Source organism: Pelophylax lessonae, assembly GCF_965119305.1.
Source record: "Pelophylax lessonae genome assembly, chromosome: 7".
In the NCBI taxonomy this organism is placed as follows: Eukaryota; Metazoa; Chordata; class Amphibia; order Anura; family Ranidae; genus Pelophylax; species Pelophylax lessonae.
In genome coordinates, this window is record NC_138774.1 from 216,457,045 (window position 1) to 216,601,223 (window position 144,179).

Here is a 144,179-nt window from a genome sequence, read left to right on the forward strand (position 1 = left end):
TTGGAATGCTTAAAAGAGCAATTTCTGGAATCATATAGCAGAGGATAGTAAAGAGGACCATTTAATATGTTTAGATGTCTGCATGAATACATTCTTAAGATATCCCAATATCACTTTAACCTTTTATCATTAAAGAGCAGTTCTTGAGACCCAGGCAGGTGAGTTTGTCTTGGTTGAGGCAACAGTATACTGCAGGCAGGAGGAAATGTTTCCTCAGTCACCTTTCTCCTGTGATCAGACTAACATTGTAACTTGCAGCGAGTCACAAGGTGAGTGGCTTTAACAGAGGCCAATCTGTGTCAGTCATTTGTGAACACAGCCATGAACTGCACGGGCACCAGAAATGACATGGCCATATCATTAATCATCATTTCAGTTTAAAAAGTAGATGCTGACCCTGGATTACGACTGAATAAAAAAGCAAAACAAAAAAGCCATCGTTTGGGTATATACTGTGGCAAAAATACATGGGGGTGTTACAAATTACTTAGAATGCATGCACTTAACATGATAAAATATATCTGATGCCAGGTCTGTTTCTAATTTCCTTAAGACCGAGGACGAATCTTCATTTCAGAGACCTTGTAGGAATAGTGATACCCGCGACTGGAGTGCCAATTTATTCCATTAGCATAGCTGGTGTGGTTACCTCTTAGATAAAGTCCATTCAGGTTAGAATCATGACAACCACCATACCACCATCCTCCTCGGTAAGAATTGGCACAACTGTGGGTGCTTTTATCATTATCACGATCTTTGGTTGAAAATTGATAGTTTTTGTGTTGAGAAAATGAATCCGCTGTAAAAGAAAGAAGAAAATAACATATTTACAAGGTAAAGTGTACCTAAACCGGGGGGTAGGCAACCAGTCAGTCACGATCTACCTGTCGATCGCGGGCAGGTGATGGGTAGATTGCAAACACATCCCTGCCATGGTGGCCCTAGAGTGCTTCCCCCCAGAGCTACAGAGCAGTGCAGGTGCAGGCTCAGCCAATCCTAGGCTGCAGATGCTTTTCTTTCCCCGCAGACGCACGTATGCAAGGAATGTGCTGTGGGGCGGGAAAAGACTCTGGAACAGCTATGGCGGGTTTGGGATCTTGTTTGAACACACCTGAGTTTTCTGCTGAGTGTAGTACGCTCAACCCACCGACCTCCTCTCCAATCCATCCAAGGTGTGGGTCATGTGGGAGGTACGAGAGAGGAGGACCAGCAGGATAAACACCAGAACAGGTAGATCGGCCCCCTGCACTGTACTCTCCTGACCCCACAGTACCGTGCCCTCCTGCCTCTCCCTCCCTAGTACTGTGCCCTTCTGACCCCCTGCTGATCCATTAGCCTTTGCCCTGCTGATGCCCTGTCCTCTACTGTACTTACTCCCTGTCCTCTGCTCTATTGACCCCCATCCACTGCTCTGTTAACCCCTGATTTGCTCATCCCTCTCCTCTGCCCTACTGATCATTATACACTGCCCTACTTACTACTGACCCCTGGACACTGGTCTACATACTACTAACCTCTGTACAATGCCTTCTTACTACTGACCCCACGACACTGCTCTACATACTACTGACCTCTGTACACTACACTGCCCTACTTACTACTGACCTCTGTACACTGCCCTACTTACTACTGACCTCTGTACACTGCCCTACCTACTACTAAATTCTGTACACGGCTCTTTGTACTTCTTAATCTCACAGAGGCTTATTAAATCCCACTAAGCACAAGAATATGCTTTCTGGATCTGCTGACCTCTGTACTCTGCCCTACATACTACTGACCTCTGTACACTACACTGCCCTACTTACTACTGACCTCTGTACACTGTCCTACATACTACTGACCTCTGTACACTGTCCTTTCTACTACTGACCTCTGTACACTGCCCTACTTACTACTGACCTCTGTACACTGCCCTACTTACTACTGACCTCTGTACACTGTCCTACATACTACTGACCTCTGTACACTGCCCTACATACTACTGACCTCTGTACACTGCCCTACATACTACTGACCTCTGTACACTGCCCTACATACTACTGCCCTCTGTGCACTGCCCTACCTACTACTAAATTCTTTACACGGCTCATTTTACTTCTTACCTCTGTACTCTGCTCTACATACTACTGACCTCTGTACACTGTCCTACATACTACTGACCTTTGTACACTGCCCTACATACTACTGACCTCTGTACACTGCCCTACATACTACTGACCTCTGTACACTGCCCTACATACTACTGCCCTCTGTGCACTGCCCTACCTACTACTAAATTCTGTACACGGCTCTTTGTACTTCTTAATCTCACAGAGGCTTATTAAATCCCACTAAGCACAAGAATATGCTTTCTGGATCTGCTGACCTCTGTACTCTGCCCTACATACTACTGACCTCTGTACACTACACTGCCCTACTTACTACTGACCTCTGTACACTGTCCTACATACTACTGACCTCTGTACACTGTCCTTTCTACTACTGACCTCTGTACACTGCCCTACTTACTACTGACCTCTGTACACTGCCCTACTTACTACTGACCTCTGTACACTGTCCTACATACTACTGACCTCTGTACACTGCCCTACATACTACTGCCCTCTGTGCACTGCCCTACCTACTACTAAATTCTTTACACGGCTCATTTTACTTCTTACCTCTGTACTCTGCTCTACATACTACTGACCTCTGTACACTGTCCTACATACTACTGACCTCTGTACACTGCCCTACATACTACTGACCTCTGTACACTGCCCTACATACTACTGACCTCTGTACACTGCCCTACATACTACTGCCCTCTGTGCACTGCCCTACCTACTACTAAATTCTTTACACGGCTCATTTTACTTCTTACCTCTGTACTCTGCTCTACATACTACTGACCTCTGTACACTGTCCTACATACTACTGACCTCTGTACACTGCCCTACATACTACTGACCTCTGTACACTGCCCTACATACTACTGCCCTCTGTGCACTGCCCTACCTACTACTAAATTCTGTACACGGCTCTTTGTACTTCTTACCTCTGGACACTGCCCTACATTCTACTGTCCCCTGTACACTGCCCTACATGTTACTGACCTCTGTACACTGCCATACCTACTACTGATCCCTGGGTACTACCTTACCTACTATTGACCCCTGGGCACTGCCCTACATGGCAGATTGCCAGGCTAGCATTGAGGCCAGCCAGTGCAGGAACAAGGTCATCCAGCGCCCAGGGCAAATATGCCAAACTGCGCCCCCCCCTTACCTTAAGGTTAGGGCCAGGGTGCCCCAATCCCCGTGATTACCCATTGCGCCAAGGGCAGCCGTCCCTCCTGCCCACCCCTTGTCCTGGCCCTGAGGCCAGCCATTTCTGAAATGAGTCGATCAAGTCAGCCTGCAGTACCAGATGTTCTGCTTTCATGATAGACTCTGGTATCAGCCTTGTGGGCAATTACTCCCTAGACATGAAAAAAACTGTGAATGAAAGTGAACGCAGAGCTTCTCACTGAAGCTACATTTTAAGGTGGGCATAGTGGCAAAGTGTATATTTTTACAGTGGCATTAGTTTTATTAGATTTTCCTAAGTTTTCTTTATGCCCTCTTTACTTTTTATTAGGAGCTTGCTAGGTAATTTCTTTAAAAAAAAAAAAAAAAGGGGCGCAGAACCCCGGTGATCTTTGATCCCTTCCATGTTATTCAGTCAGATCTCCATCTCTCAAAGGTTGCCTTTCTCTGCTCCAGAAGAAGCAGTAAATGGCTCCATGGCATTAGTCCACCCTAATCTACTCCTTTTCTCCCTTAAAACTCCTTCCTTGCCTGCTTTGTTGCATCAAGATGCATGCTCTGAAGGAACAACATACCCCTGCTGTTCCTTCAGAGCCTTGTGCTGTAAACAGTGACACCTGTGCCCATGTGGATGTAACATCATCGCGGCTCAGCCATTCAAGTGGCTGCAGCCCGCGAACCCGGAAGGAAGACCAGGTGAAGATGGAAGCCTCTGCAGCAGTGACAACACGTGGCTGAAGGGCTTCCTTTCAAAGTACTGGGAGTCTTTCATAATGTTCATAATGTGCTAGTGTGCAATGCAGTTGTGGGGAAGAGGCTGTTTACCTCATCAACATAGGGGGTGTTAAGGACCCCCCTGGCAAGGTACTTCCCAAGTATTGAGGGCCTGGCCTGATGCTGTAGTAGGTTGTATACATCCCACAGATGCACCATTTCACAGGTAGGGTTAGGACATCCCCATGTTATTTAATAAAGTTTAGTATTTTTACTGTTTCACTGTAAACATTACCAAAAATGCTGCTTCCTGCCAGGGCGAGCAACGTGTGTTGATGGGTGGTGCTTTTTTCTTTTCGCTGCCATTGGGCATCATGATAGACGTTGGACAATGTGATTGTTGATAAATGTTTTTTTTTTTATAATTAAAGGACTTGTAAGAAACTGTGTTTGTGTTTTTATTTACACTTTACATGATTTTTGTGAATCAGTAGGGGGTTACTTATTCACAAGGGGGGATGGTGGTATCTGGACGCCCCACTAAAGAGGACCAGGGTTGTGGAGTAAAGTCCCTTGTCCTCATCAACATGGAGTCATGGTGCTTTACCAGGGAGGTTACCCCCTGATAGGGTACCTCCTCAATGTTGAAGGCATGTGACCTGGAATGGTTCAGGTGGGGGGTGCATGCTCGCCCACCCCTTTCCTGGCCCTCCCGGCTATATGCTCAAATAAGGGCCTTGTATGGATTTTTAGGGGGTACCTCACTTTTTATGTCTATTTTTTGCATGGAGCTTCTACTTAAAGAATTTGGAGTTCTCCTACTTATAGAGTTTGGAGTACCTCATACCATTTTTTTTTTTTTTGTGTTGGGTCCCTTTTAAAATTTGTACCAGACCTAAAGGGCCTGGCATGCATTTTGGGACCCACAAGCTGGGAACAATGTCAAATGATAACAGTCATCAGGAACATAGGTGTGCGTAGCCTATTGAATTAGGGTGTGCATCCCAGAGCTTAAACAGTAAACACACATTCCTTTCTCTGCAGCCTCAGCTGCACTGGACAGTAGATGAATAGGAAGTGCCGGTGCTGAGTGGCTTCCTGTTTATTCACAAACTGAAACATCACACACACGATTTACTATGCTTCATTATGATTGAACACCGTGAGTGAGTGTGTTGACCGTATTTATTTAGAAAAGGAAGGGGCCATGAAAGGGGATAATGATTAGCCCCTTCTCCCACTCTCCATCCTGAAACTTCCCCTGCAGCAGCCAGGGGGAAAGAGGAGAGGAGGGGAGAGAAGGGAAGCCAGCAGCACTGCGCTGGGGGGTGGCGCAACACGGGGGGATGCCCGGGCAGTAGGGGGAATCCTGACCACACAGAGTGATTAGGATGCACACTCCCTGTGCACGCCTATGATCAGGAGGTAGAGTGCAGAGGAAAGGATCAGTTCCCTGTTAAGCCCCTTTCACATGAAGGGTCTTATTTGGTCTGCCTGTCAGTTTTTCAGTTGGATCTGATTGGACCCTCCATTCACGCCTATGGACCGGCAGGTGTTAACGAACTTGTGTCTGTTTACACCCGCGTACCTTCAATCCAGCCCTGTGCAACAAGAATAAAAAATGGAAGGGGATCCGTCCCCCTCATCTAGGCGGATCAGATTGGAGGGCCATCAGTTGTAAAGGGACACCTGGAGTCTGCTTAGACCCATAGGTCCATAGAGCAGAGCGGGCTTGGTCTGTGTCCGCCCTGCATAAACTGAGCAGGCATGGACCTGTCTGCACCCACTCTGTTCAATTCAGCAGGGGATTAGCGGACAGATGCCCTGCTAATCAAAATCGTGTGAAAGGACCTTAGAGTTTATATATACTGTGTATATATATATATATCCTATAACAGCCCTCAAAAATTCCACTTGCTGCATTTTGCGAGTGGAATGATGAGGATGGCGAGTAAGGGCTGTGCTGCAAGAAAAGGGTGGACCCGGGGCGCAGAGCAGTGCGCCCTAAGGCCACCCATTGTGTGACAATAGCGAATGAATATTCGCTATTGTCACGTGGATCCTCCTCCTGATCCTCCTCTGGGCCAATCAGGACGCGGGTCCAAGACCCGTCTCCTGATTGGCCGAAAGGCGAACAATTGCCATTGGCCAAGGAGGAGGAGGAGGATTCGGGAGATGCGGAGGATTGAGGAGAAGCCGCCGCTGCATCAGGTAAGTGCACGCTGGTCTCTCTGCACACTGTGGTCACTCTGCATTGAAAGGGGGCATGCTGTGGGAACTCTGCATTGAAAGGGGGCACGCTGTGGTCACTCTGCATTGAAATGGGGCACGCTGTGGTCACTCTGCATTGAAAGGGGGCACGCTGTGGGCACTCTGCATTGAAAGGGGGCATGCTGTGGGCATTCTGCATTGAAAGGGGGCACGCTGTGGTCACTCTGCATTTAAGGGGGCACGCTGTGGGCACTCTGCATTGAAAGGGGGCACGCTGTGGTCACTCTGCATTTAAGGGGTCATGGTGTGGGCACTCTGCATTGAAAGGGGGCATGCTGTGGGCACTCTGCATTGAAAGGGGGCATGCTGTGGGCACTCTACATTGAAGGGGGCACGCTGTGGGCACTCTACATTGAAGGGGGCACGCCGTGGGCACTCTACATTGAAGGGGGCACGCTGTGGGCACTCTACATTGAAGGGGCACGCTGTGGGCACTCTGCATTAAAAGGGGGCATGCTGTGGTCACTCTGCATTTAAGGGGTCATGCTGTGGGCACTCTGCATTGAAAGGGGGCATGCTGTGGGCACTCTACATTGAAGGGGGCACGCTGTGGGCACTCTACATTGAAGGGGGCACGCTGTGGGCACTCTGCATTGAAAGGGGGCACGCTGTGGTCACTCTGCATTGAAAGGGGCATGCTGTGGGCACTCTGCATTGAAAGGGGGCACGCTGTGGTCACTCTGCATTGAAGGGGGCACGCTGTGGGCACTCTAAAGTTGTTGTTGTTAATATTTTTATGTAACTTAATTCTGAATAAAACATTTAACAGTGTCGTTTTATGAGATATTTTACGAGGGCGTGTTTAGGGGCGGAGCAGGGTAGGGTTTGGGTGGGGCAACAACTGGCGAGTAACTCTTAAGGCCTGGCTAGTAGCTCATGACTTGAAATTTTGAGCCCTGTCCTATAATGTATTCTATGCATTAGGATAAAAAGCCTTCTGTGCGCAGCAGTCTCCCCAGCAACCCATAATACAGGGGTGTCAAACTCAAATTCACTGGGGGCCGCATCAGCAATATAGTTGCCCTCAAAGGGCCGGTTGTACGGAGATTGGGGTTCATGAGCACGCTGGGTACAGAGTGCGGAGTCAGGAGTGCGCTGGGTACAGAGTGCGGAGTCAGGAGTGCGCTGGGTACAGAGTGCGGAGTTCAGGAGTGCGCTGGGTACAGAGTGCGGAGTTCAGGAGTGCGCTGGGTACAGAGTACGGAGTTCAGGAGTGCGCTGGGTACAGAGTGTGGAGTTAGGAGTGCGCTGGGTACAAAGTGCGGAGTCAGGAGTGCGCTGGGTACAAAGTGCGTAGTTCAGGAGTGCGCTGGGTACAGAGTGCATAGTTCAGGAGTGCGCTGGGTACAGAGTGCGGAGTTCAGGAGTGCGCTGGGTACAGAGTGCGGAGTCAGGAGTGCGCTGGGTACAGAGTGCAGAGTTCAGGAGTGCGCTGGGTACAAAGTGCAGAGTTCAGGAGTGCGCTGGGTACAGAGTGCGGAGTCAGGAGTGCGCTGGGTACAGAGTGCGGAGTTCAGGAGTGCGCTGGGTACAGAGTGCAGAGTTCAGGAGTGCGCTGGGTACAAAGTGCGGAGTTCAGGAGTGCGCTGGGTACAGAGTGCGGAGTTCAGGAGTGCGCTGGGTACAGAGTACGGAGTCAGGAGTGCGCTGGGTACAGAGTGCGAAGTCAGGAGTGGGCTGGGTACAGAGTGCGAGGTTCAGGAGTGCGCTGGGTACAGAGTGTGGAGTCAGGAGTGCGCTGGGTACAAAGTGCGTAGTTCAGGAGTGCGCTGGGTACAGAGTGCGTAGTTCAGGAGTGCGCTGGGTACAGAGTACGGAGTCAGGAGTGCGCTGGGTACAGAGTGCGGAGTTCAGGAGTGCGCTGGGTACAGAGTACGGAGTCAGGAGTGCGCTGGGTACAGAGTGCGGAGTTCAGGAGTGCGCTGGGTACAGAGTACGGAGTCAGGAGTGCGCTGGGTACAGAGTGCGAAGTCAGGAGTGGGCTGGGTACAGAGTGCGAGGTTCAGGAGTGCGCTGGGTACAGAGTACGGAGTCAGGAGTGCGCTGGGTACAGAGTGCGAAGTCAGGAGTGGGCTGGGTGCAGAGTGCGTAGTCAGGAGTGCGCTGGGTACAGAGTGCGGAGTTCAGGAGTGCGCTGGGTACAGAGTGCGGAGTTCAGGAGTGCGCTGGGTACAGAGTGCAGAGTTCAGGAGTGCGCTGGGTACAAAGTGCGGAGTTCAGGAGTGCGCTGGGTACAGAGTGCGGAGTTCAGGAGTGCGCTGGGTACAGAGTGCGGAGTCAGGAGTGCGCTGGGTGCAGAGTGCGTAGTCAGGAGTGGGCTGGGTACAGAGTGCGGAGTTCAGGAGTGCGCTGGGTACAGAGTGTGGAGTCAGGAGTGCGCTGGGTACAGAGTGCGAAGTCTGGAGTGCGCTGGGTACAGAATGCGGAGTCAGGAGTGTGCTGGGTACAGAGTAGAGCTGCACGATTCTGGCCAAAATGAGAATCACGATTTTTTAGCTTGGAATAAAGATCACGATTCTCTCACGATTCTCTGTGTAACAAAAAAAAATCGGGATAACTTTACTGTTATGTTTTTTTATTCATTAAAGTCTATTAATTGCGTTTGAAAGACTGCTGCGCAAATACAGTGTGACATAAAATATTACAACAATCGCAATTTTATTCTGTAGGGTCTCTGCTAAAAAATATATAAAATGTTTGGGGGTTCTAAGTACTTTTCTAGCAAAAAAAATGATTTTAACTTGCAAGCAACAAGTGTCAGAAAAAGGTCTAGTCTTTAAGAGGTTAAACTTCCTTTCTCCCTGGCAGAGGGAAGGAAAAGATACAATATAATCATTTTGTTTATAGTTACTGGGAGACTTAGGGAGGAAAGATACAATGTAATCATTTTGTTTATAGTTTCTGGGAGTTTTCCACAGCTGTTCTCTCTGCTCCCTCAGCTATTCAAAGAATCGAGCATATGTCAGGTTTAGATCGTCAGGGGGGGTGAATCGAGATCGCGATTTTCATACGATTAATCGTGCAGCTCTAGTACAGAGTGCGGAGTCAGGAGTGCGCTGGGTACAGAGTGCGGAGTCAGGAGTGCGCTGGGTACAGAGTGCGGAGTTCAGGAGTGCGCTGGGTACAGAGTGCGGAGTTCAGGAGTGCGCTGGGTACAGAGTGCGGAGTCAGGAGTGCGCTGGGTACAGAGTGCGGAGTTCAGGAGTGCGCTGGGTACAGAGTGCGGAGTTCAGGAGTGCGCTGGGTACAGAGTGCAGAGTTCAGTAGTGCGCTGGGTACACAGTGCGGAGTCAGTAGTGCGCTGGGTACAAAGTGCGTAGTTCAGGAGTGCGCTGGGTACAGAGTGCGTAGTTCAGGAGTGCGCTGGGTACAGAGTGCGGAGTTCAGGAGTGCGCTGGGTACAGAGTGCGGAGTCAGGAGTGCGCTGGGTACAGAGTGCAGAGTTCAGGAGTGCGCTGGGTACAGAGTGCGGAGTCAGGAGTGCGCTGGGTACAGAGTGCGAAGTCAGGAGTGCGCTGGGTACAGAGTGCGGAGTCAGGAGTGCACTGGGTACAGAGTGCGGAGTCAGGAGTGCGCTGGGTACAGAGTGCGAAGTCAGGAGTGCGCTGGGTACAGAGTGCGGAGTCAGGAGTGCGCTGGATACATAGTGCGGAGTCAGGAGTGCGCTGGGTACAGAGTGCGGAGTCAGGAGTGCGCTGGGTACAGAGTGCGGAGTCAGGAGTGCGCTGGGTACAGAGTGCGGACTCAGGAGTGCGCTGGGTACAGAGTGCGAAGTCAGGAGTGCGCTGGGTACAGAATGCGGAGTTCAGGAGTGCGCTGGGTACAGAGTGCGGAGTTCAGGAGTGCGCTGGGTACAGAGTGCGGAGTCCGGAGTGCGCTGGGTACAGAGTGCGGAGTCCGGAGTGCGCTGGGTACAGAGTTCGAAGTCAGGAGTGCGCTGGGTACAGAGTGCGGAGTCCGGAGTGCGCTGGGTACAGAGTGCGGAGTCAGGAGTGCAGAGTTGCGTGCGGAGTTTTGGCGTGCGCTGGGTACGGAGTGCGGGGCTCAGGAGTGTGCTCTGCTCCCATCCTCCCACCTGCCTCCACAGCCCTCACGACCCCACCCTGGCCCCCCCAAAAGAAGACTCACATCTGTGCTTTCTCTTACCTTCCTATCTGTCCCAGCTCTGGTAAACCCCTGCCTGTATATTGGGCAAAAAGCCCGCTCTCAGGGTTCAGCTCACTGACAAAAAAAAAAAAAACACTGACACTAATAGCCGGCGCCGCTAGAGGGACTGAGGAGAGAGAGCAGGAGACTGGACAGCCGGGCATGCGCTCAGCTCAATCAGCCGGCGCCGCTAGGACAGAGGGAGTGCGAGAGGTCTCCATGGAGACCGGCCGGCCGCGCATGCGCACAAACACAGGCGGCGCCGGAGAATGTATTTGATGTGCGAGAAAGTGGTGGCAGGCAGCGGCCGCTAAGCGGGCCGCATGAAAAGGCCTGGCGGGACGGATTCGGCCCGCGGGCCTTGTGTTTGCCACCCGTGTCATAATACTTACCTCAGTCCCCTCTCTATCCAGCAATATCCATGAATGCCTCAGAACTCAGAAAGTCCAGAACTCTTTCTCCTGATTGGCTGAGACACAGCAGTGGTGCCATTGGCTCCCGCTAATGTCAATCAAACTCAGTTAGCCAATCAGGAGAGAGAGGGGGCAGGGCTGAGTCTGAATGGATACACGGAACTGCAGCTCGGCTCGGGTGCCCCATAGCAAGCTGCTTGCTGTGGGGGCACTCAATAGGAGGGAGGGGTCAGGAGCTCCAGCCAGGGACACGAGAAGAGGAGGATCTGGGCTGCTCTGTGCAAAACCATTACACAGGACAGGTAACATGTTTGGTATTTTAATAGAAAAAAAAAATGAGACTTTACAATCACTTTAAAAACAAATATAATCATGGTGGCTTTCCGATGTCTATTCTACCTAGGAGGGATAAGGGGTACCAGTGGTCCCCCATATGATCTGACATAGGGGTGTCTGGACTTGAAACAATACAGATATGTTCATTGTATAGATTCCAGCTATGGTATTTACAACCCAATGTCTGTTAGTTCCCTGGATTGCTCAGCTTGCAAGAGGGTGACAGTTTTATTAGGGTTTCCAGACTTAAAGTATGGATTGGATAATGGAAAGGTCTGTGTGTCTGATCAATAGATTGATAAGGTCCTGGCTTCAGTTAACAGTCTGTGTGTTGTATAACTGAAGAAAAATGGTGGGGGGCAAGGTCACTGTGGTAGGCCCTTCCCATGACAACACAGCTAGTTGTGGTTTGAGTACACATGACCATTACACCTTCCTTCTCTTTGTACAAAACAGAAAATTATTTGACCGACATGCTATTTTTTTAACAAAACCAGACTAGGGATGTAACTACAGAGGTTGCAGGGGTTGCAATTGCAACTGGGCCCCATGCTCCAGGGGGCCTGTGCGGCTCCTCTGTACACCTGTATAGGTGGGGCGGCGGGGGCAGCATGGAGAGAAATCAATGTAGCTAATGTTCTGCTGTCTCTGGATCCCTGTGTGCTACCCCCCCCCCCCACTGTGCTTCCTCCCCTCTCCTGCCGGCTGCTGCAGGGGATGTGTCACAATAGAGAACCAGGAAGGGGTCGGTAAATATGTAATTTAACAGCTCCTTCCTTTTCTGAATGGACAGCAATGTCCACAACTGCCTTAGCTGTCCGGAACTCTTTCTCCTGATTGGCTGAGACACAGCAGTGGTGCCATTGGCTCCCGCTGCTGTCAATCAAACTCAGTTAGCCAATCAGGAGAGAGAGGGGGCAGGGCTGAGTCTGAATGGATACACGAAACTGCAGCTCGGCTCGGGTGCCCCCATAGCAAGTTGCTTGCCGTGGGGGCACTCAATAGGAGGGAGGGGCCAGGAGCTCCAGCCAGGGACCCGAGAAGAGGAGGATCTGGGCTGCCCTGTCCAAAACCATTACACAGGACAGGTAAGTATAACATGTTTGGTATTTTAATAGAAAAAAAAATGAGACTTTACAATCACTTTCAAAACAAATATAATCATGGTAGCTTTCCGATGTCTATTCTACCTAGGAGGGATAATGGGTGCTAGTGGTCCCCCATGTGATCTTACATAGGGGTGTCTGGACTTAAAAATGATACAAATTACCTGAGGAAAGTAAATATGTCCATATTCTGGCTGTGCTATTGTTATTTTGTGTAGCACTCTCCAAGGTAGATGCTAGTAAAATATAGTGGGGCCTTGTCTGCTTAACAGCAGGGTCATGTTTTCAGCTAGGCTGGCATGTGTTCCCAGGTGTTCCTGCTGTGTTAGGGAGTCTCCCCACTGTATCCCAATGTGTGCTCTCATTGGGCAGTGGAAGAGACCTGACCAATAGCACACCAGGGCTTGTATCCATCCTGGAAGGGCAGATTCTGCTGCACAGCACTCTGGGAGGGGGTATAAGTCTGTGTAGAGCACATGACAGATTTTCTTTGGCGGGAAGCAGAGTCCCAGGAGGGAGGTGACGGCTGTCTCTCCTCCTGTCAGGAAGAATCGGGTGTCCCAGACAGCCTGAGGGGATACAGGGCTGAGCTGAGCTGCAGAGAAGGATCCAGCGTGCTGAGGACCAGCGGAGCTGTTGGGGGTCGAGTTTCTGGAAAGCATTCTGAGTCGTGAGTACTGCAAACTGCCCCTGGGGGTCTGCCTGGGAGAGGGGACCACTCCGGAGAAGGTCAGAGGGATCCAGAAGCTAGCTAGCTGGTACAGGAATATAGTAAAGGGGGTGCCAGTGATAACCCTGAATAGTAAAGGGGGTGCCAGCGGTTGGGCCCTGAAGTGTAAAGTGTTAAAGTGTTGAGAGTTGCAGCAGTGACTACCTCAGTCAGGGAGGACTGGAGGAAGCAGTGCAAAAGGACTTTTGAGCTAACAGGAGTGTCAGAAGTCAGTTTCAGTTCAGTGACAGCAAATCACTATTCACAAGCGCCCGCAAGCTTTGGTCGGCATCCAGCTGGTGTCAAGTTAGCGCTAGAAGGCATTTTTTTTCTCAAGTGTCCCATTCTTGTAACTAGTTGAGCCAGAGTAGTATCCCACTCATTCCCTTCTCCCATCCTCATATAAAATGAACAAAAAAAACAAAAAACAAAAGATGCCGGACTGTTCATTGTCTCAGATCTCACACTTGGGCAACAAGCTTAAATGTGCTGTTGGTGGTAACGGTAACCCTGGCAGACCCATATCCAGCACTGATGCAGGAAATATTGCTACATTTGGAAGTTATGGAATATACTGGAATGATGGATTCTACCGAGAGACAGATATGTTCATTGTATAGATTCCAGCTGTGGTATTTACAACCCAATGTCTATTAGTTCTCTGGATTGATCAGCTTGCAAGAGGGTGACAGTTTTATTAGGGTTTCCAGACTTAAAGTGTGGATTGGGTAATGGAAAGGTCTGTGTGTCTGATCAATAGATTGATAAGGTCCAAGCTTCAGTTAACAGTCTGTGTATTGTATAACTGAAGAAAAAAGGTGGGGGGGGGGGGGGGCAAGGTCACTGTGGTAGGCCCTTCCCATGACAACACAGCTAGTTGTGGGCCGAGTACACATGACCATTACACCTTCCTTCTCTTTCCATACAAAACGGAAAATTCTTTGACTGGCATGCTATTTTTTTCACAACACCAGACCAGGGGCGTAACTACAAGGATTGCTGGGGTTGCAGTTGCAACCGGGCCCCATGCTCCAGGGGGCCTGTGCGGCTTCCCTGTACACCTGTATAGGAGGGGCAGCGGGGGCAGCATGTAGAGAAATCACGGTCCTCCTTTTTCATCCTGTATCTGCAGAAGGAAAATGGAGGAGATTGGTTCCTCTGTATGCTGCCCCTGCCACTCCTTCTATCCAGTTCACTTGTGTTCTGCTGTCTCTCGGCCCCTGTGTGCTCCCCTGGTCCCCCCCCCCCACTGTGCTGCCCCCCACCCCACTGTGCTCCCTCCCCTCTCCTGCCGGCTGCAGCAGGAGATGTGTCACAATAGAGAACCAGAAAGGGGTCGGTAAATATGTAATTTACCAGCTCCTTCCTTTTCTGAATGGACAGAGTCATAGTCAGTAAAAATTGTAAAAAAATAAAATAAAATCATAAAAAATAATACAATTAAAATATTAAAAAAAAAAATAAAAAATACTGACACCAGTGGGTGAACTTGGGCAAAGGTCACACTTGCAACCGGGCCCTGGCATTCCACCACCGGGAGGCCCCAAGATGGCAGGAAGGGGGCCCACTGCAGAACTTGTGAAAGGGTCCTGCTGCCGGACCCTAATAAAGGGCCCCACAATGAGAGTAAAGAGCCCCAGGATCAGTGGGAAGAGCCCCAGGCTTGAAGGGAAGGGCCCGGCCAGGGGTCCAGGGGGGGCCATTTATGGTTTCTTGCACCGGGGCCCTGAAGGTTCTAGTTACGCCTCTGCACCAGACTATATGCTCTTACCCAATGTTCCTCCGCTGTAGCTGACGGCACTCAGTGTGTAATTCTTTGCCTCCCCCTCGATGCGGAAATTGCTATACAACGCGTGAAAATGTTTGTTTTCAAAATCAGTAAGGTCGATCCGTAGCTGAAAAGTTCCTAAGACAACAGAAGAAAAGGATGAAGATAAGTCAATGAACATGCATGCTAGGTAAAAAGCAACATTCGTTTTCCTTATCCATCCAGGAGTCAGCATTTTGAGCTATTACTTTAACCAGTTCTGAACCGGAATGAATTACCCCTTAATGACCAGGCCATTTTTTCTGATTCGGCACTGCATTATTTTAACGGACAATTGCGCGGTCGTTCGACGCTGTATCTAAATAAAATTAATGTTCTTTTTTTCCCACAAATAGAGCTTTCTTTTGGTGATAATTGATTACCTGCTCGATTTTTATTTTTTGCGCTATAAACGAAAAAGAAAAAAAAATACAATATTTTTTATTTTCTGCTATATAATATTCCCCAAAAAAAAATTAAAAATCAATTTTTTCATCCTTTTAGGCCAATTTGTATTCTACCACATATTTTTGGTAAAAAAATCCCAACCCGTATTTTGATTGGTTAGCACAAAAGTTATCACGTCTGCAAACTAGGGGAAAGATTTATGTCATTTTTATTTATTTTTTTATTTTTTTACTAGTAATGGTGGCGATCAGTGATTTTTAGCAGGACTGCAACATTGCGGCGGACAGATCGGACCCCTAACTGACATTTTTGACACTTTTGGGGGGGACCAGTGACATTATTACTACAGTAATCAGTGCTAAAAATATGCACTGTTACTGTAATAATGACACTGGTGCTCTGTGATCATTTCAGAGAGAAGAACAGTCAGCTGTGTTTACAACAGCTGACCGTCCTCTCTCAGCGGGGAGCGATCGCGGCATCCCCGCTGCCTTGTGGGGGTGGGCGCGTGCCCCCAGGAACGCTCCAGTGGATCATCGTACGGGTACGGCGATTCCCGCAGCCGAGCCAGCCTGCCGCAGTATGTATGCAAATGGATAAAGGCAAAAATACCAAGATAAAATTGAATAGGCCATTAAAAGATAAACAACTTGCTGCAATATTCAGCTGCAATTTAGCGTTTCCCCTCCTAAGTATTATTTTCCGCCACTAGATGATGGCCAGCAATTTCCTCTGAGCCCAGTTCAATACAGACCCACTCTAGCCGGATACTGGAAAGGAGAAACAGCTCAGTGACAAGCTCCTCTCTCTGTCACTCTAGTACTCTCTCCTATCAGCATGCTTCTTGTCAGCACCTGAACTGGTTGATTCCTTGTGCTGCTTCTTTCTCTCACACCTCCGCCCCTCTGTACAGGTACTACAAGAGGCCGATACCAGGTTAAATTCAGGTACTTACGCTGTTTGCATTTAAAAAAATACCTTTAAGGATGTATTTTAAGTGTAGCCAAAACAAAACTTTTTTTTTTTTAGTTTTGGATAGAGAGAAGAGGGGTTGGAACACCTATCAGAATTTTATTCCTGCACAGAGTCCTGGCCTCAACCTGATAGAACACCTTTGGGATAAATGAGAGTGGAGACAGTGCCTGACCTCACAAATACACTTCTGGAAGAATGGTCAAACATTCCCAAAGACACACTCCTAAACCTTGTGGACAGCCTTCCCTGAAGAGTTGAAGCTGTTATAGCTGCAAAGGGTGGGCCAACTCAATATTGAACCCTACAGACTAAGAATGGGATGCCGTTAACCTCCCTGGCGGTCTGATTATGTCAGGATTTCTGTGCTAAAAGCGGTACATTGTTTTGCATGGAAATCTGTTGTTTTATATTTTAAAACTCCCTTTCCCCTGCGATCCCCCACCGTCCTCCCCCACTGTCCTCCCCCGCCGTCCATCTGCTGTGTGCTCGGCCGATGCCGGCACCTATCTTCCGGTTCCCGACGCAGGGGGGTGGAGCCAGCGGCAATTTAAAAAATGTAAATGCACTAAATGCCATGATACAAATGTGTACCTTTAATAAACTGAGTTTTCTCTCAGTTCACTTCTGGGCAGTTCTCAGAGAAAAAAATATCTCCTCTGGCACCCAGTTTAGAAGGCGGAGAACTTCACTTCTCACAGGGTGATCGGAGGAGAAGTTTTTCCTCTGAAAACGGCCGAGATCCGTGTATAACTGGGTGGACTGCCGTGCCTTGTTTTGTGTGTCTCTATTTGTTTTATCACCCTACCTGTGGATGTGAGGCGGTGAATGTTATCATTTCCAAGCCAGAATTCACTGTTCTGATTCCCGAATCCTTTTTTGTACTCATTCCAGTCCCTGAAGAAATCCACTGATCCGTCCATCCTCCTCTGGAAAACCTAAAAGAGAAGTACATGTGACTAGACTAGAGGCTTCCAAGTTACGGCCCATGGGCCACATCCAACCAGCTACAAGATTTTATCCATCGCGCAGCAAGGGTCAGTTTCTTATCCTCGTTGTGCACAGATTGAGGATTAAGGTCAGCAAAGGCTGCATATTGTTTCTGCTTCCAGGGCTGGCCCTAGACATTGTGCTGCCTGGGTCTAAGAATAAAATTCTGCCCCCCCCCCCAAAAAAAAATGAAAACTAAAATTAAATTTATCAGGAAATTAGATTTTATATATAGACACCATTATGTTCAATTCCATTCAGGGGCTGCATTGTGGGGGGGGGGGGGGGGGGGTGTTGGTTAAAGGGCAGCATTGTGGAGGGGTTAAGGGGCTGCTTTGTGGAGGGGGGGTAAGGGGCTGCTTTGTGGGGGGTAAGGGGCTGCTTTGTGGGGTATAGGGACACAAAACAAACAAACAAAAAGAAAACAAAAAATAAAAACAGTAGTAACTTTAATAAATATAACATTTAGAAAATAATATATATACTGTTATCGCCTTCCATAACTCACCACCAGACCATTCCACCAAACACCCACTGTCTGTCCTCAGTCCTCCTGTCACTCCTGTGTCTGCCGCGCCCACCGTCCTAGAAGATCCAGCCTGTCCTGCATGAGATGGAGTGCACTGATGTCTGAGGTCAATGCGCACACCACGATTACATGAGGGACGTTTCCCGGAGGAGACGCTCCGCCTCCTCATACTCATCAGTTTGCACTTCCGGTGGAAGTATGAGATGGAGAAATGCTGCCCATAACGTGCCGCAACCTGATGACACACAAGACTGCTGGGCATCAATTTTCCACCCCTCTCAAAGTTCCACCTGGGTACAATGGACCCAGGCCCAGTGGTACAAATAGGGCTGGCCCTGTCTGCTTCTGATGTAAGGGGGGGGGGGGCTGTGGCAGGGACTCTGAAGTAAGAGGGAGCCCTGATATATAGTGGAGACTCTGATGGGGACCCTAATCTAAGGGGAAACCCTAATGTACGGAGGACCCTGATGTAAGTGGGCATTCTGTTGGGTACCTTGATATATGGGAGGACTCTGATGGGGGCCCTGATGGAAGGGGGAACTCTGATGGGGACCCTGATGTGATGGGGATTTATTTTAGCCCATGAATATTTATGAAATATACAATGTGGCCCTTGTCCTGAAAGATTCACAGACCCTTGCACTAGGCCAAGGCAATCCAGGTCTTCTAATGGCGTTACCATCACATAACAGGTCTCATGACATGTGTCTGGTTATTGTAACCAGTCTTATCTTTTCTCTCGTGTTTCTTGTGCAGGTTACAAAATGAAAGGGAAAAAGTATCTTGTTGGTTTTGGTAATACAGAAGCTTTCGATGTGTCCCTTTGCCTCTAAGGAGGGTTGGGCTCCCTCCAGGCATACCTGCTCTTAATTTATTCATTGCTATATATGCTCCAACATGGAGACTCTCAAACATAGAGTTTGGACTGCACTTAGCAATGGATCCTTGGCGTGGCTTCCATATCTGTTTGCACTTGTCTGCAACCAAACCCTCTGTCCTTAACGTGTATTCTTAAGCCACATACACACGATCAGATTATCGAACGATCTGTCGTCTGTCTTTTATTGCATGCTGGTCTCATGTGGAAAGTGAAGACGTTACTTTCATATGAAACTTCTCTTACGACAGGATTCAACTTCAGAAGTGATGTCATGTGTTGAATTGTTTTGTATGTGTTCTCTTGTTTCTGAGCATGCCTAGTCTCGCTCTTACGATTTTTTTCGGACGATAACTGTACGAATTAAATGAAAATCGGACTTGCACATCCAGTTTTTGTCGTCCGAGAATCCATAATCGGCTGTCGAAAGCACCATACTAACAATCCGAAAATTGGCAGATCGTTCTAGGGATGAAATTTTCCTTCCGATTTTCGTATCGTGTGTACGGGCCTTTAGACAGGGCCAGTTTTGTTTTATTTCAGGCTAGTTGGTAAGGATTCTAGGAAATATTTTGTTTTTATGATGTGCAGTGCCCTTCCATGAGCACCTTCCTTTAAAGGCTAATTATAAATTGGGGTGGTTTCCATATTTGTATAACGTGTGTAATAGTTTCCTTGTTGCCTTTCACTGGGCAAATGTAACGACCAATAGCAACCAATTTTTATTAGAAAAAAGAACATTGACCATGAGAGTTAATAGGCTAGGAACATTCAACCAGCAGAGGAAATAATATGAGGGAGACTTCTGCATTGTGTACAGTCTATAGAGAATCTTTTGAGAATGACTGGGTGTTTGGCCAAGCAAACCTCCAGCTTCAGTGTAAAGCAAAACATGTAGCAGGTCTTTTGTCACCACTGCTAAATGTGATACAGTAGCTCCCTCCTGGTTGTTAGGGAGCTGGCACCCGCCAGTGTCCTAACAACCAGTGACTCTTCCCTGCCCTGCAGCTGCATGTTCTTTCAGCTGGCAGCTCACTCCTGACTGACAGGTCAACGCAAATAAACAGGGGAATATTGTAAAAGAAAAAAATGGGTGTAATCCCCCCTAATCCAAACCAAGCTCCCTTTAGGTCTGGTATGGATTTTAAGGGGGACCCAATGAAAAATAAACAAACAGATGTAGCACCCTCCTAGTAGGGCTGGTGCTAGGTAAATGCATCTAATGCTCCTTCTGCTTATCAGGGGAGCCTGATCTGTTAGGTTGCCTGTTGCATGTCTCCAGGTGTGATTCACTGGGTCTGAGGGAGTGTCCCCACTGCATCCAATGAGGGAGCTTGTTGGACAGTGGAGGAAACCCAGCCAGTGGCACACTAGGTTTTATGGCAGTCCCAGTGGGAGGGCACCATTGCGGTGCATCATGGGATTGACCATAAATACTGAGGGGACATGTGACAGGGCGTCTTTGGCGGGAAGCAGAGTCCCAGGAGGAGGCTGACGGTTGTCTCTCCTCCTGCTGTGTCTGAGGAAGATTGTCTTAGGCAATCGGCCTAGTGAACCAGATGTGGAGCTGAGCGGCAGAAGATCCAGTGTAGCTGACAGTGGAGTGGCTGGCAGAGCCTCTCAGGAAAAACAGTGTCCGTGAGTACTAAGAGACTTGCCAAAGGGTCGGCCCAGGAAGGGGGACCACTCCAATGAAGTCAGGGGATCAAGGAGCTCACACAGAGAGTGTTACAGTAAAGGGGGTGCCGTGTAGAATCCTGAAGTATAGGGACACAAGGGGGTGCCTAGTTGGGGCCCGAAGAGTGATTTACAGAGAAATACAAGTTTGTTGCTTCTTCTTCACTGCTAGTGACAAGGTGAAGCAGTGGCCTTGCCGCATTCAGTTATTCAGTAGTCCCAGCAAATTGTGCATAGTTTATTCAAGTTGGAGTATCCCACTCATCCCTCTCCTATCCAAGTTCTCATTAAAACCACAAAAACCAACCCCTAGACTGTTTCTTGACTGAGCCAAGCACTTTGAAAATGCTAAACTGTGGTGTTGTTGCTATAGGTAACCCAGGGGAATCCGTAACCAGCAGCTCCCAAGGGAGTAGTGCTACACAGAAAAATGGCATGGTATCCATCCAATATTCCATTACAGACCCTATGAATCTGGTATAGGATAGCTGCCAACAGGAAGGCAAACTTATTCCTTTTTTGAGTGTTACCGGAGAGAGTTTCCTGGTTGGAGAACTATAGGTCCATACAATTCTTAGGCTCATTTGACCCACTGGCTCTGGTGCGTGGATTCTCTTAGGGGGACCCGAGGCACCTTCCACTGTGTGGAACACCATAGCACCTTTGGCATCAGCACCTTATTGAGCACCATTGCACTTAATTAAGGGACTATTAATTTGAGCAATTCATAGATTTGTCACACTGTGGACATTGATTACCGTTATTTTTTGCACTTTTGCACGTATATTGAGCACCTTGTTTTTGCTCAACACTATTGTATTTAATATTGTTTGGATTTAGCACCATTGCACTTTATGCACTTACCTATGGTCTAATTCAGTACCATTGCACTTTATTGTTTATGTATTTATGTTATTTATACCTAATTATTTATATTTCACTATTTACATCATTGCAAGTGCTGCTTCTTGGCATATTTATTTACCCACCACTGTACACTCCGCACTCCTCTCCTGCACATACTACCCACCTCCATACACTCCGCACTCCTCTGCTGTACATACTACCCACCGCCAAACACTCCATACTTCTCTTCTGCACATACTACCTGTGACGGAACCTTCCCACACTCTGCTTTAGTGCTTCCGTCGGTATACCACTTCCTCCATTCTGAACATAGATATCAGATATTATAGCTGCCTATTGCAATCAAGAATAAGAATTAGACCACCTTCATACACTCCGCACTCCTCTCCTGCACATACTACCAACCACCATACACGCCGCATTCCTCTCCAGCACATACTACCCACCTACATACACTCCTCACTCCTCTCCTGCACAAACTACCCACCACTGTACACTCCCCACTCCTCTCCTGCACATACTATCCACCCCCATATACCCCCATACCCACCGCTGTACACTCCCCTCTCCTCTCCTGGACATACTACCCACCCCCATACACTTTGCGCTCCTCTCTTGCACATACTACCTACTTCCATACACTCCGCATTCCTCTCCTGCACATACTACCCACCTCCATACATTCCGCACTCCTCTCCTGCACATACTACCCACCGCTATACACTACGCACTCCTCTCCTGCACATAGTACCCACCTCCATACACTCCTCTCCTGCACATACTACCCACCTCCATACACTCCTCTCCTGCACATACTACCCCCCATTATCCTCCCTGCACTCCTCTCCTGCACATACTACCCACTTCTATACACTACCCTGCTGTCACTCAATCCTCTGCTGTCACCCAGTCCTCTGCCCTGCTGTCACCCAGTCCTCTGCCCTGCTGTCACCCAATCCCTTGCTGTCACCCAGTCCTCTGCCCTGCTGTTGTCCAATCCTCTGCTGTCACCCAGTCTTCTGCCCTGCTGTCACCCAGTCCTCTGCTGTCGCCTAGTCCTCTAATTAAGATAATACCTCGCCTACAGCGGCTTTCTGGACACACAGAAAAAAAGTGTCCCAAAAATGTTTTTTTAAATGTTGGAAACTATGTTAGCTTTGTCCGGCAGTTCAATAAGGGGGCAACAAACATCACATGGGCTATAGACAGAGCCGGAGCTAGTGCTTGTGCAAGTAGCTGGTCTTGCCTAGGGTGCAAAGTAGTCTAGCTCTGGCACTGGTGACAACTGTGGGCAGCTGCACCTCACCCCTACACTGATCTGTGTCTCTTGCCCGCTGTCTCTGTCTTGCAGACCGAAGCCACCTCCCCCTCCTAGCGGTTTACATCTACACAGGAGGAGGGACGCCGCTATGCATGTTCCACGCTGCTCTGAGGTTTGTACATTGTAATGTAGATGGGTAGAGGAGGGGGAGAGTGACCAGGAAGGGGGGCAAGTTAAAAAAAAAAGATGGCGGAGGGAGGGGGAGTTGTTAGGAGGACATGTGTTGGGGGCACTATTGGAGGGGAGAGGAAGGTCCTATGCTAGAAACTGTGGTTGGATTTGAAATCCAACCCTCCAAAAGAGCATAAGCCCTCTCCCCTCCCATAGCACCCCCCACAGCACATATCCAAACCACCACCTCCCTACTAGCACAAGTGTAGAGGGGGGTCTGCACTGAGGGGGGTCTATACTGATGAAAGGCGGTCTGCACTAAACGGAGGGGGGTTTGTACTGTTGGAGAGGGGTCTATACTGATGGAACGGGAGGGGGGGTCTATACTGAGGGCAGGGTGTAGGGGGGTCTGTACAGATGGGGGAGTCTGCACTGATGGAGGGGGGGTCTGTACTGAGGAAGGGGGATCTGCACTGAGGGGGGTCTGTATTGATGGAGGAGGGTCTGCGCTGAGGGGAGGGGGGTCTGTACTGAATGAGAAGGGTGTATACTGATGAAAGGGGATCTATATTGATGAAAGGGGTGTCTATACTGTGGGGGTCTGCACTAATGGAGGTGGGTCTGTACTGTGGGAGGGGGGTCTGTACTTAGTGGGGCATCTATACTGAGGAAAGTCTGTACTTAGTGAAGGGGGGTCTGTACTTAGTGGAGGGGGGTCTATACTGAGGGAGGGGGGGTCTGCGCTGATGGAGGGGGGGTCTGTACAGAGGTGGGGGGTCTGCACTGATGGAGGGGGTCTGTACTGAAGGGGGGATCTGTACTGATAGAGGGGGGTCTGCACTGATGGAAGAATGTCTGCACTGATGGAGGAGGGTTTGCAATGAAGGGAGGGGTGGGTCTGTTCTGATGGAGAGGGGGTCTATACTAATGGAAGGGGGGTCTATACAGAGGGGGGTCTGCACTTATTGAGGGGGGTCTTCACTGAGGTGGAGGGTCTGTGCTGAGGGGGGGGGCTGTACTGAGGGGGGAAGATATGCACTGATGGAGGGGGGTCTGCATTGAGGGGGGATGTACTGATAGTGAGGGGTCTGTACTGATAGAAGGAGGAGTCTATACTAAGGGGGGTCTGCACTGATGGAGGGGTCTATACTGATGGAGGGGGGTCTACACTGAGGGGAGGGGGTCTATACTGATGTAGGGGGATTTGCACTGATGGAGGGGGATCTGTACTGATGGAGGGGGTCTGCACTGATGGAGAGGGGTCTGTACTGAGGGAGAGGTGTCTATAGTGCAGGAGGGGGGTACGTACTTAGTGAGGGGGGTCTGTACCGAGGGAGGGGGGTCTATACTGTAGGGCGGGGTCTGTACTTAGTGGGGGGGGGCTATTCAGAGGGAGGGGGGTCTGTACTGAAGGGGGTCTCTACTGATGGAGGGGGATCTGCACTGAGGGGAGGGGGGTCTGTACTGATGGAGAGGGGTCAATACTGATGGAAGGGGGTCTGCACTTAGTGGGGGGGGTCTATACTGAGGGAGGGGGGTCTGTACTTACTGGAGGGAGGGTCTGTACTGAGGGGGAACTATAGTTGGTGGAGGGGGGGTTGACACAATGTTTTTTCCACACAGGGTGACACCAACCCTAGTGACGCCACTGATGTAAAGACATTTCACAAGGATCTAACTGTAATGGCTGGACAACTGGGTGAGAGCGACTATAAAACAGCAACTACTGTGAGATGTTTCTGGTCTGCAATGGTCAAGACCTACCAAAAGTGGTCAGAAAAGTAAAACCAGTGAGCCGGCTACAGTGTCATGGGTGGACAAGGCTATTAATGCACATGGGGAGTGAAGGCTAGCATGTGTACTGCGATCCACTAGAAGAGCTACTTTAGCTCACATTACTGAAAAGGTTAATATTGGTTCTAACAGAAAGGTGGCAGAACACACAGTGTCTTGCAGTATGTTGTGTATGAGGCTGCGTAGCAGTCCACAGCTAAAAGCGTCTACAATTGGTATGTAAACATCAAAACTGAATCAAAGACCAATGGAAGAAGATGGCCTGGTCTGATGAATTCAATAATGGTTTGAGGAACACAATAGCAGGTTGACCTGACCTGCAACTTCTCCAGATCTCAAGATCTCAACTCAATTAAGCATCTCTTGTATGTGCTGGAAAAACAAATCTGACCCACGCAGGTCCTACCAACTTATAGTATTTAAAGTGAAAGTCCAATCTAGAGCTAAGTAAGCTTAAAGCAGCACCCACCCCCTCTCTAACTCCTATTGTAACTACCCTGTAGAAGGAGGATGCATATATACTGTATATATATATATATATATATATATATATATATATATATATATATATACACATACATATGTGTGTATTTATGGTAATTTTTAATTTTTCTTTCAATTAAATTAATTTGTCAAAAAGTGCGCATGAGTGTTTAATCCTTGTGGTACAGGGGTAGTTTTCAGTTTCCCCTGAGTTCAGCTGTAACCACCAATGGCGGCTATAGTGCAGTCATCCAGTTCGGGAGGGCATCTATTGATGTCCTGCAAGAATCGCCCCCCCCCTGTGCACCCACTGCAGCGCGCACCCAGAGCGCTCTGTGCTTGGGGTAAAGGGCAAATCACGTGATCAGGATTGTCCAATCACAGCTGATCAAGATGTAAACACACTTGCCAGGTATCAGCATTTCTTTCCTCATGCTGTCACAGCAGGAGGAGAGGAGAGCCGTTAACTGGCTTGTGTGGATTGCAACATCTAAACTGATAATCAGGGCACTGATCAGTGCAGTCCCATCAGTGCTCATCAGTGCTACCAATCAGTGTCAATCACTGGCCATCAGTGCTGCCTATCAGTGCCTCCTCATCAGTGCTGCCTATCAGTGCCCATCGGTGCCGCCTATCAGTGCCCTTCAGTGTCGTCTTTCAGTGCCGTTGACTGCTGCAGGATTAAGAATTCTGAAAGTCATGGAATGAATTTCAATACCAAAACTGAGCTGGCAAAACTCATTTAGTGTGATAGTAGTGTGGAGGATAGTATCCTAATTTTTATTAACAATTTAATTACACCAGCTTTACAGCAAAGCATCTCTGCTTGTGTTTCAGGTTCGGCAAATAGGTTCTTGTTTATCCCCCATGTGTACATCAACGTGTATTTCTTAACGTAGTCATTAGGAAGTCCTGCTTTCCACAGAATGGTGAATCCAAGTCATATGTAACATAAAAAGTAAGTTTCCATAGGACAGAGGCACTTACCGTCCATCCTCCTCCATCGCTCTCCATATCGCAAAATACCGTAAGAGGGATACCATCTGATGGGTGAACTGCGTACCAGCCGCTCAAAGATTGACCCTGATCCAGTAACTCCTTGCAATTTTGGGCAGCTGGAGAAAATGAACAATCAGGGTGTAGAGTATTAAAAACCGATGAACGTCAGAAAATCTTTATCAGTTGTTAAGGAGGGGGCCACCACGTCCTTAACAACCGATGACTCATTCAGCTATCAGTGGGGTTCCCCTGTTGACACCTAAAGTGTTAACAAAGGCCCGGCAAAAAAAAAAAGCAGACAGGCAATGTTTATCAACAACATTGCTCAGCCGCTGAAACAGAAAGAAGAAAAAACATTGTTTCTTCTTGTATCTTTCCGTGTATTCTTCTACAGATCAAAGGGATGAACTTTGTTCTGCAGATGAAGTCAGTTTAAAGCAACCTGTCAAGTAAAAAAATGTTTTATGTTCCTCTGTTTAACCCCTTATTAACCCTTAATTCATTCTAATCAGCCTTAATTAACTCCTTATTCTCCTTCTCCATTTAATTATGATTTTCCTGCTGATTTTTTTTTTTTGTTGTTGTTTATTTCTATTTTTTTTAAACTATTAATAATAAAACTTTTTTTTTTGTTTGGTTTGTTTGTTAATATTTTTACACCTTTAGCATATATTTACACGTTTCACAAAAGCAAAAAGCACAATATTTAAAAATAAATAAATGTATTTAAAGCGGAGTTCTGGCCTCGGGGGTAAATTTTAGCTAAAAATACCCCCGGGACAGTCAGGGCTAGTACATTCCATATTGGATAGCCTCTGAACTGTCCCAGGTCGCACTTACCTGTAAGAAGAAATACTTACCTTGAAAAGTTCTTCTCCAGCACTGCCATCTCAGGTGTGGGCAGCTGAAGCCGCAGAGTCCCTCTTCGTGTCCTCGTCCGTGACGTCGGAGTCCCACAATGCACTGCACCGGCCCCGCTCATCACTTCCGGCGCGGCATCCCTGCACAGCTTCTGGGCATGCCAAGTGTATCCGATACAAACTGTAGAAAGATAGCAAAAAGAGGGGCGCGCCGACCTAGTGCATTACCACTAAAAACATTTATTAAAATAGTAAAATGCATAAAATATACTCACAAGAATAGTGTGATAATACACACATATCAACAATTCCATGAATGCATGAAAATGACTCAAAGGTGGTCCGGCACTGCGTGATGCTGAACCGCGTGCAATAAATCGCACAGAGCTGTTGTGGCTTTGGGTGACGCATTTCAAGGGCGAACCCCCTTCCTCAGAGCCAAGAAATGCTGTTGCCACATGCTACACAGGCGGGGGGCTAAATGGAGGCTCGCTCCAGCCACTCCGGACCCGCCCCATAGGGGGCAAGGGGCAACAGGCGGGGGATGATAGAAACCACTACCCACGCCAGCACAATCAGCCCAACCCCCCAGCTGTAGTAGGCTGCACTGATGGTGAACAACATCTAAAACACCCATCGGGACAATATAAACCTGAACGGGTGATGTCATGATGGTGACATTCATAAATACAGTAAATGAAATAAACGATCATATAGATCATGTGATATATGCTTGTATACACATTTTATAACACAATACTTAAACAGTGTAATCACCTTGCAGACCAATTATCACACTATTCTTGTGAGTATATTTTATGCATTTTACTATTTTATTAAATGTTTTTAATGGTAATGCACTAGGTCGGTGCGCCCCTCTTTTTGCTATCTTTCCCCCCTTTAGAGCAGGCCAGGGTCCCCCTACAGAGCAAGGTCCCCTATAGACCCCCCTTTAGAGCAGGCCAGCAGGGTCCCCCATAGATCCATTTTGATCTGATTCCACTAGTGGAGTTTAGGAATAGGACACCTGGGCCTGGGGGTGGGGCAACACAAGCAGTGAGCACCTGATTGGTTGATAGGACGTCGTCGGTCCCACCAACCAGCTGGCAGTGGCAGGGTAGGTGGATCAGTGGATGCTGCCAGTGACTGCGCCGCCGCAAACCCTGCACGGACACCTTGATGATCCCTGGTGATAATCTGACAGGATCCAGTCCAATGTAGCAGCGGCCCATTACAGACAGGAGTTTGCAGCTCCTATAAGTGTAGAACAGTAGAGTGACACAGCTAGTACTTTCACATTACTTCCTTCCTGTGGTCACTGGTCCCAGCACCACCTTCTGGCTGCAGCAGCCCACTTTTACTAGCCCTCCATGCTAACTTCTCCAGACTGACTCTCACCAGCCCACACAGCTGACTCACAGGAGATCTCCCAAGGAAGGTAGGAGACTTAAGCACACTGCTGTCTTCAGGGAGACTGGCTGCATGTGGGAGTCTCCACCCTTGTTAGTCCCCAGCAGTGCTGTCTTAAGCCCCGTACACACGTACCGAATATCGGCCGAACGAACGGCCGTCTTTTGTCCGGTGCTGTCCTGTCGGTTGAAAAGTGCTAAAGACTACACACAAATTTTGTCAGCCAACAACAGCCGAATGCAGAAGTGATGTCATGTGATGGTTAACTTTCCGTGTGTTTTTTCTTCTCTGAGCATGCCCAGTCTTGCTCATCTGCTGTTTGTCGGCCGAATTCTGTACTGACAGAAGCCTGCACACCAGATTCTGTTCGGCCGAAAAGTCGCAGTCGGTTGTCGGAAGCATCATACTAACAAGCCGACAATCGGCCGATCGGTCGGTGGCCGAATATTTACGGCCGACAATCGCTACGTGTGTACGGGCCTTATCTCATGTTTCCCTCTCTCTTAGAGATTAGAGATCCTTCCAGCACCTGAGCCCGGACCCTAGGTCACCCCCCCCCCCAGACTAGGGGGCACCCCTGAGAGCGGTCGACAGCCTCCTTAGCACTGTATTTCCCACCTCCACCTGACTGCCCTGCTGGCATAGCCCATGTCTATTTATGAGTTAAACTCTGCCCCTTGCCAGCCCACTACTGGGGATTGGACAAGGCCTCATAACTATTCCAGGCAGCTCCTTAACCCCCTGCTCACTAGCTCAAGCACATTCCCCAATGTTCCAGAAACAGGGGGAGGCCCCAGGGGACATACAGTATCAGTATGAGTCATCCAGCTCTGACTCACAGGTCCCTGACCCCCCTTGTATTTTATGCATTTTGTTTATTTTGGTGTTATTGGGGACACTGCTGGTTATGTGCATAGATTGCTATTTTTACCTGTTGGTGCTGTCCACCTTCTAAATCTTTGGGGTTGATTTACTAAAGGCAAATAGACTGTTCACTTTGAAATCAATGCAACTGCATTTGCAAATCAACCCCAGCGTGTTTTCTTCCATTGTGGACGTACTTCACTGGATCTTGGTCTGTAGCTCACTTCCAGCTGTATCTTCCAGCCTGAACATGTATTGCAATGTACAGTATGTGAACTAAGAATCCATGTTTTTTTATGCAAAGGCTTGATATAAATATGTAAAGGGCTATCATGTGGTTACATCTCTTTAAATCTCTCTCTCTACATCTCTAGTATCTCATATGTTATATATATAGACGCCATCTAGGGCTTGAGCGCAGACAATCGTCCTTTCTACTGCACAATGCATATTAGTGATTCAATGGTTAGGAATGCCTGAAATGATTAAAAGGGCAGGGATTTCTGAAGTTTCTGGATCATTCAGGATTATATTTTATTTATTTTGGGACACACCTGGTAATGCGTGTAGATTACTATCTTAACCTGTTGGTGCTGTCCACCCTCATACAAAAAGAAAAAAAAAGTATTATTTTATAGGTATGTGGAGCTCTGGACCAGTGTTTTTCAACCTTTTTTGAGTCAAAGCACCCTTTGGAACTGTGCACAGTCCCGGAGCACACCAGTCTGAGGGCTCGTTCACAGCAGGAGGTGCGTCCGAGCACGCGCTTTCTTGCGTGTTAACGCGCGTTGCATTTTTTAATGAGCGCAAACATCCACACATTTACCAGATGCATGGGGGTGTCATTAGGAAATAATGGCACCCACATGCAACTGCAAAAGGCAGCACATTTTTGTGCGGTACAGGAAAACATGTGTGTTGCAATCTGTGCGGCAGAGTTCAGTGATGTTAGATTGTAACTCTCCTCCCTCCAAACTCCCTCTCCTAGAAACTCACCCCCCCCCCCCCCCCAATTCCCTTTTCTAGCACAAATACACCACCAATTCCTTCTCCTAGTACAAACCTCCCCTGCAATACCCCCACCTAGCACAAACCTACCTGCTCGCAAATCCCGACTCCTAGCACAAACCCCAGTCCAACTCCCCCAATCCCCTGTCCTAGCTCAACCCCCTCAAATCCCCCCTCCTAGCACAAAATCCCCAAATCCCCTCTTTTAACGTGAACACCCCAAAACCCCCCTTTCTAGAGCAAATCCCCCACGGAATCCCCCCTTCTAGCACAACCTACTACCCCCAATCTCCTTATCCTGCTCCAACAACCCCCAATCCCCTTTCCTAGCAAAATCCCCCCTCCTAGCACAAATGTGGGCTGTGCACTCTGCTCACTCACCCCTTCCCCCCTACACACACTCTTCCTTTTCCCACAGACCCTCCCACAATTTCTGCTGCCTGTACAGGAGCAGTGTGGGGAGGAGATAGGGGCAGTTGTCAAATCCTGCACATTGGGAGGAGAATGCTACTTTGTAATAACTTCTGTGCACTGCGACCCTGCAAGGAGAGAGAGAGAGCACAGCCTGCACAGCACTCTCCTCTTCCTCCTCCCTACATCTATGTGAATTATTGCCTGCAAGGCAGAAAGTCTGACATGTCATTAACAACAGATGACGTCATCAGTTGGTAGGACTCCGGCGGCCGGCCCGCACAGCTTTCTGCTTTTGCCGGCAAAAGTTCACATAGCTGTTAACATAGTTTACATAGCTGTAGGGAGGAGGAAGAGAGAGACAAAAAAAGGGGTGTTCAGATGGGGACGTGGCCGCTGCACCCCAAAAGACTCTTAAAAACTCTTTTTTAAAAAGCCTTGCTCTAGACGTCTGTTGTTAAGTTTCAAAGCTAAGCCAGGCTTAGCAAATTCAATCTGCATATACAGTATCTCACAAAAGTGAGTACACCCCTCACTTTTTTGTAAATATTTTATTATATCTTTTCATGTGACACCCCTGAAGAAATGACACTTTGCTACAATGTAAATTAGTAAGTGTACAGCTTGTATAACAGTGTAAATTTGCTGTCCCCTCAAAATAACTCAACACACAGCCATTAATGTCTAAACTGCTGCAACAAAAGTGAGTACACCCCTAAGTGAACATATCCGAAATGGGCCCAATTAGCCATTTTCCCTCCCTGGTGTCATGTGACTTGTTAGTGCTACAAGGTCTCAGGTGTGAATGGGGAGCAGGTGTGTTAAGTTTGGTGTTATAACTCTCACTTTCTCATACTGGTCACTGGAAGTTCAACATGACACCTCGTGGCAAAGAACTCTCTGGGGATCTGAAAAAAAGAATTGTTGCTGCACATAAAGATGGCCTATTGCCAAGACCCTGAAACTGAGCTGCAGCACAGTGGCCAAGACCATACAGCGGTTTAACAGGACAGGTTCCACTCAGAACAGGCCTCGCCATGGTCTACCAAAGAATTTGAGTGCACATCCTCAGCGTCAAATCCAGAGGTTGTCTTTGGGAAATAGACTTTTGAGTGCGGCCAGCATTGCTGCAGAGGTTGAAGGGGTGGGGGGTCAGCCTGTCAGTTCTCAGAACATACGCCACTCATTGCATCAAATCAGTCTGCATGGCTATCGTCCCAGAAGGAAGCCTCTTCTAAAGGTGATGCACAAGAAAGCCCACAAACAGTTTGCTGAAGACAAGCATACTAGGGACATGGATTACTGGAACCATGTCCTGTGGTCTGATGAGATCAAGATAAACTTATTTGGTTCAGATGGTGACAAGCGTGTGTGGCGGCAACCAGGTGAGGAGTACAAAGACTAGTGTGTCTTGTCTACAGTCAAACATGGTGGTGGGAGTGTCATGGTCTGGGGCTGCAAAAGTGCTGCTGACACTGGAGAGCTACAGTTCATTGAGAGAACCATGAATGCCACCATGTACTGTGACATACTGAAGCAGAGCACGATCCCCTCCCTTTGGAGACTGGGTCGCAGGGCAGTATTCCAACATGATAACGACCCTAAAAACACCTCCAAGATGACCATTGCCTTGCTAAAGAAGCTGAGGGTAAAGGTGATCGACTGGCCAAGCATGTCTCCAGACCTAAACCCTATTGAGCATCTGTGGGGCATCTTCAAACGGAAGGTGGAGGAGCGCAAGGTCTCTAACATCCACCAGCTCCATGGTGTCGTCATGGAGGAGTGGAAGAGGACTTTAGTGGCAACCTGTGAAGCTCTGGTGAACTCCATGCCCAAGAGGGTTAAGGCAGTGCTGGAAAATAATGGTGGCCACACAAAATATTGACACTTTGGGTCCAATTTGGACATTTCCACTTAGGGGTGTACTCATTTTTGTTGCCAGCGATTTAGACATTATTGGCTGTGTGTTGAGTTATATTGAGGGGGCACTAAGTTTACACTGTTATACAAGCTGTACACTCACTACTTTACATTGTAGCAAAGTGTCATTTCTTCAGTGTTGTCACATTATTATATCTTTTAAAGTATTTAAAAAAAATGTGAGGAGTGTACTCACTTTTGTGAGATACTGTAGAGAAAAAACTGGTTTGCCATTTTGGAGCAAATTGGACCATGTTTTTTAAGAGCTTTTTTTTTTTTGCCTCTCTCTGGATCACCTACAGTAAAGCTGGCCATACAGGGATTGAAGTTGAGCAGGTTTGGGATGGAATAAAGGCTTCCCCCGTCTACATGGAATGTGTGGGTGGGAGAATCAGGTCAGTTTTTTTTTGTTCAACTGACACATCTATGGCTAGCTTAAAGGGATTGTAAAGGCAGAAGGTTTTTTTTTTTTTATCTTGGTGCATTCTATGCATTAAGATAGAAAAAAACCTTATGCGTGCAGCAGCCCCCCTAATACCTCCCTGAGTCCATCTTAATCCAGTGATGTTGTGGGAGTGTCTCAGCTGCCTAGGACTCCCCTCCTCATTGGCTGAGACAGCAGATTGTCAATCAAAGTCAGTCAGTCAATCAGGAGAGAGAGGGGACGAGGCCGGGTCATGGCACTGTGTGTCTGAATGGACACAGAGAGTTGTGACTCGGTTTGGGTGCCCCCACAGCAAACTGCTTGCTGTGGGGGCACTCAACAGGAGGGAGGGGCCCAGAGCACAGAAGAATGACCCAGGAAGAGGAGGGTCTGGGCCACTCTGTGCAAAACCAACTGCACAGAGCAGGTAAGTATAATGGGTTTGTTTTTTTGTTTTTTAAATGAGACTTTACAATCACTTTAAGGATGCAGAACTTGATAAACATTCATTTTTTCAACCCAACTATAGGCTTAATTCGAAAAGCTCCAATACAAGGATAACAATCTTTTTTTTCAACTGTGTGATTATCATTTTTTACAGCTGATTGGTATCAACTAAAAAACAACTGTCATTAAAAAAATAAGGATCTAATGTTGGTGTATTAGCTTTGTGTTTTGAACCTATGTATCTGGGTGCTGCCTTAGTAGGAGGTCAGTAGGAGTGAACTTCAATTCTCTGCAAACCTTTGCAGTGTATTCACTTCCTGTTTCCTTCATCAACAATTACAATTTAAACTTTAAAGATGGATTTGAATTTATTCGATGGCAGGTATGAAAAATAACTTATTATGGGCACATTTTTTTACATCAGACTTTTGGTATGTAGCCTGGATTATTTTACTAAAGGAGTTGGGAATCTTCACTCAACATATTGCGTGAATATTTACTGCAATAATCCAATCATGTGAAAAACCACTGCATATGATTGGGTATTCAAAGTGCACAGTGATTTGCTTTACACATGGTTGCATAACTGAAGTGAATATTCATTTTTTTGTGTGCAGATTCTTAGCCCCTTTAGTACATCAGGCTCAAAGTATTAAAGTAGAACTATTGGCAAAACTTTTCTTGTATTTTTGATAGAGCAAGGGAGAGTTATAATCCCTGTCAGATTTTTTTTCACCATCTGTGCCCCATTGTGGAGATTTCCCTTCACTTCCTGTCCCATAGTCAAAATCCCTGGAAATTAAGATAATTCCTTGAGGACCCCCAGGTCACCAGAACTAGTGTCCCCTTTGGAAGATTTCCCCTCTATTACTTTTCTAGGGACAACCCAAAATGTTGGATTTTCTTTTACTTTCAGTGATCATGATAAAACGGACAAATAGAGAGGACGAATCTCCTTAACAGGGGGGCACAGACTGCTTTGTTGCCTGTGCCCTTGCTTCAATGCTGCTATTTTGAAAATCTATTCCAGGCTCAGATTGCAATATAATCCAAGTGGGCATGCACGAGTAAAAGCAATGATGTCATGTGGTCCATCTCATGCATGCTCTGTACAACATTACATGCGTCTACTTAAAAAAAAAAGCCTTCCCCCGAGGTTTTTTGAGGCTCGAGATTACCCTGGTTAGGTAAGAGATCTCATTGAAAGCACTGATGAAGTTGCCTTTCATTGTGGCCAGGGCTACGTCATCAGTATGGGAAAACAGAAATTGGACAGAAGAAAGGTAAGTAAATCAAGAAAACAAATGAGTGTTAGATGATTTCACGTCAGCCTGCAGAGATGCATGCTAATGTAAGTTTTAGTAAATTATGGGAAAGGTCCATTTGAAGCCATATGGGCTGTTTGTATTTCACCTACATCTTTTGCCCAAACTAAAGCAAAATAAAGCAGACACAAAAACTTTGACGTTCGGCCTGCCCCTGGGAAGACGTCACCGACGAAGAAACGCGTAAGGATGGCTGTTACTGAAGACATCACGCTTGCTTAGCCGTTACTCATGGCGTTCCTTTCTCATGAGCTGACACCCTGTTGGTTTTTGACTCGTTTGTGCCTGTTTACAACTTATCGAAGGTGCTTCTAATATATTTTAAATAAAAGGACTTAGATGTTAGAAGGCTTCACTATGCTTGTTCATTTTTGTATCCAATTGGAGCTGCTGCTGAGCAGCCACCACCTATCTCAGATACTGGGTTATTTTTTGCTTTTATGACCATTATAATTAGTGGTCCATGCTATCTGGTAAGAAGCGTATGCTAAACGTTAAATCTTGGTAGTGGATTTCATCAATCAACATTACTTTAAGAAAAATATATATTCCTCAGCCTTACACCTAAACTGTGAAATATCCCGCTATAAGCTGACTCTGGGTCACAGGAGAAAAAAACGCAGATGAGCTGGATCACATACGTACAGTTCTGGATAATTCGGGTTGCCACCACCGCCTTTTATAATATGGGAGGAATAGAGGAAGAGGGCCACTGAACTAGATTTGGAACCATCCCTTGCTGTTATCTGCTTGTCCTATGATTGCGTGTGGATTTGCTGTGTACATGCGAAGTGTGCTCATTTATGAGAGTAAGTGAGCATTGTGATCCGGTAAGTGGCCATTTCTTACTGTCCCCCTGCACTTGGTGGTGGATTAGCGGTGACCCTACCAGACTACACGAATTATTGGTGTCTTTTCAAGAACGCTTAGACCGTTGTTATTGCTGAAGATCTGGATTTCAAAGGGACTGATGTTCATTTGTACCGTTTTCAATAAGCTTGTGGGTTTATTCACTAAATGCTGTGAGGATTGAGTCACTTACCACACTGTCATTTTAGGGGATTTCTGCAGTTTATATTGTTTCAAGCGCTACTATCATTCTTCTTACACAATCAACATTACTTATACACTTTTTTGCACTTTATGGGCACTCTTGTTTAATATTGAAAAGGACTTTTTCATTGAAAGGATATTTATATGTTCACCTAACACTGAATTTTTCACCTATTTCTTTATATTACTTTCATATGATTGATTTTTTTCAATGATATATTTTGCTCATAACTTATTCACTGCATGTTTAGTTGTTTTCATGCCACATTATTTACTATATGAGTATTCATGATTGCTCTGTTAAGATTTAGCATTGCTTCTTATTTATATTATATATACTGTATACATTTAACAACATATTTTGTTACTTACTTCCTTGAAGCACAACCCCTGGGTCCCCTTTTTCACCTGGAATGAGAAAGATTCAATTATTTACAGCAGAGTCTTATTAGGCATAACGCTACCCTAATCACAGCTGAATGATGGCACCCCTCTATATAAATTCTGTCCCTTGTATGTTGTTTGTGATTATTTAAAAAATAAAAAGTGGCAGAATGTTTTCTTGGGGGAAGCAGATCTACTTTCCAATTGTATAGACCAGTGGTCTCCAAACTGCGGCCCTGGGGCTGAATGCAGCCCTTTGCCTGCTATTATCTGGCCCTTGGGACACTGTTCCTCCCACTGATACAAGATACTATTCTGCCAACTGACCTCAGCAATGAAGCACAATATCTCCCACTGACACCAATAATGGGTCACTATTTCTCCCACTGACACCAATCATGGGGCTCTATTCTTCCCAATAACACCAAATGGGCTACTGTTTACTTCCACTGATGCCAGGAAAATTTCCACTACCACTGGCAATAGTCCGGTCCCCCTAAAGTCTGAAGGACAGTAAACAGGCCCTCTTGGTTAGAAAGTTTGGAGACCCCTGATATAAACAAACGAAACAAAGAACCAATGAATAAAATGGAGGAGAGATCGGCTTATGTTTCCTAAACTATAGAGAGTCTTTTGACTCCTCTCTATATTTCCTGCCACCCTAGGCACTGGCCATACCCTTTGTATCAAGCAGAATGCTTCCAAAATGGGCACTGTCAGCAAAAAAAAAAAAGCAGAAAATTGTTGGTCTCGGTTTAAAAAAACTAAATTTTGGGCTTAATTTACTACCCTGAAATGTGAAATAAACCCCTTGTTTTATAGTTGCATGACATGTTAATATTTCCAGCTTCTAAAAGGGTAAATAGAAGGAATAGTTAAGAAGTCATCTATAGCAGCAAATCAAGTTCCATGGTTTATGAAGAAAAGAAAAAATTTACTAAATAGTCGACAGAAAATAAAGCCTAAACTGTTTCTACAATTTAGGTAAAAATCAAGGTTTATGTTGCACACATAAGCAAATATATGTGAAGCCACTGACTCTGCAAAGTGTGGTCCCTATCTCTAGTTTAAAGGAAAAGTACAGCCAAAGCTTTTTCAGTTGTACTTCCCCTGTGGATCACAGGAGTGCAAATCATTCTGCACTGCTGTGACCCATTTTGAGCAGCCAGCGGGCTGAAACCCACTGTTGGGCTGATGTCACAGAGCCGGGCCAGGCTCGGGTAGGATCACGACCATATGGTCCATAAGTATAGCTCTCTCAGCTATCCTAGCTCTCTCAGTCCTCTTATACCTCTAGACTCGCTCAGTCATCTTGACTCTCTCAGTCCTCTAGATACAGAACCTCTTGACACCAACATGGAGAACTGTCTCCTGAGTATAGAACACCTGTCTCCTAACAGGAGCCCTAAGCTATGGCTAGGCCTATGATAATAAAGGCTGTGCGCACCTGCATACACAGCCTGTCTGTCCCTACTAATACCTGGACACTGGATTTGACGCTTCTTCCCTCCTAAAGCTCTTCGAAGTGCCCAAACTCAAGAACCCATTCCGGGAATACTAAAACCCCAGAGAAAGCTGAAAAGTCATCTTTCCTTGTTTCCGTGTTCAGCGTGAACATTTGAAGCCCCTGAAACTGTAATACCTGGATACTTGGTTGCAGGCTTCTTCCCTCCCAAAGCTTTTTAAAGCCTCCAAACTGCAAAAACCAAGCCGGGAATACCAAAAACCCAGGAAAAGCCAAAAAAACACATTCTAGCTCAGCACAAAAATTTCAGAGCCCTTCACTGCATACGTGGGAACCCAGTGTGCTCTTTGCCTATTCTTACACATTGGCAGGGTCTAGCACTGTCACGCAAGATAGGAGCTCTGTTAGACTGAAGTTAGGGACCACTCTTTGCAGAGATGCCTTGGTAAGGCAGTGTGGCTAAACATATATTTGCATGTGTATTCAATAACAATTTATGCTGGTAATTGTGCAAGAGTTTTTTTTTTTTAACTGCTCTGCCCATGTGATTCTTACTTTCGCTAAGTATAATTTGATCTGAGTGGTTGCCATATGTAATTTGCTCTATTTTGCCTATGCTGTACAGGTCAGAGACTGAAGCTGAAAGCTGCTGTAAGGTAAACCAGATTCCCAGCACCAGAAATATTGTGGGCTTATGCTCATATTTGTTTGCATGTGCATTATCCACATGCTCATACTTCTAGGCAAAGAGGCAATAGATGTACTATTCTAGTTCCTTGTGTTTGTACTCGTGCGCACACTCGCACATGTACGCGTGCGCATACAAATTAACTTTCTCCTGGACTTTGCCTTTGCTTCTGTATTAACCTTGTTCATCTAATCTCTCTGACCTCAGCCTGTTTACTGGACTCAGCTTTGCCTGGTGATTCTGTACTGCGTTGCCTGGCTGTTACCAACCTTGGCCTGCTTCCTAGACTTGCTCTGCCTGCCGACTTGGTCCCTTGTTGCCCGGCTACCACTGGTTGCTGTCTGTATACCTGCATACCTGCTCTGGTGCCAAGATGCTTCAGTATCCTGTTCTTAGGACTGTGACCCCCAGCTTCATCCACCTTAAGAGTGGACTTCGGCAGCCAGCTACTCCGGCACTCATGCCACTCCGTGCCCTCACACTCTCTGTCTCCATCTTCAGGAGTGTTGGGTAGGAGGTGCAAGAAAGGCCTCCACAACATTACAGCCTTCACCGTGTATGTGATACCTGCTATGGTCAATGATATGATTCATTTTATTTGTGTAGGTCAGAGATTAAAGCTGATACTTGACTCACTGCTATAGCCTGTGCCTCCGTTGTTATGTATAATGAAGTACCTACCTTTTGGTCCTGTTGGTCCCATCTTTCCAGGATTTCCTGGTGATCCCTGATCACCTGAAAATGTGGGTAAAAGAAAGCTTTTGTGTTACTTTGCAATGGCCAGGTGCTTCTTAAAGACATATATGGAATTTCCTTAGTCAGATCCTCTCCTGCATCAGTTCTGTAAGACCATATATTTTCCTGTACTTGCACCACATGGATTCCAAATCCAACCAGTCAGGCCCTGTGCATTCTGGGCATGCATGATGCATTGCTTCAGTTTCCTTCAGTTATTCCAGTTTCTCATTGGTTGTGGAGTAAATAGCATGTATGCCCTACAGACTTGTTGGGAATCAGAGCCCAGTGATGGTAAGTGTACTTATTCTTTAAATAGAATGCTTAGTGGATTTGTAAATATTTTATTTCTATATTATGATTAGCATTAAAAAATATTATTTTTTAGTTAGGCAAATACAAAATATGCATATGAATACCATGTAGTCTTTTATCCAGCTAGCGTGTGGGGCTCTTAGCTCCCTTTCAATTGCTTTATTAAAAGCTTGTTGTTTAACAGAGATCAGTAGCTCAAGCTGAAACACATACATAAAACTGAAGGAGTAAGAGCAATGATTCAGCCCTTATCCAAGGGCTCAGTCTGAAGCTACATTCAGGCAAGGAGAGCTTTAAAGGGAGCTACCTTTAGTGTGCCTTATTTTTAGCTAAGCCATAGTGCACTGGAAATCCTTTGTCATGTACTAAAGCTTAATCCCCAGCAAATATCTAAATTCACTGTTAAAATACAAGTCATTTGTATTTTTTGCCATCCAGACCTTATATTTACACAGCCCTTCCAGGCAGCACAACCAAGTTAGTGTTCTGCCTATTCTGTACTGCAGTTGAGCAATACAAAATGGTCACCTATCCCCTTCAACCAGTGATTGGATAGTGAAGAAACAGCAGCAGAACAGCAAACAACCTTTAAGCTTATTTTGCTTTCTCCTCCTGCCAACATGTGCCTCCTGTGCATCCAGCACACCTGATTGGTTTCTATTGCTGCCCCTCTCCACTCTGAGAACTATTAGCATACAAATATGCTAATACATAAATCCAAGAGGCTGGTAGTAAATCTAATTCAGATACTTCTGATGGCTGCATGTATTAGATTTTCATTGTATCCTGGTAAAATATTTTAATTTTAATAGATTTAAAGTAGAATTATTCTAACTAGTCTTACAAATGCTCCCTCTCCCCTTCTAATACTTATGCTCTAAGAAAGATGTGTATACTCACCTATTTTCAGACTGCTCTGGTCCTATCACGTGATCCCCTTGTGTCAGCTGCTGGTGAGAGAGAGCGCTCAACAAAATATGCCAATGTCTAGAAAAGGTTATGTAACCTTTCCCAATGTGTACCATAATGAGTTATAAGTTGTAAATTTTGACTGTTATCTTGTACCATTTCTTAAGGGACAAGATGAGATGCTGATTCCTGATTCCATGCCTTATACTTAGTCACTCAAAGTGTCCAATGGGAATAATAATTTTCTCAAAATTGTGTCATAAGTTATTTTGCCTCCTTCTCAAAGGTATTGTCATCTGAACAATTCCTACGTGTATGAATTAATTGACCAATGGGAATACTTTGAACGAGATCAGTTGGATGATGGCTGGTGGAGTGGAGAACTGTATTCCCAGCAATGAGCTTCCTAAAAGTTTTTTTTTAGCAAAGTAATTATTATTTTTAAAGACCTGCAAGTTTAAAAACATAATTATGTTCTCATTCAGAAACTCAGCTGTGTCCTTGTACCCCTCCATGACACCAGCATATCATCTATGTACCTCAACCATAAAGCCGCATGATTCATGTATCCCTCGGATGCATACATTTAATTTTCCTTCCACAGCCCCTGATCAAAAAAGGTGTAAGAGATAGCACAAGCCAAACACATGGGAATACCCATAATTTGACAATTAAATATATCAGAAAATACTAATAATATTGATGGAGAAAAGGACCCAAGAGCTGCAGAACAAAGGCATTTTTGTCCTGTTCATCCAAATACTCATTCAGATGCAGTGCAGAAATTCCCTTCTAGTGGGGTATTGGGGTATACAAAGACATAATAGAAAGTTCTCCCACTTACAAGTTCTTTACCCGTCTTAAAGTGTAAAAAAAAAACAAAAGAGGAAAGGGCAATAACCAGTGGTTTTAATTGGGCATGTAGGTATTTCTCCACATGGTCACTGAGTCCATTAACCCATTAACACCAGAGACGATAGGCCAGTCTGGTAGTGCTTGATCACTTTTGTATAGTTTTAGAATGATTTATAATGTTGCATTCCTGTACCAGAATATTTCCCCTTTTTATTAATGTTTATAAATCCATGAAGCCAAGCCTCCTGAATTACCTCATTAACCTTTTCTAATTTCTTTATGGTAATAGATATCCCTGACCTGACGTTTTATCAATTTTTATTAGTAATGTAAACTATATTACTCCCTTTATCACAGGTTTTAAAGCATATCTAAACTCAAAACACTCAAATCCCTAAATATATGATATGATGGCTTATTAGTTTGGCTTTTTTTTTACCTTTATTTTCACCTGCTTATTCAGCCAATAACCCACATTCTCATTTGGGGTGTCTCTACTCTGCATGGAGGAGCAACGGAGTCACCTTTTGACAGCAGCAATTTGGGGAGAGGGTAGTGTTAGATACACCAGCAGATTTAAATGGACATGAATAACAAGCTAAAACCAAATGCAAGCTTTTCAAGCAGTTACTGCAATAGTTTTTGTTTCCATGTGGGCTAAAGATTTTATGTAAAGAAATATTGCAAGCACCCATTTTTTTTCATCCCTTTTACTGCCATTTTTGCTGAACATCTTGGTCTTTTAAAGGAAGTTTAACCCATTTACGCCGACAGTACGCAAATATGCAGCCCTGTTGGTCTGTGCTTTTATCTGTGGGGCCGCATATTTGCGTACCTCCCTTAGTGCTAGGAGCACACAAAATAAAAAGTATAATGTAGAAACTGTTTACATGTACATGGTATAGCATGAGTAGGGATACTACCTTTAGGTCCAGTGGATCCTGCAGGGCCTGCTGCTCCAGGGGCCCCAGGACATCCTCGAAGAATGGCTAGCTTCTCTGATCCTCCTACCCCAACAAGCTTGACATCTGTAGTGATAAAATAATATAAATCTGAATTCACAAGGGCACTGTACATAAAATAGATGTTTTTATTTAAATGTGTCCTATTTATGACACTAAAATTAAATTTCTAGTATAAATCATTGCAAAGATATATACAAATGAAAAAAAGGCCCCTTTTTCAATGTAGCAACACTAACAGGGGGGAAAAAAGTAGCGAACAAAAGAAATGAAAATGAAAAAAAAAGAAAATAAAAAATTAGCAGATAAAAAATAAAAAATAAAAGAGGTAAAATAGAAACCGCAAAACATTTTTTTTTTTTTTTTTACTTTTAAGGTTGCTTTCAAGCTGAACTTTAGGAATGTATTTTTTGCATGGTTAAATTGTTCCAGCTTGGACCAATGTACATATACATATTTTATACCTGGTTAATTCCTCTGAAATCATAGAATCACTGTAGTAGTAGCTCTAATACAGTGATCCTAGCTCTCCTATGGGTCCTGAGCGGCTGCCCTGCTGTAAAGTAACCATATGGGATCGTCCCCTTAGCACAGGCATTATTCAATGAATGCCTTGTATTTTTTATCAATGAATGCAAAGCATTCTCTGATTGGATTAGATGGAGGTGGTGACATCATTACCTTCCTTCTCCACCTTGTCCAGGGAACACTTTGCATTAATGGAGAAAAATGCAAGGTGTCTTGTGAATAGCGAGAGACCACCTGTGCTTACTATTCAGCAGGGCAGCCACTCGGCATTGAGCTTAGAAGACATCAAGGATCACTGTAGTAGCGGCAAATACTACAGTGATTCTCCACTTTCACAGGGATCAGACAGATATGTAACATGTATATTTACATTGGTTCAAGCTGGGACAATGTAGCCTTGCAAAAAAAAAAAAAACTATAAATTTAGCTATAATTGATATATGAAGATTGGCACTTTGATCTGCAGATGAATGAAACAGAGTAAACACACGGAGTTATATGTATTGTGTGTGTGGGTCAGAATGTGCTAATGTACTCTCTGGGTACTTCTCTAATCATAACATGCCTAAGGTAAATAATTGATTAAAAAGCGATTTTTAATAGGTCCCTGTAGAATAATAAAGAAAGGTTGAAAAGAAAGAATAAAGTTCAGAGACGTAACTAGAACCTTCAGGACCCTCATTACAAGAAACCATGAAGGGCTTCCCTGACCCCCAGCTGGGACCCCCCCCCCCCACGTTGGCATAATGACAGAGCCCAGTCACAAGTGCGACCTTTGCAATCCTGGTAGCCCCGCAACTTGTGTCAGTAGTTTTTTTTATCTTTGTTATTTTATTTTTTTAATTATTTTTTTACCAACCTCCATCACATTTAAGTTGAATACCCCAGTGTGAGATTGGAGACAATGACCATTCCGGCATCTTTGTTTTGTTTTGTTAATTTTGTAATGGGGATGGGAGAAGGGAATGAGTGGGATACTCTTCTGGCTCAACTAGGTTTAACTGGGACTGGGACAGAAAAATGCCTGTTAGCGATGTCTTGATGCCAGCTGAATGCTGACCAACTCTTCCTGTCGTTTGAAGATACTGTTTTGCTGAACTGTGCTAGAACTTCGACTTTAACACTCTGGTTAACTCAGAAGATCCAGGACTGTAATACACTTGACTCTTGACACTCTGTTTAGCTCAAGAAGTCCGGTAAACAGCTCCCTCCAGCCCTTCACTGACTGAGGTAGCTCCTTGTAACTGCTTGTACTGCTGCAACTCTCAACACTGTACACTGCACACTGCACACTGTACACATTAACTCTTCAGGGCCCAACTGCTGGCGCCCCCTCTGACACTTCAGGGTCCTCTCACTAGGCACCCCCTCTGACACTTCAGGGTCCTCTCACTAGGCACCCCCTCTGACACTTCAGGGTCCTCTCACTAGGCACCCCCTTTACCGCTAGCTAGCTCCCAGGGACCTTCACCGGAGTGGTCCCCTTTAAGCTAGGCAGACCCCTAGGGGTAGTTCACAGTACTCAAGAACTTGGAATGCTTTCCTGGAACTGAACCCCTCTTTCTCCGCTGGTCCTCGGCACACCGGATCCTCTCTGCAGCTCAGCTCAGCTCTCTCTCTCTGTACTCTCAGGCAAGCCGCCCGAGACACCCGATCCTTCTGAAAGGAGGAGAGACAGCTGTACTCTCCCTCCTGGGACTCTGCTTCCCGCCATACCGCCTCAAACTTATACCCACTCCCAGAATCCTCTGTGGCATAATCTGCCTTCTGGGGTAGATACAGGCCTGAATGTGCCTCTGATTGGGTTTCCTCCACTGCCCAATGAGAATCCTCTCATGGAGCCAGTGGGGAGACTCCTCTCTCAGCAGCCACACCTGGGAAACATGACAGCCCAGCTGAATATCATGGCTCAGCTGTTAGGCAGCCAAGGCCCACTATACTTTACCTAGCACCTACCTTGTAGGGTGCTACACATAGTTTGTAGACGCTATAACATTTGCGCAAACCAATCACTATACGCTTATTGGTATTTTTTTCTCGAAAACATGTAGTAGAATACATATTGACCTAAACTGATGAAGGACTTTGATTTTTTACATTTTTTTTGGATATGTTTTATGGCAGAAAGTGAAATTGTCAGTCTTTTTTTGTTTATAGCGAAAAAAATAAAAACCGCAGAGGTGATCAAATACCACTAAAATAAACTATTTTTAGGAAAAAAAGGACATCAATTTTATTTGGGAACAGTGTTGCACAACCGCGTAATTGTCAGTTAAAACAATGCAGTGCCGTATCGCAAACAACGGCCTGATCGGAAGGGGGTAAAACCTTTCAGGAGTGAAGTGATTAAGGCATGCAGTATTTCTTATGGTAACAATTCAATTCTAGGTGGTTGAGAGAATGATATATAAGAGTAAGGAGTGGAATACACTACCTACCAGGCATGCTCCTCAGCAGCTAGTTGGCACATACATTTTTCTGCTTAATTTACTATTTTAATGGAATAAATACTTTTACAACCCTAACTTTATGAGTTCCAGCATTTTCTTTCTAGCAATAAAAACCTGACAGAAATTCTAACACTTCATCACTCTACCTAAAACTAAAGTTCTAGCTTTGGATACACTTTAAGTGCTGTTGATATAAAAGATATATGAGTGAAGCAAACTAACAATTTGTCAATTAGTTTACAGTAATTCTAATACAGATTTAATGTGGCTGATACAGTGAAAAAGACCAAACTACATTTTTTTTTTCTCAGTGGGTTATCTTCTTTTTGACCCTGCAGAGAACACTCAAATCATTTGAATGTATTATTTATTTCACTAATTCATTCTATGTAACACAACTGGAAATGCCCTTTTTTATTTAAAAGGAACCCAGACTGCCCTGGTGTCTATTTGTACATTTTTTCAGCTTAAAACCTTTTACACCTCCTGTGTTAGATAATCCAAAAGTGTGATTCTTAAATTGCCAATTAAGGTGGTGGAAAATGGATTTTTCCTCACCTACAAATAAAAGTAACAGTAACACATAAATCAATACAATAATAAGAAGCCTAATTCGATCTCAAATTTTACCTGGGCATGTCTCTTCTGCAGAGCAATGGATGGTGACTAACCAGAGAATCAAACATATGGAGCTCCAAGTGTGTGTCTTCATGACTGGTTTGGATATGGTGATTTATCCCCCCTAGCAAAGTGAAATGCTTTTTCTGTGTATATATAGCAATTTATTATAGTTGGGTTTCCCAGTTTCCTTCCTAGAGTGTAGCAATCTGTATTTCAGCACTAAAATCAGTTGCATTGCATGCACCAATTTCCTAACCACAGAAATTCTTGTTTTTTGAAATACCAACTGGTAGAACATAATGCAAGTCAGTACTGATGATTTCAGGTAATAGGAAACATGGTATTTTCTTATATTGTGGAAGAAGGAAGTTGTTGACTTGTACTTGTTTCTTCCAATGTTTTACAGTAATTTGGTGGTGTAACTTTAAAAGTCTACTTTGTTCCCCTTTGCCTACATGTTCTTTGCATGCTTCTAAAGAGGCACTAGCATGTTAGGCTGTGAGCATTTTACTTGTTTGACCACTTATTTTACTTTGCACATTATTACGTTTATGGTTCTTTTAGGGGACAATGCAACTTTATTTGTTTTATAAATTTTTTCGTCTTTATTTGTTTTAGTGGATATTTGTGTGTTTAAAACCCTGTCTTTATTTGTGATACAAAGCATACAATACACATCAATCAAATATATTTTGCTCCATCTTTTCCCTTCTAAGTATGATTAGTCCCCTGACAATCCAGAAATCTTCAAACAATAATTCACTAAATGATTTACTTTCTTTGATAAATTTTGTATAAAAATAACGATCAGGCAAACACAGCTGACACAATGGGATCCCTAAAGGATTAGGTCACGGGGAACTCCTTCACCAACTCATCCTGTTTATGTCTTCACTCCCAAGGGGCAAATTAATTCCACAACTATTTACCTACTGAAATATCCCCAGAGACAAACAGGAAATACTGAAGTTTTCGTTGTCTGCTCTATTATATATGTATTTGAATTACTATGGATGCTGCATTATAAATAAAGATATTTTAAAAATCGAAACAAGTTTTTTGATTAGAGATGTTTACAGGTCTATATTTTTAAATGATTATAGATAAAATGTATAGAACTTAAAGTTTACATTTGAACACCAACCACCTAGCTCTAAAGAAGGGAGGGGGGGGGGGTAGGTAAAAAGCAAGGGGTTAGGGGTGAGGTGTAAGGGAGTGTGCAAAAGATAAGCCTGAAGAGGGTGGTTGAGTGTTAGGGAAGAGGTAAGAAGGTTGTCATATGGGGAGATGAGGGATAAGAGGGGGGGAGGGGTGTAAGTCAGTGAGGTAGGGTGTTATGGAGGGGGTGAGAGGGTGAAGGTATAATTTGATAATTTGGAGGGGTATGTAAGAGGAGGTGAGTGTACAAGGGAGGGGAGTGAGAAAGCAGAGTATTAAGGGGGAAGGTGAAATGTTATGGGGGTGGGGGGAGAAGGTATAAGTATAACATAAGGGTATAAGCCCAAAACAATGAAAATAGTACTGCTCGAATCCCCCCCAAACATCCCAAACATGTGTCAGCATGTGAAAAGACAGGTGCAAGACAGACTTGGCATGTCAGACTCCAGCAGGCTTCAATAAACTGCCTCTATGATTAAGCTCCAAAAAGGGCGAAACGCATTTGAGGAGTTCTCTACTGGTAGAGAGCAGGAGCTGAAGCCATCTTTTACCCATCTCATTCACATTTTTGCAACAGGGCGTCAGTGTCTGTGTGCAGATGGCCACCATTTTGTTGGGGTTCTAAGAGTAGAGGTAAGGGTAAAAGGTAGAGGAGTGTAAAGGAGTGGGGTAAGAAGGTGGTTGTATGGTGGAGGTGGGGCTATAAGAGATGAGAACAAAATGAAGAGAGTGAAGAGCTGGGGTGTAAGACTGGAGGTGGGGGTAAAAGGGAGGGGGTGAGAAATTGGGGGTATTAGCTAGGGTGGCGCAAAGTAGGCCATACATGACTCAGTTTTTCTTTTGTTCTGTCAATGGGCTGAAAAAGAAAAATGGAACCAATTCCCCCATCCACACATCTGAGGTGTGTCCAACCAGCTAGAGTCCTCCACTGTCAGAATACAATAACTGGTGTGCTGCAGCACTGATCGAACTAGCGTTTTTCAGAAAGCATGTTCATGAGCAGGCTCAGAAGACCAACTGCTCTTGAACAGGATCAGTCATAGATGGATCAAAATTCAAGCTGGTCCTAGCTAAAATCAGGGTTGTAGAGTTGGGTGTATAAAAAAAGGGAAGCATGACTTCTCGAAGAGTAAAAGATTGAAGTCCCACACTGTAGTATTATAGTTAAAATATAAATTGTATTCCAATAAAACTTCCTGGACTATGATATGGGCTCTAAGCAGACATGATTATGTAAAACCCGCAGCCTATACACTTCTTGGGAATGTTTAAAAAAAATCTCTGACAAAGATCAGCCCCATACAATATTGCAGTCTTAAAGAGGAAAAAAAACAACTTTTTAAAGCGGAGTTCCAGCCTGTATTTAAAAGAAATGAAAAGTCAGCAGCTACAAATACTGTAACTACTAACTTTTAGGATGTTTACCTTTCCAGGGAGCCTGCAATGTCAGCACTCGAAGCCGACCCGTCCATCGGCTCTGGGTGCAGGCACCGGCATCCTTACTAAGGGAAACAGGAAGTGAAGCCTTGTGCTGCGCTTTCTGAATGTTCCCGCTGTCTTCTGGGACCTGTGTGTGTCTCCCAGAAGGCAGTGGGGGAAGGAGGAGGGGCAACAAATGACGCAGGTCACCACAGCGCCCTTACATGGAAGTGGGAGCGGGTACCTGTTTTTGACAGGTATCCGCTCCCCCCAAAAAGGTGCCAAATGAGGCACCTGAGGAGAGGGGAAAGCAGATAAGCGGAGCTTCCACTTTTGAGTGGAATTCCGCTTTAAAAAACCCTTCAAAGTAAAGGCATACTGTGCTAGTATGCATCGCATATTATGAAATACTTACCTTAGAACGAAGCCCTGCACCGCCGCGTTGTGAGCTCCATCTTCACCCAGTCTTCCTCTCCGGGTTCGCGTCCTACAGCCATCTGATTGGCCGCGCTACGACGTCACTCCTGCACATGCGCATGGGAGTCATGGGCCACGGCACGAAGCTCTGAAGCGACAGCACGGGTATACATTCCCTTCAGAGTGCTTGCCCTGGTGACATCACAGGCTACATTAGGTGTGAATATCTCCTAAACCATGAAGGTTTAGGAGATATTTATAGCACCTACAGCTAAGCCTTATTATAGACTTATCTGTAGGTACAAGCCTACAGAATAGGTTTACATCCCCTTTAATGTGTATTTCTATTTTTGCAGCCTATTTTGGATAGTGCCTACTTTACATTTGTTACATGTACCTATTATTATTATTATTTCAGGTTCTTATATAGCGCTGTCAATTTACGCAGTGCTTAACATAGCATTACATTTTTAAAGTCAGCAGCTACAAATACTGTATCTCGCCGCATCTCGCCACAGCCAGGTCTCTGTCAAAAACAGATACCCGTTACCCCCCACCCCCCGAAAGGAGCCAAAAGTGGCACCAGAGGGGGAGGGGGGGGGAAGCAGATAAGCAAAGCTTCCACTTTTGGATGGAACTCCGCTTTAACCAGTTCTGGTCTTTGGACATGCTACATACTACCTATTTGTTTACCAGGCTGTGGGCTTGAAAGTGAAAGTGGTTTGGCGGCTCCCTAGCTTCCATCACTTTCACACAGCAGGTGGTGGGGCGCCCACCTGCCAGCGGGCCCAGTCCCACTATGGTTCTCAAGCTCTCCCTTGCCTACTGGGAGCCCAGGGCCACAACGGCTGGCTTCTGGAGGTAGGGACATGGGAAAGCAAGGCATATCCATTCCCTGCTTTCACACTTCCGGTTTCAGATCCACCATTTCCTGGTCTGTACAGCCAGGGGACACAGTTAACCAAGCAGATCAGTGGTTAGTTAGATGCTGTGGAGGGCTAGGGAAACATTGGGGTCTATTAGACCCCTCATTTCTACATAAGAATACCCGTCACCTGGTCAATGCTATCACACAGGGGATTCATCAATCCCTTGTAACAGCAATCAAGTAAAAATAAATAAAAGAAAAAAGTAAAAAAAAAAATTACAGTAAAAAGTATTTTTAAATGTTTTTAAAAAAGATTGCTGTAACCCACGTTGCCCTGCATGCATGCACAAACGTAAATACATTGCCAAGGTAGGCACCCGTATGTAAATTTTGATCGCACCACACATGTGAAACATAGCCGAGAACAATAATTCTATCATAAGAGCTCCTGTTTAACTCTAAAATGATGAGCTGTAAAAGCTTTTAAAGTGTCACCTATGGAGATTTTGGGGATTTAGAGTAGTTTTTTTGTGCTATCATGGGTGCATGCAATTTTAAGACTTGGCCTTTTTGGTATCTCTTTACTCAGCGTCACCTTATCTTTTATATGTTCCCCCAGAAAAATGGGTAGTATATTATGTGTGCTTGCACTAAAATCCATTTTAGTATATTTTTTCAGAAAATATATAATGTTCTGTGAGTTTAAAATGGAGTTCTAGTAATTTGTATGTTTATTAAAAATCAGCAGCTACAAAAAGTGTACAAACATTTGTTGGTTACCTTTTATACTGCTTTTTTTTTGCTTAAAAAGCCTTACATGCTCCCCCTGCTTTTTACATTTTTAGGAGGGAGCTGTATAAATGGATTTTTAAATACAAACTTACCTGTAAAATCCATTTCTTGAAGTACATCACTGGACACAGAGCCATGAATCATAACATATGGGGGGGGGGGGGAGAGGGTTATATAGCCACCTTTAGGTGAAGGACACTGGCAACCATCAAGAATTGATGCCCCCCTATATAACCCCTCCCACACAGGAAGTACTTCAGTTTTGTAGCAAGCAATAAAGACCTCATAAAAGAGGGGAGGAACCTCTGTGTCCCGTGATGTACTTCAAGAAATGGATTTTACAGGTAAATCTGTATTAAAAAATCAATTTTTCTTTTCGTAGATCACGGGACACAGAGCCATAAATCATAATGTATGGGATGTCTCAAAGCAATGCATCTGAGGAGAGGGCGACACCAAAGAATGCCGCCATCTGACCCCAAAAAAAGTATTACACCGCTGCCTGCAGAACACTGCGGCCAAATGCAGATTCCTCCAGGGTCCCAACATCCACTCGATAGAAACGAGGAACGTATGCACCGACGACCAGGTCGCGGCCTTGCAATTGTGAGCCATAGAGGCTTGATGGCGATGTGCTCAAGAGGCACCTACTCCTCTAGTAGAATGTGCCTTTCGGGAAGGGGTGGAACTATCCTACTAAATCATATGCCTGGGTAATAAACTGATGAATCCAAAAATAAATCATAGATTTAGATGCTGCCAACCCCTTTCTGGAGCCTTCTGGCAGCACAAACAAGCTCTCGGTCTTACGAATCCGAGCTGTTTCCTGTAAGTAAAACTTAAGTGCACGCATTACATCAAGAGAATGCAATAACCTTTCCTCCGCTAAGTGGAGATCTGGAAAAAAGGAAGGTAGTATAATGTCCTGATTCAAATGAAAGGTGGACACCACCTTGGGCAAAAAAACTTGGGTGTGGACGTAAAATCCCCCTGTCTTGATGAAATATCAAGAATGGCTCTTTACAATAAAAGAGCTGCTAGTTCCGTTACCCTGCTAGCTGAAGTTATTACTATCAAAAAGACCAATTTTCTGGTCAAAAGAACCAGGGGAACTCGCCCCAAAGGCTCAAAAGTGTAATGTTCCGGGAACCTTTGGTACCCTAAATTACTCTTTTCACAAGTGTATGCGCCCCACGATTCTCTTTTGGAAAGGTGCGCATACACCTTTAAGACTGAAGCTGTCATCACTCAGCGCCGGACTAGATGGCTATTTAAATTGCCGGTTCTGACTCACATGTGTTCGTTCAAACACCCTTACCTGGATGCTAACTTGGCTTGAAGCTTTCGTGCTTGCAAGCATACCTCGCTGACGGAACCTCGCTGCGCTGATCCCTGCATCCCGCTTCCGGATCATCCGCTCCTCCTGAACCAACCTTCGGCTGTATTGCTATTAGTGCTAAGTACCCCGCAGGGGAACCCTCTATAAACTTATACTAAGCTTACACTATCTAGCTCTGCATAGTAAAGACTATTTATCACATCTGCATATCTAGATTGCTAGCTCTTAAGACTACTGCTACTTATTCCTGCACTGGGTTGATCACTCTTGTATGTCCACCTGCTACTCTGTCATCTGCTACCATACATGATTGCTAAACCTACCTGCATCCATCTGCTACTGTCTTACCTTCAAGTGTCTGTCACCTACCACCTCCACTCAACCTGTCTCTTAAATCTTCATCACTGTGTTACTACATACATAAAGTCACTCTAGGAACCAGCTTGTTGAGTGTGTGTATTTACTAGCTGAATTAAGACCTTCCACACATGATGAGTCATTGAGGTTGGGAATTGTATCTCAGCATCTCTCTTACATGAATACTGAAGTGGAATATTTCTGCAGCTGAAAATCCACACCATACATGAAACGCAGGAGCGTTACAGATTGAACGAACCTACAAATGGATTCAGCAGAAATAACCACTGTGACACAATTAAAACAGCAAGTAACTGCGTTAATACACACACTTGCTGAATTAAAAGAAGACAATCAGGCTCCGTCGCAGCAGGTAATTAGACTGACACAACTTACCTCTGCTCAGTCCCCTGAACCCAAGATAAATCCCCCTTTGGTATTTACAGGCGATCGCAAAAAAATTCCGCGAATTTAAAAACGCAAGTGAGTTACTTTTTTTGCTAAAACCTCGTACCTACCTTACTGATCACATTAAGGTTTGTACTATTATTTCTTACCTAACAGGCGATCCTCGAGCCTGGGCAGACTCTCTTTTTGAGAAAAACGACCAGCTTCTCAACTCCTATGCCTTGTTCCTAGCAGAACTCACTAGCCTTTATGATGACCCCAATAGGCAGAGTACTGCCGATCTTCAATTAAGATCCTTGAAACAAGGAAGGAGGCCTGTAGAAGACTTTGTCGCGGAATTCAAGAGATGGACCCTTGATTCAGAATGGAATGATGCATCTCTGAAAACCCAATTTAGGCTTGGCCTATCAGAAGCCGTTAAGGACGAACTCGCCCGAGCGGATCTACCAAAAACCCTGGATGCATTAATACAACTCAGTATTACCATAGATAGAAGACTACGAGAAAGAAAGGCTGAGAAAATGGGAATGCCATTATCCGTTTCCTCTCGGATTTCGGCCGTTAACCCCGTTCCTATGGAGGTAGGAACCATACGCCCACCGCTATCAACTATGGAAAAAGCCAAAAGACGATATGAAAATCTCTGCTTGTACTGTGCATCCCCGGATCACAAGATAAATGTCTGTCCCCTAGTCAACAAAAAGAAGGGTGAGTGTTCACATGTCCTCCTAGGGGGATTGACAACTTCATTCACTAACCCTTACATTTTTGTTTGTTTGACATTACAGTGGGACCAGAACAGGATTACTACTAAGGCCATGATTGACACAGGATCTTGTGGAAATTATATTGATATATGTTTTGCTGCTTCAAATAAAATTCCTATTATTTCTAAACTTAAACCTGTCTCAGTAAGTCTTATTACCGGTGTTCCGTTATCCTCTGGTCCAATCACCGATCAGACACAAGCACTTCTAGTCACTATTAACGAGTCTCATAGGGAGACTACTACCTTCGATTTAATACCTTCACCCCACTTTCCCATTGTGTTGGGACTTCCCTGGTTACACACACACCAACCAACCATAGATTGGAAGAAACGGTCCTTGGCCTTCCTCTCTTTCTATTGCGAGGATACGTGTAACCTCCCGTCTTCCGGGAAGATTCTGTCTATGGTGACAGATGAGATTGCACCACTATGTTATCAGGATCTTTCTGAGGTTTTTCTTGAGAAAAATGCTCAAGCATTACCTCCTCATCGAGACTATGATTGTAGCATTGATCTACTCCCAAATAGCAAATTGCCGTTCGGTCATGTTTATCCTCTTTCACAGGATGAACTTTCCCATCTCAAAACCTATTTGGATGAGAATTTGGAAAAAGGTTTTATTAGACCTTCCACTTCTTCCACAGCAGCAGGACTCTTTTTTGTTCGCAATAAGGACTCAAGTCTCAGACCTATCATCGACTACAGGAAATTGAATGCTATCACAATAAAAGATCGCTATCCTCTACCGCTTATCCCTGAGCTCATTGAGCAGGTGCATGGAGCTACCTATTTTTCAAAATTGGACCTGAAAGGAGCATACAATCTCATTCGAATCCGTGATGGAGACGAGTGGAAGACTGCATTCAGAACCAGATACGGATTGTTCGAATATCTTGTGATGCCATTCGGGCTATGCAACGCCCCTGCAGTTTTCCAACGATTTATAAACGATATTTTTAAAGACTTACTAGATGTCTGTGTTGTGGTATATCTGGACGATATACTTATATATTCATGATCCCTGTCTGAACACATAAGACATGTAAGACTTGTACTATCGAGATTGCTTGCACATAACCTTTATGTGAAACTGAAGAAATGCTTGTTTCATAAAGACGAGGTACTCTTTCTAGGCTACATCATATCCAAAACAGGAATCGAGATGGACATGAGTAAAATATCCTGCATTCAGGATTGGCCTACACCAACCACACGCAAGGCGCTACAGCGATTCCTGGGATTTTCAAATTTCTACAGGAAGTTCATTAAAAACTTTTCTGCTATTGTGAGACCCCTCACACAGCTCACTAGCATAAAAAAAACATTCAAATGGTCAGAAGAAGCCAATAAAGCTTTTCACTTGTTAAAGACAAGGTTTACTTCCGCTCCCATATTACGCCATCCAGACCCATCCCTCCAATACATTCTGGAGGTAGATGCGTCAAACATGGCAGTAGGAGCAATACTCTCCCAACGACCAACCCACACTTCACCACTTCATCCAGTCGCCTTTTTTTCTAAATCCCTAAGCAGTCCCGAGATAAATTACCCCGTGGGTGAAAAGGAACTGCTTGCTATAAAATTGGCTCTGGAGAATTGGCGACATTTACTCGAAGGCACCCAATTACCAATAATAATATACACGGACCATAAAAACCTCCAATATATTCAGACTAGCAAAACTCTCTCGCACCGACAGGTACGATGGTCACTATTCCTTCTAAGGTTTAACTTCCTAGTGACTTACACACCTGCAGATAAGAACAAAAAGGCGGATGCACTATCACGACTAACTGAAGAAAACTACTTTGAAATCCCTTCCGTTCCTATAATACCTCACAAACGCATTATTGGAGTTGTCCGTTCCTTGAAGGAAGAGGTTTTGCATGGTATAAGTTTGGATTCACCCCCACCACAACTAAATACTGATGCAGAATGCTTCCTCTACTACAACGACAAACTTTACATACCACCTACCCTACGCACCAAGATCTTGGAATTATCTCATGATGTGCCTATGGCAGGACATATGGGTATGACAAAGACTCTTAATTTGATTTCCCGGCAATTCTGGTGGCCTGACATGAAAACATCTATACAAAAATTCGTCTCTTCATGCAATGTCTGTGCCAGGTCCAAAATTGACACTACGAGACCATCCGGTCTACTATGCAGTCTACCAATACCCCAAACTCCATGGGTAGTTTTGTCCTTGGACTTCATCGTAGAATTGCCTCTTTCCAAAGGATTTAATACCATCTTGGTGTCAGTGGACCATCTGACAAAGATGGCACATTTCATTGCTATTCGCAGACTACCTTCGTCCAAACAAACGGCAGAACTGCTGATGAAACATGTCTTTAGATTACATGGTATCCCAAAAACTCTCCTGTCTGACCGTGGATCCCAATTTATTTCTAAGTTCTGGCAAGAACTATGTCACATACTACGGATCGAGCGGAAGCTCACTTCTCCTTACCATCCGCAGACCAACGGACAGACTGAAAGAGTCAACCAATGCATCGAGCAGTATTTACGTTGTTACACTTCTTACCAACAGGATGATTGGGTGGATCTTCTCCCTCTGGCAGAATTTGCCTACAACAACGCAACCCACAGTACAACCAAGCAGAGTCCGTTCTACTTGAACTATGGGTTTCATCCCTCCATTCTTCCACCACGCATCCTTCCTTCAAACAACCCAGTAGCCTCAGACTATCTTACCCAAATAAAGGATTCTCTGGGTTTATTAAATACTACCATTGCACACGCTCACAGTCAACAAAAGAAGTACTATGATCTTCGCAGAAGACCTTCTCCACAGTACACTATCGGGGACCTCGTTTGGCTCTCAACAAAAAATTTAAGACTGAAGATCCCTAGCAAAAAGCTTGGACCTCTGTTCTTGGGACCTTTCCCAATCAAAAAACTTATTGGAAAAGCTGCAGTACAGCTTACATTGCCAATAGACCTAAAAATCCATCCCATTTTCCATGTGTCGCTACTGAAGCCCCATGTTCCGGACCAAGGAATAAGGCCTAATATTCCACCTCCGCCTCCTGTACAAGTTGAAGGTGGAGAAGAATACGAGATAAAAGAGATTCTGGATTCTCGTATCTACAGAAGAAGACTTCAGTACTTGGTTAGATGGAAGAACTATGGGCCCCAAGACGACACCTGGCTAAACACCTCTGAAATACATGCCCCTAGATTAATCCGCAATTTTCATGCGAGATACCCAGACAAACCAGCTCCAGAGGCCTTCAGGAGCCGGCCTTAAGGGGGGGGTATTGTAATGTTCCGGTACCTTTGGTACCCTAAATTACTCTTTTCACAAGTGTATGCGCCCCACCATTCTCTTTTGGAAAGGTGCGCATACACCTTTAAGACTGAAGCTGTCATCACTCAGCGCCGGACTAGATGGCTATTTAAATCGCCGGTTCTGACTCACATGTGTTCGTTCAAACACCCTTACCTGGATGCTAACTTGGCTTGAAGCTTTCGTGCTTGCAAGCATACCTCGCTGACGGAACCTCGCTGCGCTGATCCCTGCATCCCGCTTCCGGATCATCCGCTCCTCCTGAACCAACCTTCGGCTGTATTGCTATTAGTGCTAAGTACCCCGCAGGGGAACCCTCTATAAACTTATACTAAGCTTACACTATCTAGCTCTGCATAGTAAAGACTATTTATCACATCTGCATATCTAGATTGCTAGCTCTTAAGACTACTGCTACTTATTCCTGCACTGGGTTGATCACTCTTGTATGTCCACCTGCTACTCTGTCATCTGCTACCATACATGATTGCTAAACCTACCTGCATCCATCTGCTACTGTCTTACCTTCAAGTGTCTGTCACCTACCACCTCCACTCAACCTGTCTCTTAAATCTTCATCACTGTGTTACTACATACATAAAGTCACTCTAGGAACCAGCTTGTTGAGTGTGTGTATTTACTAGCTGAATTAAGACCTTCCACACATGATGAGTCATTGAGGTTGGGAATGGTATCTCAGCATCTCTCTTACATGACTACTGAAGTGGAATATTTCTGCAGCTGAAAATCCACACCATACATGAAACGCAGGAGCGTTACAAAAAGCTGTTTTAGCAAAACTTCCAAAGGACATAATGGTGGCGTCACAGGTAGAAGTAAACTTAACATTCCCCAGACGAAGGTCTGAACCAACGAATGGGAAAAGATCAGTTCCTGGAAGAAAACCAATAAGGATGAAATTTGCCCTTTGATAGTGCTCAAGGCTAACTTCATATCTACTCCTGCTTGAAGGAAAGCTAGAATTCTCCTGATGATATAATTGCGGGGATGCCATTTCCTGGCCTCACACCAGACAATGTAGGATTTCCAGACTCTGTAATACATGTTTCTAGAGACTGGTTTTCTAGCGTTTATCAGTGTATGAACTGCAGGGGCAGATACATCCCGCTCCTTCAAGATTAAGGCTTTAATAGCCAAGCCGTCAAATTTACAGACTGTACAGCAGGGTGGAATATCGGACCTTGAGAGAGTAGGTCCGGACGCAGTGGAAGGGCCCAATGCCTCGTCACTGCCAATCTCTGGATTTGTGAAAACCAAACCCTCCTCGGCCATGACGGAGCTACCAGAATCAATGGTTTCTCCTCTAGCTGGATTCTGAGCAATAGATGCGGTATCAACTGCACCGGAGGAAAGGCATATATCAGGGAATACTCCTCCCAAGAAGTCACAAAAGCATCCACTCCGAGTGTGGATAACTGGCACTGGACCCAAATTTCTTCACCTTGTTGTTGAACCTGGACGCCAACAGATCTACGTCTGGTACCCCCCCAGCGTAGGCAGGTTGTTTGAAAAATCTCCAGGTGTAAGGACCATTCCCCTGGAAAAATCTGTTGACGACTCAAAATGTCTGCCTGCCAGTTCTCTATTCCCAGAATAAAAACAGCTGTCAGGCATGGCACAAACTTCTCTGCCCAAGAAAGGATGAAGTCCACCTCTTTCTGGGCTGACCGACTCCTTGTGCCTCCTTGATGTACCCTGACAGGGTGACTCAGAAGCCTGGACATCCAGATTTTCAAAGCCCGACTGACTGCTCGGATTTCCATAATGTTGATGGGGAGACTTTTCTCTACCCAAGACCATTTCCCCTGGACAGTGAATTCCTCTAGAACCGCTCCCCAGCCAGAGAGACTGGCATCTGTAGTGACTTATTTCACTGGAAGAAAGGATTTCCCTTTCTCTAGATTTCTGTACCACAAATTTAGACTCTGATGTACTCTTGGTACCAGAGACACGGATCGGTCCTGGATGAGAACCTTCTTCCCTCAGCCAGAACACTGAAGATGGGTTGTGGATGAGTCTTTCAGCATGACAATGACCCAAAACATACTGCTAAGGCAAAAAAGGAGTGGCTCAAGAAGAAGCACATTAAGGTCATAGAGTGGCTTAATCAGTCTTCAGACCTTATTCCATTAGAACAGGGGTGGGGAACCTACGGTTCGGGGGCCGTATGTGGCCCCCAAAGTCATCTGGTCCGGCCCCCCATGCAGCTGAGTCTGTGTCTCTCAGCTGATCTGTCAGAATGGAGCCGATGTTTCCTGTATAGTTCCTGCTACGTTATGACAGTCTGAGTGAGTCACAGGCTGAGTGATATCAAATGCACTCCGCCTTTGACCAATACAGGAAACATCACCTCTTCCTCCGCTGCTACACTTCTCCTAGCCAGCATTTCCCTCCAGCAGCACACAGCAGTACCAGCAGTACACAAAGCAGTACCAGCCAGAACCAGCAGTACCCACACCAGAGCCAGCAGTACTAGCCAGAGCCAGCAGTACCAGCCAGAGTCAGCAGTACCTACAACAGTACCTACAGCACAGTACCAGCCAGCAGTACCCACAGCAATACCAGCCAGCAGTACATGCCAGCAGTACTCGCCTGAGCCAGCAGTACCCGCCTGAGCCAGCAGTACCAGCCAGAAGTATCCACAGCACAGTACCAGCCATCAGTACCAGCCTGAGCCAGCAGTACCAGCCAGCAGTACCTACAGCACAGTACCAGCCTGAGTCAGCAGTACCCACAGCAGTACCAGCCAGCAGCACCCACATCAGTATCAGCCTGAGCCAGCAGTACCATCCAGCAGTACTCACAGCACAGTACAAGCCAGCAGTACCAGCCTGAGCCAGCAGTACCCACCAGCAGTACCAGCCAGCTGTACCCACCAGCAGTACCAGCCAGCTATACCCACCAGCAGTACCTGCCAGCAGTTCTTTTCAAAACTTACCACCACAAAAAAGTCGACTGCGCTCCAGACTGACCGACGCAAACTTGGAAAACCTGTTGCGAGTAGCAACATCATCAATACCAACTAACATCACACACCTGTAACGCTCCTGCGTTTTTATTGTAAGCTGGATTTGCAGCTGCAGAATCTCCACTCAGTAGTCATGTAGAGATGTGTTGGAATACCAAATCCAACTCTCCAGACTCATCACTGTGGGCCTGTCTGCTTCAGCATACAGATATACACACACTCAATAAGATGTTCCTGGAGTGATAGGATGTATATGATAGTATGGAAGTGATGTGCTGAAGGGACAGGTGTGAGCAGTGACAGTAATGGTAAGCACTTGATAGTAATGTTCAGGAGAGTAGTAGATGGTAATAGGTAGAATGCAGATAGGTTAGTAATCATGTATGATAACAGGTGGTAAGGACAGCAGATGACATAGACAGGATAGACTAACCCAGTGCAAGGATAGATGGTAGTAGACTCAAGAGCTAGCAATCTATGTAACAGTGCAGATGGTAGAATAGTATGCATAGATAGTAACAGTCCTTAATGTGCAGAAGATGATAGTGTAAGTTAGTTATGGAGGATTCCCCTGGGGGGTCCAGTAGTGAGGGAGTGATCCGGTAGCGAGATACGGGATCAGTTGCGAGGTTCCGGTCTGTTCCAGGTAAAGGCAAATAGCTGGAGGTTCCGACAGCAAGACAAGGCTTGTGAGCATGTAGACACACATTGAACGAACAACGTGAGAGAGAACGCCGGCGATTGAAATAGCCGCTCAGCGGCGCTCAGCGATGACGTCATCCGTCTTAAAGGTGTATGCGTTCCACCTAACTAGAAAGGTGGGACGCAATGTTTTGAAAGGAAAATGGTAAATAAGGGTACCAAAAGGTACCAGAATCTTACAGTACCCCCCCCTTAAGGCCGGCTCCGGAAGGCCTATAGCACTGGTTTCTCCGGGTATTTCAAGTGAAACCTTCGTATAAGCCTAGGTGCGTGAACATCAGAGGTATCCAACCAGGTGTCGTCTTGGGGTCCATAGTTCTTCCATCTTATGAGATATTGGAGTCTTCCTCTGTGGATACGAGAATCCAAAATCTCCTTAATCTCATATTCTTCTCCGCCTTCAACTTGTACTGGAGGTGGAGGCAAGATGGTAGGCCTTATTCCTTGGTTAGGAACATGTGGCTTCAGTAGCGACACATGAAAGATGGGATGTATTTTGAGATCTGCCGGTAAGGTGAGTTGCACTGCAGCTTTTCCAATGAGTTTCTTAATTGGGAAGGGTCCCAGAAATAAAGGTCCAAGCTTTTTGCTAGGGATCTTTAATCTTAAATTTTTTGTCGATAGCCAAACGAGGTCCCCAATAGCATATTGCGGAGAAGGTCTTCTACGAAGGTCGTAGTACCTTTTTTGTTGACTATGAGCGTGTGTGATGGTGGTATTAAGTAAACCCAGAGAGTCTTTTATTTGGGTAAGATAATCCGAGGCTACTGGGTTACTTGATGGTAGAATGCGTGGTGGAAGAAGTGTGGGATGAAACCCATAGTTCAAGTAGAAAGGACTTTGCTTAGTAGTACTGTGGGTTGCGTTGTTATAAGCAAATTCCGCCAGAGGGAGGAGGTCCACCCAATCATCCTGTAGGTATGATGTGTAGCAACGCAGATATTGTTCTATACACTGGTTGACTCTTTCAGTCTGTCCGTTGGTCTGAGGGTGGTAGGGAGAAGTGAGCTTTCGCTCAATCCGTAGTATTTGACATAGAGCTTGCCAAAATTTGGAGATGAACTGTGAACCACGGTCGGATAAAAGAGTCTTTGGAATTCCATGTAACTTGAACACATGTTTCATTAGTAGTTCCACTGTTTGTTTAGATGAAGGTAGTCTGCGAATAGCAATGAAATGTGCCATCTTTGTCAGATGGTCCACTGACACTAGAATGGTATTAAATCCTTTGGAAGGTGGTAGTTCTACTATAAAGTCTAAGGACACAACTTCCCATGGGACCTGGGGTATTGGTAGACTACAGAGTAGACCAGATGGTTTTGTAGTGTCAATTTTGGACCTTGCACAGATGTCACATGAAGAAACAAATTTTTGTACAGACGTCTTCATATCAGGCCACCAAAACTGCCTGGTAAGCAAATTAAGGGTTTTCGTCATACCCATATGTCCTGCCATGGGCACATCATGTGATAATTCCAAGATCTTGGTGCGCATAGTAGGGGGTATGTAGAGTTTGTCGTGGTAATAGAGGAAGCCTTCTGCATCAGTACTTAGTTGTGGTGGAGGTGAATCCAATCGTATACTGTGCAAAATCTCATAGGGTATTATAGGAATAGAAGGGATTTCGGCGCAGTTATCTTCGGTTAATCGTGATAGCGCATCCGCTTTTTTATTTTTGTCTGCAGGCGTGTAGGTCACTAGAAAGTTGAATCTTAGGAAGAATAATGACCATCGTACCTGCCGGTGGGAAAGAGTTTTGTTAGTCTGGAGGTATTGAAAGTTTTTATGATCTGTATATATGAGTATTGGTAATTGGGTACCTTCAAGTAGATGTCGCCAATTCTCCAGTGCCAGTTTTATGGCAAGCAACTCCTTTTCACCCACTGGGTAATTCACCTCTGGGCTGCTTAGTGATTTTGAGAAGAAAGCAACTGGGTGGAGTGGTGAAGTATTTGTTGGTCGTTGGGAGAGAACTGCTCCTACTGCCATATTTGACGCATCTACCTCCAGAATATATTGGAGGGATGGGTCTGGATGGCGTAGTATGGGAGCAGAAGTAAAGCTTGATTTTAACAAGCGGAAAGCTCCATTTGCTTCTTCTGACCATTTGAATGGTAAGTTGTGTGAGAGGTCTCACAATAGCAGAGAAGTTCTTGATGAACTTCCTATAGAAGTTTGAAAATCCAAGGAATCGCTGTAATGCCTTACGAGTTTTTGGTATAGGCCAATCCAGAATACAGGATATCTTGCTCATATCCATCTTGATTCCGGTTTTGGATATGATGTATCCTAAGAATAATATTTCTTCTTTATGGAATAGGCATTTTTTTAATTTCACGTATAGATTGTGTGCGAGTAATCTGGATAACACAAGTCTTACATGTTTTATATGTTCAGACAGAGATCGAGAATAGACAGTGGCGTAGCGTGGGTTGTCAGCACCCGGGGTAAGGCAAGTAATTTGTGCCCCCTAACCCGTGGGATTTTAGCACTTGAGTCTCTTCCACTAGATTAGTTAAAGAAACCCTTACCCCTAAGCTTTAGAGAAGGGTCCCCATAGATCACCTTTTAGAGCAGGGTCCCCATAGATCCCCCTTTAGAGAATGGTCCCCATATAATCTATGGGGACATTTCTCTAAAGTGGGGAATCTATGGGGACCCTGCTCTAAAGGGGGATCTATGGGGACCCTGTCCTGCTCTAAAGGGGATCTATGGGGACCCTGTCCTGCTCTAAAGGGGATCTATGGCATAGATCCCCTTTAGAGCAGGGTCCCTATAGATCCCCCTTTAGAGCAGGCCAGGGCAGGTCCCCCATAGATCCTCCTTTACAGCAGGCCAGGGTGAGGTGAGGTCCCCCATATAGATCCCCCTTACAGAAGGCCAGGGTGAGATCCCCCATATAGATCCCTGTTACAGCAGGCCAGGGTGAGGTGAGGTCCCCCATATAGATCCCCCCTTACAGCAGGCCAGGGTGAGGTGAGGTCCCGTCCCCCATATAGATCACCCCCTTTACAGTAGGCCAGGGTGAGGAGGATCTATATGGGGGACCCGGATCTCACCTCACCCTGGCCTGCTGTAAGGGGGAGATCTATATGGGGGACGGGACCTCTCCTCACCCTGGCCTGCTGTAAGGGGGGATTTATATGGGGGACCTCTCCTCACCCTGCCCTGCTGTAAGGGGGGATCTATATGGGGGACCTCACCTCACCCTGGCCTGCTGTAAGGGGGATCTATATGGGGGACCTCGGACCTCACCTCACGCTGGCCTGCTGTAAGGGGGGATCTATATGGGGGACGGGACCTCACCTCACCCTGGCCTGCTGAAAGGGGGGATCTATATGGGGGACCTCACCTCACCCTGGCCTGCTGTAAGGGGGGATCTATATGGGGAACCAGCCTATCATGACAGAGTGAGTGACATGACACTGCAGAGCGGATGCGCCCCCCCCCCCAGATGTTGCGCCCGGTGCGGCCGCCCCCCCCTGCACCCCCCACGCTACGCCACTGAGAATAGATAAGTATATCGTCCAGATATACCACAACACAGACATCAAGTAAGTCTCTAAAGATGTCGTTTATGAACCTTTGAAAAGCTGCGGGAGCATTACACAACCCGAATGGCATCACAAGATATTCAAATAATCCGTATCTGGTTCTGAATGCTGTTTTCCACTCATCTCCGTCACGGATTCGGATTAGGTTGTATGCCCCTTTTAGGTCCAATTTAGAGAAGTAAGTAGCCCCACGCACTTGTTCAATGAGTTCAGGGATGAGCGGTAAAGGATAGCGATCCTTTATTGTAATGGTATTTAATTGCCTATAATCGATAATAGGCCTAAGACTTAAATCCTTATTGCGGACAAAGAAAAGTCCTGCAGCTGTGGAAGAAGTAGAGGGTCTGATGAACCCTTTTGTCAAATTCTCATCCAAGTATTCCTTGAGATGAGAGAGTTCATCCTGTGAAAGAGGATAAACATGACCGAAAGGCAATTTGCTGTTAGGGAGTAGATCGATAGTGCAATCATAATCCCTATGGGGAGGCAACACTTGAGCATTTTTCTCAAGGAATACTTCGGACAGATCCTGATAGCATAGTGGTGCAATCTCGTCTGACACCACAGACAGGATCTTTCCATAAGATGGGAGGTTACACGTAATCTCACAATAGTGAGAAGGGAAAGTTAAAGTCCGTCTTTTCCAATCTATGATTGGTTGATGTGTGTGTAACCAGGGGAGTCCCAAAATAATGGGAAAATGGGGTGAAGATAGTATATCAAAGGAGGTAGTCTCCATATGAGACTCGTTAGCAGTGACAAGGAGTGCTTGTGTCGGATTGGTGATTGGACCAGAAGATAGCGGGATACCGTTAATGAAACTAACAGAAACAGGTTTAGGCTTTGAAATAATAGGTATTTTATTTAAGGTAACAAAACGTGTATCGATATAGTTCCCACAAGATCCTGTGTCGATCATAGCCTTGGTAGTAATCCTAGTCTGGTCCCACTGTAATGTTAAATGAAAAAAGAGATAAGGTTTAGAAAAGGAAGTCGTTAATCCCCCTAGCAAGACATGTGAACACTCACCCTCTTTTTTGCGGACAAGGGGACAGACGCTTATCGAATGATCCGGGGATGCGCAGTACATGCAGAGATTACTGGATCTTCTCCTGGCTCGTTCAGTAGTTGATAAAGGTGGGCGTATGGTTCCTACCTCCATAGGAGTAGGGTCAACGGCCGAAATCCGAGAAGGACTAGACAATGGCATTCCCATTTTCTCAGCCCTTCTTTCTCGCAGTCGCCTGTCAATGTTGATACTGAGTTGTATTAAGGCATCCAAAGTGCCAGGTAAATCCGCTCGGGCGAGCTCGTCTTTAATGGCTTCTGACAACCCGAGACTGAACTGAGTTCACGGAGATGTATCATTCCACCCTGAATCAAGGGTCCATCTTTTGAACTCTGCTACAAAGTCTTCTACAGGTCTCCTTCCTTGTTTTAAAGCCCTCAATTGGATATCAGCAGTACTCTGCCTATTGGGGTCATCATATAAACTAGCGAGTTCCGCTAGGAATAAAGGATAGGAGTTGAGAAGCTGATCATTTTTCTCAAAGAGAGAGTCTGCCCAGGCCCGTGGATCACCCGTTAAGTATGAAATGACGGTACAGACTTTAATTTGATCAGTAGGGTAAGTACGAGGTTTTAGCAAAAAAAGCAATTGACATGCGTTTTTGAATTCACAAAATTTTTTCCGATCACCTGTAAACACTAGAGGAGGGTTTATTTTGGGTTCAGGGGGCTGAGCAGCAGTAAGCTGGGAAAGACGGGTTACCTGCTGTCTCAGAGTCTGATTGTCTTCTTTTACTTCAGTAAGAGCAAGTATTAATGCATTTACTTGTTGTGTTAATTGTGTCACTTGAGTGGGTAATTCTGCTGAATCCATTTTTTTTTTTTAGGTTCGTTCAATCTGTAACGCTCCTGCGTTTTTATTGTAAGCTGGATTTGCAGCTGCAGAATCTCCACTCAGTAGTCATGTAGAGATGTGTTGGAATACCAAATCCAACTCTCCAGACTCATCACTGTGGGCCTGTCTGCTTCAGCATACAGATATACACACACTCAATAAGATGTTCCTGGAGTGATAGGATGTATATGATAGTATGGAAGTGATGTGCTGAAGGGACAGGTGTGAGCAGTGACAGTAATGGTAAGCACTTGATAGTAATGTTCAGGAGAGTAGTAGATGGTAATAGGTAGAATGCAGATAGGTTAGTAATCATGTATGGTAACAGGTGGTAAGGACAGCAGATGACATAGACAGGATAGACTAACCCAGTGCAAGGATAGATGGTAGTAGACTCAAGAGCTAGCAATCTATGTAACAGTGCAGATGGTAGAATAGTATGCATAGATAGTAACAGTCCTTAATGTGCAGAAGATGATAGTGTAAGTTAGTTATGGAGGATTCCCCTGTGGGGTACTTATCACTAGTAAGGTTTAGTAAGTAGAGGGGTCCAGTAGTGAGGGAGTGATCCGGTAGCGAGATACGGGATCAGTTGCGAGGTTCCGGTCTGTTCCAGGTAAAGGCAAATAGCTGGAGGTTCCGACAGCAAGACAAGGCTTGTGAGCATGTAGACACACATTGAACGAACAACGTGAGAGAGAACGCCGGCGATTGAAATAGCCGCTCAGCGGCACTCAGCGATGACGTCATCTGTCTTAAAGGTGTATGCGTTCCACCTAACTAGAAAGGTGGGACGCAATGTTTTGAAAGGAAAATGGTAAATAAGGGTACCAAAGGTACCAGAATCTTACAACACCTCACCAAAGAGAAGCAGTTGAAGCCATCACATTAGGGGTGAGTTAATTAAATGTTTGACCAAATATAACAGGCTAATTTTTAAGGTGATCATTTTGTACGGCCCCCGAATGTTTTTATAAATACCCAAATGGCCCTTGGCAGAAAAAAGGTTCCCCACCCCTGCATTAGAACATTTAAAAGGGAGCTGAAACTTCGAGTTGCCAAGAGACAGCCAAAAAAATCCTTAGGATTTAGAGAAGACCTGTAGAGAAGATCTGTAAAGAAGAGTGGACCAAAATCCCTCCTGAGATGTGTGCAAACCTGGTGACCAACTACAAGAAACATCTTAACTCTGTGCTTGCCAACAAGGGTTTCTCCACCAAGTACTAAGTCATGTTTTGCTTGGGGATCAAAAACATATTTTACTTACTGAACTGCAACTTAATTTATTACATTTGTTTTATGTGTTTTTTCTGGATTTTTGGTTTATATTCTGTCTCTATCAATTAAAACACACCTATGATAAAAATTATAGAATCTTTGTTTCTCTGTAAGTGGGCAAACTTACAAAATCTGCAGGGATCATATAATTATTTTCCCCAATGTATATTGTGACGGGAAATCAGGTAAATCTGTGGATGTAGTCACAGACAGGAGATACATTTCCACCTGGTTTAGAAAATTCACCAATTACTATAGGGTGTCGGCTGCAAAGGTAGCCAGAACTGTCTAAGGACGTTGAACAGACTTCAGCTGTTCAGGATGAGGAAATTAAGGCCTCTATAATTGGTCCAGAGGAAGTCGATTGATTGCTGCCTCCTGACGCTGTGTGAGCTGGGGAGAGGAGGACAGTCAGATGTGTGCCTCCCGACGCTGTGTGAGCCTGGGAGAAGGATTGCTGCCTCCTGACGCCGTGTGGGCTGGGGAGAGGAGGACAGTCAGATGTATGCCTCCAGATGCTGTGTGAAGCCTGGGAGAAGGATTGCTGCCTCCCAACGCCATGTGGGTAGCGGAGGACAATCAGATGGATGCCCCCTGAAGCTATGAGGGGAAGACCTCCTGAAGCGATGTGCGCTGAGGAGGGTAAAAAGTGTGAAGACTACTCAAGGTGAGGTCTTGGATCATTTCTCTGTGAAAAGAAAGCAATGGACATTTCCTGTGTGAAGGGGGAATTAATCAAGATTGAAGACTACTCAAGGTGAGGTCTGGGACTATTTCTATGTAAAAATAAATAAATGAACTGTTTGCTATGTGAAGAGACAAACAAAGGAATGTCCTCTATGTGAAGAGAAAAGGGACATGTTCAATGGACATTTGTTATGTGGAAGAAAATAAATGGACTATTGAGTGTCTGCTGTAGGATCAGCAAAGTTTGCCCAACAGTAGGTTGGAGACAGACTCCGTAGGTAGGTTCCTGTATGTGAGAAGGTAGCCGCCCACAGTGGCAAGGATTTATTTTGTGTTTTATTTTTATTTTGATATTTTTGACCCTTGCACTTGTGTGAAGAAAATTGCATGAATAAACCAAAGTGTTGTTTGCAACCACTTCTCGGCTATCTCCCTGTGTAAACGCACCCCCTCAAGGGGTCATCCATACCCGCCACCGAGCTAAGTCCCCACAATATATACAAAAGTTATGCTGTGTTAAAGTCATGGTTTAAATGCACTAAATCATATAGAAACAGTTAAAAAAATGTCAAAAAATAAACATTTCCTTCTTTATTACTTTTAGTTACTCTGGTTATATACATGACACACCACACAGAATATACATCAATTATGTATGTACAATATATTTTTTGCCTTTCTTGTTCTGAGCATGTGACAATCCTGAAATCTTCACAAATAATGATCCATTACATTTGTTATTGTTTTGAAAGAAAGTTTTTAAAAAAAAGTAATCAGGCAAACACAGCTGATACAATGGGATCCCTAAAGTATTGAGAAATTTAGAATCCCCTCTCCAACTCATCCTGTTTATATCTTCTATCCTGGGAGAAAAATGTAATTCCACAGCTAATTACCTATTTACCTATTAAGATATCTCTGGAGACAGACAGGAAATACTGAAGTTTTAATTGTCTGTTCTTTTACTTATTATTTGATTTACTGCAGATGTTGTATTACAAATGAAGGCATTTTTCAAACCAGAACAAGTTTTTGATCACAGGTAGGACTACATTTTAGAATGATTATAGATAAGATTTGTGGAACTTAAAGCGAAGCTCCAGCTCCCCCCACCAAAAAATAAAACGCCAGCAGCTACAAATACTGTAGCTGCTGACTTTTAATATTAGGACACTTACCTGTCCAGAGATCCCGCGATGTCGGCACCCCAGCCGATTTTCAATCCCTATTCCTTGTAAGAGAAACCTCACAAGTGGTTCCCTACTGCTCTTGTGCAAAGCGAGCTGTGCTTTGTGAATGGCCCAGAGGCGGGGGAAGGAGTGGGGGCTTAACTTCCGGGGGACCTCGGCAGAAAAAACAGGTAAAGGAAAAGGAATTGGCAGCACTCCAGGTTGAGTCAAAATCCAGATTTATTGACTGGACATCCAAATTATGACAATCGTGACAAGGTAGACGCGTTTCACACACTGACTGTGTGCTTAATCATTACTAATGTAATTAGTAATTAGGGTAATGATTAAGCACTCAGTCAGTGTGTGAAACGCGTCTACCTTGTCACGATTGTCATAATTTGGATGTCCAGTCAATAAATCTGGATTTTGACTCAACCTGGAGTGCTGCCAATTCCTTTTCCTTTATCAAGTTTTCACGGAGGCGAGCCGGGGCACGCACCGGTGTGAGTCATCAGGCAATTACACCACCTTGAGCAGTGAGGCCTTGTCTCTTTAAGAAAAAACAGGTACCCGCCGGACACAACAGGCACCTGCTTCTCCCCTGAAAGGTGCCAAATGTGGCAGCGGAGGGGGGTGGGAGGAAGCAAACAAGTGGAGCGTCCCCCTTTGTGTGAAGAGCTGCTTTAAATTTAGCTTTTTTCAATAAAACACCACCCCTCAGCTCTAAAGAAGGGAAAAAAGAAGGGGTGAATGTAATTGTGAGGGGAGAGAAGTGTAAAGAAGTGGGTAAAAAGATTGGGGGAGAAGGGAGTGGTATAAGAGAGGATATGACCGTAAAAGGAAAGAAGGAGTGAGGAGGTTGGGTGTACAGCGAGGGATATAGTATGTTTTAAACAGAATGAGAAGAACAGGGTATAAGGTGGGTGATGGTTATAAGAGAAAGTGAGGGTAAAAGAGGGGGTGGGGGGTGATCAGGTGGAGTGTTATTGAAGGGATGAAAAGGTTAAGGTATAAGAGATGTGGTGAGGTTAAAAGGGGTCAGGGGGCAAGGGAAGTGAGGTAGTGGGGTGTAAAGAAGAGATGTATCATGTAAAAAGTGGATGAGAAGGTTAGAGCATCAGGTGGTGGGTATAAGAGAGGTGATGAGGGTAAAAGGGGGGGGGGAGTGAGGAGGGTAAAAGGAAAGGGGTTCAGGAGGGGGAGTGTATGAGGGAATATAATAGAGGAGGATATGAGAAAAATGTGAGTGAGGAGGTAAAGGAGAGGAGTGAGGAGGTGGGGTATTTGGACTACAATGCTACCAGGGTAGGGCTATAAGTAGGGCCAGGGCTTTTTTTCTTGGAGAATAGGTGCAGGTATTCCCCTCTTCCAAGTCATCCCTTGCCCACCGAGTCTCTTGGTTCCACCCTCTAATGTTTATGGAATTTGTTAATGATAACAGAAAAGCAGTAAAATAGATCCCCTGCAGCCAGCAAAAATAGCCACCTAAGCAACAATAGACCCCCCCCCCCACCAACAACAAATACCATCAGCAAAAAAACACCTCTCCCAAGCAACAACAGGTCCACCCCAGGAATAATAGACTGCTACCAGCAACAATAGATCTCCCAGCAGCCAGCATTAATAGACCCTCCAGCAGCCAGCAACAATAGACCCTTCCTTCAACAGTAGATTGCTCCCATCAACAATTGACCCATCCCCCAGCAACAATAGACCCCTCAATAAACAATAGATCCCTCTTAGCAACTATTGACCACCCCCAGAAACAATAGACCTCCCTCAACAATAGATCCCCCAGCAGCCAGCATCAATGGACCCTCCAGTACACTTCAGCACCCCTTGCCATTACATACATTCAGTGCTGCATTCCACTGCGTTCCTGCTAAAAAAAAAAGCCCTGTGTAGGGCTATAAGACAGGGAGTAGGGGTGTAAGATAAAGGGATGAAGAGGTGTGAAGTCAAGGGCATTAAAATGAGGGTGCAGATGGAGGGGTTAGAGTTGGGTGTATAAGAAAAGGGGGTGAGGGCAGCATGGCCTCTTGAAGAGTATAAGAATGAAGCACCACACTGTAGTGTAATAGTACAAATAAATACATTTTATTTCAATAGAAGGTCATGTTGAAATGGTAAAAAGGCCAACACATTTTTCTTTTGTTGGTCCTTCATTGTAGAAAATGACATCTCCATCAAAGTAACACTGTGACTAATTGAAGTAGCACAGATTGGCCACAAAGTTACTGTACTTTACAACAAACCTAATTTGATTGGCACCTCCACATCACATTTAAAATGTCCATCTTTAATAACAAATCTTCATTAACAAACATATCACAGCCACAGATACACTGTCTTAGATAAATAGGAAGTATTGCAAAATATGTTCAGGGTAACCCCCTTCATTCACAATAGATAGTCAATATAAAAAAACAGCAGATCTCCAGATTTAGCAAAAATTATCAATATTGCCACTCAAAAAAACAAAACAAAAAATAAAACAGGCACTGAACTTAGCCTTATTGAACATATTTAGCATCAGAGGGTTGGAATTGCTTCTGCCTGAAAGCTATAAATTGTGCAAATCCCCCTACCAGGCAACTATTCGAATTAGACCTTATTGAGTCTTACTTGAGTCAAAGGATGGAATGACACAACATCTTTCATTTAGAAAGAAACTCCACTGCACTTAACAATTATAACCCTATCTATTTATTTTATTGATTGACCTAAAGGGAGTCTTTCAAGTGCATGCAGATTCCAAGCCCTGATAAAGGGGAGTGCCAGAGCCCCCAATATGCATTGGCTGTTAAAAGTCACACCAATTGAACCCCCAAAAAAAGCTCATGTGGATTCTTTGACCATTGGTTTGGTGCTCTTATTATAATTATTACTTATTTAGAAGACTAATGACATCATCTCAGGCTCAATTCATGAAAAAAAGAGCAGTGCTAATCTAATAAAACAGTGCTCAATGTGTCAACATCACAGCATGAGTGTGTGTTTATCCAAAAAAATCCTTTAATACATAAACACTTCCCCACAAGATGCATAAATATATAAAATGAAAAAAGATTCAGCGCTGAATTTTTTAAAACAATATATAGACCAGCAGCTGACACTTCAAGGGCAATCTGAACACCTTCTACGTAATGCATAAATCATAGTGCAGCGCAGTCATAAAAACCCTTTTAAGATACACAAAATACTCCAATTGACATAGTCAGCAGTAAAATGTTACTGATTAATAATAATAATAAGGGAGGCAGTTCTTAACTAGAAGAAATGTGAGAGAGAAAGACAAAGTCCACTTGTGGTCTGGTGAATATCAACAATAAAGTGTGACTTCTGTGCTTACAGCTTCCCTCCACCAAGCATTATCTGCCTCTCACCTTAATAACTCGACCCTACAGGGTCAACTCGCATAAATCTCTCAAATAGTCAGGGAACACAGCTCCAAGCACTCAGCCGTCAGATATTTCAAAGCAATCCTTCACCTCAAAGTAAATGACTATTACAAACGACACTTCAGGATACGTCCCCCGAGATATGAAATGAAAAAGGGATCTAGTGCTCTCTGTATATGCAGTCAAATTTATTAACCCAAACAGTAATTGCACTTACATGGTATCCGAAGTGTAAAATCAAAATGTCATATTTGTATATTTGTATGTACCAATACAGGTGTTATTTTTTACCCTACCAGCCTATCATGTCTCTCATATAAAGTCCCACCCCCTTTTTTATTTCTACTTTAATAGGGATGGAGGCGCACGATACAGCCCACTGTGCACCTCATCTAAAGTCCCACCCTCCCCCCTCTTTATATTCCTTCAAAGAAATTATTATATTATATTATACAGGATTTATATAGCGCCAACAGTTTGCGCAGCACTTTACAATGTGAAGGAAGACAATACAGTTACAATACAGTTCAAAACAGGAGGAACTAGAGGGCCCTGCTCGTTAGAGCTTACAATCTAGAAGATTATGCTGTTTCGAAGGCAAAAGGTGGTCACATCAAATATTGATTTGATTTGGATTTCTCTTCTGTTCATTTACTTTGCAATTTGTAAGTTGATAAAAATAAGCTATTAACACTTCTATTTATGAAAGCATGCTTCATTTAAAAGCGTTTTTCACACCTGCCTAAACCCATTGCACAGTACTGTATATTAATAATGTTATTTGAGTGGGGGTAACACTTACATTTTTTTTTTTTTTGGTCCAGCATGCAGAGCATTTATTGGTGTTTTTTTTTTTTTTTTTTATTTTTTTTAGTCTAGCATGCAGAGCTTTTTTTTGTATTGCTCTTTTTTTTTTTTTTTTTTTTTTTAGTCCAGCATGCAGAGCATTTATTGGTGTTGCTCTTTTGTTTTCTAGTCCAGCATGCAGAGCATTTATTAGTGTTGCTCTTTTGTTTTCTAGTCCAGCATGCAGAGCATTTATTGGTGTTGCTCTTTTGTTTTCTAGTCCAGCATGCAGAGTATTTATTGGTGTCACTCTTTTTTTTTTCAAATCCAGCATGCAGAATATTTATTGGTGTTGCTCTTTTTTTCTAGTCCAGCATGCAGAGCATTTATTGGTGTTGCTCTTTTTTCCCCATTAGTGACTCTTTTATGTTGTTACCTTGGCTGTTTATCTCTTTAATAGTCTAGTTTTTGAATTTACCTTAAACCCATATTGATGGATAAAGTATGCATATATAATAGATTATATTGTGATTTGAGTCCTGCTGTACTATTTCACATGTTTTTATCTTGTATATATTTTTTTGTAAAATGTTGTATTATTATTTTACACTTTATTATTCATTTTTTGTAACATACGTTTTTGATTGCTCAGCAATGATAAGAACATGGTATTGAATTGGCTAATTGCCCTGCTGACACCCCCACGGGGTTGGGTCTGGCTAGGTTTAAATTACCAGTTCATAGATGAAACAAATGGGCTTTGATAAAGCACATTTTGTGTGTGAAACCCGTAAGCCGTTCCTCCCTTGCTTGTACAGGTTTTTCATGGTCTTATGCAAATAAAGGCATTTGGATTCCAGTTTGGTGTGCAGCCATCCAGACTTTTCTTTCATTAACACTTAAATATTTATTATCATCTCAGGCTGGGCAAAGTCACTAGCTGGAGCATCAGGATTACTTTTTAATAATAAAAGGCTGAGTTTTTGAGAAAGATGATATTGTAGCTTTATATGGTGATACTGTATGTCAGGCGTTAATGAGGACTCTTCTATACCTGGGGAAATATTCCTCTTTAACACAGAGGAACCTATAAAATAAATTTCCAGTCCCAGGGAACCCCTGCTAATATACAATATACAGTATACAGTGTTATATCTACAGCTCAAGGTACCAATTTGTTGCAGAAGAGTTGGGATAGATCTCAGTATTACCCATATTAGAAAGATCAATAATTGCAGAGTATAATAAGTGTTTCTTACTTCACTGATCATATCCAGAGTTATCCCATCTGGTCCTGTTCTTGGTCAAGATATAATGCGCCTTGTTCCAGAGAAAGTAAACCCCGCTCCAGGTGAGGCTGCACACCATATGATGAGATCTCTGCAGTGGGCGCTCACCCCCGGATCGCCACCGTGATATCACAGGAAAAAGAATCGGCCACACATCACTTCGCTTCAGATACTTGTGCTTTATTCCGTAAAACCGGGGACAACACATATTGACACAAGTGACCCCCAAATCTGTACCGTTAACGCGTTTCGTACATTTCCCAGTTCTTAATCTTAATGAATGCGAGATCGGAAGTGTGAACCTTAAATAGCCACCATACACCAGTGATTAAGCTGGAACACACCTGATCTGGACTGCGGAATGCAAACCATTTTTAGGATCACATGCGCATTAAGCTAGTGTAATGCTAGCATTTTCATTTTGTGAGTAGCAAATTATATGATTTTAAATACTTTTAACCACTTGAAGACCAGGCCTTTTTATGACATTTGTTGCTTACTAGTTAAAATCAGTGTTTTTTGCTAGAAAATTACTTAGGACCCCCAAACATTTTATATACCGTATTTATCGGCGTATAACACGCACTTTTTCCTCCTAAAAATTGAGGAAAAAGCTGCAGTGCGTGTTATACGCCGATATTAAAAAAAAAAACGGCCAAGAAGCATCGCTGAGAGCAGAAGGGGCCGGCCCGGCCGAGGAGAAGGAAGGACTAGCTGTCATTAGAGCAGAAGGGGGCGGGCCGAGCCGAGGAGAAGAGAGAACGAGCGCAGTCATCGGAAGTCCCTCTTCGGCAGAGGAGGCGGGACTTCCAATGACTGCGCTCGCTCGTTCTCCCTTCTCCTCAGCTCGGCCCGCCCCCTTCTGCTCTTACGGTATGACAGCTCGTCCTTCCTTCTCGGCTCGGCCCGCCCCCTTCTGCTCTTACGGTATGACAGCTCGTCCTTCCTTCTCGGCTCGGCCCGCCCCCTTCTGCTCTTACGGTATGACAGCTCGTCCTTCCTTCTCGGCTCGGCCCGCCCCTCCTGCTCTTGGCGCTGCTTCCCGGTCTTTTTTAAAACAAAATGAGGTTAGTTCCAATGGCGCTTGCGATGCTGCATATTTGGACATTGCGCTTGCTAGGCTGCATGTATGGACACTTGGTGGGCTGCATGTATGGACACTTGGTGGGCTGCATTTATGGACACTGCTGGTGGGCTGCATTTATGGACACTGCTGGTGGGCTGCATGTATGGACACTGCTGGTGGGCTGCATTTATGGACACTGCTGGTGGGCTGCATTTATGGACACTGCTGGTGGGCTGCATTTATAGACACTGCTGATGAGGATGCATTCATGGGCACTGGTGATGTCATTTGATTTAAAAAAAAAAATGTTCTGAGTTCAAAGCTGTTTATGTTAAATTTAAGCTTTTTTCCTGAAATTTCTCTCCAAATATTGGGGTGCGTGTTATACGCTGGCGCGTGTTATACGCCGATAAATACGGTATTTTTTTTAGCACCCTAGAGATCAAAATGGCGGCCATTGCAATATTTAATATTGCACTGTATTTGCGCAGCGACCTTTCAAACGCAATTTTTTGGGGAAAAATACACTTAAATAAACTAAAAAAAAGAAAAAAAAAAAAGAAAAATTAGCCCTGTTTTTTTGTATAATGTGAAAGATGATGTTACGCTGAGTAAATAGATACCGTCATGCTTTAAAATTGAACACACTCGCAGAATGGCGACAAACTATTTTTGGTTGATATTCTGTCCCTATCATTTAGAATACACCTATGATGAAAATTATAGACCCTTCATTTTTTTGTAAGTGGGCAAATTTACAAAATCTGCAGGGGATCAAATAATTATTTTCCCCACTGTATGTGTAAGGACTAGTAAAATATACAGTAAAGGTAACACATGCCTTAATTAACAAAAACAAATAACCAAAAGAACAATAGAGAGACTTTCAAGCTGCATCCTTAAGAGCCCATTCACACTAGCGCGACTTATGAGGCGACTTGTGTCGCCCCAGGTCGCTTGACATAACAAAAGCAATGTTAATGAATGAGTGCCGTCTTAATTGGCACTACTGAAGTCGCTCCGACTTCAGAAAAGGGTCCTGTACTACTTCAAGGCGACTTGTATCCGACTTGTCCCATATACTTCAATGGGAGTCGCCTCCTTATCTTAATTGACGTGACTTGTGATCCGACTTGTGATCCGACTTTCCATAAAAATGGTCCTGAACAAGAAAAAAAAAAGCATTTTTCTTATAATTTTTATAAGCACATGAATATGGCTCCTCTCCACCTGGCCGTTTTTTTTTGCAGGCATTTATCGGGCATTTTTGGAGGCGGGCATGACTTTTTTTGGATTCAGTGTCTGGGGGGTCTAAAAAGTGTCCCTGTGAAGTTTCATCACTGTAGCATGTCCAGAACCATAAACAAAAAAAAGCATTTTTCTTATTTATTTCAGATAAATGCCTGCAAGAAAAAATGCCAGGTGGAGAGGAGCCGTATTCCTGTTCTAATAAAAATTATAAGAAAAATGCTTTTTTTCCCTGGTTCTGGACATGCTACAGTGATGAAACTTCACAGGGACACTTTTTAGACCCCCCAGACACTGAATCCCAAAAAAGTCATGCCTGCCTCCAAAAATGCCCGATAAATGCCTGCAAGAAAAAAATGCCAGGTGGAGAGGAGCCGTATTCCAGTTCTTATAAAAATTATAAGAAAAATGCTTTTTTTTTTCTGGTTCTGGACATGCTACAGAGATGAAACTTCACAGGGACACTATTTGGACCCCCCAGACACTAAATCCAAAAAAAGTCATGCCTGCCTCCAAAAATGCCCGATAAATGCCTGCAAGAAAAACTACCAGGTGGAGAGGAGCCATATTCCTGTTCTAATAAAAATTATAAGAAAAATGCTCTTTTTTTTCTGGTTCTGGACATGCTACAGAGATGAAACTTCACAGGGACACTTTTTTCATATTCTGATTGGCCAAATACAAAGTCGTTCAAAGTCGTCTATCATACAAGTCGGTTAAAAAAATTCACAAGTCGCGCTGAAGTCGTGCCGAAGTCACGCTAAAAGTTGCGCTAGAAGTCGCCCCTTTATGAGGCGACTTAGAGGTCGCGCTAGTGTGAATTGGCTCTTAATTATCATCAAATATTACAAAAAATTTCAAATCAATCAGAGGTTTTTTTTTTTTTTTAATTAGTATAACAAATGTTTTAAAATCTTACTTTTATTGGATTAATGCACCTATATGATTAATATTCATTTCGTACAACATACAAATTGCAGAAATGTTCTAAACCCTACAACCTACTGCTCAGCAATTGTACATGTACTGTACATGCCTTTTTATAGCTATTACTTTACAGATTTCTAAAACCAATTCCTGCAGAAGAGTGAGGATAGCTCTCATCACAGCATCGTTCCCATTAGGAAGATCAATAATTACAAAGAATAATAAGGGTTTCTTACTGCAATGTCAAATATACCCCCCAAAAAAAAAAAAATGCAGTGCAACAGTACATATCATACATAAAAACTACAATGCACATACACTGAACAAAATTATCAATGCAATACTTTTGTTTTTGCCCCCATTTTTCATGAGCTGAACTCAAAGATCTAAGACTTTTTTTATGTACACAAAATGCCTTTTTCTCTGAAATAAGAGAATGCACAGAGATACCATGACGAGATCCTGAGGCCCATTGTTGTGCCATTCATCCCCGACTATCACCTCATGATATGCCACACCTGTGAGGTGGATGGATTATCTCTGCAAAGGAGAAGAGTTCACTAACACAGATTTAGACAGATTTGTGAACAATATTTGAGAGAAATAGGCCTTTTGTGTACATAGAAAAAGTCTTAGAACTTTAAGTTCAGCTCATGAAAACTGGGGGCAAAAACAAAAGTGTTGCGTTTATAATTTTATTCAGTGTATATTAATGAGACCATATATAAATCATGAAAATATTCATTCACTCCCAATGCTTAGTATTGGCCCAGATACCGATATCGGTGTTGGTGTAACGCTAATTTCTACATACAGTGGGACAATAAAGGGAATGAATGTAGTGACCCTCCAACCCGTAACCGGATCAGAGCAGCAAAAATAAAAAAGAATTTGTAAATAGAAATATAGAGGGGGCTGAGAGACAGGTACTTTTTAGGTAAAATTACAAACTTGAATAGAATTTTAGAGTTTGGTGATACTTTAATTGGGCCCTTAGATATACACTATATTGTCAAAAGTATTGGGACGCCTGCCTTTACACGCACATGAACTTTAATGGCATCCCAGTCTTAGTCTGTAGGGTTCAGTATTGAGTTGGCCCACCCTTTGCAGCTATAACAGCTTCAACTCTTCTGGGAAGGCTGTCCACAAGGTTTAGGAGTGTGTCTATGGAAATGTTTGACCATTCTTCCAGAAGCGCATTTGTGAGGTCAGGCACTGATGTTGGAGAGAAGTCCTGGCCTGCAGTCTCCACTCTAATTCATCCCAAAAGTGTTCTGTCGGGTTGAGGTCAGGATTGTGCAGGCCAGTCAAGTTCCTCCACCCTAAACTCGCAGGTGTCACACAAGACTTTTGACAATTTAGTTTAAATATTTTTGTGAACTGTTATACTGGTAGATTAGTACACAGATGGCCACCAACATTACCATTAAGGATTTCAGAAATTGCCTTAATTAATTAAGATCTAAATATGCTGAAGTATTAGTTATATATTGAAACAATGATTTATGTTTGTTTGATGTAATCATGATTCATGAAATCTAATGTGATTATTTTTGTTCCATTACCATGTTTAGGTGAACACAGTTTTACCATAATCTGAGAAATCTAGACTTGAACATATACGCCAAAATAATTGTTGAACGACTTAAGCCCCTCCTTCCTTCTCTTGTTCTTTTCATCCAGGTAAATTTGTACCTAAAGGGGAAGTGAGGGACAACACTCATCTTGATGGCTTATGCTAAAAAGATAGGAGCTCTTCTTTGTCTCCTATTGGTGGTTATCAAAAAGGCGTTTGATCACCTAGGCTTGTCTTTTATGTCCACAACGTTAATTCACAGAAAATAAAGAAAAAACACTGGGTCAATGGCTTACCTACTTCCAGTTTAGTGATTATTATCTAACCCTTTGTAAAAAAGGTTCAGTGCATAGACCACTCCAGAGGTGTTGCTAGGTAGGAAAAAGACCAGGGGCTTGAGCCTGAAGGTAAATTTGATCCCACAACGTCCCTTTCCGACATCAGAATGGGGCATAAAGATCAGCGCCAGGGAGCTTTGCCCGGTGCTGGATTAAAGGTGAGTGTAAACCAATTAGAGCATTTTGATGGGACGACACCTCTGGACCCCTTTACATTACACAGCCTCCCCCCACACCTCTGGGCCCCTTTACATTACACAGTGCGTTGTACAGGATCTAAGATTCAGGAGTGCGTTGTATGGGGTGCAAGGTTCAGGAGTGCGTTGTACGGGGTGCAAGGTTCAGGAGTGCGTTGTAGGGGGTGCAAGGTTCAGGAGTGCGTTGTTGTAAGAATCCATCTCCTTTTTCGGTCCCAACTTCCTGTTTGCGTTCCACCGCTGAGCTAGGTGGAACGCATATGGGCCGTAATGACGTCATACGTCCTGCACTTCCTCCTACATGGATAAGTACTCCATAGGGGATCCCACCATTCCTGAGTTACTCCCTCTTATGAATTTCTGACCTGGTGTAAGCTATATCAGTTACATGTATGCTCTGTGTCTGACTGCAAGGAAAAACAGATTATCTATTGTCTGCTGCTTTGCTTACGCTGCATTTCTGCTACTTATTGCTACTGGGTAAATCATACACTAACCGTAGTACTACAGTCTACTATACTTTCGCTTGCATTTGTGTCTTGCATGTCCAGGGACAGTTTCACCCACTAGGATGAGTTAAGAGAGTTAAGTCGGGCGATTTAACATATCTCTGCAATACTACTGAGTGGAATTCTGCAACTGTAGATCCAACCTCTCATTATATATATAACATTATATATATAACCAGAGCGTTACAGTTGTACGGGGTGCAAGGTTCAGGAGTGTGTTGTACGGGGTGCAAGGTTCAGGAGTGCGTTGTACGGGTGCAAGGTTTAGGATTGCGTTGTACGGGATGCAAGATTCAGGAGTGCGTTGTATGGGGTGCAAGGTTCAGGAGTGCGTTTGTACGGGGAGCAAGGTTCAGGAGTGCGTTGTACGGGATGCAAGATTCAGGAGTGCGTTGTATGGGGTGCAAGGTTCAGGAGTGTGTTGTAGGGGGTACAAGGTTCAGGAGTGTGTTGTACGGGGTGCAAGGTTCAGGAGTGCGTTGGTACGAGGTGCAAGGTTCAGGAGTGCGTTGTGCGGGTTGCAAGGTTCAGAAGTGCGTTGTACGGGGTACAAGGTTCAGGAATGCATTGTACGGAGTGCAAGGTTCAGGAAAGTATTGTACAGAGTCAAGATTCAGGAATTAGTTAAACTGCAAAGACACCAATTATTTAACCATTGCACACTTAGCTTAAAATCTTGACAGGAGCCAAGGGAACAATAGCGACATCAGATGAAACATAAATGAGTGCAGCAGAGCAGAACATGAAGCAGTGTAACATCTATTCAACACAGCCAGTGATTGGTGGGCAAGCTGGGGGCGGCCGCAATGAGAGTGATTGGAGCTGTCAAATTGAAGCACTGATATCAGGGATGGGCGGGGCTGATATGCGGGGCTCCGCCGCTTTGTTCCGTGCATAGACTTTATATGTGAGGGTTTATATCCACTTTAAGGCTTTACAACCACTATGAGATAACACTAGAGAATGCACAAGACAGCACTGGATCTCAGATAGCATCACCAGTTTTTTTGCCAAACTTAAGAAAACAAAAGAAGCTCATTGTTAGAGGGTTTACATACACTTTAACCACTTGACTTCTGGAAGATTCACCCCCTTCATGACCAGGCCATTTTTTGCGATACAGCACTTAGTTACTTTAACTGACAATTGTTCGGTCATGCAATGCTGTACCCAAATAATATTTATGTCCTTTTTTCCCCACAATTGAGCTTTCTTTTGGTGGTATTTGATCACCACTATGTTTTTTATTTTTTGTACTATAACAAAAAACAAAAACAAAAAAAAAATGACAATTGTAAATAAAAAAAAAAAAACAATATTTTTTACTTTCTGCTATAAAACATATCCAATAAAAAAAAATAAAAAATCAAATTTTGTTTGCGCAAAAATTATAGCGCCTACAAACTATGGTATTGATAATGAATTTTGTATTTATTTATTTATTTTTATATTAGTAATGGCAGTGATCAGCGACTTATAGCGGGACTGCGATATTGTTGCGGACATTCTGACACTAACACTTTTGACACTTTGTGGGAACCATTGACACTAATACAGTGATCAGGGCTAAAATGATTCACTGTCACTAATGACAGTGGCTGGGAAGGGGTTGAACATCTATGATGATCAAAGGGTTAAATGTGTGCCTAGCCAGTGTTTTTGTGTAAACTGTGTGCTGCTTTTACTAAAGGAAGTAATGAATTTAATTCCCTGCTTTGCAGGGACACAAAATCCATTACTTTTCCCCTTTCAAAACAGAGCTCTGCCTTGTTTACATAGACAGAGCCCCATTTTGTGTCTCTGCCCAACGATCGACAGGTGCCAGCGAATTTCCATTGCCCGGCACCCACAGATCAGCTTCTGCTGTGAGTATTCACAGCTGAAGGGGCCCGCTGGTGGCATGCGCGTGTGCCCCCTAGGCGGAGGTGCAGAGTCATGTATATATACGTCATTCTGCACAGGACGGCCTCCCTGTAGCAGTATATCTGCTATAGGGCAGGCCTTAAGTGGTAGCATAAGAATGTCTTTGTAACTTGCCTGACCATGATCTTTTAGAAATAGATACTTTTCTGTGTGTTCTGTGTGAAGCATGTCACAGTGGTCATTGTATAGAGAACCTGATCTTTACTAAAATATAAAAAAGATTAACAATGACAGTGTAAAGGTTATGCTATCGTATGTTGATATGTGACAAAAGATGAAATAGCAGTGCGGGATGGGTTGGGTAGAAAACAACAAGTTTGGAGTGACATCTCGGAAAAGGCTTCTTTTAGATGCAGTCTGCAGATCTCATGAATTTTTTATGAAAATCTCGATTTTATTTCCAAACCCACATCCATAAAATGTTTGTTTCCTTTACATTTGTTTAGATGTTTAAAACTGGTGTTTATACCCAAAATTTCTTTTTTTTTTTTTGGGTGAAGGTGGTCGGCGTTCAGTACCTCACTGGTGTTTAATTGCTGCCTGAATCTCTCATGCATTTCTATAGGAAATTGTCCTCATTTGCACTCATTTTTCCCCACAGCTTAGTAAATGTGGTAAAGCTTTGCAGATCTGGGATTCTTTACGAAGTGACGATTTTAGTAAACTTTGGGGAAAATTAGTGCAACTGCACTTGCAAAGTGTGCAGTCTATTTGCATTTAGCAATTACATCCATGTTTCATTCTGTATGCAGAATATATGGAGAATTCACTTGGGCTGATGACAACAGTAGCTTTGTTGGAAAGCCGGACTCAAAGGGGTTGATTTACTAAAGGCAAATAGACTGTGCACTTTGCAAAGTGCAGTTGCCCTCTGCCAGTGCAGTGCTCCAGAGATTAGTAAATGAGCAGAAGCTCTTCTGACTTCCATCATCCAATCATGTGCAGGTAAAAATGCTGTTTTTTTTTAAATTTTCCTTGCACGTGATTGGGTCATCTTTGCAAAATGAAGGTTTACCTAATTTACTAAGCTCTGGAGCAACTGCACTTGCAGAGTGCAACTGCATTTTGCGAAGTACACAGTCTATTTGCCTTTAGTAAATCAACCCCAAAGTCTGTCATGACAGCATAGTAGGTTAAGGGAGATTTCCTCACCACTGTCCTGGACAACTGCGAAGACATGGCAACCAACCAGTCCAAAGATGACTCGACGTGAAAATACAGTCATCATATCAGCTTGAAGACGCTTTTAAATTGTAAACATGAACTTGTCACAAACTTGAAGAATTTCAATATAGCATATGAGGAAAACATGCATAAGAGGTTACCTTTAGTTACATAATCAGTAGACACAGAAATACAATATAGACATTTGTAATTTCATACAAATCTCAAATCTTCCTGAAAAACTCAAGTTTGGTCCCATTACTTCAAGCTCTCAGGCCTTCCTAATCGTCTTTTAATGTGATGGGCAGCCTCACTGACCAATAGAGTGCCTTGGGAGGTGGGATGGTGCAGAACCAACCTGCTAATTTACAGGAAAAGTTGAGTAATTGGCCAGAAGAGGCTGCACAGCTCAGGGATTGAAAGCTACCCCGCTGCAGCCACATGGCTCCCAGGCATACAACGGGGCCACCCATTCCTGTGCTGACAGAACTCACCCCCCACCCCCATCTCTGGCCTGCCTCGGTCAGATGGAGTTATGGGACAAGAGAGAGATAAGGAGACACTCTAACAGACTTCATGCCTGCAGAGGCCAAAAGATAAGCCCGTCCACCACCAGGGACAGCAGGAGGGCAGTGATTTACTGCAGAGGAGGAAAAGAAGAGGTCTACCCATACTTTCTTGGGGGTGGAGGAGGCTGATGGTTAATGTAACTCATGAAGAAGCAACAACAAGAGAGACTTTATGGGACTACCAGTCCTAGGAAAACTGTACTTGGGAGGAAGAGAAGCATGCTGCTTCCAGGACACACTCTCACTTGGAGAGCCAGAGAGAGGTGTGTGCTGCTGAGTGTTGTTGCTACACTGTGTTGCTGGATTGAGACTGTGCTGCTGCACTTGCCCAGAGACCACTACTGCTAGAAAGATTGCTGATTATGCACAGAGACCTGCAAAGCTGTAGAAGAAGCACTGAGCACCACAGTTAGGGAGAGACTTTTTCCCATTTTGCTGCCCAGCTGGGACCTTGTTGAAGTTGTGATATCCAGGTCTTCATTGCCATAGGGCCACAAGGCCTAGTGAAATGTGAGAGAAAATATATGCACCCAGAATGTCTGCTGCTTTGCTCTGTGTTGCTGCCACTGAGTTCAGGACAGCTTCTGTTACCACAGGAGGTAGCCTAATTATGTACCTGGTGTTCCGGACATCCACGAGAGGGAAGAGAGACCTTTTGCCACCATCTTTGCTATACTTCTTCTTAAAGAGAGACAGCGCCACCCATTTTAGGCCCAAGGGATTCCTTCTGAGGAGTATTCCAATTTTCCTGTTGGAATTACAAAAGCTCTGTTTACAGCTCTCCAACATCGTTTTTGACCCCAATGCTGGCCACTGCGAAGTACACCACTGACCAGTGGAAAGGTGATGTGGAGGGACTTGGAGGAGGGCACTGTATGCCTGCGCCTAGTAAATAGAGCATGCAGCCTACTATGCCGTATGCAGTTTGAGAAGGGAGGGGCACTAGTGTTTTTGAGAAAGAGTGATAAAAAATTGTTGTTATGATCAGCGCAAATTTATGTGGTTTCCAACAATATGAAAGGTGCTACTGCACCAATGAATTTAAATGGCTAATTGTGCCAACATATATATGTGTGTAATTTGGAAAAGTCCTAATGTGCCAATGAATGGTTATACATGTGATAGGAAACCAAATCTTTTTTAAAAAAGTGCAAGTGCAATATTGCAAAAAAACTCAATTGTCCTGAAAGTGCAAGTGCAGTACGTTCAGTAAATAAATAGCTGAATAAACATCAATCAATCAATCAATCAATATCCTAAAAGAAAAAGTGCAATGAATCGCTGTAAAAATGTCCTAAATCAAACTACATAAAGTAAATAAATCATTACTCAATAAAAAAATCAATCAATAATCAATAAATAGTCCATTTAAGAAAAAGTCCCAAGTGAAAAAAGTGCAATTAGTTCTAGGATCCAATAGATAGATGTTCACACGTGAAGGAATCACACCATATGTGCTCCACAGTTTCCACCAAATCTGATTCACCAGATATGGAGCTGATCAAATTATAGACCAGCAATCGCGCTTATCAATTATTGCCCAGCATGATGGTTATAGCTTCTAATCCTTTGTGAGCTTGTTATTCTCCAGATAAATCAGGATGAGGGTAATGGATGGGAGGAAAAAGAATAACCCGGATAGTGTAATTCTGTATGACATCACATTTTTTATAAAAAAAATTAAGGTTACACTCACATATTTTTGTGTCAACCTGACACTAGGAATCTCTGCCTTATAGCTCCTATGCTCCGGATCTGTAAGTTCAAGCCGCGAGCGTGGAGTGTGGTCTGTGCGTAGTATATCTGCAGTAGATTAGCAGCATTTTTTTGTTCCCTCGTTTGCTTTGATTAAATTAACCTCTGAGGTCCTAGATGCCTGATTCCTTTTTTGTGATATTTATCTAATATATAATAATATAATTTGTTGTCTCTGATTGGCTACCATTGATATCTTTGGTTACATGGATAAACGCACTGTTAATTTGGAAGAAATTTTTAGTTCCACTAAAGAAAGTGCAGGCATTGACCTAGAAAGTCATTTTAAACAATTAAAATATTTAATGGAAAAAAAAGATTAAAATTTGGTGGGACATTAACACCCTAGATCTATATATTAAGGAAGGTATCACCCCAAGAAGGCTTAGGTGGGACATCCCGACCAATGATGGCCTCCATGACAAAGAAATGGAAGAGGAATGGTTGAATTTTTTTAATAAGAGTGAGGCAAGATTGCTAGAATTAATTATAAAAAGGAGACAGACTAAACTGAGAGGTGTAGAATTTAGCATTAGTTAAAAAATCTCTTGTCTCCATTTGCACAGGAATATATAGACAAATCCAAGGCAGTGCAGGGCTACATTACTAAAATTGACAAAGAGACTAAAAATAAAAAAGTCCAAAAACATCAGAGAGATATCGAAGATTATAAGAATAATAAAATATGTAAATGGCAAGACTATCCCAGTAGAGAGGGGTTGGAATCTAAAGATTCCACTCCTGAAAGGAATCCAAAGAGTGATGCGGACCTCACAAACGTTTAAAAAAACTCCACAAAAGAATACACCATAAAGAACAGGACAATCATGTCCTCCTGGAGAACAACAACAATAATCAGAGAGGTAGGGATCAAGGTAGATCCCCCAATCAATATTATGAGTATCCACCAGCAAATTTCCCTTACAGAGCTCCTAGGGGAGTTTTAAACTACAGTGCCCCCCCCCCCGCCATCCAAGGAGAGAATGGTATCAGAGAGGGGGCTATCCGGATCAATATATGAGAGGGGGAAACAGCATACAATCGAGGCCAATACCATATGGAATATTACAGGGGAGCAGGACCCTACAGGGACAATTGGACCCAACGATCAGATCACCAGAAAAAGAGAGAGACAGGATGGAGGATCGAGCACAACAAGAGAGGGAAAGAAAAGAAAGAGAGGAGGAAGGAGACAGAAAAAGAAAAAGAGACAACTAGGATCTGGCGTTTTTAATTTGAGTAAAGTGGTTTTAACTGAAACTGTATTAAAAATTTTAGATTTGGGTTTGAATTTTATCCCTCATAATATTAAGAAATTTCATACATATATCGACTTGCAAAAATTTGTACGGAAATTGAATATAAAGAAATTTGTTGAACTCAATAAAGATAATTTTAACAACAATAAGAATGTGAATACTAGCTATAAACACAATGGATTGAGAAATGCATCTGTGTTTAATCCAAAAAGCAAACAGAATTAATTTTTTGATAATTTAAAGAATATGGTAGAAAAGGCTCTTAAAACTATTAACACAAAAGGGAAATACAAATAATTTAAGGATATAGAAAAAGGTATTAAAGAACTAGAAAAAAAGGAAGGATATTCTCATTTGGCCACAGACAAAGGAGGGGCAATCGTAATTTTAGATAAACGTGATTATGAAGAAGAGATGACGAGATTGTTGGCCACTAAAGACACCTACAAGAGACTATCTGGTAATCCCACACACAAGTGGAAACATAAGCTCAAGAAAATTATAAATAAGGAGAAGAAAGCAGGAATCCTGATGGAGAAGGAGGTAAGCTATCTGGTACCTAGAGCCCCTTGGGTGCCCACAATATATTACCTGCCAAAAATACATAAGAATCTGAACAAACCCCCGGGTAGACCTATAGTGAGTGGGATTAACTCATCCTTCTCCAGAGTTGGCGAATATATTGATTATTTCTTACAGGATATTGTGACACAAAATTGCTCCTATTTAAAAGATAGTGGAGAATTAATTAAATTATTAGATGAACAACTTGTTAGTCAAGATTGCCTCCTGGCCACGGTCGATGTCAATGCACTATACACTAGCATTGACCAGAAAGATGCAATGAGAGCGGTGGAGTGGGCCTTACGAAATAAATCTGATTTAAAAAGAAGACAAATTTATTTTATTCTGGAATTGTTGGACTTTGCTATGAAAAATAACTATTTCTGGTATGGGAAACGTTACTATCAACAGTATAAGGAAATATAAATATAGCTTACAAAACCACGATATCTACAGTAAGCACCCAAGCGCTCAGTGAGGACACGTATCTACTAGTTGTATAACATACAATGCTGCTACTTAAAAAGAATAATATGAACAGCGGAATACATATACATTAAAATAAATAATAAAATATTATATTCCAGTAGCGCAAAGATGGTGGCAAATCATCACCATCTAACAATCAATAACCATAACTGCTAATGCACAGACAGTCTGGATGCAGTCTATGTAGGTTAAATAGGTATCACCAAGACAGCAGGAATAGTAACAATAAACAGTCCATAATCATTATTCCTGGGATGTTAATAATATGTGCAGGTATACTGGATCACCATGTCCGCCACCACCGTGCTCGAAGGGGGAGAAGCAATGCAAACTCACCAGCTCCACTGGCTCAGTTACTCTCGTAACCGAGCAAACAAGCCTGTTGTCATAAACATCCACTCAAGGGTCCACAGTAGGCACAGCAATAACTGATCAGTTGAGCTCAGCAACATGTAGGGGAAAGAACAGTGCTCCACTAGTGTGATAACGTTTAACCACTTTATTATGCACAAAAGACAAATAATGCACTCACATGTATCCAGTAAAACATCCGCATGTTACAACATAAGGAGGTGTGCACCCTTCGGGACTCGTATCCAGACTCCACGCCGTGGACCGCGCGCCTTCCGGGTGTCCAAGCTCCTCGTACACAAGGTAAAGTTACGCCGCCTGGCTACGCCCCAACGTGTTTCGTACTTCCGACTTTTTCACCGGGGGTATGACCATGGCGGCATGGCAGCAACATAAATACCTCCGACTCCCCACCCTCTGGGGCGGAGTCAAGGTGTACGTCACATCCTATTGGCACTGCACTTTCTGCTTCGAGCGGTCTCCACAGTACACAAATTTAGTTGTCTTAGTAACTGCAGATGTCATTTCCGTTTCTCCGCCTCACCCTCACCTATACTCCCGGAATAAAAATACACTATAATAGAATATAATGCATAAGGATACACCGCGCAGCGGTGTCCATATCAAGGTTTAACGGCTAATTCTGATCAGAAAACGGACCGCTGTGTACCGCATCCACTTCAATGCGTGATGTGAGCAGGAAGAAACATATGCACCATTAGGATATACTTAGGTATTTCTATTTAGAAACTCAGTCCTAAACATAATAAACCAAAATATTAAGGCAGACATGTAAAATACTACAAATCTCATATAATTACTACAAACCCAAAATGTGTAAAACACAATTAGAGTTATGGAATTGACATAACCCAAAAGAGGGCATCAGGAAACAGTTATATACATATATAATTTATAATTAAAAATTATTATATGATTAAAAATTATATGATAAAAATATATATAATATACTGTATATAATATAACACACCTCTTTCACACTATCAATAAGATAAGAGTTGAAGAATATATATATATATACACGGAATATTAGGATATCTAAAATATTCATAAAATATTCATAAAATATCCTAAATATTAAATATTAAAATACTAAAATGATTTTAAACTCCGAAAGAACTTTAAAAATCACTAATAAAACAATTCAAGTCCAGTTCTATGTTTAAGCCAATCGGGCTAAGGGACTGTGCCAAGAAAATCCACTTAGTTTCACACTTGGACAATTCCCTAACCCAATTGGCTCCTCTCCATGACGGTGTTACTCGCTCAATACCCCAGAATTGAAGACAACTTGGGTCACGCTGATGGTGCGATCGAAAATGGGGCGGTACACTATGTTCTCGCTTACCTTTAATAATATTGGTAATGTGTTTGCCTACCCTTATACTCAAAGTGCATTTAGTGCGACCAATATAAATTAATTTGCAAGGACACATGAGTGCGTAAACTACATGCGTAGTATCGCAAGTAATTTGGTGTTTAATGTCAAATTCCTTGTCAATGGCCTGCACATAAAAATAATTACGTCTCCTCACATTCGAAGAGGTAAAGGAACACGTCCTACATCTTCCGCACATGTGAAACCCTCGCCGTCCTGGGAAGAAAGATGTATCGGGTGGGTCTAACACCTTTTTCACCACCCTATCACCAAAATTAGGAGCTTTCCGATAAATAAAAGATGGAACTTCCGGTAAAATAGAACCTAGAGTGGCATCCATCCGCAAAATATGCCAATGTGACTTAAAAATGGCTTCTACTTTTTTATAATCCTCTGAATAGTCGGATAAAAAACTCCATTGTTTATCATCCGACTCCCTCTGGGGTCTATTGGTATTTTGCAGACATGTGGATCTCGGGATTTCTAAAATGTTCTTAATTTCGTTATCCAAATCCTGTTCTTTATATCCTTTCTGGACAAACCTCTCTCTTAGTACCCCTGCCTGAGACACAAAATCATTATCAAACGTACAATTGCGTCTCACTCTCATGAACTGGCCACGAGGAATATTATGTAGCCAGTTCGGATGGTGGCCGCTCTGTATGGATAAGTAGCTGTTACGATCAGTGGGCTTGAAGAAAACATTTGTAGTCTACTTCGCCATCAGCTTCCTTATATTCACATCCAAGAAGTGAATTTCAGTTTGACTCCAATGGAAATCTAGTTGGATATTATTTGTGTTCTTATTTAGATGACCCATAAACTCAATTAAAGACTGTTCGGTATCATTCCAAATGAATATGATATCATCTATAAACCTGCGATAAAACAGCAGCTCAGGTCTCTCTTTACTGAACACATACTTATCCTCCCATTCTGTCATAAAGAGGTTGGCGAGGCTGGGAGAAAATTTAGCTCCCATCGCCACGCCTCTCTTTTGGCTGTAAAAGCATTGTTGGTACCAGAAATAATTATGTCCCAGACAAAAGTCTAGGGCATTCCGAATGAACACCTTCTGGTCGTATGGCAAGTCCTCTCGCTTGCTTAAGGCCCAATTTAACGCCAGTAGAGCATCATCATGCTGGATGATGGTGTAGAGGGACGACACGTCCGCCGTAACAAGAAAGGTGGACGAGTCGTCCCCCAAGACAACATCATCCAGAGACATGAGTAAATCCTTAGTGTCCTTAAGGTATGCTTTTGTGTTCATCACACTGGGTTGTAGAAAGGTGTCCAAATACTGTCCCAATCTAGCACAAACTGACCCAATCCCATTTACTATCGGGCGCGGTGGGGGGCATACAGGATCCTTATGGATCTTGGGAAGAGTATACACTATAGGTACACGACACGCACTTGGCACTAAATAGTGCTTCTCTTTCTTAGTTAGTACATGGTTCCTATAGCCCTGATTGACCAATACTTTAAGATCCATCTCAAAATCACTTGTTGGATCCTTAGGCAATAACTTGTAAGTTGCCTTATCTGCCAGCATCTCTTGTAACTGTTTGTGGTATAGTTCCTGATTCATTATGACCACTCCACCTCCCTTGTCCGCTGGTCGGATAATAATATCGTTCCGTTGTTCGAGGGATTCCAGTCCCTCCTGTATGTGCCTGCTTTTTCTTTTCACGGAGTGGTCAATGGGGAGTGTTTGAAGATCTCTCAGCACTAGGTTCTTAAAGACATCCACCGACTGGTTATTTCTAACCGGAGGGTTCCAAATTGATTTATTCCTTAAACCACTGTTGACCGCTTAACTAGGGTTAACATTACTAATAGATGTAATGGGGTTGTTGATAAGATATTTTTTTATGTTCAATTTCCGTATATACTTGTGAGTATCAATATACGTATTGAACTTATTGAGAGTAAAATTTGTACGGAAATTGAATATAAAGAAATTTGTTGAACTCAATAAAGATAATTTTAACAACAATAAGAATGTGAATACTAGCTATAAACACAATGGATTGAGGAATGCATCTGTGTTTAATCCAAAAAGCAAACAGAATTAATTTTTTGATGTTTTAAAGAATATGGTAGAAAAGGCTCTTAAAACTATTAACACAAAAGGGAAATACAAATAATTTAAGGATATAGAAAAAGGTATTAAAGAACTAGAAAAAAAAAAAGGAAGGATATTCTCATTCGCCCACAGACAAAGGAGGGGCAATCGTAATTTTAGATAAACGTGATTATGAAGAAGAGATGACGAGATTGTTGGCCACTAAAGACACCTACAAGAGACTATCTGGTAATCCCACACACAAGTTGAAACATAAGCTCAATAAAATTATAAATAAGGAGAAGAAAGCAGGAATCCTGATGGAGAAGGAGGTAAGCTATCTGGTACCTAGAGCCCCTTGGGTGCCCACAATATATTACCTGCCAAAAAAACATAAGAATCTGAACAAATCCCCGGGTAGACCCATAGTGAGTGGGATTAACTCATTCTTCTCCAGAGTTGGCAAATATATTGATTATTTCTTACAGGATATTGTGACACAAAATTGCTCCTATTTAAAAGATAGTGGAGAATTAATTAAATTATTAGATGAACAACTTGTTAGTCAAGATTGCCTCCTGGCCACGGTCGATGTCAATGCACTATACACTAGCATTGACCAGAAAGATGCAATGAGAGCGGTGGAGTGGGCCTTACGAAATAAATCTGATTTAAAAAGAAGACAAATTAATTTTATTCTGGAATTGTTGGACTTTGCTATGAAAAATAACTATTTCTGGTATGGGAAACGTTACTATCAACAGTATATAAGGGAATAGCCATGGGGGCTAAATATGCCCCCAGTGTTGCAAGTTTGGTGATGGTCAAGTGGGAAGAAGAAGAGATATATAGAAAATGGCCAGAGATGGCGCTATACAAGCAGTATATTGATGATATTGTGATACTATGGGAAGGCACCTAAAGTAATCTGGATTACTTCTTTCATGGACTCAATGACAATAGATATGGTCTGAGCTTCACTGGTGAATGGAATGAAGATAACATTCACTTTCTTGATTTGGTCCTTTTCAAGATAGAAGGGAGAATAGGCACAAAAACATTTTTCAAAGATACAGACCATAATAGCTATATGCCAACTAATAGCTGTCACCATAGGAGGTAGATTTACAATACACCTAGCAGCCAATTCACGAGAATTAGGCGCAATTGCTTATTTGAGAAAGATTACTAAATCCAAACTGATCTTTTGATCGACAGATTTCTCGAGAAAGGTTATGAACATGAGTTTCTGAAAAGTGAAAGAAACCGGATCCTTCTGAAAAGTAGAGGAGAGCTATTGAAAAGAAAAGAGGACAATAAGAATAGAGACATTGGTTGCAATTTCATCACGGATTATATTCAGCAATCGAAAAGAGTAGAAGGAGTGTTTAAAAAATACTGGCCCATTCTTCTACAAGATGGGACACTGATGACTATTATTCCCAGACAACCCAGGTTTGTCTATAGGAAGAATAGAACAATACGCAGTAAGTTAGTTCATACTGTGTTTGATCCCCCTCGAACAATTCAAATGTTTCCAGACCTGAAAGGCTTTTTTAAATGTAATGTGGTATATGTTTTGGAATGTCCTTGTCACCTACAGTATGTAGGGAGGTGGACAAGAAAGCTGAAGATCCGGATAGGTGAACATTGTAACAATATAAAGAAACACAGCTTTGAGAAACACAGCGTTTCCAGACATTTCAAATTAAAACACAATAAAGATCCGAGTTTACTTTTCTTTTATGGTATTGACATGGTAAAGAAAATTGGAGAGGGATAGATAAAATGAAAGAAGTATCACAGAAAGAAACTCAATGGGTGCATAAGACTTTGCATCCACATGGTTTGAACATTGACATAAACCTAAATTGCTTCCTTACCAATTTTTAATATTAAGAGTAAGGCCTTAAATAAAAGTGCAAATGAATGGTATCCTTTTTAATATTTTTAATATTATCAATATTTTTAATATTTCTAATATTTAAAAAAAAAAAAAAATTTGTATGATTTTTGAATATGATAGATATGGGTTTACCAGTGAAAATTATCAAAAATTCTAGAGATTTTAAAAATTAATTCTTTGAAGGTTTATTTTAAATTGTATTCTAAATATTGTTTATTTCTCATAGGTTGGAATGTAGCATTTTGTGTAAATATATAGATTATAATAAATTTTTTTGCACAAACACAGATTGCATTGGTGCATATCTAATTGTGAGGATTGCTAGCAGTGGCATGAAACTATCCAATGTGGGGCATAGTTTTATTGGAGATTATCTGTTGTATACATATACTAGTTACATAAGATCGATGCAGAATGAGATCATATGGAGTTTTAATAGTGAAGCAGCTTTACTCTATACTGATAATAAGTAGATTATATAATATGGGAAGGCTGAGGCTTTCCCCTATTTAGGATGGCCCAGTGTCCTTCAGCATCCTGCCACTCTGGGAAGACGTTGAATGACGAAACTAGTAGGGTGGGGCTAGGACGCTAAGGAAACACCACACGGACCACACTTCACGCTCGCGGCTCGGACTTACACAGCAGGAGCGTAGGAGCTATAAGGCAGATATTCCTAGTGTCAGGTTGACACAGAAATATGTGAGTGTCACCTTCATTTTTTTAATAAAGAATGTGATATACGGAATTACACTATCTGGGTTATTCTTTTTCCTCCCATTCATTACCCTCATCCTGTATTATTTGGAGAATAACAAGCTCATGAAGGATTAGAAGCTATAACGATCATGCTGGGCAATAATTAATAAGCACGATTGCTGGTCTATAATTTGATCAGCTCCATATCTGGTTAGTCAGATTTGGGGGAAACGGTGGAGCACATATGGTGTGATTCCTTCACGTTTGAACACTGAGAATATCTATCTATTGGATCCTAGCACTAATTGCACTTTTTTCATTTGGGACTTTTCTTAAATGGACTATTTATTGATTATTGATTGATTTTTTATTGAGTATTGATTTAATTACTTTATGTAGTTTGATTTAAGAAATGTTTACAGTGATTCATTGCACTTTTTCTTTTAGGATATTGATTGATTGATGTTTATTCAGCTATTTTTATTTACTGAATGTACTGCACATGCACTTTTCAGGACAATTGAGTTTTTGCAATATTGCACTTGCACTTTTTTTAAACATTTTTTGTTTCCTATCACATGTATAACCATTCATTGGCACATTAGCACTTTTCCAAATTACACACATATATGTTGGCACAATTAGCTATTTAAATTCATTGGTGCAGTAGCAACTTTCATATTGTTGGGAATCACATAAATTTGCCATGATCATTTCATCCCCCTATCTACATGTAGAGTATCTGCAGTAGAGTAGCAGCATTTTTTGTTCCCTCATTTGCTTTGATTTATTTAACCTCTGAGGTCCTAGGCGCCTGATCACTTTTTTTTTGTCATAAAAAAATAGTTGTTGTTCAGTCATTTAGTCATGTCTGACTTTTTGTGATCTCATATACTATAGCATGCCAGGCTTTTCTGTCCTCCACTGCCTCCGGGAGCTTACCTTACTTCGTGTCCATGAGGTTTTCTTGGCAAGGATACTGGAGTTGGTTGCCATTTCCTTCTCCAGTGGATTACGTTTTGTCAGAATTCTCCACTATGACCTGTCTTGCCTGAGACTACACGACATAGTTTGAAGCTTCACTGAATTACGCAAGTCCCTTCGCCATGGCAAGGCAGTGATCCAAAAAGGGGCATACAAAATAGAAGGCTGCTAACTGCTTCACATAAAAGAGTTAGTTTACTTCTTAATATAAGAACTTTTCATATTCTTAATTGAATCTGTGCAGCAGTTCAGGAATAAAACAATCCTTGCACTTTACAGACCCAGTCACTGCTGCTCTGACTCTGCTTGTGCAGGGTGACTGGTCTTGTATCTGCCCCCTTTAGTAGTTTTCTACAAGCAGACTGTAGTGTGATGACCTGCTAGTCCCCACCCATAAGTCTACTCTCTGTTCAGGCTATGTGCAAAACAGGGATGATGTCATGGCCACAAAGTAATATCTGGGACAGCACAGACAATCAGAACACACAAAGTGGATTTTTAGAACGTATTATTTGTGTAGATTGAGAAATACATACAGTTTAATGAACATTAGTGTGCCTGGAGTTTTGTTTTCAAAAGCACAGAGTGTTGATTGTTGCAACAGTCGAAAAAGATTGACAAAACAGGGTTGAGACAGACAGTGAAACTGGGGGGTTGCAAAAGAGGTTGCCTAAAACAAGGAAGAGGTTGCAAAAGGAGATTAAGCAAAAAACTCCAAGAAAGGTTAACTAGGGAGGTCAAGCCTCTCTGAACATTTCAAGGGCATTCAGGGGCTTATACAAAGTGTATGCCAAATGGAACTTTGATACAACTGCATTGTTTAATGTACTGCATATGTTACACATTATGGGAATGTTATTCCAAGTTGGTTGAGCCAAAGGAGGGAATAACGGAGGCCTCTATATGACCTACTGTATAGGAGGGTTTTCAATGTCTTATTGTGTTTTAAAAATTGTGAAATAAAATTTCTACATATTTTAATGGTGTGGCTTACTAGTTCCTTGGGCACCATTACAGTCCATGCACAAAACTATTATTTTTATAAGGGATTCAACAAGTAGTTAACAAGTAACAGGATGACAGCAACCATTACCCTTTAGAGTGAACCTTGATGGCACATTCATTTTAAATTGCTTTAAATGTTTTTTTAAAAAATATAATTGTTTTCCTTTAGATACAACTGGCGTTACAAGGCTACAAAAGAATATGATAGGTTTGGAAATAATTGCATCCCCGGGGATGTATAGAAATAATCTATATAATAGGATCTGGAATGTCTATTATGTAACAAACACTATAAAAACAGCTGAAGCCTTTATCTCCCAACAGCCGCGGCATGGTCTCTAATTCTATGAAATAAAGTATTCATAGTCTTTGGGATGGCTGTCATTTATTTACACCGGGGCAAGAAAGCAAGTTTATAATATTCTGATAACAAATTTTTCACCTAAATTCACAGATAAAGACATATTTAAATTGGGTAAGTTAACAGAGTCTGAATCCAACTTTGAAAATAGGACTTATTCATTGTAAAGTGTATATTGTTTACAGAGATGGCACAGATTGTAACATGGGGAAAAAAAGGAAGCCAATACTTAAGAAGCAGAATGCAAATATAACTGCAGTTACATTTGCAGATTTTTTTTTTTTTTAGTTAAAGTATTTTATGTGTGGCAAAAGTATAAAAAATAGCAAATATGGGAAGGTCTGTGCATTTAGATGAAAGTTTGAAAATGGTAATATTCATTTTCTTTTATATAATTAACATTTTTTATTAGGAAATTTAAGTTAACAAAAAAATAAATAAACCTTAAGGCAGTAAGCAGTACACATTACATCAGTTAAAAGATCCTCGTAACAGAAAAATAGGGGCATCATAGTTACCTTTAGCATAGAACAACAGTTAAATTCTCCCCTTGCTATTTGGTCACCTGCAACATATATAATTTATTGGTGAATGGTAATATTAATTTTTGTAGTAATAGTAGTTTGGCTTTACTACTGTTTTTAAAAATTGTATTTAAATACGTTTTATTGTATTTATAAAAGTTGTAGTAGAGTATAGGCATTGCCGCAGGTAATGCAATGATAGGCATTGTCGTCTTGCAGTTTGCACCTTTATAAAAGAGTCAGCGATGTCAGCTCTCCTATTTCGCTTTTCACGTCTCTTCTTTAAAGGGCGACTGTCAACAAAGTATTGTATTTTGCCGCATGTTGACACTTACATGTTGACACACATAGATCAACCTCACTAGCAAAATTGACAGCAACAGTGGTAGGGGCAATCTATAACACTACCAAGGGTGTTCATTTTGTTAATCAAAAGGTAAAAATAAAGCTTTTTTTTTTTTAATTTTAGATAAAATGGAGAAGGGTCAGAAATGTATTTGGGTTTTTATTGATGTCTATGTCCCCAATGTAGGGGGGAAATACTCTATTTGTTCTTATGACCACTGAACAGGAGATCAAAGTTAAAGCGGAACTATACTCACCTTCCCTCCAAATCTGGTGTCCCAGAGCTTATAGTTTGCCCAAACCAATTTTCTCTTTTTTTGCCTGGACAGCTTGGTCTGCAGATGAAGATGTAGAAAAATAGAAATAAAGGTATGTGAAATAAAAAAAGGAATTGATATGCTTAAAGCGGTTGTAAAGGTTGAAGATTTTTTTTACCTTCATGCATTCTATGCATGAAGTTACAAAACCTTCATTATGCAGTCCCTCCCGCAGCAACCCCCCCCCCCTCCCCAAATACTTACTGAGCCCAATCCAGCGATTTGCATGAGACTGGTTCCTCCCCGGGGTGTCTGCCTCCTCCCTGAGACACAGCAGCGGGAGCCATTAGCTGCTGTCAATCACAGCCAGTGAGCCAATGAGGAGAGAGTGGGGGGCGGACCCAAGCACCTTTATGTGTTTTCTATGATCAAACAGAGTGGGGCTCAGAGGCGAGCACACACGAGTATCCCCATAGCAAGCCGCTTGCTATGGGGGGCACTCGGAGAAGAAGTGGAGCCAGGAGTGCCAGCAAGGGACCTGAGAAGAGGAGGATCGGGGCTGCTCTGTGCAAAACCATTGCAAAGAGCAGGTAAGTATGTTGGTTATTTAAAAAAAATATATATTTTAACCTTTAATATCACTTTAACCAAAAGCATTGCTGTAGCCCTAAATGGCCAGGGACACCTTTGGACACCTGGATTGAAATTCTGTGGGGCAAACACAGAAATTTGTAATTAATAAACTTTAAAAACAAATTAAAACAGGTTCTCTAGTGTACTCTTATGATATAAAAGTCACCAGTGATTTTGAGTGAAAAGTAAGAATACAGTTGTCAAAACTTTTAGGGTCCATTAACACCTGATGTAGTTGGACTGCATTGGGCTGCTATTCCAGCGCAGTTCTATGGCATTACAAGGCAAAATGCCTCATCTCCCTATCTGTCCAGTTTAAGCCACTGCATTGTGCTGGTATGCAGGTTGTGTGCAGTAAAAAGAAGTACTACAGGCAGTACTTTTTTCATCTCAATGCAGTGTAAGGCATTCCACTGCCTCCCAGCATGCGGCAGCCAATTTTTTTTTTCTAATTCTTTTTATTGTAGTTTTAAATTATACAAAAATACAATACATTATACAAAAAAGTAACTGGCACACAGACAGTGTGGAAAAAGTCAAACACCACCTCAGGAGCCATGTCCCCGTTGTTAGGACATTGTTACCTTACTAGACAGGAGACAACTCTCTAATTACTAAAACTCCCCCCCTTAACCCCCCCCCCCCCCGACCCCGTATCAGCCAAATTAGTCCTTTCCAATGGGAAAAGAAAATTCAGGATATATGATTGCACCATAGGTCATTGGAAGAAAGTTACAATCCAATGGGCCACCAGTCATTCTGCTCTCTATATCAAGACACTATGTTCTTCCTTACAGAGCACCAAATGACACTACTATTCCCGGTTCCAAACATGACATACCCACATGGTTATTAAATAAATATGTGACTCTCAGCCCACTGTGGATGGCGAGTTAACCCAGGATTACCATATCTTATCAAATTGATTACCACATCCTCTAGATATGTATGTTAGGCTATAAAAGGGCATCATGGAATTCATCAGACCTTTCCAATAGAAGACGGTGGGGGGGGGGGGGGGGGGGTTATTTCCAGTGAAGCAGTATAGCCTTCCTACCATAGCATAGGAGAATATTGAGAAGAGTTCTAAGGGGAAGTGAGGGTACTACCTCTTCTACCAGGCCCAAGAGGCAGACCCTTACTGTCATAGGAATGGGTACCATGGGAACTTCCGAGACACAGGAAGTTATCTCACCAAATATTCTGGATCAGTGATCAGCTCCAAAATATGTGGTCAGCATCTGCGGGGGAAAAGGTAGCATATGCGGCAGCCAATTTAACTTTATGAAATGTCTCTATGACTTTTCAATAAAGTTGGTAAAAAAAAAAAAGCGAATAGTGTGATGCCCAGAGATAACCGCATCAGCACTGCACTGATCCAGCTGGCCCACACCATACACCTGGCCGTGTGAATGAGTGGATAGTTCATGCAGCTGGAGCCGCCTGTTAAGCTACAGGGACACCGTGGCTGTACGAACACAGCCATAGGTCCTAATTTGGCAGGTGTGCAGGCGCGGGTGAGTGGCCCTGAATTCACACTCTCTTTGGGGCTGTACACCTGCACCCACACACCAGTAAAATAAGGACCTGCGGCTGTGTTCATACTGCTGCTTTGTCTTCGTAGAGTAACATAGGGTGAATGCACACAGCTCCAGGTGGCTCCAGCCACATAAACAAACCGCTAATTCGCACTGTACAGGCCACGATATGGTGGGGGAAGAGGGGGGCGCAAATAAGAACCGATCTCCTGTGTGTCTCTCCCTGCAGTTGCTGAAAGCCGCTTCTCCTCCTTTCCCTCAGCGACTGTAGGGAAAGACACACAGGAGATGTCAACAGTTGACTAATGTCCAAGTGCATAAAAACTCACTAAAACTCACATGAAAATTGATGAAAACTTGTGTCTCTGCAAGTGAGATCTACATGTTTTTTTCCATCAGGCTTTTGAACAAGACCTAAATCATTGAAAATTAGTATAAAATGTAGCTGATGGTTGCCTACATCCTTTAATTACATGTTCATGGAGCAAGGACCCTCATAAATGGGACTTTACATGGCAACGGATAGTATTACCCAAGTTAAGTACAAGAGTGTATTGTTTAAAAAGATTTTACAAAATACTTTATATATATCACAAAAAATTAAAAAAAATATATAATACATGGTTGAAAGGGCTATTTAGACATATATAATTCACACTTGAAGCAGAATGCCTCATGCAGTGGACACCCAACACGTTTCGAAAATGACTTTCATAATCTTTTCAGGGAAGCAAGAAGCTATATTCTATAATAAAAAACATAACAGTCAAGAGATTGCCAAGATTGCATACAATACATTGGATATTTATCAATCATTTTCTTTTTGTATGTGTTATATATATCTATCTATATCTATCTATCTATCTATCTATCTATCTATCTATCTATCTATCTATCTATCTATCTATCTATCTATCTATCTATCTATCTATCTATCTATCTATCTATCTATCTATCTATCTATCTATCTATCTATCTATCTATCTATCTATCTATATATCTATCTATCTATCTATATATATATATACATATATATATATTTAGAAGTTGAAGAGTCATTAGTAAGCCATTGTATCCTAAAACATGTATAGTTACTGAGTGAAAATATAGGTAAAGGACATGCCTTACCTGGAAAGGGTTAATGTTGGACCAGTAGGTGTGTTAGGATGAATGCCGCATCTTATGGAGCATCTATGTAAGTGACAGCAGGGCATATACTGTAGGCCTCTTTAAAGAAGATAATTCCAAATCTGTATTAGGATGAAGTTCAATCAACCACTACAGAATAAAGGATCTTTAATATTATTTTAATCTGAACAAAATCATTAGCCCAAACGCTTGCTCATTCAACGCAAAAAATACAAGCCTCTCTATAAACTGAGCAGTAACATACTGTAGTTTGTAATGGAAACCTTAGATTAAATAAGCGCGGCACAGATCCCCCCTGCTGATATTTCACCAAAGCCCTAAAAAAATTGTAATATAATGAAAAATAAAATAATAAAATTAAAAAACTACTGACACTGTCCAATGCCCTACTGACACCAACCTCTGCCTTACTGACAAGTCCACTGCTCTACTGATACCATAGATGTTTTAAAACATCAAACATTCATATGTAATATTTAGTCTCTTAAGATGAGGTAGGATATTAAGTCTCTTAATGGGGGTCCTAAGTCCTTTCACATTGCATGAGATAACTTTTATGGATGGGGTTTTGAAGGCATGAATTGGGGCTGGTGTTGTGGTTACAGGGGTGGATTGAATGAGGAGGACACATGTATTAGGGAGCATCCATGAAATTCTCCTATAGAAAAAAAAAAGCTAAGATGGCAACTTCTTTGGCTGAAAACGATAGGAGATTTTAGTTCCGCTTTAACGCAAGTAAAAAAGAACATTCAGATAAGGAATTTTTTAAATCCAGCGATCATATAGAGGGGTGGAGGTGAACATTATCTCGGAGTGGGGCTTTAAATCCACCTCACCCTAACCTATATAAAGTACAATAGTTAAAAATGTAGACTATCAAGATTGAGGATAAGTATACCATTATGATCTAAAAAGTTTCTTGATGGGAGATGTACCATGTAATCCATTTCTCTCTATTTTCTAGACTAAGGAATGTGTGGACACAATCAAACAGTCGTTAGTGAATTTCTAATGCTTGGTTTTAAAGGTATTTACAGCATCAAGATCCTGGTTTTTATGGGCTTCCTGCTTACTTACTTTGTGATTTTGATAGGTAATCTTTTAATTGTTGTCTTAGTATCAACATGTCACCACCTCAATGTCCCCATGTACATATTCCTGAAGAACCTGGCTTTGGCAGATATTATTTTCACCACTAACATTATGCCAAACATGCTCTATATCATATTAAAAGAAGGTGGCAATGTATCTCCTGTTGGCTGTCTAATCCAGTACTATGTTTTCTGTGGATCTACCTATGCGCAGTCTTTGATTCTCAGTTTCATGGCTTTTGACCGATACTTAGCCATTTGCCACCCACTGCGTTATTCTTCAGTCATGGATCATAAACTCTGTTGTCACCTACTTACTTGGCCTTGGGTTATTGGGTTTGTTTTAATGTTGATAGAAATGGTTTCTTTGTTCCAGCTGAAGTTCTGTGGTCCAAATGTCATTGAACATTTTTTCTGCGATTTTGTTCCTATTCTAGATATCTCTTCTTCTGATACCTCGTTGGTGAGGACCAAAGATTTTGTGTTCTCCATTATGCTTGTATTTGTGCCATTTATATTTGTTGTGTTCACTTATCTCTGTGTTTTCGTATCCATCCTCAGGATCTCCTCCATGGCAGGTAAGTGGAAAGCCTTCTCCACTTGCAGCGCTCACCTAGCTACCCTCTTCATATTTTATGGCACGCAAATCACTATATACATGTTCCCAGTTGGTGGGAGTTCATATCACGAAAACACTTTGAAGTCTTTGCTATATACTGTCTTCACGCCATTTATCAACCCCATCCTTTATAGCATGAGAAACACAGAAATCAGGAAAGGCTTGCAACTACTTTTTCGTGGAAGAAATGCAAAAACTCACCCTATCAATGGATAATGATAGTTTTGTGCAAATAATTATTATTATGCTTCCAATATAATCAAATTCTCCTGACTCATGAAAGGAAGATATTTTTTATATTTAGAAAATCGTACTACATGAATCTAAATGGTCCCAATATAAAACCAAACCCTAAACTCAACTAGGCTGAGCCGATTTTTTGAATTCTCATGTAGCCAAAATGGCACAACCCATGGAAGCAAGGTTACATATTGTTAAATTAGTTATTCAGGTTAAAAAAGAAATACATATTTCCTTTGAGTTCATCGATTAGAAGGAAATGAGGAAAAACCTGCATCCACAGAATCCAAAGTTCCCAGCTGATCCAGAGGAAGGCAAAAACTCTTAAAATTGTGATCTAATTTACTTGATATTCCCTGTATCAACATTGTATTTTGTTATTACTTATAAATATTATGAGCCAGTTATATTCTTTAAATTGAGAAACACATCCAGCCTTATAAAAAAAAAAAAAAAAACGACAGAGTTGGCCATAACTTACTCCTGTGGAAGACCATTCTACCTTTTTCACTGCTTCAAATGTATAATAATCATAAATAAATATTAGTATCCAGTTATGTTACGCGCATTTAGGAAATAATCCAGGAGTAAACAACTTTGCATCAAGTTATTTAAATGGCCCATTTATGTATTTATACAAGGTGATCCCAACCTCCTTAAAGGGGGGAAATAATAGCACATAAAAAAAATAATATAGTGTATACAATTGCGACACAAGTCATATTGTAAATGAATATTGTAATTGAATGTTATTAAAAATGACCTTTCCTTTTCAATCTAATGTCATTTTCTGAAAATGAAATGCAATATGGCTACCTGGATGTGCTCTGTACACAGAATGTGTACTGACCACACCCCAGAAACATCATTTCCTGCTTGTGTGATTGGCTCACTATTTTTCCCAGAAGTCTGCTTAAGATACAAATCAGATTTTAAGCCAGCAAAAATGTAATTTTTATTGAGTTACCCCCAATAGGAACACGTCTAAAGGGATGCAGGCTCAGCAGATTTCCTCATTAGTGCTCTGTCGCTGCACAGCTGACTGATAATTATGAAACCACTTCCGTTAGACCCACTAAGAGGCACAGAGGAACAAACAATGATTTCTTCAGAATAACAAAAGGTAGGAATCTGCAACAAAGGTTGTTATATTCCTTGCAATGTACATAGATCCACCAGAGGGGAATGTTTTTTTTCTCCATAAAAGTGGAGTTACGCTTTAAATGCTTTTTTCAAAGAGAGAATAAATTCAGTTCAGTGATATTTCATCCCGACTGAGCTCATCTATGCCTGCAGCTAGGGCCACTTGGCACCAGCGATCGCTCCCCACTTAGAGAGAAGGACGGGCAGCTGTTGTAAACACAGCTGACCGTTCTCTCTGGAATGATCACAGAGCGCCTGTGATCCTTCTATGTGGGATCGCAGGTCTCTGTGATCATTTCACAAGCCCCGCCCCCATACAGTTAGAATCACTCCCCTAGGCTCACATTTAACCCCTTGATCACCCACAGTGTTAACCCCTCCCCTGCCAGTGTCATTATTACAGTAACAGTGCATATTTTTAGCACTGATTACTGTAGTAATGTCACTGGTCCCCCCAAAAGTGTCAAAAATGTCAGTTTGGGGTCCGATCTGTCCGCTGAAATGTCACAGTCCCACTAAAAATCACAGATCGCCGCTATTAATAGTAAAAAAAAAAACAATAAAAATGACATAAATATTTCCAGTAGTTTGTAGACGCAATAACTTTAGCGCAAACCAATCAAAATACGCCTATTGCGATTTTTTTTACCAACAATATGTAGCAGAAAACAAATTGGCCTAAAATGTTAAAAAATGTTGATTTTTTTAAATTTGTTTTGTGAATATTATATAGCAGAAAGTTGTTTTTTTCATTGTTTTTTTTTTTTTTTCAGAATTGTCGCTCATTTTTGATTATAGCGCAAAAAAAAAAAAAAACAAATCGCAGAGGTGATCAAATGCCACCAAAAGAAAGCTCTATTTGTGGGAAAAAAAGAACATCAATTTTATTTAGGTACAGCGTCGTACGAACGCGCAATTGTCCGTTAAAGTAACGCAGTGCCGAATAACAAAATATGGCCTGGTCATTAAGGGAGCAAATCCTTCCGGTCCAGAAGTGGTTAAAACTGGCTATACATGCTGAAATCTGATCAATCTATTTGGTTTATTCGTTTTTCCATTTACATCAAAAAATAATTGAATGACTATTCCATTTTTGTCAAATAAGCACTGGGTTGAAGAATTTCCCTACAGTAGCAGCTGACTCTTAAGAGACTCCTCTCTCTGAACAGACAGGACCCTAAAGGCTGGTACCACTCAGTACAGAGTTTAGTCCCATCCAGCCACAGTCTGCCATTGACTTTGACAGCCTGCCTGTTGCGGGGCTGGATACTGCACCTGTCTATCCCCGGCGCAATAAAGCGTCAGGAGGTATGCACTGCAATTAAATGCCCCAGTGTGCAAAGGGCCTAGGGGGTTTACAGTCTAAAGTTGACCATACACTAATAGATTTCTTTCAGTCAGCCTGAGTAATAGAAATTGAACAGATTCCTCCATCTACACAAATGATGCAGACTGATGAATCCCCCCATGCTGGACTGATGTATTCTGAGAGCTGCTAGTGCAGGCTGTCAGAATACCTGTGCAGTGCCTGCACTTTATTGACCGCTGACAATTTTCAGTCTGGTTCCTTCCAAGAGTCAATTCCTCTGAATCAGCTGAAATTCTACCAGTGTATGGCCAGCTTCAGACTGCTATCAGACTCAAACACAAACACAAACACAAGCACCTAGCACCTCAATGGTAAAATGGCAGTTCCTTGACCTGAATGCTTATTGTATTGTAGAAGGAAACCAAAGAATTCAGAAGACATACATGCAAACAAAGGAAAACTATACAACTTCCATGCAAATGCTGTCTGTGTGAACCTTACACCAAGGAAAAAGGGTTAACCACAGCCTACAGAAAGAATGGTAGGTTAATTGGCAATTACAGAAATCAGTCTTACAATAAGTATGTCCTTTTTAGCTGTGGTAGGACAAATAAGTCCAGATTGGATCTTTGGCATTGCCATGTACCAGCCATACTGACAGGCTCCCTGTGAGGTCATTAAATGAAAAGAAAGGGAAATGTTACTTTATAAGGCACTCTCATTATAAATGTAGTACTACCCTCGTAGGAGTTGCAAATGTCAGGATTCCCCACTGCTGCACAGCCAGGCACATGGCATCTTCAACTTGCATACTCCAGACAAAGAAAACAGTCCTTGAGCTTGTTTTTGTTGTTTTATTAAGGGTTAATAACTTGGATGGGGATTGGAATTATGGGATTCCCAACTTGACAATAACAAACAGAACCAGGGACAACTTCCTTCCTATTTACAGCTTCCACTTTATCCACCTGTGCAATAACTTGGTCCTTTGTACAGCTCTGCTTGATTCACTTCATAAAGAACTAACAGTCTTTTGTTAGTTTAGCAACAGCCCCTTACAGGCTAGGAACTCTCAGTCCCTTAGAGAAGTAGCACATGTGGAGTAAACTGCATCCTGCAATACCTTCTGCTTCCCTGTAGATGGCCCCAGCTCTACTACTTGAAGAAAAATGCTAGCCCACCTGGCTGCCCCTTCAGCAGCCCTCTTGGCTGCTTCTTCTTCCCAGTCTACCCGACTGACACACTGCACCAGTCCTCCTGACTGACACACTTGAGATCTCTCAGGAAAAGGCTTAAGACTTAAGCACACCGCTTTCTTCAAGAGAGACTTGCTACATGTGGCAGTCTCTTCCCTTGTATGTCCCTGCACCCTTTGGATGTACTCACACTGTCCTTCCTTGCTCCTGCTGCCTCTCCAGAAAACCTCCTTCCAACTGTCTCCTGTGGTAGGATCCTTCCAGGCAAGCCACCCATTCTCCAGTCCAAGGTAAAATCCCTCCCTGTCAGGGGTCCCTCAAGGGCGACTGACAAACTCTCTCAGCACTGCATCTCCATCTTCCACCTGCTTCCCCTGCTGGCATGACTCATGTTTATTTAAGTGCCCATTTAGTTCCCTGCCTTGCCCACTTCCTGGGGTTTGGTTAAGGGCCTCTAAATATGCAAGACAACCCTCCTAGCTTTCGCCCACTAATTTCTATATTCTCCATTCAATGCTAGTACCAGGGGGGGGGGGGGGGCACCAGAAAGCTGCCTGGATGAGTCATCCAGCCCTGAACTCTAATGAACCCTGACCCAGATTCCATGGCTCAGGCTTAGCCTTGAGCCAGACTATAATTTACCTGCACTATCTCTATTAGCATAGTTCAAGGGTCCTACATAAGGAAATATAATATGTCTTAATTAGGGCAGTGAGTGATGTCATACATACAAACTGATATCTGGCAGTAATACCTAGATCATAGCATAGGTTGAACAGATGAAAAAATAGCAAACTGTTTTTAACAACAGGTGCTTTACATGTATTTCAATGTATATTTAGCTAATGCCAAGGAGCTCAGTTTGTATGCATGTTAGTTATCTCAGTTTTTGCGGACGACACAAAAATAAGCAGGGCAATAACTTCACATCAGGATATAGAAATCTTACAGAAAGACCTGAACAAAATAACGAAGAGGGCAACTACATGGCAGATGAGGTTTAATGTGGAGAAATGTAAAGTATTGCACTTGGGGGCTAAAAACCAAAACGTAAACTACTCACTGGGAGGGGTGGGGGGGCCTCTGGGGGTATCCAGGATGAAGAAAGATCTGGGGTCCTATTAGAAGACCGACTGAGCAATAGCATGCATGGTCAAGCTGCAGCTGCCAAACTCAGCAGAATATTGGCATGTATAAAAAAGGGGATATACACCAGAGATAAAACTATAATCCTGCCACTTTAAAAAAAAAAAAAAACAGTTCCGGCCACATCTGGAGTATTCTGTCCAGTTCTGGTCACCAATCCTCAGAAGGGATGTGCTGGAGCTGGAGAGAGTCCAAAGAAGGGCAACTGAACAAATTAGCGGATTGGAGGACCTCAATTACGGGGAGTGACTACAAGCATTACTTTTATTTTCGCTGGAGAAGAGACGCTTGAGAGGGGACATGATAGCGATTTAAAAATACCTCAACGGTGATCCCAGCCTTGGAAAAAAACTATTCAGTCTCAGGGAGTGTAAGAGGACACATGGCCACACAATGAGATTGGAGGAGAACCGGTTTAACCTTAAGCTGCGTAGGGGGTTTTCACTGTCAGGGCAGTAAGAATGTAGAACTCTCTTCCGCAATTGGTGGTATTAGCGGGGAGTATTGATACTTTTAAAAGACTCTTGGATGTGCAACATCTTTACTTGATTAGCTGTTCAACAGTATTCCTCATTACAATTTTAAGATGATCCTAGCTGCATGGAGTTTGGGTGTTCTCCTGTGCTTGCATGGATCAGACATTTTCATGGATGGGACCATCTACATAACATCAGAGCACCAAAATCCGGAAATATTTGTATGGGCTGTGGGACTTTATGGGTGCTCATACAGGATAGGAGGAAAACAGGAAGAGTGAGAACAGAGGCGATATATATATATAAATATAAACATTTATTTGATACAAAAGTATAAAAACATAAAATAAATACACTTATTCACTAGGTGTGTTAGCTACACCTTGGTTTCCAACCTGTTTTGCCGTGTCGGCTTCTTCAGGGAAGCGCAGAGCTTAATCTAACTGATAGACAAACAAAAATGTGATTAGTACTCTGAAGATTGTTGTATACATATAAAAAGCTAATTGTTACAGCAATATCCAGCAATGAATTTCAATGTAGCAAATTTTATTCAGGACATGCAGAGACAAAAATATAAGTGAAGATGTCCGTATCTGTGGCATGGAACACCTAGGTAACTGTTGGGTAGTGTTCTTGCATGGGTTTCCCCTGGGTACTCTCTGGTTGGTCCCCCCCCCCCCCCTATTTACACTCCAAAAACATGCTGGTAAAGTAATTGGCTCCTATCTAAATTGGTCTTAGTATGTCCATGTAAGCATGTGAATTAGGGACCTTAGATTGTAAGCTCCTTGAGGGCAGGGACTGGTGTGTTACACAATATAGGTAAACTGCTGCAAAAATTGTCAGCTCCATATAAATACATGTAATAACTAAATAAACAAAGATTTACTAAAATTTCTGGCCAACTGTTCTTTTTTTACATGAACAATATTTGATAATAGACATTTATTTGACAGGGTTGTGTTATAAGCAGGAATGTCAAGAAAAAAAAAAAAAAAAACGATATCAGCTGCTGTGTGTCCATGATGGGCCAGACAACTGACATGACTAGAACTGTTATGTCATTCTTGAGAATCCTCTTCCCTGAATAGACGAGGGAATGCATGCCAGAAGATCTCAAAGATGTACACAGTTGAAGATAAGAGCAAATATTGACTTTGCCTAGATATGTTTAGCCCTGCCCCTTCCACTTTCTGAGATTCACTCCGTTTTTAGGTGGCTACACTTAAAGTGTTACCAAACCCAGAACCTGCATTCACTATATCTGGTCTCCCACGGTACACAGAACATGGGAATGCAATTATTTTACTAAATATAAATACCTTTTCTGATCAGCAGTATATAGAAGCCTTGTGACTTGTATCAATTCCTGGTAAAACTTGTAAGAGGAGATTTCATTCTCGAGACAAACAAAAATAAAAATTCCCAGTTCAATTTGCTAACCAGTTTGCTTACCAACCAAATGAACCTGTCTAACAGTTTGCGTCAAAACAGAGGTTTAGTTAGCACACAGTTGCAAACGCATGTGTAAGCTGCAGGGCCACTCCACGGCACCCAGTATTACCTGCAGTCCTAACTCTAGTAAATTTATGAGAGTCTTCACAGTGGAAGCACATGCAAGCTAATGGATAGATAGGGAGCAGGTAAGCCTGGAGGTGGCCCATCACTCCTAAAGGTACTTGGGGGCATAATGGAAGCCCAGCCAATGGTATTACAGCAAAGGCATCCAGTATGTCCACTCACCAGTATACATCAACAACAAAGAAAATGGCTTCTGCCCCCACCTATAACTGGCCTTCATAACAAAGAACACATGGAAGGGCAACGCACATGAGACAAACAAAAATAAAAATTCCCAGTTCAATTTGCTAACCACTTTGCTTACCAACCAAATTAACCTGTCTAACAGTTTGCGTCAAAACAGGGATTTAGTTAGCACACATTTGCAAATGCATGTGTAAGCTGCAGGGCCACTCCACGGCTGACTGGTCTGCTGGGACACCACACACACGCAAATCTCCATCTGGTTTACAATCTGCATGCAATCTGCCAACACACAGTGCAATTGCATACGGATTGGCATGTAGCGTAGACCAAGCAATTAGGCACTATAATGCAACAATCTCTCTAGAGATATGAGTCCTAGCTTAGTACACAGAAGTCACTTATTCATTTTATAATTGAATATCCCAAAAGTGGGCAGTGCATAAAAAATATATACATAGCAAAAGCAGTTACAAAAATACAAAAAAAGATAAAAACAAACAATTGGCAATTTGCTATGAAAATAAAAAGGAATAAAACAGAAATAAATTTTACCAAAGCTTATCCCTTTGGCAGAAGCATACCGGAAATCATGCGGGAACTCCCCAGTTCAGAACTGGCTTCAAGGAAGAACAATGAACATATCTCAGGTTTCCCAATTTATTGGAATATGAATGTGGGCTGGACTTTAGCCCTTGACCAATCAACCCCAGGGGGTTGTCCCCGGCTCAGCCCACAGGAGGTTTTGTGTTCTGGACTGACCAGAGTTGAATTGGCCCAGAACGGCGCTGACCGCTGGGTCTGGGATAGGAATTCTGACACCAGTGCATCGGTGTGATCGAGACAGTACCAAACACCGCTTGCCTGCCGCAATCAGGCGCCATACAACGGTTTTGTGCAATTCTCCAGGATTCCACACACGCCACAGACACAGATTTGCATGTACTTGTAGCCCAACCCGTGAGCCATAAGAAGGAATTATTTTCATCTCTCTGCCACTAATATTTTACCTATTATGAGAGATAAAATACATTCCTTAGATCTGATATTACCAATCACAGCTTATAGACCATTGGGAGCCTCTCACTGACGCCCTGTGGATCTTGGTAGCCAAGATGACTGGCAGTTTTCTTTGAAGCTTTCCGGAAGGTGACAGCCTTTGTCCATTTGTCTGGGAGGCTTCATTGGCATGTAGGTGTCAACTCTATCCTAGAGAGCAGCTCTGTCCTTTCAAATGCTAATACAAGGACATATTGACTGATAATAAATACTATTTCTTAATAGCCCAAAATGACACTACATATACAATTATACTATTTCTACAGATCACTTCATATTTCGCTAATGCAAAGCTACCCTATATCTGACATTTATGTTACATGGCCCATCCCTCCTAAAGGCACTTGGGGGCATAATGGGAGCCCAGCCAATGGTATTACAGCAAAGGCATCCAGTATGTCCACTCACCAGTATACATCAACAACAAAGAAAACTGGGAATTTTTATTTTTGTTTGTCTCATGTGCGTTGCCCTTCCATGTGTTCTTTGCTATGAAGGCCAGTTATAGGTGGGGCAGAAGCCATTTTCTTTGTTGTTGATGTATACTGGTGAGTGGACATACTGGATGCCTTTGCTGTAATACCATTAGCTGGACTTCCATTATGCCCCCAAGTACCTTTAGGAGGGATGGGCTACCTCCAGGCTCACCTGCCCCCTATCTATCCATTAGCTTGCATGTGCTTCCACTGTGAAGACTCTCATAAATTTACTAGAGTTAGGACTGCAGGTAATACAGGGTGCCGTGGAGTGGCCCTGCAGCTTACACATGCGTTTGCAACTGTGTGCTAACTAAACCCCTGTTTTGACACAAACTGTTAGACAGGTTCATTTGGTTGGTAAGCAAACTGGTTAGCAAATTGAACTGGGAATTTTTATTTCTGTTTGTCTCATGTGCGTTGCCCTTCCATGTCTTCTTTGCTATGAAGGCCAGTTATAGGTGGGGGCAGAAGCCATTTTCTTTGATGTTGAGATTTCATTCTCCCCTGATCCTCTGTCTGGACAGTGCTGATTGGCCCTGTGCTGATCACATGCACACTCGAAAAAAAAGAAAAGCTCTCTAGCAGTACACACCAAACTGAGCATGTGCAGTTTGACTCCTATTGCTCTGATCTATCACGAGATGGGTTGGTGTATGCAAGATTGCTCTGTTCTATCACGAGATGGGTTGGTATATGCAAGATTGCTCTGTTCTATCATGAGATGGGTTGGTATATGCAAGATTGCTCTATTCTATCACGAGATGGCTTTGTATATGCAAGATAAAAAAAAAGAAAAAAAAAATGAGGTTGAAGGATTGTAAGAGGTGCATGAAAGTCAGCCAGCCCCCAGTCTGATGTACTCACTGATGTAGTATATGCAAGATTGCTCTGTTCTATCACGAGATGGCTTGGTATATGCAAGATTTAGAAATGACCCCGTGTGTTGTGGCACCACATCCAATTAATGCAAGTATAGAGAGAAAAAACCCTGTAGGCAATAGGACTTTAAAGGTAGTCACCATTTATCCCATAGGTAAAAAAAAAAAAATCAGTATTCAATTATATATAAAAATACAAAATTTATTTATAACAACATGAACAAAAATTCACAAACCACAACATGAATGGTATGCATGAATGGTATGCATGAGGTGCTAAACAGCATGCTCCTATAGCAAAAGAACCCAGAAATTGCCCATTGTATGCAGTGGCGTACTAACAGGGGGGGGGCTGTCTGCCCCGGGTGCCATACATTAGGGGGGTGTAAGGGAGCACCAGGGTGATACCCGGTCCTGGCACCCGGACTGTCTCCGCCGCTCGCTGACACAGGAGCGCGAAGGAGGAGGAACTGTTTAAAGCAGAGAATGGGAGAGAGAGACTCACCGTCACTCACGAGCCCTGAATACACAGTGGGTGCTGCTGGAGTTAACTGTGCTAGTTAATGAGAAGGCGATTGGTTGCTAGGACCGCCTATCAACCAATCACCTGCTCATTAACTAGCACAGTTAACTTCGGCAGTTCCCGCTGACCGCTGTGTATTTAGGGCTCATGAGTGTGACGGTTAATCTCTCTCCCATTCTCTGCTTTTAACAGTTCCTCCTCCTCTGCTCTAAGGTAGGAGGGGGAGGGGCGCTTGCATTGTAAGGGGGTTCTATTGGGGGGTCTGCATTGTAAAGGGGTTCTATTGGGGGTGGGATGTATTGTAAAGGGGTTCTATGGGGGTGGGGGTTTGTATTTTAAAGGGGTTCTATTGGGGGGTTTGTATTGTAAAGGGGTTCTATTGGGGGGGGGGTCTGCATTGTAAAGGGGTTCTATTGGCGGGGGCTTTGTATTGTAAAGGGGTTCTATTTTTTTTGGGGGGGGGGGAGGGGGTCTGCATTGTAAAGAGATTCTATTGGGGGGTTCTTCATTGTAAAGGGGTTCTATTGGAGGGGGGGGGGGGGGGTTGTATTGTTAAGGTGTTCTATGGGGAGGGCTTTGTATTGTAAAGGGGTTCTATTGGGGGAGGGTTTGTTGTAAAGGGGTTCTATTGGGGGGAAGGTTTATTGTAAAGGGGTTCTATTGGCGGGGGCTTTGTATTGTAAAGGGGTTCTATTGGGGGGGGGGTCTGCATTGTAAAGGGGTTCTATTGGGGGGTTGTATTGTAAAGGGGTTCTATGGGGGGCTTTTTATTGTAAAGGGGTTCTATTGGAGGGAGGGTTTATTGTAAAGGGGTTCTATAGGTGGGGGCTTTGTATTGTAAAGGGGTTCTATTGGCGGGGGGCTTTGTATTATAAAGGGGTTCTATTGGGGGGTCTGCATTGTAAAGGGGTTCTATTGGGGGGGTTGTATTATAAAGGGGTTCTATTGGGGGGGTTGTATTGTAAAGGGGTTCTATTGGCGGGGGCTTTGTATTGTAAAGGGGTTCTATTGGGGGGGCTGTGTAATGTAAAGGGGTTCTATGGGGGGGGCTGTATAATGTAAAGGGTTCTATGGGGGGGGTGGGGGCTGTTTAATGTAAAGGGTTCTATTGGGGGGCTGTGTAATGTAAAGGGTTCCATTGGGGGGGGGGGGGGTGCGGGAACTGTGTAATGTAAAGGGTTCTATGAGGGGGGCAGGGGCTGTATAATGTAAAGGGTTCTATGGGGGGGCTGTGTAATGTAAGGGGTTCTATTGGGGGGTGGGGCCTGTGTAATGTGAAGGTTCTATGGGGCACGGGGGCTGTATAATGTAAAAGGTTCTATGGGGGGGGGGCTGTGTAAGATAAAGAGTTCCATGGGGGGATGGGAGCTGCGTAATGTAAAGGGTTCCATGGGGGGATGGGAGCTGCGTAATGTAAAGGGTTCCATGGGGGGATGGGAGCTGCGTAATGTAAAGGGTTCCATGGGGGTATGGGGGCTGCGTAATGTAAAGGGTTCCATGGGGGGATGGGGGCTGCGTAATGTAAAGGATTCCAATGGGAGGGCTGTGTAATGTAAAGGATTCCAATGGGGGGGGGCTGTGTAATGTGAAGGGGTCCAGGGGTACGGGGGCTGTGTAATGTAAAGGGGGCCTTCCTACATTTTACTCGCAGTTATTACTGCAGTCCTATAGATTCTTTAGGTTGTGTGTTTTTTTTCCCTGCATTTTCTGAAAGTGCACCAAAAGTCCCGCATGCTGCAGCTTTCAGAAAACAGGAAAATAATATTTTTGGGGGGGAGTGACACCATGGTTTACTGCACCAGGTGACACCAACGCTAGTGACACCACTGGCAGTAGCACACAGTAAGTGTGCTACTGCCAGTTACATGTATTTCCGTCTGGCGCCTCAGGTCAGTCGGTGCTGTTTTTGCAGAGGAGGAGGGGCCTGGTCGCCGGGGGGAGCAGAGGGAGGAGGATTCTTTTGGGTTCCGGGCTGCAGTGCGTGGAGGCGCTACAGGTGACACGTCAATGAGCGGTTCGTCACCTGCACGCCCTGGGGGGGGGGGTTTGCCAGATATAGGATCCGCCCCGGGTGCCAAATGCTCTAGGTACGCCCCTGATCGTATATGCCAGGGTCTGGTGTCTGTGGATCACAGAAATGAACGACCTCTCTTGTCTGGGCCAATATGAAAATAAGATGTACACCGCTCAGGTAGATCTATATCCACAATCAGCCATGGGTGCTGGATCTCGGATCGTCACCGGATAACAGGGACATGAAGAGAAAGTGGCCGCACACCAAAACGATAACTTGATAGTAGCAAAGATTTATTTGTACAAATCTGGATACAAGGTAAACCAAAATGGAAATGGTAGACGTGTTTCACATTACCACGCCCTGCAGTGAACAAGCATGCTGTTGGTCATGAAACGTGTCTACCATTTCCATTCTGTTGAAACTTGTATACAGATTTGTACAAATAAATCTTTGCTATTATCAAGTTATGAATTTGGTGTGCGGCCACTTTCTCTTCATGGGCCAATATGAATTCTAGTGTGTAGATAGATACCAATGGATCGCTACGCGTTTCGCTAAGCAGCTTCCTCAGGAGATCCTATTGGTGTTTGGATAGTAGCCATGAGCCATCAAATATCTTCTCACTTTCAATATGAAAGAGTGATGATGATGATGATAGGATTATTCTTGTATTGAAAATATCCACTATACTGTATATGACATTCCTTCTTGCTATTCAGGAGCCGCGGCTCCTCTGCATGCCGATTCAACCTGTGGCAAAAGCCCCTCTAGCAGGGAGACAATGGAGATATAACTGTTGGAGTTAGTTATAGAAGAGGAGGATCAGGGAGACAGGATCACACAGCCCTTTATACACAATGCAGATGATTAACCCCTTAGGCTCCACAGTGAGTAGAACAAGCATGCTTTACTGCATTTACAGACTGATTTTACTGCTGTGGGTTTAGTAACACTTTAACAATAGGGAGGCTCAGGCAGAAAGAGAGGGTGGGGACAAGTTAATCTTCTACAGTAAGTTGCAGACTTGCATGTAATTTCAGCTAAATAATAAAAATAATTATTATTATAACTCTGTATATACTGGTGGTAGTTTAAACATGTGGTTTTTCACGTCAGGTGACCTCGGTTTATCAACTTTTCATCATATGCTAAGTTTAACCCCTTGCCTACTGGGCACTTTCAACCTCTTTCTGTCCTTGCCAATTTTCAGCTTGCAACGCTGTTGCAATTTGAATGACAATTGCCCGGTTATGCAACGCTGCACCCATCTGAAAATGTTATCATTTTTTTCACACAAATAGAGCTTTCTTTTGTGGGTATTTAATCACCACTGGGTTTTTTATTTTTGGCTAAACAAACAAAAAAGCCTGAAAAGTTTGGAGAAAAAAAAAGCTTTTTGTTTGTTTAAGTTATAAACTTTTGCAAATAGGTCATTTTTCTTCTTCACTGATGTCCGCTGATAAGGCTGCACTGATGGGCACTGATGAGAATGCACTGATTAGGCAGCACAGATGGGCACTGATACGGCGGCACTGATAACCTCTGATGCAGCGGCACTGATTGACACTGATGGACACTGATGTGCCTGCACTGAAGGGCACTGATAAGGATGCACTGATTAGGCGGCACTGATGGACACTGATATGCTGTACACTTCTCTTTCGACTTCCCTTTCCTCAGACAGTGACAGCAGAAAATGCCGTTAACCGGCAATTGTTTACATGTAATCAGCTGTGATTGGATATAGCTAATCACATGGTAAAGGGTGGCTGTGATTGACCCTTTACCTCAATCTATGATCAGCTGTGACACAAGGATCACAAGGACACAAACATCACAGAGCGCGCATGATGCACACCCCGAGGGCGTGTACAGGGGTGGGGGGGGGGAGGTCAGGGTCCTGAGAGGACTTCACTTTCACACATGAAATAACCAGGACACTATGAGGCCTTTTTTACACACACCAATAACTGGTACAAGTGGTTTCCATGTCTAAAAGAAAACAGTGCTGGCTGTGCGATGAACTGATAAATTAAAATTTTGAGTTGAAATCTAGGCAGCTATATAAATGAGATGCATTTATTGGAAGATAGGGACGGGCAGCACTATGTAACAATTGGTTATTCAGCATTCATTCTGTATATGCTGACAAGTAACATGCTGATTGGTGGAGAGAGCAGAGAGGTGACCTCATTGGGATGTTGCTGCTCCTCTACTGCTCCTCTACTGTCTTTTCACAGGCTGGGGTTTTAGAGGTGACATAGCTGTTTCGCTTAACTGCATAGGACATGTAATGTCAAGTCAACAGGCTAGCAGTTCTATCCCACAGGGCTGTGTATATCTGAGGGATGGATGGACAGAAATACAAATCTATTGCCACGTAAAACAGCTCCCATATATGTATTTTAATTGTGTATTTATTTGTTTGTTTGGAGTTAAGCTTTGTTGCTGAGGCCTGATTTTCCCTAACTTCAAGGGTTAACTCTTCCAACCGCCATCTCCCTTTCCAAGAATAATTATTAACAAATGGGGTGGTCTCATCGAACAATGGAATAGTAGTTGGGCTTAGTCATGAAGTCAGGGAAACCTGGCACCAGTAAAGAAATTAAACTTTATCGGAAAGGGGCATATTTCCGTGTAATTAAGTTAATACTTGGCATCGTGTGGTGTCTGCATTTAGATGAGCTTTAAATAAAAGATTAAAATGAAGTATAACTTGAATTTAATAGTACATTTCCTAGTAATGTCAGAGTTATATTTAAGAAAACACATAGAACTTTATCACTATATAGTATAAGACAAAAAGAAACAAAAAAAGGTTAGATTTTGATCATCATATCTATCATGCTGTGACTTTTGTTTTAAATTAGGTTGAAGGGGAAGTCCACAAAAAATATAATTTAAAGTTGCTGCACACACCATTTTGTAGCTTAATGTTATTAAAAATGACCCTTGCATTTCAATCTGAAGGTGCTGTAATGTTCTAAATGTTTTAAAAATGACAATGCAATATGGCAACCTGGAGACGTTCTATATACTATTAGTGTATGAATAGACCCCAGAAATGATATTTCCTGCTTGTGTGATTGGCTCACTGATTTCTCAGATGTCTGTACTAAGATAAAAGTAACATTTTAGACATCCTGTGCAATAGGATTTTCTTTTTTGGGACAAACTTGAAAGAGTTTATTATTTCTAAAGGAATGCAGACACTGCAACTTTCCTAATTAGAATGCTGAAAGTACACAAGGTGGCATAATGAACGCAGACCCTCCCATTTAGGAAGGGACAAAGTGTAGCACACAGCTTTTTCAGAATGTAAAAAGGTAATGATATGCTACAAAGTTTGTTAAGATTCTTGCACATAGATCATCCAGAGGGGATTTTTTTTTTGTTGTCAACAAAAGTGGAGTTACACTTTTATGTGAAATTCCTGTCAATTTTATTTGTGACAGCAAAGCTATGCTTTAGGAGACTAAATTCCAAGTGGGCTCAAATTGATCTAATGTAAGTTTACTGATCCATCAGTGGCAGGTGGTGCTAAACTTTTTTTGGGGGGGTTCACCAGCCCTCAGCCTCTCCACTGTGACGGTCCCCCCTGCACTCAGCCCCTGCAGGGTGACGCTCCCCCTGCACTCACCCTTCCACAGTGACGGTCTCCCCAGCACTCAGCCCCTCCACGGTGACTCTCCCCTTACACTCACCCTTCCACAGTGAAAGTCCCCCCAGCACTCAGCCCCTCCACAGCGATGGTCCCCCCGCACTCAGCTCCTCCACGGTGATGGTCCCCCCGCACTCAGCCCCTCCACGGTGACACTTACCCCTCCAAGGCTTTCTTGGCTTTTCCTCCCGGCCAACTCGATCCGCCTCATGTCCTGATTGGCCAGGAGTATAAGCTTGAAGACAATAGCAAATATTAACTTGCTAGTGTCACAAGTGGGTGGGTTTAATCATGTGGCTTGAAAAAAAAAAAACTCATAGAAACCTATGAGTCCGGTGCACTGCAGGGGGTGGTGCCCCTAATGGATAGGCTGCTCCTGTGATACATTATCATTTTCAATTTTCAGGGGTATGTAGAGGGACAATCTCATCAGCACACTGCTGTCCTGTCATTGTCCGATCCCCAGGCTGATGACATACCCCCTCTCCCTCCCTTTCTTTCCACTCCCACTGGGAACAAAAAAGTAAGAATCCTGAATAAACTCACAAAGAACTACTAATTCTCCTATAGCCTCCATCCAAGTGTAGGGAGGACCCAGCTTATTTCCATGTGGTGGACACAGCACTGGATGCCAGAGTCTATTTTCTTTGACTGTCATCTGGGAAACTTTGAATAGGGGCCAAAAGTACATAATCAGATATCTCAGTACAACAACCAGAATGGGTATCCTCCCAACCGACTGGTCTCTGGATAACCACCAACCAGAACAGGGAACACTCGGGCCTACTCTGCAGCAGGGTACCCGGAACACCGATCATCTCTCCCATGGCTCCTCGACTTGATTCCACTGAGTTTGGTTCTTCCAGAAACACTTCTGCTTTAGATTCCTCCTCACCCCAATCCAGATGACAACTCTCACCCAGCTTTAGTTTTGCAAGGCCAGTTTCAACCCGTAAAACCCCAGGGGAAGCAGCCCGGTTCGCTTTGTCTCTATCAAAACTTAGAAGTAGGTGTCCAAAAACCTGGAAAAAAAACACTAGAACACTCAGCAACTGGTAGGCTCACTCTCCTCTGATTGGGTGCACGTGACATCTTGTGCAGCCTCACAAACCAGCATTAGCTCAAAGAGTAAAGTGCCACAAAGGGCATATCTAGCCCAAGGCTTAACCTCTTCAGATGCTGTCTGGCATAGCCCACAAAGGGGTAACAGAGAGTCAGTCCCCAAACCATGAGAAAGGGCTTATTTGATTACGGGCTGGAACCTTAGCCCCATGTCCAGCATGGAGGACATAGAGTTAGACTTCTCCATAGTTATACACATGCTCCAAAATGGTTGCTCCACATGTTCCCCTTCTTAGCTCCACTTTGGCACACCTTTTTTGCTCCGCCACAAATCACTTAGTGATTTCCAGCCTGAGCCTTGCTTCTGTTTGTTGCAACAGCCAATCCTGCCAACTACGCTTACGTTTACTAAGTTTAAGGGGGACCCAACTTCTTTCCACATGGCCAACACATGCAGCTAGGCTCTGCCTGTACATACAAGGCTGCAGGGCGTCACGCAGATGCTGAGCTAAAACCACATATTGTCATTGCACGTATGTCAGTTCTAGACCTCTTCTCCCGATCCTCCTGATCACCATATCTTTAATCCCTTCCAGTCTGGTTCAGACAGAATCTCCAAAAATCCAGCCGTTTATTCGGGGTTCATGAGACATGGAGCTTGGGCCATGAAGGAGTTTACTCTCACCATCAGGCAAGGGACTCTTATCATCATCACAACCCACTCCAGAGCTGACAAGACTTGCACAAGTAAAGCACACAGCTCTTCTTCCCAGGCATTGGCTGTACTTAACACATCACTCCATGTAGATTATCTCTGTGTAGTTTTTTTTACTTCAGATAATGGAAACAGAGCTTTTTACATTCTGAATATACATATTTCAAATTATGGCTCACAACTGGTTCTCCAGTATATCAGCATTGTTTAGTTAACAGCAAGTTGTGTAACTCAAACTCAGGGCACACTTCTCCATAAGGTCCGTTTCACACTGCTGTGCTGCAGTTTGGCCACAGCGTGGGTGCAGCACAGTGTACTCACGATTTTCTGAGCACTCTCCCCTGCAGGGTAGGGGTGGCTGGCATTTCATTGAACAATACCTGATAAAGACTTAGGCCGCTTTTACCTCCCTACTGTGGTTTGCCACAGTACGGTGCAGCACACTGAACTCTGGGTTTTCCAAAGACTACTATTATGTCCCATGTTTTTGGCACATTTTCAAAAAGTGCACCAAAAATACAGCATCCAGGACTTTTGGTGAACTTTTAGAAAATGTGCCAAAAATGCAGGACATTATAGAAGTCTGTGGGAAACTGTGGGTAACCCGTGTGAAAACCAATGGGTAAACTGTACTGCACCCGAGCTGCAGCCAAGCTGCCTGTGGGAGTGTTAAGGTGGCCTAAGTCTTCATTAGGTATTGTTCATGTTTGTTGAAATACCAGCTGCCCCTCCCCTGCAGGGGAGAGTGCATAGAAAACATGTTTCAGGACCTCGCTCCTTAACATACCACTGACCCAGGGATTGCAGCTCCTCCCACCTAATAAATGGGCACTCTGCATCACCACTCTACCACCTTAAAGGGGAACTCTACCTGCCAGCACATGGCGCTCCCTGGCCACAGTGGCCTGGACCAAGCTGTCGCAAAGAATACCCGCAACCTCTTTCACTCTCCCTGGCCACCAATGAGCAAAGGAGTGTTGAGAGGATGAGGAGAGAGGGGGGAGACTGCCTGAGGACACTTTGACAAGGCTGCAGCCAGGGGGAAACCATTCCACTGCTCAGTATACAGAACACTGTGATTGGCTGCAGGGCAGCTAAGGAGAAGGGAGCCCACCCATGGAGAGGGGAAAGACTGCTGGAAGCCCCTACAGAACTGTGGGGAATGTAGTCCCCTGGAGAAAGCCTCTATTAAGTGGAGAACTGCATGGGACTACAAGTCCAAGGAGGATGGTGTGTTGCAGAAAGGAAGATAAGGATGTAGAAGCCAGGGTTCGCGGCAGTTTCATGTGAAGAGTGGGAGGTGACTGTTGGAGGGTGCCCGCTGAGTTAGAGATGCTACCGTTACAATAGCTTGCTGAGGTGTCAGAGTAGGACTGTGCCGCAGTATTTGCATAGAGACCACAGCCATCAGAGAGCTCCAGCAAGATGGAGAAGAGGGGCATCACCCCCCCCCCCCCGCGTCTAGCACAAGTCTCTTACCCCCTCTACTATATCACATTTTCTAGCACGAACTCCCCAAATCCCCCCTCCTGGCACAAAATCCTTTTCTTCCACCCCCCTCACAACACAAATCCCCCTGAATCACTACTCCTATCACACACACCCTAATTTCCCCTCCTAGAGCAATTATTTTCCCCTTCTGCCCCCTAATTTTCTCCTCCCAACACAAATAGTCTTCCCCCTTAATCCCCTTGTGGCACACTCCCCCCCCCCCTTTACATGATATCACAGTGCCCAGGGCAGCCTCCCTTCCTGCCCGCCCTCTGTACTCTTTAATCTAGTTCCAATCCTTTCCTGAGCTGAATGACGCTGGGGATTATTAAACCCTCTTAGTCTGGGCTCAGGTTGGGTGTAACATTGTCTCACTAAATTACACTATAGACTGACACTTACATTCCATAATGTGAGCACCAGTCTACGTAGGAGAAAAAAGGGTGACTACCGGCATCGGTGGACAGGATGAAGAGGATTTTGTGACCATGTTGAAGACATCTGTAAATAAGATATTTTTGTTGGGAATTTCTATAAAATTCACAACTGGAAGAGAAAGAAAAACATTAAGAGGTCTCCAGTGCTAGCAGTTTGGTTCTTGTTGTAGGGATCTGAAATGGGTAAGGTAAAAGCAGAGAGTACAGTACGCTACAAACGCAAACATAGGAACTGAGCAGGGACCATATCAATGGGGACTCTCCAACTGGCAGGATAGCAGTCTCAAACCTTTTGTTATACAGGTTTACTGACAACATGCTGTGTGGATGACCGTAAGCCACTACTGGAATCCCTAGGCCAGCCTTTCTCAACCTTTTCAACACAGAGGAAAACTTGAAATAATCTTCAGGTCTCAGGGAACCCCTGCTAAAAATGACTATATTTACAACTCATGATACATTAGTGTGATGGTCAGTGGGATGAATGCTCCTTACACTTGTGGACACTGTGAAGACTTACCTTCTTCCAGATAGCTAAAAAGATCAATGGTGTCAGGGGGAACCTATATGAGAGGCAGAAACATCCCATTGCTCAAGGAACCCCTAGCAACCTCTGGAGGAACCCTAGGGTTCCACGGAACCCTTGTTGAGAAACACTGCCCAAGGCCATGGTTTGTGTTTCCTATACAGAAAGCCTTCCCTGTGTGTATAATTGATCATTATTGGCTGTTTTAATAAACCAAAAAAACTAATGTTATCAAACTGTAATGATAATTGTTGCTCAGTTGTTGCTCAATGGGAGATGACAGAACAGACAAACAAATATACAATACTGGATGTAGTCATTACTTCTTTTTCATAAGAGTTCATTAAAAAATATATATTTTTCTTGTTTTGTTTATTTCAGACTTTAGTGAACTCTTAATTAGAACTCCAGGGATTTTATGGAATATGATGCTCTATTATATACGTAACCCATATTTTGTTTTTGTGCTAATAGAAACATATAAAAACAAGACAAAGTTGATAACCACTTACTGCTCTCCTTCCAAGTGACACCTGGGCTGAAACTCACAGTAAGTCATCTGGTAATGGTCATTTCCTCTTCCTCCATCATCTATTTGATATAATGATGTTTAGGACAGGTTAATAATTAGCAATCATTAATGTTTGGCTTAAAATATCAATTGCAATAACAACACTTGCTAATTAGTTGTAATTGTTCATAGATCACAATATACCATTTTTGATTTTATTAAATTTCAAATGTTTCACATGACATCTCAAACTATTTAAAGTGGTAATTTTGGCAAGACCAAAACTGACATACAGTATGTGATGCAGCCTGACATTAGCATTATAAAATCAGTTTTTGTTCCCCCGTAACATTTATTTTACCTTTTGATCCTGACAATGGATCTGTTATTTTTTTCACTATTTAAAAAGGCCAAATTATCCGACAATAGTAAAAGTTTAAGGGCTTGTTAAAAAATGATTGAACGCCGACAAAGATACTTACAATGCTCAACTTTTTTCATGTGGCCTAAACCATTTTGCAAAATAAAACAGAAACTCCTGTAAAACTCATTTAAAATTTCATGTCCACCTAAGACTATCCTGGCCACAAGGTAACAAGGACGCTGTGCAATTTCACTGCAGAATTGATCAACTGACAGGAATAGCAGGTAATAAAACTTTTTTGTTGGGGTACTTACAAGAAAAAAAAAAAAAAAAACTGTTCTGGTAATTCTAGTAACAGGTTGCATCATATATGTCATTTTAAAAATTTTGCTCATTGTTTTACTTTAGGTTTTGAAAATGGGCGCAAAGCCAAACAAATTCTTCATACAAGGTTGAACAAGTTAAACTAATACATGATTACAAGGAATTCATGTCATGTCAAATGTTTAAAAGAGCAATACATAATTTCATAATTGTGCAAAAAATGGGTGCGCTAGATGTGAACAATGTGTGTTGAACCAAAAGGGAAAACACAATGAGCAAAATACCTAATATATAAATATACACAGATATTATAAATGGTGCACAATGTGAACAAAAACGTGCTATAGAAATATGAGCAGTCCAAAACAAGTCCAAAATGAAAAAAAGGCTGAAATCTTCTAGCGCACCCATTTTTTGCACATCACACGTTTACTTTATCAAGGTTAAAGTTTCGGTTGCTGCTGGAGATTCATTTTTTGTTTGCGCACCTCATTCTCCAACATAATTTCATAATTACATATGTTATGAATTTGAAAAGTTGGTAAAAAAAGGTAAACGTTTCAGATGCCAAAGTATCACTTTGGGTTTATTTAGAGCAGTGTTTTGCAACATTTTTTTGCTAAAGGCACCCTTTAAAATTATGCAAAATCTCGAGGCACCCCATTCTAAAAATGTGAAAAATGAATCCAAAAGTTTTACATATCACAGAAACATCCACACAGAGGATACCCAATTTTACAGGTTACGTATTCTTCCAAAGCAAATACATCTTTTATACACTGGTACTGACTAGTATCCCAATGTTTCTCCTCTCCTTCAGTTTTCCTCCATCGCTTAGCTAATGTGACCCCAGTGCTGACTAAGAGGAGCAGGGGAGGGTCAAACAAGGTATTTGACGTCCTCCCTATTATCTGATGACATCATTGGTTGTTAGGATGCTGGAATATCGAAGGTTTTAATGGTGCACAATGAAAACCTGTGGCTTTGTGTAACTAAAAGGCAGGCTTGATCAACCCAATGGCTTGTATACGCTTTTTTGGGGCAATTTTTAGGCTTTTGCCAAGGCACCTCTGAATAAACCTGAAGGCACCCTAAATGAAAAAGGCTGATTTAGAGCATCACATTTAGAATATCAAGTTTTAAAATATGACCCTCCCGTGATAACTGTTCTGGTTTTCATGATAGCTAACATGAAGCACATATGTACTTTAGATTTTAATTAGTGGGGAAGTTCGTTGTATCCTGACTGAAATCTGCAAAACTGAACATAGCAACAAATCCCACTGAATTTATAAGGGGCAAGTCTTTAGACAAATATCTGCTCACTTTTAAGGCTAAAAAGCAAGCTATTGTCAAAAAAGGGCATAGGGAGCTTCAAACTGTAATGGGGAATGTTACAAGCCTACATTTAGCTAGAAATAAAAACAGAAAAATCAGCACAAGGGACATAACTTACAGGTATAGTACAGTACAATACAGTAGTTACAGTATGCTGTGTCCTTTTTGTAGATTCTTCTCCCTTCAGTAGAAATCTTCCTCTGTCCTATCCTTCCCACCCGCTCTGCCGCCATAATCTTCCGGGGCAGGAGGGGGTCAATACAGTTAAAGTGGTTCTAAAGCCAAAATAATTTCTACTTTAATGCATTCCTTGCATTAGGGTAAAAAATGTTTAGGCGTTGATTTTGGCCCCTCAGAAGACCATCCCTGCTCTCCACCAACATGTAGAACAGAATGTGTGTGGATCGTTGGACCATGCTCTCACTTAAAGGTTACACATGCTCCAGGAACAATCTTCTGGTGGCTGAAATAGGTGCAGGATAGATAATATGCTGAAGCTGGGGGTACCAGCATGTATCTTGTCTGACAGTGACAGTGTAGTCATGTGAAACTTCTCCTTTTTACTGGCTTCATCCTCTGACTTCTTTAACCAGCAGTCCCCCCAAGCACTCCAAAGCATGTGCAACATCCCAGCATAAACGCTGCCATGCTGTGTTGCAGCTCATATGCCTGGTGATGCTGGCAGCTCTCTAGGCCCAAGGCAAAAGGGGGCTGACCTCACACTATATTCAACAAGGCAAGGCTGTGTTTGACAAGGCACTAACCTTCTGAGAGCCTTTCACCTGGGAAAATTCACACTTGTACCTTGCCTGGCACATGTCCTCCAACTCCTCTACCCCCTCATTCCTCTGCACCTTCACCTCTTTCTAGTCCTACTCCTCCTTCTACCTTTCTCCTTTGACATCTTCCTCCTTCACCTTCTTCTATGTTATTATGGCAGGATGAGAGGGTTTAGGGTGCTAGGGATATATGGGAGGAATAGTGCCTACTTAATCATATGTGGTGAAGAACTGGTAAAAACAGACCCCGTTCTACAGCTCATGGTCTGGATGCCCAACTTTCTACTCCAATCACAACATTTTTATATATATTCATTTTTTTGTTAATATTAACAAATACATTTTTTATCATTTTTATTATTTTGTTTGATTTTGTTGTTCATTGTAAGGCTGTCTCTGCCCAAGTCAACACACACAGGCAGAAATGCAAACATGGTAAAAAAAAATATTGGCAGCTGGGAAGGGGGACCAAACTATGGTGAAAGACTAATTCAATCCCCCTGTGTTCTAATTGGCCTTCACCCATGAAGGGCAAGAGGGGAAGGCCAGGCAGCATACACTTCCCTAGAGTGAAATTTTGAAACTCAAAGCAGCACTCACCAACATCCACCACACTGTCTTCAGTAACAACCTTCCAATGCCAGGCTGTTTTTAGAGTGAAAGAAGACAAAAATGTCCCCCAACCCCCCACAAGTCCAGTGCGGCACTTCAACAGAATTTGTGTCTTTACATTTAAGTCTGTGCTTGTTATCTTGAAAATGTGGTGCCAGTGGCCAATTTGTCCATGACCAAAGGCACAGAATCTAAAGAGCCACATGGAATTCACCGGTAGACTCCCCAAGGTGTGAGGCTGCAGAATGGTTCCCAGATTGCAACCCCTGGGTACACTCAGACTGGCATATTTTCTTCACTTTTAAAACAAAATGAAATTGCTGACAAAAAAATCTGTCTTGTGTTTATACCTTATGACGTATTCAAGCAGCTTACATAATGTTTTCCCCCGCTAATATTTTGCCTCTACTTGTTGATGATATTCCTATTGGAATATGGTACTACGGCATGGACTCCTCTTGCTCTCTTTCTTTTCTCTTTCTTTCTCCTTTTTCTCTTGCTTTTCCTTCCTGTCTCTATTTTTCTCATATGTCCCCTCATATAACTTCTTTACTGGATACCTCTGGTTTATATTTTGAAGGACTTTATGAGGCTCCAACATGACCCCCGGTGTTAATGTTTTACATTTTAGGCTATAGCAATATTTATTCTTCTAAGACAGTTGATCACTACTTCAGTAACTGCTCTGGTATTATTTCTGTCATAAATGTTTTATGTTCTTTTTTTTTTTCCAATAAAAATATATTGACCTTTAAAGAAGACTGCCTAAAGGCAGCTTTTACTGCAGTAGAGACATAACTTTTCTCTTCTGGAATAAGTAGCTTCCCTGATTGTAGTTTGTTTATTTTACAGTTTTGTTCACCTTTAGAGTGGTAGTAAAGTAAGCTAACCAATTCCCTAAAATCAATGTAGCCAGCACACCAAAGCTTTTAAAGTCATTCCTCCTTATTACATAGTTACATATAGTTAACATATAGTTACATAGTTGTTAAGGTTGAATACAGACAATAGTCCATCCAGTTCAACCTATGTGGGTGTGTAGTTATTTAAATCAGTGGTCTCCAAACTGTGTCTCCGGGGGCCGTATGTGGCCCTTTGCTTGCCTTTATCTGGCCCTTGGGACACTATTCTACCAACTGACACTAATAATGGAGCACCATTCCCCCTACTGACACTGTCAATGAGGCACGATTCTTCTCTTTAACCACTTCTGGACTGGAAGGATTTGACCCCTTAATGACCAGGACATTTTTTATGATTCGGCACTGCGTTATTTTAATGGACAATTGCGCTGCCGTGTGATGCTGTACCCAAATAAAATTGATGCCCTTTTACCCCACAAATAGAGCTTTCTTTTGGTGGTATTTGATCACCTGTGCGATTTTTATTTTTTGCGCTATACACAAAAAAGGGCGTCAATTCTGAAAAAAAAAACAAAAAAAAAAAAACAATATTTTCCCTTTCTGCTATATAAACATTCCCCAAAAAAAAGGAAAACCAAATGTTTTTAACATTTTAGGCCAATTTGTTTTCTGCTACATATTTTTGGTAAAAAAAATCGCAATAAGCGTATTTTGATTGGTTTGTGCAAAGGTTATTGCGTCTACTAACTACGGGAAAGATTTATGTCATTTTTATTGTTTTTTTTTTTAACTAGTAATGGCGGCGATCTGCGATTTTTAGTGGGACTGCAACATTGCGACGGACAGATCAGACCCCCTAACTGACATTTTTGACACGTTTGGGGGGACCAGTGACATTACTACAGTAACCAGTGCTAAAAATATGCGCTGTTACTGTAATAATGACACTGGCAGGGAAGGGTTTAACACTGTGGGTGATCAAGGGGATAAATGTGAGCCTAGGGGAGTGATTCTAACTGTATGGGGATGGGCTTATGGAATGACCATAGAGACCTGTGTTCCTATATAGAAGGATAACAGGCACTCTGTGATTGTTCCAGAGAGAAGAACGGTCAGCTGTGTTTACAACAGCTGACTGTCCTTCTTTCTCAGCGGGGAGCGATCACGGGTTCCAGGTGGTAATCGCAGCCACCTGCCCCGTGTATCGGAGTCCCCACTGCCGAGTGTGGGCGGGAGCGTGCTGACGGCGGTGTTCGCTCACCCCCTAGCTGCAGGCGCGCAATAGACGTAGCCCTACATCGGTTCGCGAAGGAGGGGCTGCCTGCCGCAGTATATCTGTGGTGAGTGGTCCGGAAATGGTTAATATCAACTATGGGGTAATATTCCTCCCATTTTAACCAATGATGAGGCACGGATGCTGGGGCAATTTCTCCTCACACTGGTCACAGCCTGAAGGCCAGTAAACTGGCCCTTTTCTTAAAAAGATTGGAGACTCCTGGTGTAGATATCCATTTCCCATTGTGTTCGCTAAGATACACATCAAAGAGTCTTTTAAAACCATTAATACATCTTGCTGACACCACTGATTGTGGAAGAGAGTTCCACATCCTTACCGCCCTGACAGTGAAAAAAACCCTACGCAGCTTAAGGTTAAACTGCTTCTCTTCCAGTCTCATTGTGTTGCCCCATATTAATTATCCCCCATCTCTTTTTGTCTTACTTTTTACCTGCAGGTTTTTTTTTTGCATGCTTCCTGCCTGAAGCCGGCATCATGTTTTCTGTTGCCTTCCGCATCTAGACTCTATGTAATTCTACCCTTTCTGTCGGTAATTGCAGAAATCTTGCGCATGCGCATTGTTTATTATCCAAGGCAGCAAGTACTGTGCTTGTACCCAGGAGAGTATTGTCTTAAGGAAGGTATCCTTGGCTGTATGGGCTGCTACCTCCCCAGAAGACAGAAAGGACAGGCTGGTGTAACGACAACTCTTGACTGGTGGAGAAGAGTCTGTTAATGTCCTTGTCAGACGGGACATGGCGTCCGCATTAGCATTGGCATCATGGCTGCGATACTGGATTTTGTAGCTATATGCTCCCAAGAATAGGGCATAGCGTTGAAGACGAGCCGCAGTCGCCTGGGAGATGCCTTTGTCAGGGCTTAAGATCTGAAGGAGTGGTTTATGATCTGTCAGTATGGTGAATTCCCTACCATACAGGTAAAGATGAAACTTCTTAATTGCCCATATGAGCGCCAGAGCCTCTTTGTCAATGTGAGAGTAATTGCTTTCTGCTTTTGTCAAGGACCTGGAGGCGAATGCCACAGGTTTCTCTGACCCATCTAGTAAAACGTGAGATAGCACAGCCCCTAGACCATAGGGTGAGGCATCACAAGCCAAGGTGAGAGGCCTTTGGAGGTCATAATGCACGAGCATGCGTGACGCCAACAGCTTTCGCTTAGAAACTTCAAAAGCACGTTGGCATACAGCCGACCAGTTCCATCTGGAGTGTTTCTCCAAAAGCTTGTTCAACGAAAACAAAGTGTGTGCTAGATCTGGCAGGAATTTGTGGTAATAGTTCAGCAAGCCCAGGTATGATCGCAGCTGTTGGAAGTTGGTTGGGGCTGGAGCTTTCACTAAAGCATCAACTTTGGCTTCCGTGGTGTGTATACCCTCTGCATCCACAAGGTGGCCACAAAACTCCAATTTAGGTACCATGAATTGGTATTTCGCCAAGTTCACTTTTAGACCCTGCTCTTGGAGTCTCGCCAACACAAGTTCCACGCTACAGTCAGGCCTGTGATGAGCATGTCATCTAACAGGCACTGTGTGAAAGGAATGTCCGCCAAAATCTCATCCATTTTGCATTGCCAAATGGCGGGGGCAGAGGCTACACCAAACACCATCCGATTGTATTCATACAGTCCCTTGTGAGTGTTGATGGTTAGAAACTTGCGGGACGAAGGGTGGACCTCAAACTGTAAATAAGCTTGCTTGAGATCAAGCTTGGTGAACTTTTGACCTCCTGCAAGAGAGGCAAAAATGTCATCTACTCTGGGTAGGGGATACTGGTCTATCTCCAGTTGAGAATTTAGTGCCATGCGGAAATCGCCACAAATACGTAAGTCCCCATTCGCTTTCTTTACTGGTACAACTGGTGATGCCCAGTCGCTGTGCTCTACCTTTGAGATGACACCTTGTTCCTCCAGCCGGCTTAGTTCAGCTTCCACACCTGCTCGGAGTGCGAAAGGTACCGTCCGAGCTTTGAAGAACCTAGGCTGGGCGTTGGGTTTCAGCCTGAGTCTCACACAGTCATGCTTTATTTTCCCCAAATGGTTATCAAAGACTTGTGGGAATTGCTGTTTCAGGGATTCCATCCATCCTTCTTCATCACCTGATGGGATGGTCACTGTGTTGCAGGGGTTAATTGCAATGACTGGCATGCCAAAGTGAGCAATCCAGTCTCTCCCAAAGAGAGGGGGTCCCCCATGTTCTAGGATATATAATGGCATTCTCTTCGTCTGACCCTTGTAGGATACCTGTACTTTCACGTACCCCAGTAGGTGGAGTATCTGCTTTGAGTATGTCTGCAGTTTGATTGGTGTTGGATGGACAGTTGTTCGGATCAGAAGTTTTCTCCATTGTTTCTGGGTGATAACTGAAACTGCTGCTCCTGTGTCTACATCCATCTTGAGTTTCTTTCCTTCCACGGTTACCTCTACAGTCATTGCTGAGGGTGCTGAATGCATATGATGTATGTCCAATCTGTGGAGCACTTCCTCATCCTCTGATTCAGATGACGATGTATATCTTCCCACCATATATGCCTTTGTCCTGGTGTTCAGAGGTTGTTTATTTCGCACTTTCTTACTACGGCAGACTCGTTTCAGATGGCCTGCCTTACCACAATTATGACAGAGCTGATCCTTAAACTGACAGACTTTGTGATCATGGTCTGTATTCCCACAACGGTAGAAAGCTGACTCCCGACTTGGTGAGGGTCTATATTTACAGTTAGCTGCAGTTGGCTTGCCTGCTGTTCTGAAAACTTCCTCTTTAACCTCTTCCCTTCTGCTCTGGGGGATCAATGCCTCTGTATCTTTCACAGCCATTTCCATCACTGAAGCTATCTCAATTGCCTTTGTAAGGGTAAGGTCTTTCTCTGTTAACAGTCTCTTTTGGCTAGACTCACTATTTAGTCCCATGACAAACTTATCCCTCAGTGCAGTCGGTAAGTACTCCCCAAAAGAGGCTAGTCTGCGAAGGGCGAGCACATAAGCCTTAATATCTTCACCCGGCTGCTGCTGCCGCTGATAGAACCTGAATCTTTCTGCAATCTCTAGTGGTTTAGGCTGAAAGTGATTCCCTAACAGTGTCAGGACTCTCAGGAGCTCTGCCAAAGTCTTTGTTGCTGGTTTTTCAGGGAAAAGGAGATCCCTAAGAGTGTCATATGTCCTAGCACCAACCAGTGTCAGAAATACTGCTACTTGCCTGTCGTCTGGGATGGCATTTGCACAGAAATACTGTTCCAGTCTCTCAATCCAGGAACTCCAGGTTGTCTGTTCTCCATCAAATTCCCTTAATGTCCCGATCAATGACATTTTCCTGCTGGGCTCTGTGGGTGTTTGTATCCAGGTGACAATCCAGAGTTTTTTGTTTTTTTTCTTCTTTTCTTTTCTCACATGGATAGTAACCTTGTAAATCCCATCCTCGTCGCCACTGTTATATTCTCCATGTTGTGAGAGACACAGGACTCTGATCTGGAACCACGGATGTTTATTCAGGACTCACTGTACACTACAACATGCATTACAGGGCAGCTCTGTATATCCATGCATCTCTTACATGTCTCTAAGATGGCCACTCTGCCCCTTGACCCTTGTCATCACTCCTGGACGGAGCCAGCCTTAAAGAAACAGCACATGTGAAACCCTTCAGGTATAACACTCTCCTCTCTGCCTGTCCCGTGGTCTGCGACTATGTTTACACCCCCTTTGTGATCTGAATAGGGCTTGACTCTCGCAGGAGTGCAATGCAATGCCGCAGAGAGAGAATAACGTAGGCAACGGCATCTTCCAGATTTGACTCATGGCACACACAGCATGCCATAAATCGCAGTTATTTTGTGTATGTGCAATTGACGTCATTAACCACTTCAGCTCTGGACGGTTCACCCAACTTCCTGGCCAGGCAATTTTTTGCGATACAGCACTGCTTACTGTAACCAAAAATTGCATGGTTGTGCGATGCTGTACCCAAATAAAATGTATGTCCTTTTTTCCCCCACAAATGGAGCTTTCTTTTGGTGGTATTTGATCACTTCTGCAGTTTTTATTTTTTGCGCTATAAACAAAAAAATAGCAACAATTTTGAAAAAAAAAAAATATATATATTTTTTACTTTCTGCTATAAAACACATCAGACAGTTGCTGGAAATGTCAGCAGGCCCGGGGAGATATGGTACATATTTGGTGGGAATGTCCATTGATAAGGACATTCTGGTCTAGGTTACAAGAGATAATTATGCATATCACAAATTCAAAGTTGAGATTATCTCCGGCATGCTGCTTGTTACATATTGCCGATTGTTCATTGGTGGTGTACAAACAGTCTCTGGTTAAGCACTTATTAAATGCTGCTAAAGCGTTAATTCCGAGGTACTGTAAGGTTGACCGAGTTCCCACTAGCAAAGAGTGGTTGAAATCTATGGATAGGATGTGCTACTTAGAAGAAATGGTGGCTATTGCCAAGGGTTCAACTGAGAAATTTACCAAGATCTGGGGGGACTTGGCTGACTTTTAAATACCTCGGAGATTACAATAATTTTACTGGAGGGTAAACCTGGATTGACTTGGGAAGTGGGTTGGCTAATGGAGTATCTATTAGCACTATGGACTATTATGTTATGGCTTGATAGGTGATAAATGCTAGATATGGTTAAATATTAGATAAATATAAGATTCGAGTGACCTGATTATATACTGTATATATATATATATATATTTTTTTTTTTTCTCTCTTTTCTTCTGGGTAGTTGTTTGTTTGTTCTGTTTTCCCCTTTTTCCCCTTATGGAGTAATGATATTCTATTTAAATATAATATGATATTGTGCTTTATTTTGGTTGTATTGGACGGAGGGGAAGTGAAATAGGATGTTGCGGGTATAGGAACAGAACTATACAAAGTACTTGATTGAATGACGTGTATAAGGTATGGCTTAAGTATATAGATTAGAACTTGTATTAACTATACTGAAACGGAGATGTGTATAAATTGTGTGTATAATGATAAATTGTGTGTATAATGATTACATAAAAATAATAAAAAGATATTTATAAGCAATAATATGTGGTTTTAGATGTTCGATATAATGAAAAATATAAAACAAGTTATTACCATCTACTGAGTTAACATCCAAATTCACTTCTGTAAAAAACAAATATTTTTTTTTATTTAAAAAAAAAAAAAAAAAAAACACATCTGATAAACAAATGTAAAAAATCGATTTAGGCCAATATGTATTCTGCTACATGTTTTTGGTAAAAAAAAAATCCCAATAAGCAAATATTGATTGGTGTGCACAAAAGTTAAGGCGTCTACAAACTATGGGATATATTTATAAACTTTTTATATATTTATTTTTTTACTAGTAACGGCGGCGATTAGTGACATTGTGTTGGACAAATTGGACTTTTGACACTTTTTTGGGGACCGGTGACACTAATACAGTGATCAGTGTTAAAAAAAATATGCACTATCATTGTACTAATGACACTGGCTGGGAAGGGGCTAACCTCAGGGGTGATAAAAGGGTTAAATTTGTGCTTTGGGAGTGTTTAATAACTGTGGGGGAAGTGCTTGTACTGTAGGAAGGCAGAGATCTGTGTTCCTGCTTAGCAGAAACACAAGATCACTACCTTCCCTACTGACGGAACTAATTAGCAGACTGCCGTTCTGCTTCTCTCCCGAATGATCACAGGGTGCCGGACCCGCTTATTTGCTCCCGCTGTGTCCAGTCACAGCTGGAGCGGGTCCCCGGCGATGCACCTGCGCGCCCCAGACTTGCAGAATCATGTACGGGTACGTGATTCTGCACAGAGAAGCCGACACCCCGCAGTAAATGTACGTGGAACGGTCGGCAACAGGTTAAAGTGAACATCACTGGATTGCTAGAGAACGGCAAAGGTTATAAAGAATATAAACACAGACCTATGTAAAATCATTAGGAGTGATTTAAATGATGGAAAGGTAGAATGGAAAGTTTACTATCACTATAAAAGGTAGGAAACATTATCTGAGCAGGATAAACAGGCTTTATGCTCCCCAGATCACTTCCCCCTGCATTTAAATTCACCTGCCTATACATGCATAATAATGCATTTTATACAGGTATCTAATCTGCCTCTAAAAACGATACAATTTACAATTTGCATGCATTTAAAAAAGTCCTATACCACATACATGTCATTGCCAGTGTGAATGAGGCCCAGGTGTCTCTGAGATGATTCACTGAAATTTCTAGCATAGCAATACAATTTTGTTTCCACGTTTTAGTCTATTTTACCTGGTCAAATGTTCCTATTATCCTGGTGCTGGCCAAACCATGCTTTAGCAGGGATCCTCAAACTATGGCCCTCCAGCTGTTGCAGAACTACACATCCCATGAGGCATTGTAAAACTCTGACATTCACAGACATGACTAGGCATGATGGGAATTGTAGTTCCTGAACAGCTGGAGGGCCATAGTTTGAAGACTCCAGCATTTAGGGCTTTAGCTCTGATATTTTTGAAAAATTGCGTACATGGCATGGGGTTCCGTTGCACCTGGAATGAGGGTCCTTGGTGTTTTGGGTGTTAGGTGTCTTTTTTGCATTTATTTTTTTCATAGGATATATGAGGTGCTTTGGATAAAAAAAAAAAAAAACAACTCTTGAATGGACTGTCAGCTACAACTGTCTGAAGTCCACTAATCACCCCAAGCTAAAAGTTGCAATGTTACAAGTAAAAGAAAACGACACCAATGAATAGAAAAAATAGCTAAGGCGTTGACAATTAAAGTAGAAGTCCCCCCTAACGCTAAAACCCCTGCATCTACAGACCTCCACAATCTAACACTAACCTATCTAGCCCTGTAAAGAAGAAATCAGTATACATACTTTTTCTGAAGCCGATCCGATCCGATCCTACGCTGGGCTGTCTGCTGTGTAGGTGGGTGCGGAGGACACAGCCGACAACGGAAGCCAGATAGTAAGTCTATGGGTGACGTCACTCCCCATTCATTTCACCGCCGTTGTTGGCCGTGTCCTCTGCAGAGCTTCGGCCGCTGGAGACCTGGTTGGATCGGCTTCAAAAAAGGTATGTATACTGATTTCTTCTTTACAGGGCTAGATAGGTTAGTGTTAGATCATGTAGGTCTATAGATGCAGGGTTTTTAATTTTAGGGTGGACTAACACTTTAAAGAGCCAGCCACCAATCAGTTGTTGTGGACGGATAAAGAAATTAGGAGATTCTGGATGGCCGCAAACACAAATGCAAACAACTTAATTGAAAATAATAAAATCCATACAGCATACAGAGGACTCAGTGAAGATTAAGCACCAGTGAAGGGTGTGAAACCTGTCAGCTGCTGCTGTACCTGAGTCCTTTATATTAAAAAAAAAATTGTAAAAAAAATCTAAAAGCACTCCTGTCCCCCATGCTCGCATGCAAACACGGGCGTTGGTCCTGCATGCGTATGTAAACAGTGACTGTACCACACATGTGAGGTATCCCCGTGAATGTTGAGTGAGAGCAATACTTTTAGTGCCATAGCTCACATTTAAAGCCCCCCGTCACACCAGTGTGACTTGTCATGGGATTTGAAAGTTTCAAATCGCATGACAAGTTGTCTCCTATTTTCCGCAATGGAAGCAATCAAAATCCATCGGAGTCCCACCAATTTTGAGGCTGGGTTCACACTGACACATAAAATTGATGTCCTTTTTTTCCCACAGATAACAGATAGAGCTTTCTTTTGGTGGTTTTTGATCACCTCTGCAGTTTTTATTTTTTACGCTATAAACAAAAAAATAGTGACAATTTTGAAAAAACAAAACAAACTTTTTTACTTTCTGCTATAAAATACAGCCAAGAATTTTTTTAAAAAAAATCAACCTTTTTCATCAATTTAGGCCAATATGTATTCTGCTACAATTTATGGTAAAAAATAAATCCCATTAAGTGTGTATCCATTGGTTTGCTCGAAAGTTATAGCGTTTACAAATGATGCATAAAATCCATACAGTATATACAAGCAGCTGACGTGTTTGACACCCTTCACTGGTGGATTAAGCACCAGTGAAGGGTGTGAAAAGCATCAGCTGCTGCTGTTCTTGAGTCCTCTATATGCTGTATGGATTTTATTATTTTCAATAAGGGCGTTTGCATTTGGAGTGTGGCCATCCAGAATCTCCTAATATCTTTGCCTGAACTGCAGAGCCGACACCTGTTTTGCATCATGGAGGTGTGATTTGAAGTACTGACACCTGGAGCGGTAATCCTTTACTGTTGTGGACAGAGGCTTTATTGGGTGTACAAATCTTTGCATACAGTCAGGGCACATAAGAAAATGTACTCCACCACTGGAATTCAAAAAACTCAAGCATAGTTTGGGAAACTAGATGTAAACCCAAGAACTACAGTTTTATGTAGCACCCTCCCAGGTAGGTGCTAGGCAAAGCATATGTGTGGCCCTGTTCTGCCTATCAGGAGGACCTGATCTGTTAGCCTGCCACATGCTTCCAGGTGTGACCTATTGAGTCTGGGGAGTCTCCCCACTGTATCCAATGAGAGACCTTGTTGGACAGTGGAGGAAACCTAGCCAATAGCACACCAGGGTTTATGACTGTCCCAGTGGGTGGGCATTGCTGCAATGCATCCTGGGATTGGGAATAAATCCGGAGGAGGCATGTAACAGGGTGTCTTTTGGCGGGAGCAAAGTCCCAGGAGGAGGTGGACGGCTGTTTCTCCTCCTGCTGAAGTGAGGAAGGTGGTCCAGGCAGTTGGACTAGGGACCAGGGTTGAGCTGAGCTGACAGGATCAAGTGTGTTGACCGAGTGGAGCTGCTGGGCAGAGGACTTCAGGAAAAACAGTGTCGTGAGTACTCAAGGATCTGTCCAGGGGTCTGCCTAAGTGAGGGGACCACTCCAGGGAGGTCAAAGGGATCAAGGAGCCAGTTAACCCAGAGTGTTTTAGTAAAGGAGGTGCCAAGTTGTTAAGCCCCTTTCATAGCCAAGGGCAAAGTGAAGCAGCGGCCCAGCTATGGCCAGCTCAATGTCAGTGTATCCAGCGTTACTCAGTGTTACTCAGCGTTAACCAGCATTAACCAGCATTAACAAGCATTTATTCAAGTCGTCCCAGCCTATTGTGCATAGTTTAGTTCAGTTGGAGTATCCCACTCATCCCTTCTCTTATCCAAGCTCCTAATAAAACCTAAAAACCTAAGAAACTGGATTGGTTCTTGTCTAAGGTAAAAACACTTAAAAACATGCCAGAATGTTCTACCGTTGCTAATGGTAACACAGGGGAACCCATCACCAGCAGCTCCCTTGGGAGTAGTGCTACATTTATATAAGCTTTCTCAAAATAATATCAACTGGAAAATCTTTTTTAAATTTAACTTTGTAGCTGTGAAGAAAATAACAGCTGGTAATTACTGATACAAAGGTCTTTGTTTGGGCACTTCTTGGTATAGGGTGACAAAACTCTGCCCCTGTCTCCCACAGATTCCTGCCGGTAAATCACTCTACTAAATGTTCTACCAAAGGAAATTATAAGGGTCTGTGACGATGCACATTGCACAGACATATTCCACTACTGGTACCATTTTAAAAAAAGGACCTAAGACAAATCAACTATAGCCAGCAAAAAAGTAGAAAATATGCCCTGTGAAAAAAAAAAAATGTAATTAAAAAAGTGTGAAAAAAAATCTAAAAGCACTCCTGTCCCCCATGCTCGCATGCAAACGCAAACACACGCGTTGGTCCTGCATGCATATGTAAACAGTGACGGTACCACACATGGGAGGTATCCCCGTGAATGTTGAGTGAGAGCATTACTTTTAGTGCCATAGCTCACATTTAACATAAAATTTAATTAAAGCCCCCGGTCACACCAGTGCGACTTGTCATGGGATTTGAAAGTTTCAAATCCCATGACATGTTGTACCCTATTGTGCGCAACGGAAGCAATCAAATTCCATTAATCACCAGTTCTGAGGCTGCGTTCACACTGATGCGAGTGTCCCGCATCCAATTCGCATGACAGGAGAGTGTGACTGTTTAAATAGAGCTGGTTCACACATCTCAGGGGCGGCCGCAGAACGCATTGCACAGGGGTTCTGTCTTTGGCTTCATTTCAGGTCAGAATTCAGGCAAAATTTCAGGCCTGATTCATCCCTGAAACAGAGAACAAGGACGCACTGGACCCCTGCAGTGGTTCACGTCCACACTAAGTGTGAATCCAGCATCAAAGTAGATCTTGCACTACTTTTTGCAAGTTCAGGTATGACTTGCGTAGACATCTGTGCGTGAAATCTCAGATGTTTTCCAAGTAGCACCTGAAGTAGTACTACTTTGAAGTCGTGCTACTTAAAGTGAAGTAGCACAATTTAGTCGACATGTTCAATGTGACCGGGGGCTAAACTGATGACCTGTAAAGGCTTTTAAAGCGTTGCCTATGGACAATTTCATGGACAATTTCCATCTCACAGGTGTACGCAATTTTAAATCTTGACATATTTGGTATCTTTTAGTATTAATTGGGTATTATATTGTGTTTGTGTGCACTAAAATTCAAGTGTATTTTTTCCTGAAAATTTGATAAACGGCTGTGCATATATCATGTGACATAAAAAAAAAATTGCAATAGCCACCATTTCATTCTATAGGGCTTCTGCTTTTAGAAAATAAAATTACATTTTTTTTAACATTCTAAGTAATTTTTTTAGCAAAAAAAAAAAGAAAAATGCCCATTTTTACATGTATAGTACATAAAAAATGTCAAAATTGTTCCAGAAGGCAAGTGGTTAAACACTGATTTCTTATCACTGATGTAGCCCCCTTGTCTTAACCAGTGGCTTCTGGAAGATTCAGCTGTGCTAGGTGGTAACTAACCTGGCTGATTTGTAGTCTTTGTGATCATTTGGGTTTTCTCCTAAGCTTGGTTTAGCTGTGGTTTCTCCCTTCTGTCAATAGGTGGCACTTTTTCCTTTGGCATTAGCATGATGAGCTGAAGTAAAACTGAGTTATGAATATACATATCTTATTCAGCCAATCAGTGGGAGTTTCATGGCCACTAAGCATGCTGGGAGAGGGTATATATTTGGAGGAAGCCAGGTGACCTGGGTCCTCCCACCCAGATCTCGGTATGGAGTGGATGTGTGAGGAACAGCTGCATTGGATGAGGCCTGGAATCTAAGGCCTGGCCATGTGCTTGAGGCTCTGGCCGAGAGAGCCTAGGTGCTGCCTTGAGGCGCGAGGAAGGCTCTGGCAGAGAGAGCCTGGTAGTTGCCTGCAGGAATGAGGAGAGGGATGGAGTTCTGAGATGGAGTACTAGAGGTTACTTATTCACAAACTGGGGACTGTGAAGAGGCTGGGAAAGCATTAAGAGGGACTCATCCAAAGAAACCCTCATGGCACCTTGAGATCTGGTTGCTATTGGAGACAGCAGTTACTACTGTATGTAGATACAGAACATTGGATTCAGGCCTAAGGCCCTTATTTTGTATTGTATTACACCGAAGATGAACTGCTGGCAGGAGAAGAGTAGGGATGAGCTTTGTTATGTTATGTTTGGACCGAATCTTGTCTGTTTGGGTGTCCCAGTGAAGCAATGCATACTAGCACATTATGCCTTTGCCTTGCAGGTAAGGAAAAAAAAAGTGCAGCTGTTTACAACCGCTTTAACACACTTTTATGCACATTTTAACCACTTGCCGACCGCCGCAAGCACATATGCTGCGGCGGTCAGCCCCTCCTGGGCAAAGTGACGTATCGGTACGTCACTCGCCCGCAAGCCAATAGAGGGCGAGCGCGCGGAGGCGCGCTCCCGCCCCCGCTCGTTCACTGCCATCACCGCGCGAGTCCGCCGCCGGTTCCGATGTCCGCCGGTCACTCGCAATCTCTCACGGGAGAGAGGCAGGCGGCTAATGTAAACAAAGCCACCTGTCATTCTCCCTGGTGTACCTGCAGAGATCATACGATCCTGCTATGTAGGATCGTATGTCTCTGTGGTTACATCAAAAGCCACGGCCCTTGACAGTTAGAAGTACGCCCCTAGGGACACACTTGACCCCTGGATCTCTAATAAAGGTAACCCCTTCCCTGCCAGTGTCATTTTTACAGTAGCAGTGCATATGTATAGCACTGATTACTGTAGTAATGTCACTGGTACCCCCAAAAGTGTCAAAAATGTCAGTCAAGGGTCCGATCTGTCCGCCGTAAAGTCGCAGTCCCGCAAAACAAATCGCAGATCGCCGCCTTTACTAGTTAAAAAAAACCAATAAAAATGACATAAATCTTTCATATAGTTAGTAAACGCAATAACTTTTGCGCAAACCAATCAAAATACGCTTATTGCGATTTTGTTCACCAAAAATATGTAGCAGAAAACAAATTGGCCTAAAATGTTAAAAAATTTTGATTTTTACATTTTTTTGGGGGGGGGGGAATTTCATATAAAAAAATGTGAAAAATATTGTTATTTTTTCAAAATTGTTGCTCTTTTTTTGTTTATAGCGCAAAAAGTAAAAATCGCACAGGTGATCAAATACCACTAAAAGAAAGCTCTGTTTGTAGGAACAAAAAGGACGTCAATTTCCTTTGGGTACATCGTCGCACGACAGCGCAATTGTCCGTTAAATTCACGCATTGCCGAATCGCAAAATAGGCCCTGGTCTTTGAGCAGCCAAATCCTCCGGGGCTTAAGTGGTTAAAAGAAAATGATTATGTATTTTTTGTTTCTGAATTGTATAAAATAGGGGAGCATCATTCAAGGGCAATGATCTTATATGGGAAACTGTATAGGAATTTTTGAAATGAGAAGGAAATACTGAAAAAAGAAAATATTTAGAACGTTGCATGCCTTTTATTACTTTCCTTATTAAGCAATATGCATTTACATATATATATATAGTTGTTGTTAACAACAGTTTTAGCTGTCATAAGAATACTAGCACCCTGTAAAATTGTATTGCTTAATAAGGAAAGTAATAAAAGGCATGCAACATTCTAAATATTTTTTTTTCAGTATTTCCTTCTCATTTCAAAAATTCCCAAACTGTTTCCCATATAAAATCATTCTTAGTTCGTAATGTATACAGTATGTATTATTATGTTCAAACATTGAGCTTAGTCACTGAAAAACATGTTCATGTACACATTGATAGAGGTGCACTACTTGGAAGTCACAAAATTGCTTTAAAATTTGTCCTGATTTGAATGCCAGTGCTTTTATATGTTTATATAAACCAGTATTTCTCAACCTATCTTCAGTTGTGGCACCCCTAACAATTCTGCACAATCTCGAGGCACCCCATTCTAAAATGTAAAAAAAAACTCTAAACTAAGAATTTTACATAATGCAACAACATTCATACACATGGGCCACCCAATATTAGAAGTGATTTATTCCTCCACTATTGCAAATTGGTACAGACTAGTATTCTAGGGTTTCTCTTCTCCCTCAGTTTCTCTTCTTCCATTTGCTAATGTGATCCCAGTGCTGACGGAGAAGGGATAAGGAGGAGTAAAAAGGTATGCTGTGCAAGCACCCATCATTCTCCTTATCAACCAGTGATGTCACTAACTGTCAGGGTGCCAGTGGCTTGACCTGCACAGTGCCCAGGGTTGTCAGGGTGCCAATGGCTTGACCCGCACAGTTCTCAGGGTTATCAGGGTGCCAGTGGCTTGACCCGCACAGTACCCAGGGTTATCAGGGTGCCAGCGGCTTGACCCACACAGTGCCCAGGTTTATCAGGGTGCCAGTGGCTTGACCAGCACAGTGCCCAGAGTTGTAATTCTATAAGGTAAAAACCTGTTGCATTTTTTTGCCATTTTGCCAAGGCACCCCTGAAGAACCCAGGAGGCACACCAGGGTGCCTCGGCATCTTGGTTGAATAAGGCTGATATAAACTCACGACCCCTTTATTAGGAACACCTGTTCAATTGCTTGGTGTAACATGGAGGATCATTGGCTCTAGTGGTGGATACGTATTCAAGTGATCCTCATTAGTCAGGAACTATATTTAAGGATCTGGTGGCCTATGTTTATTAACAGATTCCTGTGGGAACCTCTCCTGCTGAGCACGTGCGTGCCCCCAGGGGTGTGCAGCATGGCGATCGGGGATGAGGTGTGTCTCTTGGACACAGGGCATCCCTGATCAGGGTAAAGAGCCAATGAAATTGGCTCTTTACCATGTAACTGGCTGTGTCCAATCACAGCCAAGCACAAATGAAAAAAAAATGCGGTAACTTGCTGTAACTGGGTTCTCCTCCTCACACAAACGGTCAAGAGGGAAAAGAACTGCTCAAGTGAGGGGATAGTTCCAAACACATCCAACCCAGGTGCAGGCATGGATCCGCAGTCCTGATAGCAGCAAATGGAAGAGCACAAAAAGCCGCACAACCGGTTGAAGATGCAAAAAGTTAAAATCCAAATTTATTTTGCAGGCAAAAAGATAAAATCATCCAAGATGAAACCAAAACAGTCGGAGACATGGGGGGGAAAAGGGGAGCACAGCGGTTGACGCGTTTCACAGAGTCTTCCGCTTAGTCGTAACCATGCTGTACAATACAAGACACTATATATAGAGGAAAAGGCATTTCAAATAACATGTACCTCCCAGAATGTGCTTGATTGAGCCCACACAGCTGCAGATACTAAATCCCAATTAAGGGCACACAAACAGCCCAGCAGGAATTGTATGTTTGTTTTTGCTTCACCTTTTGTCCAAAAACGCATAGCCTTTTCCCCCCCATGTCTCCGACTGTTTTGGTTTCATCTTGGATGATTTTATCTTTTTGCCTGCAAAATAAATTTGGATTTTAACTTTTTGCATCTTCAACCGGTTGTGCGGCTTTTTCTCCTCCTCACACACCAATCCAGTGTGAGGAAGAGATCATGGCAACAGTAAGCTACTGGTTTCCAGTGTACAGTACTGTGCCCTGATTGCTCCAACAATAAAGAGTACCTGTCTGGAGCCCATTAGAGTACCTTTCTGTTGCCCATCAGAGTACCTGTCTGCAGCCCATCAGAGTACCTTTCTGCAGCCTATTAGAGTATCTTTCCCCAGCCCATCAGAGTACCTGTTTGCAGCCTATAGAGTACCTGTTTGCAGCCTATAGAGTACCTGTTTGCAGCCTATAGAGTACCTGACGTGCAGTCCAGCAGTACCTGACGTGCAGTCCAGCAGTACCTGATGTGCAGCCCATAGTACCTGTCGGTTGTGCAGTCCAGCAGTACCTGACTTGCAGCCCAGCAGTACCTGACGTGCAGCCCATAGTACCTGTCAGTCATGCAGCCCAGCAGTACCTGACGTGCAGCCCAGCAGTACCTGATGTGCAGCCCAGCAGTACCTGATGTGCAGCCCACACTTGTTGGTCGTGTAGCCTATTGCCCATCACAACCTGTCGGTCGTGCAGCCAATCACTACCT

General features: G+C 43.2%; 1 protein-coding gene across 1 annotated transcript; it reads right to left on the reverse strand.

Annotated features, from left to right (window-relative positions):
* Positions 1 to 425: 425 nt before the first annotated feature.
* On the reverse strand, positions 426 to 45,602 carry LOC309559551 (ficolin-1-B-like). The gene is made up of 8 exons (XM_082262853.1): positions 45,464 to 45,602; positions 41,817 to 41,921; positions 38,761 to 38,814; positions 35,915 to 35,950; positions 25,809 to 25,936; positions 16,981 to 17,110; positions 14,757 to 14,891; positions 426 to 799 (listed from the first exon to the last, which is right to left on the reverse strand). Exons 1-8 carry the CDS (start codon positions 45,543 to 45,545, stop codon positions 549 to 551), a joined length of 921 nt encoding a protein of 306 aa, XP_082118979.1. The 5' UTR covers positions 45,546 to 45,602; the 3' UTR covers positions 426 to 548.
* Positions 45,603 to 144,179: the final 98,577 nt, after the last annotated feature.

Excerpts from the sequence above, each read along its gene's own strand:
- LOC309559551 (XM_082262853.1), bottom strand. The coding sequence starts at position 45,545 with ATGAAGACACACACTTGGAGCTCCATATGTTTGATTCTCTGGTTAGTC. Across the intron at positions 38,815-41,816 it reads AGGATCCACTGGACCTAAAG|GTGATCAGGGATCACCAGGA; the intron begins GTAGTATCCCTA and ends CCACATTTTCAG. Across the intron at positions 800-14,756 it reads CTACAGCGGAGGAACATTGG|CGGATTCATTTTCTCAACAC; the intron begins GTAAGAGCATAT and ends TTTCTTTTACAG.